Source organism: Ambystoma mexicanum, chromosome 3q, assembly GCF_040938575.1.
Source record: "Ambystoma mexicanum isolate Mex_15411 chromosome 3q, UKY_AmexF1_1, whole genome shotgun sequence".
Classification (NCBI taxonomy): Eukaryota; Metazoa; Chordata; class Amphibia; order Caudata; family Ambystomatidae; genus Ambystoma; species Ambystoma mexicanum.
In genome coordinates, this window is record NC_090926.1 from 6689885 (window position 1) to 6824790 (window position 134906).

A 134906-nucleotide genomic window follows, 5' to 3' on the forward strand; every position below is an offset into this window, starting at 1 on the left:
GGTGCAGTATTATATTAAGCAGCTTAGTGGAGGAGGGAGACCATCCAGTGAATATATCCCACCAGTGGTGAGTAGTAACTGATTGCAGATGGTCAGCAGTTTTGATTAATTGGTTTCTGTCTATTATCAGCTTGTACTCTGCAGAAATAACCGAGGTAGCTAGCGTCTGGAAATCTTTCCAAGCAGTTTGGGCAAACTGTCTAATAGCTTGAACCGGGCAGTAATCACCCCATAGGATAGAGTCCAGTTAAGCAAATGCGTGAGCTCAGAATGCAGAGTAGTGTGAGACCACTGGGTTAAAGAATATAAGGAAAGTGTAACAATGTCTAAGATAGTCGCAACTTGATCTACGCAAAAGACTTGAGGATTCCCTAATAGCTTATAATTGTTAATACGCAAGGAATGATTAGGAACTATGCAAGCTTTATGCTGATCTATCTGGAAGATGTCAGTCCCATTAATGTGGTATTGCATCCAGGTGCACTCCCCTGCTAAGGGATGCATGCATGGGTCAGGAATCCTCCCCGTTTGGGGACACACCCACTCCTGATCCGAGGGCATGCAGGTGTGACTGTGGATGGTGCAGTTTTGGCTGTCTAATCATTACCCTCGCATTTGCGGAACCCACCAGGAACCATTGATTTTCATAGGCAATACTATAAAAGGGCACCATATTTCTAGAGCATAAGCGGTCCTACTAACTTGCATTAACGCATGGCATGTGTTATTCATGCAATCAAAAGCAAGCGGCTTAATCCATATGTTTTCTGGTAACTGTAGCTCTGTGTGCCAGTGGGTTGAAGATAGTCGCCCCCATTCGGAGCGGAAAGCCAACACCTGCTGATTTAGCCAAATTTGCCATAGAATGCATCGTGTGTCTTTAGCAGTTTTGTTGACCTGCCCTATGGCAGAGAAAATGTCTTCATAGCTGAAATTCTGCCACTTCTAGTGGTTGCCAATACTTGTAGCAGTGTGGCGCAGGGTAGGGCTTATCAATGGGCCCCACTGGGCCAGAAGCTTTATAGCGCCGCTGGCATCAGAACCCATAGTGGCTAACTTGTTGCGCACAGTTTCTATGTCAAAAGCATTTAAAGCCCCCGTTCCCACTCCCGCTGCACCCGCAATCAATGAATCTAAACCCCTAGCTACGCGCAATTTGGTGATGGGCCATAGAAATTGACTCCATTTATAGCAGCTTGGTAGTACTAAGGAAACATTGCCCCGTGACAAATCTATGTCTAAGTGTACCTCTGTAATGATAGAAGCGTGCATCACATGTCTGCAATTTAAATGTTGTCTTACTACTAGAAAATCCAGCATGTTCACAGTTTCTACTTTGTATGATTTGGAAAACACCATCCTCCAAGTGGGATGCCTACCATATACAATATTGGTTTTTGATACAAACTCTGGTAGAGGCTGTTTCAACGTACAATTGTATGAAAGGCATTTGGTCAAGTTATAGTCCAGAAAATCTTGGCGAGTACACTCGCTGCAGTTCTTGGGGCAAAAGAAACATGAAACATCAAACAAATTATTTGATCCATTCACTGAAACGTTTGGGCCTAAGATTTCATAAGCACCAGTCATATGAGTAAGTGACAAAAGGTGTCCGACAATGTGCCAATCTAGAACATTTGCAGTTCCATGTGGATACGCTTTTCTCACAGGTTACGGTGCGGTTGTAGTTATCACGCAGGACTGGAGCATCAGGTGTAGTGCATGCGATTCTCAGAGTCCATGTAGCGTCTTGCATCAACCCATTCTTTACAGAGAAAGCGTTGGCGTGGCAGGCCAGGAGCACCCACAGCAAGGCAAGTCCCATCCCCTTCATACTGCTCTACGTTCGTGGTGTGAGCCTAGTAGCGGGAATATAAACAGGCACATCAGAATTATGCAAAAGTACAACATAAGTACTTCCAACACCTTGAATTAACACTTTCCCAGCCTCAGGCTTTTTGTTAGGATGGTGCACCCACACCTTTTTTCCCGTGCTACCGAAGCCTCCTTCCCCCCTCAATGTAGTGTCTGGGGATTGCTTGCTCTCTACCACTAGGGGAACAACTGCTGGTTCACAAATCAATTGTGCAATTCGGTCATATTTAGTTAATGGTACTGCAGATGCACCAGCATTATGTAAAAGTACAGAAACAGTCCCTCTATAATCAGGATCAATCACACCTCCCAATATGTCAATGCCTTTTTTCGCCAGGCTGGATCGTGCAGCAATGCGTCCATAAGTGCCAGCCGGCAATTTGATGCCAATACCCAGCGAGATAGATTTGGTTTGCCCCGCCGGTATAACATCATCTTCACAGGTAGATAGATCAAGTCCAATGCTGCTTGCAGTGGCTTGCACAGGCAGCTTAGCTTCTTTGTCGGTTTTTCACACAAGAGTCTTTGTAGATTCCACTTTCTCACTTGTCAGTCTCACAAAGGGTGTCTGGCGATTTCCCAGTGGACGATTGTTCAGTTCAAACGGTGCTTGTGCCAGGTGTTTGGACCACCCCTTGAGAGTGTGAGTCTTAGTCAGCTTCTTTATTTGTTGCTTGAGCAGCCCATTGCTACGTTCCACCAGAGCAGAGGATTCTGGGTACCGGCTGATGTGCAGTGTCGATTTTATGCCTTGCTCTAGTGCCCAGTCTTGCACATTGTGTCCAGCAAAATGGCTGCCTTGGTCTGATTGGATTTCATCCGGGATGCCATAGTGTCTGATGAGGTATTCCATGCCTTGCAAGGTAGCCGGTTGATCTGCATGGGCGGCTGGATAAGCTAATAGCAGTCCAGAGTATGTGTCTACCATGGTCAACACATAATGCTTTCCATTCTCGGGCGGTAAAGGGCCAATGTAATCAATTTGCCATACGCTAGCAGCTCTTTCACCTCTTCTCAAAGGGCCTTGAGGCTTCCTCTCCAGAGGGTAGTGCTTCACTTCACAGCACACAGAACATTGGGAGGCAGCTTTTCTGGCTTGATCCATGGTAATGGGCAATTGTCTCTTTTTTGCCCAAAGATAAATTCCTGTTTGCCCTAGATGCCCTGAGGTTTGGTGTGCCCAATCCGCCATCCCTTGCAGCACCTCAGCTTCTTGCGGTGTTGTCACTGGGCGAATCTTTGCCATTTGGTCCACTTCATTGTTGAACAGGGCAGCCAGTGAGGTGTCGGGGGGCATGTGTGCATCGACATGCCCAATGCAGATTTTGCACCTCTCACCTTTGCACCACATCTCTTCCCAGATGTCTGGCCCTCCCCAGATCGGAGTGTTCTTGATCTGCCAACCGTCTCTTCTCCATGCCGGTGCCCAATGTGTCAGGCCTTGATATGTGGCCCACCTGTCTGTGTATATGTATGCAGTCTCTGTTTCCTTCACCTGTTCAATCACGGAGGCCACCGCCTGCAGTTCAGCATATTGACTTGATCCTCCCACACCTTCTCTCATTAGCAGTGTTTCTCGGTGGGGCTGGAATGCAACAGCTTGCCAGTGTCTTTGCCCTTCATCATACTTTGCGGTGCCGTCCGTGAACCATGCAGACTTTTGTTCTTCCTCTGTCAATGTATCGTAGGCGGGTGCGACTTTGAAGGGAGATTCTGGCAATGCCACAGGGGTGTTTGGTTCAGGCATCGCTTCCAGATCTACTGCCTCCAGCATTTGTTCTTGCAGTCTGGAAACCCCTGTGCGGCCAGCTTTCGCACGTTGTTGTAAATACCATTTCCATTTGACATGAGTGGCGTCTTGTGCTCTGCCACTTTTCCCGCTTGCAGCAGTGTCACGCACCCAGCCCATAATCGGAATTTCTGTGCAAATTGTCACTGGTTGCTCGCCTGTGATTCTTTCAGTCTCAACTAGAGCCCATTACACTGCAGCAACTTGTTTCTCAAGCGGAGTGTATCTTGTCATAGGATCTGTGAGCTTCCTTGACCAGAACCCCTACGGCACTCTTTTCTGTCCTTGCTTTTGCCACAAGCTCCACACAGCCACGTCATTGTAGACGAGAATTTCCAATTCAAAAGGATCAGTTTTTGTCAGGGGCCCCAGCGTGATGTAATTTTGCAATGCGTCTTTAGCCTGTTGGAAGGAAGTCTGTTGCTCTAGGCCCCATGTAAAGTCATGTTTCTTTCTGGTGACTTTGTAAATGGGTTTCAGTATCAGGCTTAAATGAGGTATGTGATTTCTCCAAAAACCCATTAACCCAATGAATCTTTGCGCTTCTTTTTTATCTGCTGGTGGAGCCATCTGCTGAACCATATCAATTACCGGGTCGGGAATTTTCTTAACTGACCCAGACCAGATTGCACCTAGAAATTTCACCTCTTGGGCAGGCCCCTGTACCTTTTTGGGATTTATGGCCCACCCCCGATTTTGCATGTGTGTGATTAACTTTTCAGCAGCTTTTTCTACATGTTCTTTCTCAGCACTGGTCAGCATGATGTCATCAATGTAATGAGCAATAAATACATCATCCAACTGCACCATCTTTAAGTCTCTGGCAATCAATCCATGATACAAAGTGGGACTATGCACATACCCCTGGGGCAATTTAGTAAAGGTAAATTGTCTGTCTCCCCAAGTGATAGCAAATTGGTCTTGTGATTTAGTGTCAATATCAATGGAGAAAAATGCATTGGCCAAGTCAAGGACCACATTCCATTCACCCACTTCTCTCGTAAGGTTTTCAATCAGGGTGATGATGTCTGGCACCGCCGCAGCTAAGGGCGGCACCTTCTTGTTCAAAATGCGGTAATCAATCGTCAGACGCCACGCCCCATCTGGGCGGCGGACAGGCCAGATCGGCGAGTTGAATGGGCTGACTGCCGGCCTCATTATGCCAGCTTTCACCAATGACTCAATAGTTTCACCAATCTCTTTATGTCCTCCTGGCAACCGGCACTGTTTCACGCACCCTGGCTCAGCAGGAGGCGGTAAATGCAAGGGGGACCATTTGGCATGCCCAACCACAACGGGGTTAACAACTCTCACATGGATTTTTTGATTGCCAAAAACAAATTCGCCTAAATCTGTAGTCACACTTTTGCCCAACAACACATCCATGCCAAGGATGTACTCCGGTATATCTGCAATCAAAACATTTGCTGTGAAAGGCAATCCCTCGCCAATTGACATTTTTACATTAAAGGCTTTTGCAACAGTTTCTGCTCCCCCATAACCATTGACCAAAACTCTGGGACCAGATAATTTACTGGGATTGCCATTCAGAATGGTTACCTCAGCTCCTGTGTCTAATAGAGCCAAAACATGTTTTACTTTCTCATCCAAGTACAAGGTAAGTGGCACAAAAGGGCGTCTGTCTCTGGGACTAGTTCTCTTTATTAACTGTACCTCAAAGACAGAGCCAGCCCTTCAATCAAAAATGGGGTCTGGGACCTCCCACTTGTCCTTTGCCAAATCAGGGTAACCTTTTGCTCGCACTTTGGGCTTCAACACCTCCTCTTCAGAGGGTGCAGAGGGCTTAGTTTTTCCCGATCCCTGTTTTTTCAATTTCTTCCATTTCTCAAGCAGCACAGATGTGGGTTTACCGTTTATCTCTTCCCTTGGAATTCCTGCTTTCAGCAGGTCCACCCACATTTGTCTGCGTGTGATCTCAACAGTATCAGTTTTCTCTTTAGACTTTACATTTTTGCCACACTTTTTCTCTGAATCATTGTTTGCAGCCACTAGGCGCGCTGCTTTACGCACATCCAGCTCTTCTAATTGCCCTAACAGAATTGCCATCACCAATGGCTTTGCCTTGCGCTGGACCCAGCAATGAAAGCAATGCGCCCTTCATGTGACTCGGTGCATTTCTTAACAAATGTTCGCGCATTCAGCTGTAAACAACTCCATGTCAAGCCCTGCAAAATTTGCACTGTACAGTGCACACTGTAAACCCATCTCTCTAAGCTGATCTGTTGCTTCAGTTAGTGCCTGCCAACCGCCCCAACTCTCTTCCATATCCATTGGACTCCCATACAAAGTCATTAGGGCAGTCTGAAGCCAATTAAACAAGGAATGAGAGACTTGCTGCCCGAGCGCACCACGCACTATCTGTCCCAACATTACATTAGTAGTGAGTGAACCCATCTTTAACAGTTCTTCTGGGGTTAAGAAGATACTATCGGCACCCGTGTCCCAGAGGCAAAGGTACGACCTCAGAAGTGCTTCACCTGGCCTCTGTCTAAATAACTTAGCAATCTCTAAAAGCTCTGTCTGTGTATAATCGCAGACAATCCTAGTATTCTGAATATTTGCACCGCCAGCTTGGCCTTTTGACTTGTTATTGATTAACGGCCGGGCTGGATAAACACATTTCTTTGGAGCACATTCCAGCTCCTTTTCGTCAGAACAATTTAACTCTGCAAGCCTGATTTCAACAGATTCATTCCAGTCATATGCTTGCTCAGTTTCGCTGTCACTGACTTCACCCGACCATACATTTGGGTCCCAGTTATCTTTCCTAATAAGCACGCGAATCCTTATCTTTGACGGATTGCCCCGCCGTTGTCTGCGCTTGTGCGTGGCTACACGCACAGCTAAAGAGGCACACCTGTCCTCCATCTGATCAGCCCGCTTAACGGATGATTTAAGGGTCTCTCTCATAATGATTTGTTGCTCCTGGAGCAGGGAAATCTCATCTGTTAATTTGCGAATCTGCGCATCTTTAAGCAATTCATTCTCATGCACCTTTCTAAGCGCCTGCAGGAATAACCAACCTATGTTTCCAGCTGCCTTTAGCTCCCTTCTGCATTTCTTAAGCGGTAAACTCTCCAAGCACTTACTAATTACCGCCGGGGAAACATCATTTTCAAGAATGTCCCATGCCCTCGGTGCCGAGTACCGATGCAAAATATCTGCCACACCCGACCAAGCATTTGATGCCGGCCATCCTGGGATGTGACAGAGTGCACTATCTTCCTCATTGCATTCATCTTTTGCATGTTTTTTCCAGAATGGCATTGTGCTCGTAAACCCTGCTCACAGCGCCAAATGTAGTGATAAACAGTACCCAGACCCCCCTGGGATTCAGCCCTTTGTGCAAAGTAAATCACTCCTAATTACCTTCCCACACGAATAAGGTTTAAGACGCACGATGAACTCAGTCTGGAAAAAAGCCAATCACACAGAATATATGATGCTTGCATTTATTATCTACAGTGTCTAATGAGAACTAAGCAGCAATTTACAATAATGTGGAAATAGAAAGTGGAAGCTATATAATGCCAATTATCAATCACAGATGAATATGCAATTATTTGGTCTTACGCTCCTAATAAAATGTAGATGAAGGTACGATCAGATCACACCCAGGACCCTCGCCGCTACAGGTGCCCGGCACTCCTCGGAAGAGGAGGGGAGGACTGGCCAAGCCCACACAGTCCTACACCAGAGCGGGGATGTGATGCTAGGAGTCTCGGCCCAGATAGTGCACAGCTGGTCGTCCAGGCACTGTTCCTCTTGGTACGCGCGTCTTTCCAACAGCCCAGGATGAGTCCTCCCTTCCCTGGTCCAAGTATAGTTCTCTTATTAGGAGCTGCACATCAATCATCATGACGTGTCAGCTCTTCGAGAAGCTTCTAGGCTCACCCTTCCGGGCAGTAAACATGTTTTCGCTTGGAAAGTTACAAGACTGGAAACAGCCAGTCTTGGCTCCCAGGCTTCGGGCACTGTGTTTTGAGAAGATCTGACATTCTTGCCTTATCAGTGCACCTGACTCGCAGAGCGAAGACGAGCAAAGCTGTGCCTGGCTCCCAAGGGCTGCGTAGAGCCTCTTGCAAATGTTAGATGTTTTATGTCTTCAGGTAAGGCCTTCACAATTAACCCCTTGCAAGCATGCAGGCTCACCCGGTTCGAGAGGCCTGGTTGATATCAGCATTTTCCTCCACGCTTCGAATATTCTCTAATACACACAAGATAGCTCAGTGGGTTAGTGCAAATGCAGGTTACTGCAAGCGCCTAGCAGCTTATCACGACAGTGCTACGAGTACTTTATCCAGATACTTCCGATATGGGAGATATAATGACTTGAAAAATGAAGGATTCTGAGGATCCGTTAATTTATATAGAGAATTTCCAAGATGCATGGGTACGCGAGACTCATGAATCGTGGACAAAATCAATACCTGTGTTTTACCATATATTGTGCCAAGGGTTGCCAGAACCAGTGCAGAAAAACCCAAGAAATTGGTAGGAGTTGAGGCTAAACCTTGGGCTGAAATACAGTTGACTATTGCACAGTATTGTACACTGCTGCCGGAAAAGAATCGCAAAAAAGGAAGCAACTCGAAAGGGTGAGGAAGCGAAATTGGTGCAGAAGAAATGATCAAAGTATGCCCTTGAAGGAGCCATGATAACTAGAGCAACTGAATCAAGCATGCAGCAGGTGGCTAGTCCACAACAAAATAATCAGGGTAACGTAGGGTTTTACCCACGGGGAAGAGGATTTAGGGTAAGAGGATGGCAGAGCAATCAGGGAGGTTTCCAAAATAATCAAGGTGGCTTCCAAAACATGCAAAATGGAAACCCGGATATGTCAAATGGGCAACTAATCCGACCACCACCAGTATGTTGGCTATATGGAATGACAGGGCATTTGGCGCGCACATGCAGAAATCAATGCATGATACAGAACGGCCAAGGAATGGGAGCAGACATGGCGAATCCACCTGCAGTTTTATAACAGGGCATTGCACAGAATCACACGGTGCAACAACAAGTGCCAGGAGCGCAACAAGGAGTGCAACCTCAGAGCATGGGCAATTTTCCACAAAGACAAACCCAACAGGCACCTTTGCAAGTGTCACAAACGATGAGCACTGGCCAGACCCAGAACCCTGGAAAGGGAAGTAACAATGGGATTGGGGAAAATCCACAAGTGCACAATGGGCCAAACTTGTATATGAACTAGGACAGCTCACTGGGAGCTCTGATGTGCCCTATCCTATCAGTGACACCAGACCCTCACAGGGAACCTAGGGTGGATGTCGTTATAGGGTGTAAAGAATATTCCTTCCTAGTGGACACGGGTGCAACATGCTCGTACATACGTGAAGGCAAGTTTTCCTTGTCTGGCGAGGCCATAGATACTCAGAGTTTTACAGGAGCTCACAGTCGAGTTCCCTTTACAAACGCACTCCCAGTCTCCATAGGAGAGTACGAAATTAATGTACCTTTATTATACTCCCATCAGACCGCAGTAAACATTTTGGGTCGAGACTTAATGACAAAGTTGAACATGAAAATGTTGTTCACGGAGGAGGGCATAGTATGTTCCACTCCAGGAATGCACTATTCAAATGTATGCACAATGGTTAGAGCATACTCAGGACACATAGCCATGAGGGCAATACCATTAAAGCCAGAAATCTTCGCATATGGCATGCGTGTGCTTATGGCAGGATTGCCAGGCCTTGCAGACAGGATCATGAGAACCCCTGATGAGTTTTTATTCAGACCAAGCAAGAATACGTATGCATGAGGAGGAGGAACAAGTATTTCCCTTGATGATACACACAGCAGCAATGCGAGGGAAAGTGGTTTTGGTTGACGGTTATGATAATGAGCGCAGTGAATGGTGCACGATTATCGCCATCGAAGAAGGATATCGAGTGACTGACGTCACCGATGACGATCTGTTTGAAGAACAAGCAGAAATGGGAGAGACAATGGTAGAAGTAAGTCTCACCTTTTTGGTAAAGATGATTAAAAGAGAAGTACCACAGAGAATGATGTTGGCACTAAAACGTCCTGAATATTTTGATGACGATATAGCTAAAGTGCCTGTCTCAGTGTGGACTACCGGACCCTATGACGTGGGTCTCTTGAAGGGGGTTCGAGAAGTAAGGATTAAACTGAAACCAGGAGCAATTCTACCAAGAGCCCGACAATATTCCATGTCAAGAGAGGCAGATGAGGGGATTTTCAAGACAATTTCCGCCATGATGGACCAGGGCATCTTAGTGACATCAGAGTCACCATGTAATATGTCAGTGTATCCTGTCAAAAAATCAAAGGGAGGGTCTTGGCGTTTAATTCAGGATTTACGCCCAATAAATGATATTGTTGAGGCAGAGTTCCCTTTAGTCCCTAACCCGGCTACAATATTATGCAATATGCCCGTTGAGGCAAAATATTTCACGGTGATTGACTTGAAAAATGCATTTTTCTCAATCCAGTTGCACCGTGACTCACAAGATCTGACGTCATTCACGTTCAGACAAATGCGTCTGAAAAGCATGAGGATGCCACAGGGGTACTGTGAGTCCCCTTCTATTTTCAACAGAGTCCTGCAGATGCACTTAAGCAATATTGCATTAAAACGTGTTGTCTTACATTATGTGGATGACATCCTAATCTGCAGCACAACAGAAGAGCAATGAAGGCACGATTCTATTCAACTATTGACTATACTGGCTGAGAAAGGATATAAGGGTGACAAGGAAAAGTTACAATATTGTCAACAGGAAGTGCTGTACATAAGCCAGCTAATCTCACATGAAGGAAAGAGAGTGATCCCAGAAAGGGCTGAAGCCATATTGAACATGGCTAAGCCACACACGATAAAGCAGATGCAGAGCTTTCTAGGCCTATGCAACTATGTCAGGGCATGGGTCTTCGACTACAGCTCTTATACTAAGCCTTTACTTCAGGCCCTAAAGAAGGCCCAAGTGACGAAAGAAAAGATTGAATGGTCTGAGGCCATGGAGAAAAGGTTTGCTGAACTCAAGAGAGCGATTTGTACAGCTCCAGTTCTCGGAATTCCCAATTATGAAGAGGAATTTTACCTGTTTTTTCACACACAAATGGCAGCGTCATGACGGCAGTGCTCGCTCAAAGAACCTCCTTGGGGTACAAGCCCCTGGCATACTACAGTGGGAATCTAGACCCAGTAATGAGAGGCCACTTCGCATGCGAACAAAGTTTAGCTGCCGCATCGGTCGCCATAGAGAACGCGACAACCATTGTAATGGGATGCTCCATGACGTTGTACGTCGAGCACTCATTATTTGCCATTCTAGAGAAACCAAAGGGCACATTGACATTTCAGAGAGCTTTTGCTTATGAAGTGATCATATCAAGCCCATCGATAAAAATAGTCTGATGTAAGATAGTAAACCCAGCTATGTTCATCGCAGAGCCAGTCACTGAGGGAGAGCCGATACATGACTGCGCAAATTATGAAGAATTCTATGATTAAATTCCCAGGGTAAAAAAAAATGCCTTGGCAGGAGGAGAGATCATCTTTATTGATGGGTCTTCTAGAATCGACCAAAGTGATGGGCAAAGATAGACAGGCGTTGCTGCGATAAAGCACACAGCGAATGGAGAGTTTCAAGTGCTTCTTAGTGCTCGAATATCATCTCATTATTCAGCACAGGCTGCAGAATTATTGGCGTTGATACTCGCCATTGAGAATCACGCAGACCAGGAAGTAACGGTGTACAGTGACTCTGCCTATGTGACGTCAACAGTGCACACAGGCTTAGCGCGCTGGAAAAGGAGGGGTTGCCTCCAAGCAGATGGCACGCCAGTGCAGCACGCAGCCTTATTGGACAGGCTGATTAAGGCACTACAGCTCCCAGTGGGCAGAGCGGTCGTGAAATGCGCCGCCCACATCAAAGAGACAGATTTTATCTCACACAGAAATCAAGCAGCAGACACGGAAGCCAAGCGTGTGGCATCAAAAAGTGAGATGGTTATGGCAGTGGAAGCTATCCATGCCAATGGACTAATGATGCTTACACGAACCGCACCTGAGGGCTACAACAATTTGGGGCAAACACAGTTAATGGAACTCCAAGGGGAGGCACCGCAGGAAGAGAAGAACCTGTGGAAACATTGAGGGTGTTCTTTAAACCCCTCTGACAGCTTGTGATGACAAGACAGCACTGGTAAACCAGTAATGCCTGTAGCCCTATTAAAAATAGCACTGGAGCTAAACATTACCCGGCGCATAGGAGTATCTAGCAGCAAAGCTTGTGGAAGACTGGTTTATACCGAATTTAGCTGAGCATGTTGCATTCTTTATGGTGAACTGCATAATCTGCCAGCAATCCACCGCTGGGCACACACTAAAAGTAATGAGAGGAGTCATCCCCAGGCCAAATGGTCCTTTTCAGCACTTGCATATCGATTACGTCAACATGATTCAAGTATGTAACGGGTACAGATACTTAATTGTTGTGGTGTGTCCATTCTCTAGATGGATAGAGGCAGGTCCATGTACACACCCAGACTGTACCTGTGCAGCCACATTTTTTGTGAGGGAAGTGTTCCACAGGTGGGGGGTGCGCGAAGTCATGAGATCAGATAATGGCCCTCACTTTGTTTATTCAATATTTGAGTAGATTAGCTTGCTGTTTGGTATAAAGCACAAGTTCTCGTCGGCGTATCATCCACAAGGTAATGGGATCTGTGAGAAGCTCAACGGCTTGTTAAACGAAAGGATAGCCAAGTTGAAGCTTACTCTAAAGAAGGGATGGTTGCACTGCCTTTCGCTGGCACTGTATGCTCTTCGGAACCAACCTGGCTCCGACCATCATCTTACGCCACACAAGATAGCCACAGGAAGAAGAATGAGAACTCAACCTAAAACCCCGAGATAGAGCTAGATGTGATGCCCAGTCAACAGGAGAGATTTTAGGATCTGAAATGCAAAACTATCTGAACTGTATGACATCTTGCCTTACTGTAATTTCAGACCAGCTGCAGCGACGACGAAAAGGGTGCAGCGTAGCACAGAACACAGAAGGAGACACTTTATCAGACTCAGTTTAAGGTCTACATGTTCCACTCGTCTTCCCTGGAGAGGCCGTCCTTGTGAGAAATGATACAAGGAAAAGGTGGGACGAGCCAAGATTCAATGGTTCTTTTATCATAGAGGACTGCACTCCGTCCTCTGTTAAAGTACATGGCAGGAGAGCGTGGATTTTTCTCGGTGATATCAAACCCTACATCGGAGAAGGCCCCCTGCCTGCACCCCAATGAGAGGAATCGACGAGCAATGGGGAAGAACCACTGCACGTGCAGATGAGACCCATGACGAAGAAGAAGGATGCAAGACCAGCTAGACAAAGACATAGAACTTTTGTGCAAAAAGTTGTGGCTTCATTTTGGACATTCCTCTAAGCAAAAAAGGGGATAAGGACATAAAAACGGACACTCTGTGCATCCTAGTTGCAGGGTGAAGAAGAAAATTGCACGTGTAAGCCACAACATAGTCTGTTGACTTTGAACTTTGGACTGAGGCACGCTGAAGCCTTGATGAGAAAAAGACTATGCCAAATTTTGACCGAGGACATTTACATTGGAAACAAATACAGTATCCCGATTCATTCAGCACCGAGACCTTATTCAAAATCACTTATGGTGTCCCACATTAGAGACATCACAAAGGACGTGGGCACCTATTTCAACCTAGTGCTAAGATCATACCTGTCATTGGTAGGGAGGCTCACAAGTGTCACAGACTTTCTCCAAGATCCTGAAAACGAAAAAATAATAAGACAACTGCTTACTGTCATTGCCAAACAATTTATTATACTCCCTGAGTACAGTAAGGAAGAATCAAATGTTCCCAACACAGGCGGAAATAAATGAGCTTGTCAACACACTGTTCTTTCGCATAATCGAAGACTGTCCAACTCTTGTAGGGAGAACAATAGATACACTAACATTTCTTCGAGACCCAGCAAACACTGAACATTTAAGCCATCTTTTGAATAAGATCATCATTTTAGTCGCACTCCACGTGACAGGACAGTGCAGACATTGTTTACATCAAGGAAAAAACATATAATCCTGAACCCAGCAAGACAGGACAGATGTCCCTATCAACAGAAGACAGCAGATTGGCACACAATGTCCTCTTTCGCCTGGTCACTGACTTTCCAGAGCTGGTGGGGAGACCTATCGAGGTTGACGTCCTCACCTTCATCAGAGATCCAGCTAATGTCGCACAGATGGTAATGCTCCTGCATGAAATCATACTCCAAGTGGAACTTTCCAATCATCAGAGAGATTATCTGAGGAGTTTTTAAGAAAACCTTCCACCGAAGGACAGATCAAGGGAGCAGAGTCAAGAACTCCATTTGTTATATTTGCTGTTATTTTCTCCCTATTTCTTCATACTGACCAGTGTCCAACATGTCCTCAGGACTGAAGCAGATTCAAGGGGTGGACTGGGAGCTTACCTACTTTGAACATGCACAGTAAAGGGACTCACTGAAGTATTACTTAATTTGATTTTTTCCCATAGTTTAGCAAAGGAACTGTATCCTGCACCAAAAGACATTGGGGGTCATTCCGAGGTTGGAGGTAAGAAATTACCGGCACCGGTAAGGGTGCCGATGCCGGTAATCCCTTACCTCCGTATTCCGAGGTCCCTTTGCGGGTCCTTCCTTACCTCCTGCTTTTAGCAGGAGTAAAGTACGGGACCCCCAAAGGTACTTCGGAGGAAATTACGGTACCGTAATTTACGGTGCCGTAATTACCTCCTTCCCCATTCCCATTGAGCCCTATGGGGCAGAAATGGGAATGGGGAAGGGCAAAAGGTGAATGGGGAATTACCGGTCCCTCCAACCCTGGAATGGACCGGTAATTACTCCATTCACCATGTCGGATTTGGGACCATTTCGGAGGCAACCATGGAGCTAATTACTCCATGGTTAGCTCCAAACCCGGAATGAGGCCCAATTTGTCACTCACAAGAGGGGGGACACTTGTGAAGCAAGTGACACTGTTGACACAGAACTCGAAGAACGATATTGGTTGGGGGAATAATAACAGTGCCAATTGTTTAATGAACGAGATGGGGGTCCAGAGCAGCAACCTGGTCCTCCCACAAGAAGAGAGGCATCCTCGCTTCTCTGGAAGAAAGTGCTGTCACCTAACATATTGAACCATAATGTACTTATGCATTGTATTTATCATTATTTTACTGTCATTAACCTTAATCTTTATTGGTGCACGAAGCGTTCCAATTTTAGTGCACCCACCTGATGATACACGCATGATAACCCACAAAAGCACCCAGACCTTATATAGTCAGTCCAGTCCCCAGAAGATCTGGTGGTGGAGTGAATGAACTCGAAATGGATATAATTAGCAACAATACGCACACAATTGTGGTAACGAATTAAAAGAAAAGCCGGAGACAGGATCGGCAAGAGATGAATGGAGTAACATCACTGACAACTACACGCATGCAAACACTGAATGCACACGAAACAGATATAGTGTCAATGACCGCAGAACCACAAACGAAAACAGCAGAGAAGATGAGACTGCCTGCCATAAAAACCTTCACAGAAGAATTAAGAGAAAGACCAACAGAAGCAGTCATATCAGAAACCCTTAAGAAAACAGAAGCCGCCTCAGAAAAACTCTCTGCAAGGACACGAATGTTAGTAGACTTATTATTCCCGCACATAGCCAGAGTGAGAAAACTACAGCAGGAAATGAAGAACAAAACAGTAGAGACTGTATTGCCAAGCACACACGTTCTAACACAAGGGACAAGCACCAGGTCTACAATACAGCCATATACCGGACCAGTGTCAGGCTGGCTGGCATGGGCATTTGCACGTAGCAGAGAAAAGATACATGAGGACCAGGAAAGAGCTGCCAGACTCCTGTCCACTCAAATGGTGCAGATGAAGAGACCTGCACCATGGCCCACGATACTGGAGAACCCTCCAGTAAGAAAGAGCCATACAGATGCATTCAGAGATATAGTAATAGCAAACTACATGAAAACCTTAAGAATCAAGAGAAGCATACATGAAGACAACAATGAACTGAACGATTACCTGGATAGCACAGCACACTTAGGTAACAACATTTGGTACCAGCACATGAAGGAAATTGGAAGACGAAAATCCAAAAGGCAATGCTTCGTTTGCGCACTCGTTTGCGCACTCCTACCGTACAGCATGGGGAAGCCCAAGATCTTCGTGGCTGTAGAAATCAATGTCCCAACAGCACACTGTCTCTCACACATAGCAATGTGCAATATCATAGGCCAGTTCATGGGAAGTGATGCCTCATTGATATGGGCAACTGAAACAATGAAGATGATTATGTCCAGGACATTAAGACTAGAAACAGAGCCCATAATAGGAATCATGTGATCAGGTACGAGAAGCCTGGAGTTAAAGGAACAGGAATAAGATGGGAAGTAAACCCAAAACTAAATGTCCATGGAAAAACTCCAGAAGAGGCTCAAAATTGGAAAAACAGAGTCCAAATGCAGATTTGGGGAACAGTGCTTTCACCAGACGGTTGGGAAAAAGGAGTAGTGATCTGCAGAGCATGGATGGTCCTCAGAGCCTGCAAGGAGGCAATTGAAAACTCACAAAGACTGTGCAAACCACTATGGCCTAAACTTACAAAATTCCTGACATGGGTCGAAGACAGAGGAGGACCCCTGCAGATAGTGCCACTAGAAAGTCCGAAATTGTGCTTCAGGAACAATGGCACAAGAAAAATGGGGGAGAATCAAAACTGCAGACACATTTTTAAGGCTCCAGGAATGACTCATGGAACTGCAGTGTTCATGCTGACCTACTGCGCTCCAGTGAGCTGCGCTGTGTTGCGCTGTGCCACATTAGTCAAACATGCTTAGAGCATCGATTTAACTCACCGCGCCAGTGTGCTCGCCTGCCCACCATACACCTCTGTATTGTACCACAGGAACGTGTTCACCTGCCACAGGTCGGTGTGCCCCATTTTGAATCCTAGGTGCCTCACACCTCCATCATGCTTTTTAGGTCTCTCCATATCCCCTATTACTTCATGGCCTTACTTGTTGCCATTATTGCTCAACTACTCACTGCGATAACACCCACACTCCTCCTGTGTGCACTTTTTCTAACCTTCCACCCCCTACCCCCCACAGCCTCTTCAGCCATCTGATAGTGTTACCTATCTTAGCCCTCACCACCAGCTATTGTCCAGATCGGACCCCATAATGGGCTGCCCCGTGACTACTACCACTGAACAGTACTATAGCAGCAATTACACCAACCAATATCTTAATGACCCTGCTCTTTGGCTGGAACACTTTGCAAGGAAACCCACCCCAAATCAACCTTGCTCCCTCTTGCTTAGAAACATGAGACTTGGCTCAGGATTCCGCCTACTACACACTCGCAGCAATAGCTCCAAACACACTATTCATACACTACCTCATTCACCTTCACCTACCACTACGTTGAAATCCACTACCACAGTAGCCAAACTGCCACAGATCAAGGGCGCCCTTATCAATGCCAGATCTCTTCCAGCTCATGCACTAGACATTGCAGACCTCATCACAAACTTAGAACTGGACTTTATTGCCATATCTGAAACATGGCTACATGCCGCATCCATACCTTCACTGTCCTTGGCCTTACCGCCAGACTACGGTATCTCACGATGCGACCGCACCACCGCCCAATCTAGAGACAGTGGAGTGGCCTTCATAAAAACTTGTTTGGTCTAAAAGTGTCAACTAACTCCAAACTTGAGTCAGCCGAACTACTCTCAGTCAAACTACCACTAACGCCCAACCAAACCGCCACCCTCCACCTTATCTATAGACCTCTGGGTCCTGCACCCTCCTTTGTTGGTGAAATATCGACCCTTCTCCTTGACAAAACTAAAACTAAATAGCAAATTATCATTTTAGGTGACCTTAATCTGGGTCTTGGTGACCCTAAAGACTCTACTGCATCTGACCTGGAGAATGCACTAGCTGATTTCAGTTTTACCATGCACATTCAAGAACCTACCCATACCAAAGGTAGGACCCTTGACTGGCTAGCCGGATCCAACTGTATTATTAACGTCCTCTCCAATACCCCCTGTCTATGGTCCGACCACCACATCATCACCTTCAATATTGAAGCAGCCCCGCGTGCCCCGACTGTGTTAGCCCCAGCCCTCCCCATTAGAAATAAAAGGGACTTAACCAAGGAGAAACGTCTCCCATTGTTACTCCCATCTCTCAATGCCGCCATATACTGCTGCACCGACCCTACATCCTTAGCAGACACCTACAATCATAGCATGCTTACGGCTATAAATTCTATCGCCCCTATCAAACTCAGGAAGTCTAAACCACCTGCACATCTCAACTCTTGGTTCACACCACAGTTGAGAGTGCTCCGCAAAGCTAAACGTTGCGCTGAAAATCGTTGGAAAAGTCACCCCTCTGATGAGCATAAAGACGGTTTCTTCCTTGCTTCCCTCACCTATAAAAATGCCATTATCACTGCCAAAAAGGAGTACCTTAATAACCGCATTTTACAAGCAGACCTGAACACAAAAGAACTGTTTAAAATCCTAAAAGAACTCGAATCTCCAGCCACATCCCCTGACACTTGCACTAAAGACAGTAAATGGTGTGCTAACATCTAGTCCGCTTTACTGCCTAAAATCTCTACCCTACAATCTAAAATTAGAGACAAACAAGACAGTCTAAAGCTGGACAACCATCCACCTTCCCCCCGTAAGGGTCGCCTCTCTACACTCTCCTAACATTAAACCTTTTGCCTTCTCCCCACTCACTACTGCTGAGGTAAAAGACATCATCAAGAGAATCAAACCTTCAAACTGCCAAGGCAACCCGTGCCCTGCTCCTATCATTAAGAAATCTGCCAACGACCTGGCCCCTTTCATCACGGCATTTGTTAATTCCTCTTTTAAAACAGGCACTGTCCAGGATAACCTCAAGGATGCAGGGGTGATCCCTTTGCTTAAATAAACATCCCTGGACCCAAGCATACCTACTAATTTCAGACCCATAACCACCGTCCCATTCTTGCTGAAGATTTTAGACCGCTCGGCATACCTACAGATTCAAGACTACCTGGAGTCCAATGATCTCCTTGGTCTATGGCAATCTGGATTCCGCCCCAGACATGGGACCGAAACGGCTCTGATAGATTTAAAATCCCAAATTGAGGTCTTGAAATACAATGGGAAACTAGCAATGTTACTTCTCCTAGACCTCTCTGCGGCTTTTGATCTGGTCAACCACCAAATCTTATGCCGACACCTTCACTCGGCTGCCCACTTCTCGGACTCAGCCACGGAATGGATCAAATCCTTTCTGAGCAACAGATCCATGAGGGTTTTTTCACCTTCCGCAGCCGCTGACCCCACTCCAATTCACTGTGGAGTGCCCCAAGGATTTTGCGTGTCACCCACATTTTATAACGTTTTCACTAAACCGCTCTTTGATGTACTTGATTATCTGGGTGTCTCCTATACCAACTATGCCGATGACACTCAGACACTTATCCCCATCACTGGCGATTATGTAGTTGACACCAAGGCCTTGAACGACGTTTACCTTGTCATCCAGGCCTGGATGGCCCAACACGAACTATGCCTCAATGACGACAAGACGGAGCTCCTCATCTTGGGCTCCTCGCAACGTCTTAGCAAACTAGAACCGTCCTACCAGTCATTTACCATTGATGGAAATACCATCAAAGTCTCTAAAGACACAAAAACATTAGGTCTCTACCTTGACGCCACTCTATCCTTGTCTCGGAAAACAAAAGCAGTCAGATCAGCTTCTGCTTACACATGTAAACTTTTTGCAGCTGCTAGACCGTTTCTGACCACTCCGAACAGCGTCACCTTAGCCAGAATGCTCATTATGTCCAAAATGTACTATTGTAGTGCCCTCTACTTAGGGACTAGCCAAGTAAATCTGAATAAACTAGAACAATGACATTAGGGCAGCCCTAAATATCCCAAGAAACCACCACATTTCCGAATCCAGAACTAACCTACACTGGCTATCTGTCAAGCCGAGAATCTCATTGAAAACACTTGCCCTCACGCACAAATGCCTTGCCAAAAAGGCCCGCCCTATCTCAGCAACCGGCTTTCCCTCCATTCTTCCACTCGACCTCAAAGAACGGCCCAGACCCAAAGCCTATCTATTCCAAGGTACAAACTCCAAAAAGAGGGGGGCACGAGTTTCCCTGTCCTAGCCTCCAAACTGTGGAACACCCTCCCGGTCACCATCAGATCCGAAGACTCTTTCAACACCTTCAAGTTGAAAACAAAATCATGGCTCTTCGATCAGAACTGAATTTTTCTTACTACACAGCTACCCATGAGCCCAGCTCATTGTACGTTTTCTGTTTTTCATGCCTCACCTGTGAACGCCTAGTGTAATTCATGTATATATCTATGTCTGCATACTATTCATGTATATAACTTTGTATGTATGTAAGCTGTTAGGTATATTTGCACAAGTTGCGCCCAGATGCCCCTGGGCTGGATGGTGCACGTTATAAATAAACAAAATACAAAATACAAATACAAATGGATCATTATTGGGCATGTGGAGCCAGAGCATACATCAGACTGCCGAAAAACTGGGGAGGCATATGCACAATAGTGAATGCCCACGTTCCAGCACTGGTGATCCCGAAAAGTGACCTGAAAATGGACAGTTTCCCGAAAGCAGATGCTCACCTGAGGAAGAAGAGATCTGTGGAACTGATAACCCGAATGAAGAGAGAGAATTACTTCTCTGCTAAATCAGAAGAAGCATTTAATGCAATCCCATATGAACACAGGCTGTTCAGCCTCAACTCATCAGTGTTCACAACGATTTTCATGCCACGAATCCAAGTTGGAGTAAACACTAAATGGTTGCAGATAACCAGATGGGAGTTACTGCAAACCATCAACACGACAATAAAAGGATTCAATGCAATCAAGGAAGAGTTAAGAGCCATCCGACTGATGACTCTCCAGAACAGATATGTACTTGACATGGTCACAGCTATGGATGGAGGAGTTTTTGCAAAAATAGGAGAATCATGTTGCACGTTTATACCTTCTTCTGATGAGGAAAATGGAACTTTAACAGAAGCTATAAGTATGCTGACAAACCTGCAGAACCAGATGATCAATGACACCGACAAAGTTGATGATAACAGCTGGTTTGGATCACTGTTTTCATGGGTTCCACAATGGATGGCGGATGCATTCAAATTCTTGGGAGCCCTGCTAGTGATGATATTATTAGGATTTTGTGTCATCAGGATAATAATCTCGCAATGCCAGAAAACTCTTCTACTGCCGCTTTACGCATTACACCTTCCAAACATCCCTTTTAATTTGGGCCAACCTTTCTGCCAACGTTGCTCACCGAGTGCAACCTCCGCACATTTGAAACTTGCGGCCGCCATTTTAAAACACCCACCCCACCCCCCGCGAAACAATAAAGCCTGAAACCTAACGGCGGCGTCACGGTGTGGCCCCACACCGCTGTTTTGGAGATATAGCTAAGGTCACCTGTGCTAGTGGAATGTTGATAAAAAAATGTACACAGTGCGCACAATGCCGAACCCCGTGCTTTTCAAACGTTTAAACTTTTGTAAATAAGAAATCCCCACACAACGGCTATATACCTGTGAACCCTGGCTGTGTGGCGCCCGGACTGGGCCGGCAATATAGCAATAGCGCCTTGAAACACTTGTGTATAGGCACGTTATAAATGCCTTATCATATCGCATCATACATTTTAAAGTTGTAGGATCATAATTAAATTAAACCCCTTAACCCCCTTGTGGCACAGCGACCACCCGGGGACATCAGATGTTAATGTTAAATGTTAAATGTTAAAGGTATTTGTACCGCGCACCGTCACCAACGGAATTGGTCCCCAAGCGCTCTGGCGGATCTGCAAACGATAAGATGGGATGGGTTAGTAAGGTGAAGAGGGAGTAGGATAGTGAGAGGAGTGGTGTTCTGTTGGCAGCTTCAACTCGGTATACACCGGGTGCTGAGCTTTGGTGCAGGTATTGGATTGGTGTCAGTCCACGTGTGCTGTTGCTCCGGCTTATGTGTTGTTGCAGTGTTGTGAAGTGCGTGCGGCTTGTGGTGCGAGAGATGGTTGTGTGAGTTTTTGGGTGAGATAGGTATGCAGAGATTGAGGTTATATTGGTTAGTGGGTTACCTGACCTTTAGCATGCTAACATTCACAGTTTTGTCTAAGTGTGGCACTTGTTGGCCTTCACAATCCTGTCTAGATGCGGCGCCGGCTGGTGTTCACAGTTCTAAGTGTGGCACATGTTAACATTCAAGTTTCATCTAGGCGCGGGCATGCTTTCCTTCAATCAAAGTCATATCTAGATGCGGCGCAGGCTAATGTTCAGACTTCTCTCTAAGTGTGGACATGCCAATATTCACAATTCCATCTACATGCGACGCAGGCTAATGTTCACAATTCCACCTATGTGCGACACAGGCTAATGTTCAGGATTCTATCTAAGTGTGGACATGCTCATATTTACAATTCCATCTACGTGTGGACATGCCAACATTTACAATTCCATCTAGATGCGACGCAGGCTAATGTTCACAATTCTATCTAAGTGTGGACATGCTAATATTTACAATTCCATCCAAGTGTTGACATGCCAACATTTACAATTCCATCCAAGTGTGGACATGCTAATATTTCAATTATATCTAAGTGTGGACATGCCAAGATTCACAATTCCATCTAGATGCGACGCAGGCTAATGTTCACAATTCTATCTAAGTGTGGACATGCTAATATTTCAATTCTATCTAAGTGTGGACATGCTAAGATTTCAATTCTAGCTAAGTGTGGACATGTTAACATTTACAATTCTATCTAAGTGTGGACATGCTAAGATTTCAATTCTATCTAAGTGTGGACATGCTAACATTTACAATTCCATCTAAGTGTGGACATGCTAATATTTCAATTTCAATTCTATCTAAGTGTGGACATGCTAACATTTACAATTCCATCTAAGTGTGGACATGCTAATATTATGGCATTCTTTGTTATTGGGAGGTAAGAAAGAGTGGCAGTGGTTTTCTGGAGCCGAGTAATTGCTCTGCTCCCCACCCATGCCAGACTCACAGTTATTCTTGGTGTCTGTTTGCTGCTGGCTTCCTTGGCGTCACCTGCGGACACCTGCAGACACATCTTGGAGCCGCCAATGTTGGAGCCGACCTTGGCCTTAGGGCCCTTAGCCACAGGCGCTGCCGGGCAGAGGGCTGCCCTGAGATGTCCTAGATATATGGAATATGGACTAATCCGGATGCAGTGGGCGGGTTGGGGGTGGGTAGAGTGACAACCAGGAAGCGGGCGGGCACAGGGGACACAACACGTGCCGAGTGCACAATGGTGCTTGTAAGCGCCATTTTTTGAAAAAATTGGGCGTTTGGGAGGTAGGGGTCAGGAGACTCCTTACCTTAGTCTGGGGGTCGCTGGATATGGTGGGAAGCAACTGGTGCCGAGCCTCGCTGCGGCCTCTGTTTTCCTTTTTTTTTTTTTTTTCAATTTTTTTTTCCAAAAATGTTCCAATCGGGACTCGGGAGGCGGGCAGAGGGACAACCAGGAAGCGGGCGGGCACAGGGGGACACAAAACGCGCCAAGTGCGCACTGGTGCTTGTAAGCGCCATTTTTTAAAAAATTGGGCTTTTGGGAGGTAGGGGACAGGAGACTCCTTATCTTGGTCTGGGGGTCGCTGGATATGGTGGGAAGCAGCTGGTACCGAGCCTTGCTGCGGCCTCTGTTTTCCTTTTTTTCAATTTTTTCAATTTTTTTTTACAAAAATGTTCCAATCGGGACTCGGGAGGCGGGCAGAGGGACAACCAGGAAGCGGGCAGGCACATGGGGACACAACACGCGCCGAGTGCTCACTGGTGCTTGTAAGCGCCATTTTTTAAAAAATTGGGCTTTTGGGAGTGTGAAGCAGCAGCGCCTCGGCTGGTGCCGCGGCGGCCGCGGCGTGTAGCCGGCCCGCACGAGTCGGGAGGCGCTGCCATGTCCGCGGCAAGAGAGGGGAAAGGGAAACCCGCGGAGGTTAGCCGCGCGGCTAAAACCGCTACGGGTGGCCACGGCAGGGCCCCGGAAGAAGCCGCTATGTGCAGCCGCGGCGGGGCCGCTCGGCACTCACCTGTTCGCCCCAGTCCGGGGGGGGGAGCAGTGTTCACGACGGCGCTGGGATACGGGGGAGCAGCGCCCGGCTCGCCGGCCCCGTGCTGCTCATGGCGCTGCCGGAGCTGCACGTTGCAGGGGGGGAAGGCCCAGCATCAGGATGCGTCCCTACGCGTCGCGGCCACAACCGCATGGCCAACACCACCGCCCTCCACCACCAGGGGAACGGGGCCAACACCACCACCCTCCACCACCAGGGGATCGGGAAGAGCGACACACTGGGATGGCAACCCTTAAGAGAGGTGGGACCATGTCCCAGGAACCAATGAGAAGAGGGTTAACTCAACCCCTCAGTGATTGGTGGGGGCTTGATACCTCCAGCTGTGATAAAAGAGCGCCCAGGGAGGCTAATGGGTTGTTCTCATTACACAGGACACGGGGAGGAGAGAGGAGAGCGAACCAGAGTGGTGGGCCTATCCGGACAGCGGCTCGAGATAGGACCAAGCCAGGCCTAACGCCGTTGGACTACAGGAGGACAAGACACCGGTGAAGCTAACCGGGAGGACTTAATAGTTATTCTTTCAGCATCTGCTGCCTTAAGCCAGAATAAATATTGTTTTAGCACTTGCCTGTCTCCGACTATAATTCCACCCTTCACAGGGAGGTAGGGATCAGGAGACTCCTTACCTTGGTCTGGGGGTCACTGGATATGGTGGGAAGCAGCTGGTGCCGAGCCTCGCTGCGGCCTCTGTTTTCCTTTTTTTTTCTTTTTCTTTTTTTTAAATGGTCCAATCGGGACTCGGGAGGCAGGCAGAGGGACAACCAGAAAGCGGGCGGGCATAGGGGGACACAACACGCGCCGAGTGCGCAATAGTGCTTGTAAGCGCCATTTTTTAAAAAATTGGGCTTTTGGGAGGTAGGGGTCAGGAGACTCTTTACCTTGGTCTGGAGGTCGCTGGATATAGTGGGAAGCAGCTGGTGCCGAGCCTCGCTGCAGCCTCTGTTTTCCTTTTATTTTATTTTTTTAAATGGTCCAATCGGGACTCGGGAGGCTGGCAGAGGGACAACCAGGAAGCGGGTGGGCACAGGGACACACAACACGCACCGAGTGCGCAATGGTGCTTGTAAGCGCCATTTTTTTTAAAATTGGGCTTTTGGGAGGTAGGGGTCAGGAGGCTCCTTACCTTGGTCTGGGGGTCGCTGACCGAAACGTAAAACATCCACAATTTGTGTATAAAAAAACCCAGGGGCATGGCGACGAACCGGGGAACATATGCAGTAAACAAAAAAACCAGCGAAACGCGTTTTGGTGCAAAAATGCCCTCTTGATGTACTGGCCCGATCCTTATTATCAACAAGAAACTGCAAGCCACCAAAACGCTGCAGATCTAAAAATGAGCATGGCGACACAGCCCACGCGGCACGGGGACCGCCAAACAGAAATAAATGTACATAATATATTATAATAACAGGAAAATTGCCAAACATAAAAAACAGTGCCTAGTGCAATAATAATCTCCCTGTGGCATGGCGACTGCAAGGAGGAAATCTGCCTATGAGACACGGCCCATGCGGCATAGTGACCGTCAAACCAGAAAAACAGACATAATGTAATTATCTCAGCACGGTTACCGCCCAGGGGAAATCCACACCGGAGACACAGCCCATGTGGCACAGCGACCGCCAAACAGAAACCTTGCCCCTCAAAACAGGGACGCAACTCCAAGGCACGTGGAACAACAGAGGACCTGCATCTCCCAGTTGAGGGTCCCGGAGGCTGAATCCAATCAGGCAGTCCACTTGTAATATTTACCTCGCTCGTTCACTCTCAGTACCAACCTCCTTCCTGGAACTGTAAATACTTTGTGCTGGACACCAAGCTCCTTCCTGGATCAGCACTGGATCACTGCTTCCTGACTTTGGGCGGGGGGCTGCAACAAAGTGAAAGAGCCCAGCGGACCCCAAATTTTGACGGCACCACAAAGCCCAAGGCAGATGTGGCTCAGCTCGGGGATGCCCCTTCTGCCACCAACGGAGGAGGAGAGGTGCGAGGTAACCCCCGGGGGTGGCCAGAGTGATGGCCCCCTCTGCAGGCTGCCCCTCTAACGTCCCCTCCGGGAGCTGACCAGCCCCTTGGTTGACAGAGTCCCCGGTATTAGATGAGTATGTGGTGATTTCACAATTGGCCACTAAGGGATCAAGAGGAAGGCCGAAGGGGGGCATTATGACCCTGTTGAAATCTGAGAGAGGTGCAAGAAATGTAAAGAGGTATGACATACAAGAGGGTCTATTGGAAACTGAATGGGAATCGAAGGTAGGGGCTTTGTCGTGGCATTCTTTTATTTGCAACATTTATTGGCATGAAGGAATTTTTTCACTGGATCAATTTTTTATCATTTTGGGTAAATTAATTATGGATTGGCTGGAGAAACACATAAATGGTCATGTGATTGTGGTAGGTGATCTTAATTCCGCTTGCCTTTGGACAGAAGATGACTATGGATCAGCGAATATGCAGGTTTCGGTTTAGGAAGATCCTTTCATTAGGGTATTACCCAAATTGTTCGTTTACAATTGTTCGAATGAACAATTGACCGAATTTAAAGGGTCACAATTGACCTTTTCACAATTGACCGAATATATATATAGTATATATATATATATATATATATATATATATATATATATATATATATATATATATATATATATATATATATATATATATGGGTTTTGGAGGGTTTGGCGTTGGGTGGGAGGTTGTGGGGGGTTTCCCCCCACATATATGGTACAATTGACCTTCACAATTCGGTCCATTGTGAAAAGGTCAATTGTCATTCGAGCAGTTGTAAAACGAACAATTCGTATACAACCTTCATTAGTCCACCTGACAATCTTGATAATGGAAGTAAATGGAGAAGTTGTCTAAATAATATGGGGCTGTACTACATAAATGGGACAGTCAGAGGAGATTCATGGGGTCAGGCAACATGGCATAGGGGCCACCTGAGTTCGACTCTGGATTACATATTTGTTGATGATTTTATGTTGGGGAAATGCAATGGTTTAGATATTATTAAGAATGGATAGAGCGATCATTGTATGTTGAAATGTTCATTTGTACGGGAACCAATGCAGGAACTGGTGTTTTATGAGGAGAGTGTTTCAACTAATCTAGCGAACAGTTGAATTATTTGGAATAAGCATAAGATAGATCTGATGAGTAAGGAACTGGAAGTTGTGCTGAGATCTGCCAATCATAGTTGGAAGTTGTTAACTTTCAGCCAGGAAAATGTTAATGTTTTTATGCATGATTCTATTGCTCGAATATTAGGAGGCAGTGGTAAGAGAAACAGACGAAACTGCCAGAACTATAAAAAAAAGTACATAAGTATGACAAGGAAGTAGCCAGTAGAAAGAGGGAAATGAGGGCAACAATTAGAGATCTAACAAGGAATAAATGCTATGACCTGCTCAACTTAGGAAGATCCAAAAGATTCAATTAAAAAAATAAAATTGGGTGAGAAATCATAGGGTAAAAATTGCTTCAGGCAGATGCTGAGGAAATGTTGGGTCATTTAATACAGAAGGACTTGCGTTCTTTTTGGGCAAAGATGAATGAACAACAAAGGGGTAGGGAGGAGCAATTCATCAATGCCGTAATAGAAACAGAATGGGTGAGGCACTATGGGAAATGTAACCAAATGGTTGGTATTGCTGATCATAAAATGGAAGACTCTGGGTTAGATTTAGATGATTTATTATTGTCCACATGTCTCTTGTTGTAATTTCTGCCATTGCTCTCAGCATCTTTTTCCCTTGTTCCTGGTCTCGTTGTTGTATAAACCCAGTCAACCAGTTCTTATATTATTGTTTCTTTAATTTAATTTGCTGTGTTTGTTCTTTGGAGTTGTCATTTAGTTTCCTTATTTGCTTTATTTCCTGTCTTAGTTGGTCTCTTTTTTTACCACCATCTCGCTATATTGATGTTTTGGCTCTAATAATGGCAATTTCATTCCGGTTCTTTTTATCTCATAGATCTTTAGCAAGGAGTCATAAGATGTATCACTTATTCCTTTCCTTACTTGATCACAATATTTGTCTGTTATTACTGTAATGTCTGTTTTCCTTAACCTCAACAGGTTACCCCCCTGGTTTAATTCCAGGGGAACTGATTTGTATTCTGCCTTTTTTCCCATTTTCTCTGGTCCATGTTAGCCTCAGGATATTATGATTGCATACATGTTGTGGCAATAAATCAAGACATTTAACCTTATGCAGATGGTTCTTGGAGATCCAAATGAAGTCAATTGTTGACTTGTGACTTGTGACTCCCATTCGTCCAGGTTGTCTTACCTGGAATGTCTCCCTTAAACTTATCCGTTTAGCATATATAGATTGTTCGATTCGGCCATCTCTGCCACTTTGCTGCATCTTTTACGCCCGATCTTAGTTGGTCAAGTCTCGGGGATACCTGCTTGTTATGTTTAGATCTCCAAATAGGACAATAGTTAGAAGAATATCGGATGTCAGTGCTTCCGTTATTATTTTGGTGATTCCACTCATCAGCTTTCTTGTGCTAATTCTAGCAGGGTTCCAGTGTATGTTTATTAACATCATTTGTGATTCTGTTGAGGCTTTGTGGTCTTTCATTTGTATTATTGCCCACTGGACATATCAGTACAGGTTTCCATGTTTGATTATTGTAACTTTGGGAGTTTGTTTTATCAGCATCAACAGTCCAGCGAAGGGTCTTGCATTGACTCCTTTTTTTGTAGGGTTCATGAGAACTTCGTAACTTCCACATATTGGCATTTGCTGTAACCATGTTTCTTGCAAACAGATGATTTTTGCTCGCTCCCTTCAGATGTTGGTCTGGTCGATTAAACAAGTGCCTGAAGGCTCTCGTGTTCCATGAAATTAGAGTCATTTCGGACCTCCACTTGCTCTTTATGCTAATCCTTTTTTGGGTTACTTAATGCTGTCGCCAGCCAAGACCAGTCCTTTGTGTTTCGTAGTTGTTCTTTTTCATCGCCCTTTGGATTAGTATTCGGTTCCTCCATTCTTGTGTTGTCAAAGGTCACTGTTAATGATTTTCTTCTCATAGACTCTAAGGGCCATATTCACAGAGCGTTCTCCAATGGGGCTTTGCCATTATAAAACGCTTATGTGAATTAGGCCCTATATCTCTTCGATCTTCCCTCCGATCATTCATCTCTACTTGCTTTTTTTTATTTTGCATTTTTTGAGGTGCTAGTTTTAGACATTCTACCTGACTTGGGTTGTGCTTGTTTACTTCGAATCCCAATTTGAGTAATTTTTAACCATTCATCAGTAGATCATTTACTTCATACGATTTTAAGTGTAAAATCACTCTTTCTGCTCTTTTTTCATATATATATATATTCGACGACAGCAATGTTGTCTGATGAGATGCCCTTCACTGTAGCGACACAATGCAGCACGTGTAACACGTTTTTCCGGTTTAAGTTTTTGTCGTTCTGTTCCGTGAAGATGCTTTCTAGCCTCACTTTTAGTTTGTTCTTGGTGCTTTTCGGGGAAGTAGGTTCTGTCTATTTCGATTTATTTGCATTTTGTACTCTTCAGCAGGTTTTGTAGGATTCCAGTTTTTACATTCTATAACGTCACTTGTTGCCTGGACGTTGCTAGATTTCTTTTCTTGAGCGCAATTTCCTTTCGGTTTTTGTTCCATCGTAGGAATGATGTTTTTTCCATGGAACCTTCGTCATCTGTTTTATCCTCTTGACTGAGCGTTCTTGCACTAGCAGTTTGTTCTCTATGACTATGGTGTGATGCTGCTTGCTCTTTTTGAGTCTCTTCAGTTTCTGCCATGTTGGACCGAGATTCATTTATCTCAATGTAGTATGATGCATCATGTATCAAATCGTATGTAATGTCTTTGTCTTCTGCATCTGTGTCATTTTCACTCTCACCCTCTGTTGTGTCTAGTTTTTTTGCACCTTTCCTTGGTTTTTCAGATTTAACTCCCTGAGCCCCGGCTTCTGATTGTTTGGTACATTTTGTCAGTTCAGTACACAGAGGTGTTTCAATATTCTGCAAACATGCATGTGAACCATTCACTCTCCTTTTTGTACCATTTTTTATATTTTTAGTTTTTTTCTCTTTTCTTATCCAACATGTTGTTAGTTTGACTTTTAAGGTGTCATTCTGCATTCTCTTCTTTGCTTTTCATCAACTGGACTTGTTGTGTAAGAAAAACTGGGTAAATGCCTACTCTTTCCACATCAGTATCCTTGATGAGGTTGTTACCATTATTGTTACTAATTAGAGCAATTTTGCCTTCCCGGTTTTGTTGACCTTGTCGCAATGTCCCCTTTTCTATCCTTTTCTATACTGTGGAACACTGCGCTTCCAACAGGCGGTGGAGCTTCTCTTACTGTCATTTTTAGCTGTCTAGTAAGGTCGATACCTTTGTTAATAGCCCCCCTTAAATTCCATTATCTTCTAGGTGTTTTTTTCTCAACCTTTCTTTCTCTTCCTCTTCTACATTTGTTGTTAGTATTTTATTTGCATGGGATTCGTGGATGAGCTTCTTTGCAGTGAGTGGGATCCTATGAGCATGTGCGAGTTGTTGTACGTCTTTCCTGTTTTTATTATGTTGTCAACTTCTGCTTCTTTCTGTCGATCCCTCACTTTTTCGTTTACTATTTTTCTCATCCATTTTATGGAGTCCATTAGCGCATACATTGTAGTTGTTTTTTACGATTGATCATCGCATGCTAGATCGCATAGCCTTCTCTGCCATGTTGCTGATGCTTCTGCCTCTTGATTTAGATGCTCCTTGACTTTTGCTGTGAATGTTTCCAAATATACTAATTTGGAGTGTAGCATGGTGAGCACGGTCGAGTTATCCTTTACATTTTCATTTATCGTCTCGTATAGCTTGGTGTATGGTGCTAACTAGCCATGACGTTGTTGTGCATCTGTATCCCTGCTGCAATAGATCATTTATTTTTGCCTGTGGTTTGTGTAGTGGATTCCGTCTTCTCGGGATTTGATCCAGTTGTTACCTTATGTTGACAAGAGTCTCTATTCTAATTTTGGTCTTCCAGATCATCTGGGCAATGTATACTCTTGGTGTCCTTTGTTGTTAAGTCCATTTCATCACCTCAAAACTTGTCGCGCTGTCTTTCACCGTTCTCTTGGATGTTTTGTGACCTTCCTACTCGCATCAATGATCTCTCATTTTCCTCTTGCCCGTTGCTTGTGTTATTTACAGCATATTGTCGTTCAGGACTTTCTTCCTTTTTCTTGTATTCCTTCAATGGAACCTTGGCTATCCACATTGTTTGAATTAGTTTGTGGATATTTCACTGCATTTTTCTGCTCAAGGTTATTTGTGACTCTGTTGTGGTACTGTTTACTAGGTACCCACATTTCTCTTGTATTCATCTTGTTCATGAAATTGGAGCACCATTCAATTTCTCTTATTTCATGCGCAATAGAGGTTTCTTGCAGACGTGCACAACGTAATTTACTCCTCTTCCTGGTCAATGGAGTTGACATTTGTACACTTGTTAGATCGTTTGTCGATCCAAATGTTTCCACTGTCCTATGTACTGCGCGCTGCGCCATATTCGCCCTAATTTCTTCATCCTGTCTTTCTTTGGCTTGTGTTATAGCCAATGTCAGTGCATATTCATGGTCTTTATTCACTTTGAACTCAAACTCGTTGTCTATATAATTTGAATCATCAGACTCATCAATAGTCACTTGAGCACTGATTTCCATTAGGCTCTTTTCGTTTCATTCCATTATGTTGTTTTCCTCACTGCCATTCATGGCCTGTTTTACATCCAGTACTCTTGTGTCGTTTCTTAAATCATTTAGATCATTCATATCGGTAGCGGCATGCGCACACGCTGTTGTGTTGTTGATAAATTTGTTGGTATTGCTTTGTTCGTATGTCGCCTCTTTATTACGAGTTACAGTGTCAGGGCAGATTCCAATATCTGCCCCATGGTTTGTTAAGTTCTGACGGGTTGGGTTTAGCATTTCGCTTTCAAGGTCCGGCCCATGACGTTCCCTACCATTCCTTTTACCTTCTGCAGCAGTTAAGTTGTGTGGTGTCACTGGTCTTATGCTTAGGTGTCATGAACTACAGAACACGCCCCTTTTGGACTTCCTGGTCCTTGTCTCAACGGGGCTTACACTCCCTTGTACTCCCAACATGGCCGTCCACTGTGAAACACCTTCCTCGCTCTACACCTTGGACGTAGCGTGTTCTACGCGCGTCTCAATGCTATTGCAAAGTAGCGACCTGACGTGTGCTCCGTAGCTCACGGTATTGCTTTCCTTGCTTCTTTCCAACCCCATTCCTAGTCCCTTTCCTTCCTTTCTTGATTCCTGGACTCGTGTGCTAGTAGCACACTCTGTAAATTTCCTGGATTCCTGGATCTTTGCATCCCGGAACTTTGAACGCACGCTGGAGTCGGAAGAGACCCGTGCAGCCTTATTCAAGACTCGATCCATCCACAAGAAGACATCGATCAAGAAATCCAGCAAAGTTCGAACTCAGGTGAGAAGGGGGGAACTCCTTGACAGTTTGAGACACCACACGACCAAACTCAATATGGACATGGAAGCGGCCGTCCAGGACCTGATGCGTGGCATGCAAGAGCTATCAACCGAGGTGCAGAATCTAAAGGCGGAAAACGCTGCTCTCAAACAATTAGTCCTATCCCGTGATTCTGCCACAAAAGAAAGTGTGTTGCTGGGCTGCATAGTGGACAAATACGATGGGTCGGCAAAAACCCTTCGCGTATTCCTGGATTCATGTTTGGTCCACTTTACTTTTAAGCCCTACTACTTTTCAACTCCCAGGGCTTAGGTGGGGTTCATAATTTCCCACCTTTCAGGAAACGCATTAACCTGGGCTACGCGCCTCGTTAATTCCAGCGATGCTCTCCTAGATGACTATGATGGCTTCATACAAACCCTTAAAACCATGTTTGACCGTCCAAAGCAGGTCTATAGTGCCCAGGAACTTTCTCAAGGATCCCAGGATATGCTCACCTCTGTTACCCGATTCAAGCAATTAGTCAAGGAAGCTGATTGGTCCCCTGAGGCGAGTTTTACCCTTTTCAGGAGAGGACTGAATGAGGAGATTAAGGATGAGTTGGCCAGAGTGGCTCGCCCAAACTCATTCCAGGCACTAATGGACCTTGCCATGCAAATAGATTTCCGTAGCTCGCGGTATTGTTTTCCTTGCTTCTTTCCAAACAACCCCATTCCTAGTCCCTTTCCTCCCTTTCTTGATTCCTGGACTCGTGTGCTAGTAGCGCACTCTGTAAATTTCCCGGATTCCTGAATCTTTGTATCCCGGAACTTTGAACGCACGCTGGAGTCGGAAGAGACTCGTGCAGCCTTATTCAATACTCGATCTGTCCGCAAGAAGGCATCGATCAAGCAATCCAGCAAATATTGAACTCAGGTGAGAAGGGGGGAATTCCTTGACATTAGGGGCGTCCTTGCATTGTATATCGATGGTACTGCTGCTTTTAGAGCAGTCGTCATTTGTTTGCTGGTGGTTATATGACCCAAAGCAGGCTTTCCGAGGGTCTGGTCTATAAAGGATCCGACCTCGATCAGCTCTGCATCAGTCACATCGAGACTTGTAGTTTGAGCGCATGCCGTTTTCGAGCTTTCCCGGCTTGTGGCTATCTCCTTGCTCACATGCACCAACACTACATTTTCTCCATTCACATCACTCTCGTGCGCATTGTTCATGTTATAGACGTTGTTTTCACTTACTTGCTGCAAGACTTGTGGAGCTGGTTTGACCTTTTTCCTTGCACTCGTTATGTCGAATGCTGCCCTTTCCATCGTCATTTCGAGGTGCAGCTTTTCTCTAGTAATGGGGGGCTTGAACTGTCTCGTGGGTCCGCGGCGTCCATGTCTCCAGTCACCCCTGGACTATGACTGGAGTAAGACTGGACTCCAACTCGGACTAACGCACAGCGCTAGGTGCCTGAATAGGGATTAGAAAAGAGGTGCCTCCTGTTAAAGGCACTGACCTTTTCCTCAGCCAACAACAGGAAACTAAAAACACAGGTCCAATGTTCAGCTCTCTGGAGAAAGAATGGACTCCAACTCGGACTGCGCCATAATACACAGCGACTCTGCTATGTGTTGTTGTCCTTCAAACACACTGAGCATTTCCCTTGGTTTCTTTCACCATTCACTTAATGTTTAGTGAGCATTACATGGTGTAGCCGCAGTGTGTTCTGCGGCTCACCATTCAAGGAATCAGCGCGCACAGATAAATGACTAGACTGCTAATGATAGACCGGCTGTGCTGCCTTAGTTAATGCATTTTGGTTCTGGGACATGTCACATTACGGCGTGTTTCAAGCCCCATTTCTATGCCCATGTCTGCATTACCTCCACGTCCACTCTTCCTCATCCCAGCACTTATCAATGAGTTGTCCCACCTCCAAACAGGAACCCTCATTCTACATCTAATTTCCTTAGGCCCCGCCCCCTTCATCCCCCGCCTCTGGGTATAACAGCCCGCCTTCCCCAAGACCCAACAGTTTGTTTTTTTCCTGCCTTTGGACAGGGACTCTGTTTTCTTCTGTGCCCCCCTCGGCATAGCCGGGGAGGATTTGTTGTCTTCCCGCTGCCTCGAAGGTCCCTTGCAGTGCAGGGACCGGCTCAGTTTGGTGGGAGTTTGGTCCCTCCTACTGCCGCCGGTATAGCGGGTGTGCTGGTCGAGGTCATCCACCCATGTCAGGGGGCAAGCGTCTGTGGGGCTTTTGTGGAGCGGGTCGCCCTCCAGGTCTGCATGGCACGAGGTGGTCCTCACCCCGGGCGGAGGTAAGCGGGAGCAGGGGGCATGCTTGTGGCTCGATTGTGTGCACCTGGCTTCCAAGGCTAGGTTTGTGGTTGCCCAGCGACCTGTCTTTTTCCCGCTGTGGCTGTTACATTGGTTGCAGGGACCACTGGTTGTTCTGTTGCTTCCTCCTCTGTGGCTGCTCCTCTCTGCTTGCAGGCCTCAGCTTCTGGTTGTTAGTGCTGCCACCATGGGGAAGCACAACTCCAAGCTTCGCCATGTGGAGCCTTGTTCTCCTTCACCGCCCTTTTCCTCTTCTTCCTGCTCCCTTCCCCCTACTAAGAGGCAGAGGGGATGTAGGGTGCCAGACGACCGGCTCCTAGGAACAAAGAGGAACTCCATATCCAGCGGGAACTAAATGGAGTAATCAAAAGACTATAACAACAAGGTTTTCCCGTGAGAAAAAGACTTTTTAGATAATTAGTAAGCTCAAGGCCCTTAGTAAGTAAATATCGTGATTAAATCACATAGTTTGTAAGAGGGTGGTACCTATGGGACTATTTTCATACAAAGTACAAATCATTAAACAAGTAAATATATTAAACAAAACAAGTTTTTTAATTAAATTAACAAAAGAAAAAAGGGGGGAGAAGAACATCTCACCAAAAACTTGACCTCCGTAATAGTATGTCAAAAAACAGACATTATATTTTATTCCAAGGAAGAACAGTAAACTTTTAACTATAAAGGGATTGATTCATAAACAGACAGACTGACAAATAAATGTTAAACAATTGATTCCTAATCAAACAAACTGACAAAATACATTTATATGTACATGCACCTGTGCGGAAATAAATATACCAGTGAGGAGATGATGATTGAAAGAACGCATTCAGTACAAATTATATCCAAAACAGTTTCGCTTGTCGGAATATGCATTTAACAAATATGCACATACATTTTGTAGTTTGAAACTAGAACAAACTGAAATTGTTGAAGAGGCACCAAACAGTGTCCTATCAAAAAGTATGACTCACTGTCCCTGGCCTATTGATAGCAAATTACTTCACACCATCATGTTACGCCGGCAGACAGATGAAATGTCTTATAACTTAATACGCCATCCACTTTAGTAAATTAATATATGCGTGGTGGGCCACCGACTCTTGTTCAGGTTGTGAAGAATCATCCTCAAACTAACACAGTGGCAGAGTGGGCGTTTTGGTGGTAAAGAAAACAAATGTACCACCTTCGTCAGGAAAAAGGTTTTCTCTATTCAGCCCCTAGAGAGGAAAAGAGGAAAACTGTTGAGAACATATAATAATGAACCGGAAATAACAGATCGAAAAATCTTAAAGGAAAAAATGAGCAAATGTCCTTACAATAGGAACCATCGGAGAAAAAAATGGTTATTTTGAGCGCAGTGCTGAGTGATCGGTCCCAGAAAGGGTTTGCCTAAAGATTGTCTCTTATATTCTAAAGTTAGAAAGAATCCAACACCAGTCATAGAGAGTAAGGACACTGTTTTAGCCTAACCGAAACACAGTCAGTGCAGCACAAGCTTCATAGTGTTGGCAAATAGAGCATGCTAATCCCAGCAGTGCGTTGAGTTTACAAAATAATTTAGAAAAAGAAGAATATAGGGTCGCAGTCAGTTAAGTCATTACTGGGTTACCTAACTAAGAGCCTTACGTAATCTGAGCATTCTCTTTCACAAGCACATGACAGATACTTTGTTGCTAGGTTTTTCCATTCCCCGTCCGGTTTATTTTAGTGAGCTTCATAACTTCAACCATTCAAGCAGGGGTCAAGTCCTAAAAATGAAAGTGGGGGGACTCATCAACCACCGCCATGGGATGTGACACCACCAGAAATTAGCATTTCAAGGTGAAATATGCACATTTCATTAAATTGGCTTTGCATAACCACTCAAATTACACAGGGCGGATGGCATTTGCCTTTCATAAAATCAACACACACACACAAACAGAGAGAATATTTTCTTCTATTAGTGTTTTGAAAACGTTAAAAGATGTGTATGTTTTAAACTCCAAGAACAATACAAATGTTTTCCCTAGAACTTGCAAATTCAAAATACGACATTTCAACTTTAGTTGTTTATTTTTTATCAGGTTATATAGTGCAGTGGTGATGTGTCCGGCCGGCAAACCTTTAGACTACGGTTTGATCCCTGAGGTAGGCTTTAATTCCTAAATTCAAAGAAGACATTCAATATTTCTCATTTTAGCTGGCTGAGACTGAGTCCACCCTCTGAAAAAAGTGGGTGGACTCCGTTCACCCGTTTGTACCCTCGACTTGAGCCCTGCATTCAAGGTAGTCGTTAACAGTGCTTTATACTTTCCATATCCTTCAGTTCGCCCGATGGAGATAGTTATGGGCTCAGACCCTCATAAGGGAACCTCTGGTATTTCTAAGGAACAATTTAATGATTTAGCCCAACTTCATTCTTCTCTGTTAGGGGCGGTAGAATCATTATCTAACAATATGACTGCCACCTTGACCAAAACGTCTGGGTTTAATGCAAAAACGTCTAATACAAATAAAAAAGTGATTACATCTCCTATGTGTGAGGAGCAATCGCTGGTTGAGGCACCTGCTAAACCATCATTGGAGGCTGTTTCGCAACACAAGTCATCCAAAGGTGCAAAATTTAAAACAGGTATCAGGCTCTACTTCAACTCTACTTCTACTTCAACTCTAAAGAAGGGGGATTGCTCTGAAAGGAAATGGGAAACAGCCTTTTCATCATCCTCAGGGTCTGAGGCAGATGAATGGACAGATGGACAACTTGGACACGGCCATCGCATGTAACGAGCAAGCTGCTCGCCTTCCCTGAATAGACCCACGCTCATGGTGACCACCTCCTCCCTCGCTCCCACCCCGCCAACGTGCACCCATGAGACCATCAGGCAGCATGTCAAAGCAAAGATATAACAAAATGAGCTCCCGCCTCTGCCCCAAAGCACTGGCATCAGAGCCACCTTCTACATTACGAACAAACCTTTACTTTAGGCTATGCACCAATGCACCCTCATACAGATGTACCCACGTCTGCCCCTAAGTACTGGCATCACTGCCACCTTCAACATTACGAAGGAACCTTTACCTTAGGCTATGCACCAATACACTCTCATCCATCCAGACCTAACGCAGTAATCTCCAGTCAACCCTCTCCCTCCATAGACCCCAAGGCGAGTGCACAGTTGCCATCCATTAACCCTCACAACTGCTCCCACAACGGTATGGCTGCAATTACCTCAACTACCTCAGGCTCAGCTGACAGACATGGCCCTTGCCACCTTGCCTAGCCCAATCACAGTACAACACCTGTCCCCCTCACCACCAATGACAAGCAGAACTCAACACTAAGCCCACACATAGGTTGCAAAGACCTCAAATCACCTCTGCACCGAATAAGAGCCATACACCTGCAGATCTCAAGGGTTACCCCGATAAGAGAAAAAGGGATGCCACTCCACACAGTAGCCATCCCAACTGCTCCTCACCTAAGGGCCAGCCATCTCCCATCCAAACTCACCAACCCCCTCTTAAAGTTGCCACAGCCATAGACTCATCCTCGCTGACCACTATTCAGCCCCTCTTGACCTGTGCCCTCATTAATGCTCGCTCCCTACGCACCCATGCTCTAGACACCAATGATCTCATCACTAAACACAACCTTGACGTACTAGCCATCTCTGAGTCCTGGCTTCATGCAGCCTCTGGCCCTGCCCTATCCCTAGCCATCCTCACCGGATACACAATCTTCCGAAACAACAGGTCCACCTCCAGGGTAAGCGGCGTCACTCTGATAGCTAGAGACCACCTCCCATTCAGATGGATTAACACCTCCTTCGAGGGCAGCACAGACCTCCTATCTCTCAAGCTCTCATCTTCAGCCGCATGCACCATCACCATCCTCCTTATCTACCGCGCACCCAGCCCCTCACAGAATTTTGAAGCAAACTTGCTCCACATCCTTCAGGATAACTTAAAAGCCTCCTCCAAAATCCTCTTACTAGGATACCTAAACCTGGGCTTTCAAGACCCCAATTACCCCCCCACAGTCACATCACTATCCAATACTCTTGATACCCTTGGGTTTAGTCAGCGCATCACTAACCCCACACCCAAGAAAGATATCACTCTGGACTGTATTGCCAACCATAACTGCAAGGTTTCTACCAGCACCATCACCCCATGCCCCTGGTCAGACCACCACATCATCCACTTCTCTATCCCACAGCCCACTAAACCCAAAACTGTACCCAATCCACTTCCTCCTGCAGCTACACAGAGCTAATGAAAGCTCACTGGAGATGACATCCTACCTCTGCCCGACACACCATGCCTCCAGCCCCCATTCACCACAGACCCCAAGTCACTAGCCGACATATACACTTCAACCCTCAAGAAAGCTGTTAATTCCATAGCCCCTCTGGTCCCACATAAAACCAAAGCCATCAGACATTTCAACTCCTGGTTTACCCCTGACCTCTTAAAACTACGCAACCAGAAACGCCAAGCCCAACTAACGTGGCTAAAGAATCCCACTGACACCCTGAAAGAAGACTTAACCAAAATATCCAAACTATACAAATCCGCTATAATCACAGCAAAATCTAAATCTTTCGATTCCAGAATGATCCATGCCAAATCAGACTCCAAAGAGATTTTTACCATCTTTAGGGAATTGGAATCTCCAGCCCATGCTCCCTCACATACCTTCACTAAAGACGATACTTGGTGCTTGAACATCCAAACAGCACTATTAGGCAAAATTGACACCCGTAATAAGAAAATCATCCTACAACAAGTAAAATTCAACAAAGACCCCAAAGCCTCAAGCCCTAGTCGCACACCCTCGCCCCAGTTCTCCTTCAAAGACTTACAGAAACTGAAGTCATAATGTTAATTAAAAGTCTGAAACCTTCAATATGCAAAGGCGATCTATGCCCAGCATCCCTCATCAAAGACTGTGTTGACATACTAGCCCCCATCATCACAGCCTTCATAAATGCCTCCTTTCCAGACAGAAGAAGCGTGGGTCCTCCCTAGACCCTGCTATTCCTGCAAATTACAGGTCAATCACCACTGTGCCTTTCCTACTAAAAATACTGGACCAGGCAGCCTACATGCAGGTTCAGCAGTTCCTTGAGGACAACAAAATCCTGGGGATGCGGCAGTCAGGCTCTGCTGCGGCCACGCACAGAATCTGCCCATCTAGATCTCAAAAAACAGCTAGACGAGATTAGGGATGAGGGTAACAATACCCTGCTCCTCCTCCTAGACCCATCAACGGCATTCAACCTGGTCAACCACCAAATCCTTTGCCACCACCTCACCACCTACTCCAATTTCTTCCCATCAGCAACTGCTTGGATTGTATCATTCCTGGAAGGAAGAGTGATGAGAGTCTTCTCAGAGATCGCTAAAGCCCCACTGTCCCCATCCCATGTGGGGAACCACAAAGGTCACACATCTCCCTGATCCTATACAATATATTTACCAAGCTCCTATTCAACACCTTAGACTCGCTCGGCATAGCCTACACTAACTATGTCGATGATACCCAGATCCTGATCCCAGTCTCAGGCAACTACGCAGATGATTCTGACACCCTCAACAATATCTACTACACAATCCAGGACTGGATGGCAGCCAATCATCTTTGCATCAATAGTGACAAAACTGAAATCCTAATAGTCGGCCCACTGAGTACCCTAAAAAATCTCAACAACCAATACACTGCCTTCATGATTGACAATTGCTCAATTACCATCTCCACCACAGTAAAGACTTGAGGGGTTTACCTCGACGCCTCCCTCACCATGTCCAGACAGGCGTGCGTCATTGCCTCCTTAGTAGCCTACGCCACCAAGGTGCTAAAGGCGACCAGACCTTCCCTCTCTAAAACAGCTGCCTAACCATCGTCCACGCAATCATTGGATCCAGGATCAATTAGTGCAATGCTCTATTCGCAGGCACCTCTGCTGTCAACATCCACAAACTCCAAGTCATCCAAAATAACACCCTTAGAGCAGCCCTTAAAATCCCCAAATGGGAACATATCTCCAGAGCATGAATATAAGCACATTGGCTCCCCATCCAGGAGCGCATCTCATTCAAAACTCTATCCATTGCCCACAAATGCCTATCCAATACAGCCCCCCCACCTCTTTCTAAAACGTACCAAAACTCACTCTTCAAGACCCACCAGAACTCTCTACACTGATCGTCTAATCATGCCCAAAGTGAAGCGATGCAAAGCAGGTGGTTCAAATTTCCCCTGCCTAGCTGCTAAACTTTGAACAGCCTCCCCTCTTCCCCGAGAGCAGTAAAATCCTACTGGGTCTTCCGCAAAGCCCTCAAAACTCAGCTCTTCTTCTAACACACAACTCCCCCTTCCCCTACTATTACCTGCCAGTAAATTTGCCCTGTTACACTACTTCACCTCACTTTATGATAATGTCAATTGATTAATATGTACCTGTGTTAATATGTACCTGTGTCACCCATTGTACTGTTTTAAAATATCTTGATCAAATTCTGTAACTGTAACAGCGCCTCACTGCCTATAGGTTGTATGCGTGCTATATAAATGAAATAAATAAAGAAAGAAATAACGATTCCTCTGACCTGGCTTTGGTTTCAGAGGGCCAAAAGCACTTTAAATATGTCTCTGCACCCCTTATGGGCGAGGGTTATGCTTCCCCTAATGGTGAAGCATCTGAGGCTACACGTGGAGTATTTGGTGCCAGAGGCACCCCTTTGCTTAATCCTTCCAATGTGACACATCCAAGGTCCAGAGAAGGGACTCCTATGGCCCTTAGGGCTAAGGATTTAGATGTACGCTTCCGGAAACCTCTAGAAAGAGACAAACTCAGCTCGGAGTGACCCAAACCTTCTACTAATAATAAATCCACGGTTACCCCTGAGCTAGACCCACAATTGAACAATTGCTCACGGTAAAGACCCAATAAAGGCCTAGATATAGCTCAAAAGCTATGCCAAGATAATGCGTTGGACATTTCAGGTCCATTGACACATTTGTTTTGACTCAGCTGAAGAGGTCTTGGAAAATGAAGACTCTGTACACCTGGTCCCTCTATGGGCGTGGGCTCAGAGGGCTATTTGTATCCTGGGCAATGCCAAATTTGCCATTGCCGCAGAACGCAGAACAGGTGTCCTGCTAGCCTTAGGCCCCAAATTATCAGACCTCACCTCTACAGAACAAGGCATTGAGCAGGTTCAATGCTTTCTGGAGACCCTTTTATCAAAGACATTTCAAAATATGTTGGTCTGTATCCATTACATACGGCTCAAGCTGCCTTGCAGAGAGTTTTTGAAAGCTGTGTATTTGGGTGGGCAGGAAAAGGCAGAGGTCGCTTGCATTTAGGACCTCAGAGGCAATTCCTTCCTTCCTAGCATTTGTAGGACAACGTCCAACCCTTCATTGCCGATCTCAGGACTAATGATCAATCAGAGCTAGTAATTTCTTTGTAATAATCCGTCAAGTCCGCTTCTTCCCCTACACTCGGTTGGGCCGGAATTGATACTTCCTTATTTGGGGCCCATTCTTCCTGGGGGGCTATGGCTTCTAAATCCTTTTTAGCAGGTGGTTTGCCACAAGATATTTTGAGATCGGCCGTTGGTCTAGCAATTCCACCTTTAAAGTGTTCTATTTTAAACCGGTCTTGCACGCTTCACAGATGGCGGTAAATGCGCTTTAAATGTGCAAAATCACAGCCTCTGTGGTTTGACCTAAAATAGCGATTTTCTTAATTAGATGTGCACATACATCAGAATTTTCATAAAGACAACGGAGGTGTAGATTTTCCTGAACACTACTCTCCCTTCTCAACCAGTTTTTCATTATTCCCAGGCAACAACTTTTGAATCCATTTGGATGTTGCATGGAGAATTCTATTGTGTTAAGATCTTGATGGTCGTGCAGATTAATAATGCCTCCGTCCCCAAGTACCACACAGACAATTGGTATAGAATGTCTGTGCAGTCTTTGAGGCCACAGGTTTTGTTTGTGAGCCGTCAGGTCTGGAACCGGGAACTGCCAGAAGGACCCCTTGAGTGCTGTAAGGCAATGAGTGGTTATCAGATTATGTGCGATTATTACAAGGTATACCCAGCAAGGAGATAAAGCACCTCTTACCTAGAAATACGGAAGGTGACACCCTGATGGAAGAGGCAGTAAACCCGGGATAAAGGGCTTGGTGAGCTTCTCGGTGAGGAATGTGGGTGGGATCCAAACCCTGGATGGCGGCACACACGTGGCTTGTGGTAATGTAGGTCAGGCAACCGCCTAGCAGATGGCCAATGGCCAAAGTCACTGAATGCAAAAAACGAAATCCGTAAGACAGTCCAATTCCAAAAAACCAAGGTCGGGTAACAAATGCCAGGGGTTGACAGAACAATCCAGTAAACAGAGTCCGAGGTCTGGTAACGTGTAAGAAGCAAGAAGTAGACAAAGCAGTCCGGTAGACAGGGCAATCCAGTAGACAATATCCGAGGTCGTAGTAACGAGATTCAAGCATGCGAACAAACGCCGTAAAGTCCTGAAGGTAAACAGCTGCGAAGCAACGCTATCGATTTCAGGACGCCCTTTTAAGCCAATAGGGAAGGTCACCTGATGCTGGAATGATCATATGACGTGCGTCAGGTGATGCAGTCAGGTGAGATGTGTCGTCACGTGACGTTTGGCCCGATCACGTGACGTGTAGATCTTCGTTGACAACGTGTAGCGTTGCGGGCCAGCAGATGTTTGCCTTGTAGACGCCAGCGATGCGAAGGCCGGTAAACACCTGATCCAAAAGACCATGTCCTGGCATAATGGGTGAGAGGCCGCAACCTCCGTAAGCCAGAATGTGTGCGTGGGATACCCTTGTTTTGAAGTGTAGAGGGGTTGGTACGTATGGGGCTAGCACGTGTGCCTGTGGGTTGTCTGGCAGGAACAGGGCATGTCGTGGAAAACGTAACATATTGTTATGACAGTGCCAGACCGACCCTCGCAGGGTCAAAGATTACAGCGTAACGACAAAGAAGAGGAAGCATTGTTGCAGCACAAACTAGGACCTAACAAACACCTGACCACAAGCTCAGTAATGAGTGATATATAACCAACTTGGAGCAGTGAAGACGAGTCTGAGGTCTGTGCATGACGTCAGAGGCCGGCTGTGAGGTACTACAAAAGAAGAGTTGGACTGAGGACGAGGAGCTAGCCACGCTGCATTCACGGCACCGGCAGGGAGGACCATAGCGAAAAATATGGTCTGGAGTCTGAATGAGCTTCAACGCTGAGGCCTGACACACTGAGGTCTAGTGAGAGGGCTCATTGACGCAAGAGCAGAAAAGTGGCACAAGAAGCATACGCCGGGCAAAGATGCAGAGAACCTCGAAGGTCCCTCCATCCCACAAGGGGAGGAGAGCGAATGAATTTCCAACATATGGAGCAGGAGCCGAGACCAGGAGTACCTCAATCAAGGGCGCCTGAAAGAACCCACAAAGTGGGCACTGTGAGAGTGTCATACAGAGGCTGTAAAGAACACTGGGGAAATGATCCCTAAGGTGTTTTAGGCTTGTTAATCTGCTAAAGTGCCTGAAAATACCCCCTTGTGCTGACGGTGCTTATTTGGAAACGAAGCTGTGAGTTACATCTCTTCTGGTACATTTTGTCCAGTGCCTACCTTTGGGTGGTTGGCATGTAGTCGCTGCTCTTTCAAGCTTTGTTGTCCCTTGCTTATATTCACATCATGCATAATAACAAGCTGGACAACTTCATTAAACAAGGACAAGGGGCAGTGGACGCTATCACTTAAGTTAACCTACATGTGAAATTCCAGACATTGCAAGTGGGCCCTTGCCAGGTGTCGTATGGTCAGCCAGGCCATGCTTTTAGGCTCCCATCACTTTACAGTGGGGTACTTGTAGTGCTGCTTTTGCAATGGAAAACTATAACTACAAATAATGTACACAAATACGAAATGATGCATGTTAAGAAGGCAGGACTGAAACCTCTCGATCCCTTTTGTGGACTATGTGAGACCATTGTTTCTGAATAGCTTTAAAAATGAGCACCGTGGGTGGGGGCAACCATTCAGGTTACTCGGATCGTGGGCTTAATCCAATGATCCAAGCCTGCATTTCGAGCAACATGTCGGCTCTTTCCCCTGCCCTTCCTTCCCTTCCCCTTCAATTGCCCATCCCTTACCACCCCCATTTACCTGATGCCTTGAGCAGCAGCAGTGGCAGCACCTCTGCCGCCAATGCTGCTCCTTCTTCCTGCTGGCCACCATGGAAATGGAGGAGGGGCTCCACTTGGAGCCCCGTCTTCCAGCTCCATGGTGGCCATTTTGTGTCCGGTTTTTGTATGAATGAACTGGTCGCTGTGAGGTGTCCCTTTCATTCATACAAAAGACAAGGCTATCAGCAGCTCGGGTTACAGGATTGGTAAGAAAGGGTGCTAATAGCAGTAATTACCCATTCCACAGGCCGGAAGTGGTGGTAACGGCACAGAGGTCCACGTTAAAGGCCCTCGCTATGAACAGGCCTATTAACTCAGGCCCTGTGTTGTTATCACCCGTTACAGCCTGTAAAACGGGTGATTATTCTTTAAATAATGTAAATTAGCAGCACTTTCAATGGTTATATTTTTTGTCCTTAGATGCATTTCTCCAGACCATTGAGATTTTTGGGACCTACAATATTAAAAATTAATTATTATTAAACCCAGTTCATGTCATACACCCCCCGCCCTCCTCATGTCCACCTGTCTTGTTTGGGTCAGGTTGCCTCTATCCTATGACATCACTTTTGACTGCTCCAAAATGTGCGTCTTTAGAGTGTTCTATATGGCAAACTACAAGATGGCACCCAGGAAGAGTATTTGTTTAGCACTTGACGGACAACTAGGCAGAAAACATTATATTTCGGTGCAGAACTAAATATGCAATCGGTAGTCTGAAATTTAAAAGTTGCAAACTGTGCAGCTCAAAAACGCGACCTCAAAGATACTGCACACATCACTCTGCTGATGGGCCTATTTTCCATGGCTGTCAAAATTGACATCACCTAGAAGTGATTCAGTTAAGTGTGCACTAGGTCAAAATCCCTCACGCATACATGATTTAAAACACTACACTGTTCCTACATATATAACAATATTTCTACGTGTATACCTCTCTAAGCATGTCTGTGCATTGGAAACTGAGCGTGTGGACAGCCATGCTTATCCTGACACCCGGCTAAAATGCCAGACGAGGCTAGAAAATGCTTGATCCCCAATGGAGTGATTGATGTTGCAGCCATTTCATCATCATATATACATGCTGAGGCCCTCGAATCAGTATGTAAGGTTCAATGTAACAAACATTTTAAGGTCAGGGTGAGTTTTGTGAAAAATGAAATGCGTACCAAATCCAGTGTGCATTATGTACTTAGGGAGTCAAGCTCAGAACTCCCTTTATTACAGACATATTTATCAAATATAAAGATCTGTGTTCATGCTTATGTTCCCAAAATGCACTTTGATGTTATGCAAAGCAGGCTGAACCCCTTACAGGTGCTATTCATCCTCTTTTCGTTTCTTATGGGTACTTTTAAAGATGCCATAGGAGTGTACCAGGCTGTCCATCTTGAAATTATAACATTCTATCGGAAGATTACTGAAATGAGGAAGACTCCGGAGGTGCACTCAAACAAACCAACTTCATGTTAATGTTATGTTAATGTTAAAGGATATTTGTACCACACACGAAACACCACAGGAGTGGTCCCCTGGCGCTCTGGCGACTCTGAAAAAGGGAAGGGGGGTTTCATGGACTTATAAGCTTCTTCATAGCAGCCCCCAGTTCAACCCGCATCTACAAGTAGCAACTTCATTCTCTAGAGTGCCACCAGCGTCAGGACTCTACATTGAATATTCCACCCTACTCCCCTATCCTTCCACCCACCCACCATGTGAGGGGTCAGAAATGTGAGGCGGACAACTTTGTGAAGGTTTTTCAAAAGATGCCATTTTATTAACTCAAAATGTTGGATAAATGCCTCACTAGCCCTACCATGATGAGGATTTCCGTGCCTAAAATAAACTAAAGGAAACATTCTAACAAAAGGTTTCTTCCTTCACACTTTTGCATACAATAACTCAACAAGGTAATATATGGCAGTTCAAAAACAACATATATACGAGTTACATTCACAATATGATAACTGTCTCTCCTTATAATCTGGGTGAATTTCCCTTCCTTAGATTCAAGCAGGATTATGTTCAACAGTTGCAAAATAATAAGGAAATCCTGTCTTGTAACAAAGTTCCAGCAAAGTTCTTTGTGACACAACATGATAACAAAAATTCCAACACTTCAGAAGTGTTCAACAAAGGTTCTTTCTCTTCCACTTGCAATAGTAAGAAATCAAACAACCTTCTCCATTTAAACGTAGAACACCGACTTAGTTCATCAACATGAACTGTCTTTGTCAGGGCTGTTCTATAACAACATATTTGTTTAGAAACACTTGTATACTTCTGCAGCAGTTTAAATAACACTTTCTTCAGCAATTAAAGTTTTTCAGGATGATTCACTAACACCACTACATAGCACTTCATTAACTTTCACGTAGTTCACTTCCAGATACACTACTTCAATTATACCTGGTTTAATCCCATGCCAGGCCTACTACTTCACAGTTCTCTGTTCAGGTATACTTGCCTGCCCGAACATGATAGCGTGGTATACTTCCCTGCTAGGTCAGCAAATTACAAACAACGAGTGCCTGTGTGATCGAGATCGGCTTACAACATCTTCGCAATGTCTCTTGCTTCACAACACCAGATTTTAAGTAACACTTCAGGGAAGCCAAGATTCTCATTGGTGTTTGTTATTACACTCTTGTGCCTTCTAAAACCGCTGCAAGTTATGCCATTCGCCTTCCGAATAACCTTTACCAGAATAGCAGCGTTATTGCCACTTTGGTTTCCCCACTTCATCATTAACCAAACACTGACAATGATATGGACTTATTCTGCTTCTTCCTTTGCCTTGGCAATGTGGTTTATGCCAACTTATGTTATGCACATCTTTGAACATGGGCAATAAACTTTACAAACTCTGGGTTTTTCATTTGCCCCTTTCTGACTTTGGCAATGTTTGTTGGTTTTAAATTGCCTTGCTTTAAATTTCTTTTGGCTTGGGTAGTGGTATTTTGCATCGGGTTCTGAAATGATTGCCCCTTTTTGTTGCTGGGTTTTAAATAAACATTCATGCTTAATGTTACAGTCAATTGATCTTACAAAATAATGTTTTCTCTGCTTTCTGTCAGTTCAGTATTCCAAGTTGCCTCCTTTCATGTTCCCTTCTCTATGCAATTGTTTTCTGATGTTAAAGGACCTGCTCCAGGCACACGAGTGGTCACTGAGCCCTAAAGTGTGACGGAAACCCACAAAGTTGGATATCTACCTCACCATTAATTATTTGTAAGCAATGAGGAATTTCACATAAAAGAATAACATATGAGGTTGTCCCAAATTAGGGATCCTCCCACAATTATTCAAGTGTGAGACCCATCAGTTAAGGGTGCATACAAATGAAGACAGTAGGATAGATCTGAAGGCTAAACTATCCCTACCTGTATTCCCAAGCTGACTAGAAAGCGCTGGTGTGCCGCTTATCTAACAGAGACAGAAAACATAAAATAAATTATTATCAATTCTAGTATGCACCCATCGGCATGGTTCACGATGGGTCTCACATTGGAATAGGGCACACTAGGTACATATAAAGATTATCCCAGATAAGAGCAGTAAAAACTGGGCTAGAAATTATGGCACAATCACATCCCTTATGTCAGTCTACTTAAGGTAACAGTACATTCTTATTGGCCTGTAGAGGCCTGTAGAGGGTGTGTAGATGTTAATAAAAGATGACGTGAGTCATTAAATTACAAAAAATAGGATATGGAAATATTGTCCCTCCCTTGTATATCAAAGGCCTATGAATGTATATTCATTCTAGAGAGCCTCAAAAATGAACTGAAGACAAGAAATAACCCTTTCATTTCCGGCATCTTTTGTTAACATCTACACACCCCTAGTCAACCTCTACAGGCCAATAAAGATGTACTGGCTCGACATAGTGGAGAAACCCTTTTCTCCATTGGCTCCACTTTATTTTCACTGGACCCGGAGAGGCCATAGAGATGTGAGGCCCCGGAACACTCAGCATGACTATGGCGACTCTGTGTGCACTTACAGTAGCAGTACGCTTTTCCTATAATACACCCTGGTTATTTGCTTACCACCTTACAGTGTCCTTGATGCAGTGATGAGTGGTGGGAATATTTTGTTTTACCAAAGAATTTCCACGGAATTCCAATGAAAACACTACAAGATGCACTCCAAGAAAACAAAATGTGCCCAGGGAACCGGCGAGTGAAATGGGATGATAGGAGCGGGTCAGGGAGGATTTACACGGAAGATGGGAAGGCTTAGAAAGAAGAAGGGTGCAAATGGAGAGTGGCAGTGGGTGTGTGGAGGACTTTTAAATTGTCATGGGAAAGACTTTTACATTTTCAAGCATTTTCCCATCACCTTGGCAATCAACAAACGCTGCACTACTGTATTGATTACCGGGAATCGTTACAGCGGGAATATAAAGCTGCATCGAGGTAACTGTGGTATGTTTCTGTGGGAATTTCCCGGGCTAAACTACCATGGAACTGAAAGGAACAAAAAAAAAAGGGCGGAATGGACCAAGGGTCAATGGCAAATAGGTTTTTTCTGTTATAAGACGGATAGCCGTGCACATGAGCGTCTCACAGACATGTGTTCTCCTAAGCATTACCCAGGCAGCTGCAGTTGCTGCTGCCCTACTGAGGACAAGGTGGGTTGGGTGGTACATTACATGCCGCTGGACATAACAGCAAGTGGAAATACCAATGAGTCTGGCATATCAGGCTGCAGTTTTAATTTGGCCTCATTACAACCTTGGTGCTAAGTGCACCAACTTTACCACCATGGTGTAAACTCCGTTTACACCATGGTGGATGGCGGATTTACCGCCCCATTCCAAGGTGAGTGGGCGGTAAATCCCCATTTCCCATTTTCCCTTCCCCATTCCCATTTTTGCCCCATAGGGCATAATGGGAGTGGGGAAGGCGCTAATTACGCCGCCGTAAATTACGGCGGCGTAATTAGCACCATGGCAGGTTAGCGCCATGGATTTTAACGCCTGCTAAAAGCAGGCGTTAAAATCAGAAACAGGCGTTAAGGGTTAACGGTGGCGTTAACCCTTAACGCCTGAGTTGTAATGAGGCATAGGGCCTCATTACGACCCAGGCGGTAAGTTACCGCCTGGGCCGTGACTTTACCACCATGGCGTAAACTACGTTTACGCCATGGTGGTTGGCGGACTTACCGCCCCATTCCGACCTTGGCGGGGCGGTAAGTCCCCAATCCCCATTTACCCTTCCCCATTCCCATTTTTGCCCCATAGGGCATAATGGGAGTGGGGAAGGCGTTAATTACGCCACCGTAAATTACGGTGGCGTAATTAACTCCATGGTCCCTTAGCGCCATGGATTTTAACACCTGCTAAAAGCAGGTGTTAAAAGCACCATGGCGCTAGGGGACCTCGTAATTGGCGGTAAGGGGTCGGCGCAGCTAACGCTGGCGTAAACCCCTTACCGCCAGGGTCGTAATGAGGCCCATTGTGTGGTCTAAGTTGACGGTTTGAGCTTTTCACGTAAAAAGTGCTTCTTTAGCACTTTTTTGGAAGCAGGGGTTCACAATTGTGCTGCACAGCCATGATTAGACATCGCCCTGAAGGAACATGAACTGGTACTTTAATAGTAATTGTAGGTTCAATGTTGTTCCATATATTAAACAGGTTTCAGGCTTGCCTTCCTGGCAAAAAGTATACCCCAGGTGCTAGTAAGTATTTTATAGGGTATGTTCCCACATCTTGTTGAGTTCAGAATACATGTATCCTCTGTTTATAAATGGTCTTTTCGGTGGTTGCAGAAAAATATACGATTCCGGGTTTGCTTAAAACAGGTGTTTAATGGGAAGGTGAACATTTATTTCTAAATGGTTATTTTGCACTCATCATTTCTTTAATGTCCCATTCTATTGGGTTGCGTTGTTTCTAGTACAGGGATGCTTTGCATCCCAGGCACTCTGCAGAGAATCTGCTACTGATGCCAAATGTGTCTGTATTTCTGTGTGCAATGAATCAGACCTTTTTTCACTGAACATATTATGTTCATGTGTTATGGGTTATGTAAAACCTTGCACATAAGTTTCATAATAAAGTAAAAGCTTTGTTATCTCGCATCCTATTAAATGGACCGCTCTAGTAACTGGTTCTGGTTAAGAAAATGCTGGATAACACCGTTTTGGAGATGGATAAGAGAGGAATCAGACCAGGAAGCCTGCTTATCCAGCCTCTTTGCTTTGTTATCCAGCATAGACAAAGGACATTATGTTAACCAGCATTTTGTATTTTCAGACACTATTGGGTAACATAGAGATATTACTGTACACGTTCTTTACATAAAAATCAATCAATACATCTAATATCACCATAAACATTAAACATCACTTTTCATAATACAATCAATATTCATTTGAAACCCCAAACAAGAATGCTTCCTTAATTAGAACACATTCAATGACTTGGTTCCATATGAAGACTCCTGGAGGCTGAAGGTGAGTTCCTCTTAAGCTCCTTTATTAGATTACAAGACACAAAGGGTTAGGAACAGGACAGGTGCTTCAGAGGATAAGCAGGGACAGGACAGGAGCCCACTGGCTCCCACCATCGAGGCTCACATCTCCAATCGCCTGGGTGTACAACCCCTTTAACACACCAATATTCTGGTCACTCTCTCGGGATTCTCTCAATGACATTACTCAGTTGCATCCAGGAAGGTAATATACAGCACGCTTATTTTCTATCAGTAATCAATGAAGATTTATTTTTCCTGTTGATTTATACAAATACACATGATTACCATGTATTTAATAATTTGTTCCCATGGAGTACCAGAGTTTACTTCCTGCCACGCCTAATCTACCACAAGTTTGAGACAAACCCAATTGCTTGCCTGAAAAATCCTTTATCCAATTATTTACTTATTCCATTTGTTGATAGACCAGGAAGTGGTCCAATTATTTACTTATTCCATTTGTTGATAGCCCAGACCAGGAAGTGTCACACAGTAGGTTACATTACAATCAATGCATTAAGAATAGCAGGGTTACATTGATAATAAAATAGGTTATATTACAGGAAATACATTTTGGGTGGGGGGGCAACAAATGTATATATTTATTTATTTAATTGGAAATAATTTAAATTCATGATGACCAATGCCACACACAATATCGGGTGAACCCAGGGCTGGATTCTAACTCAGAGCATTACTCCAAAGAACAGAAAGGAAATGGAGGAAAAATCCAAATGCCGCCCTCTCTTTAAAACTTAACATTAAATCTGGTAAATACAAAATTGACATAATTGAGTCTAAATGTGCATATTACACCTCTCAATTTGACTAAGCTCCAAATTCTACATAGACATTGGGCCTCATTACGAGTCTGGCGGTAAATGTGATGGAAAAATCGTCAGGCTACCGCTGGACCCGTATTACCATTCTGCCTCCATGATTTCAGGAATCACCGGGGTATTATGACACCGGTGACCCGGGAATTCCGGAAGCGGAATTCTGTAAGTCCCCATTCCTGACTCCATCGGGGTGGGGACAATGGAAACACTGGTTCCGTCTATGACGGAGCTGGTGTTTCCATTTGCGCCTGCAGGTGGGTGGTGTTACTCCCGCCAGGTTTAACCTGGCGGGAGTGACACCTTCTGCCTGCAGGACTGTGAATCAGCCGGTCCGGAAAGAACGGTGGCAGCATTTATACCGCCACCGTTCCTTCCGGACCGGCAGGGTCGTTATGAGGCCCATTATTTGCTATACTAGACTCCTTAAACATAGTAACTCATGACACTAATATTCCGGATCGCTCAGTTGACTGTTGGAATTCATTCAACTTTACTTTTGCGATATAATTGACAAATTAAGATCTAAAACGAATGGCCATAGTTCAAACAGAGGTATCCAACACATCACAGCGCCAGGCATTGGATGAACCCGCTTCCCCATTCATCCTTTACGTTTTCTACCACCTCACCCCAGGAGGCTGCCTCTAGCATAGCAAGTCTAAATCCCATGACTTGCCCCAGCAACCCTTGTTCAACAATCATTAACGAGGAGAGGATGACATACTAAGGCCCATCATCACTCATTTGATTAATTCCTCCTTTGCGAGTTTATCAATACCAAATGTATTGAAACAAGCATGGGTCACCCCATTGTCAAAAAAGCTTCTCTGGTCTGGAACCAAGGGCTTGTTCAAACTATCACCCCATTTCCAATGGCCCTTTTGCATTGGAAATACTGGATAAGGCTGACACCAATGATCCGTTGGGGGACCACCAAGCGGCTTTTGACCAGCTAGAGGAATGGTATTGGCTTTAATCGACATTAAGGATGCCCTGCTCCAATGTATCAATAACCGTAATTCCAGACTGCTCATGCTCTTGGATTTATCTTCAGCCTTTGACACCTTAGGCCATACCATCCAAATTCGAAGATTCCAGGAAATGGTCGGTGTCTGTGGCAATGCACTCTTGTGGATTACCTCCTTCCTCTCAAATCGATTTTCTTTTGTAAAGATTGGAGACTTCCAACCTCGTCCAGAAGCAGTTACTTGTGGGGTCCCCGGGGGCTCATGAATCTCATCACTTCTGTTTAACATCTATTTCAAACCCTGCATGACCTTCTTGCTGGGGTTTGGGTCTTATTTTTAAATTTTGCAGAAGACACCTAACTCATCTTTAAGCTTGATAATTACACTCATGCCAAAATTACACAAATACAACACATCTTTGGTAAAATTGAAAGATGGATGGCTTGGTCTACCCTCTGAGAAGAGAGAACTCATTGTTTTGTTCTTCAAATATTTTCCCTCAATGTCCTTGCTATACCAGAAATCCATCTCTCAGGTCTCCCCAGGTCGCCTCCCCATGAGGGCTTAAATTAATTTGGTCTTCAGCTCAGCTAATATCCACAATAGCCAGAGCCACTGCTGGCCCTGAAATCTAATATTGTAACACTTGATATGCTGCGGTACCGAAATACATTAATAATCTCATTTAAATTCTTCAAAACTCTACAGCACGGATAGAACTAATGCACCTAGACACATGCACATTACCCAGTGCTCAGGAAACTTAATTTGCTCCCTTACATCATATTTAAACTCCTTACACTTGCCCATAAATCTATGTATGGGCATCTATTTTTACACATCCCTGTTCGAACCCTAAGATCCTCCTCCTCAAACTCCCTTTACATTCCTAGGTTTAAACATGCTCAAGACATCGGCTGTGCTTGTACATTTCTTGTACCCAAAGTCTGTAATTCCCTTACGATCAGCGTACTCTGCATGAAGAATTTGTCTTGTTTCAGAAAGAAAGTCAAATGCCTACTATTGCAAGACCCTTCTTACTTGCTGATGCATTGCTCAATAGTCTGAGCATTGAGGTATCTACGGGTTGTAGGACCCTCTACCCAGTAATACATGTATTAATGCAATTTCTTTCCATTCATCAATCTCACCAAGCTCCCCTCACAAAATGACTCAATACAATACAAAAGGGTTTCAGAGATTTGTCGGTACCACTATGTTAGGCAGAATCCTGTGCAGTGCCCTTAGGGACCACTACACATAATTAAGACTGCAGGTGGCAATACAAGTTCACCTTTGGTACAAGCTTGTACTACTCTGTTAGAGAGGCAGCAGTAGCGGAGCAGCCAGACTTATCTCAAGAGCAAATGAGCAGTAGTAGAAATTACACAAAGGACCACATTTACTGTGACTCGAGCAAACACTGACTCAAGGTTTTTGGTTGAAAAGTAAAAGTACATTTATTTCTAAACCATCTGTAAAATACACTACACACAACCAATTCTCTTTGTGTAGAACAACTCAAGGTAAGTACCTTCTGTTTTGACAGACCAGTGTTGTGAAACAAAAGACGTTACCGGGAATACATATGCGATTACTTTTTGACAGTAATGACAGTTCGGTCTTACGAAAGATCTGCGTATCCGCGTCAAGAAATGTTACTCAGGAAAAAACACACTTAGCACCTGAGTTAACAAAAGAGAGTTGGGGGCAAAAATCATAGGCAATACTTTTGTCAAGGCAGACAGAATCAGAGAACACTTGCTGACAGGAAAATAAAAGTCAATAGGTCTGCGCCAATGTCAAATGGAACCAGGTTCCTGTTGTTGAGGATCACACAGGCAGACAGTTCAAGATTCAACGTTGCGAGGAGTACTTGGATATTGTCAACAGAGGAAGCAAAAGTTATAAGAGGGAAGGAAGACAAGGGCAAGCCTCGGATGAGGAGAAAAGGGTTCACCCTAGTTCCACGAAGCTGGACACAGTACCTTATTCGTTGAAGAAGCTGGTGCCACGACAGTTGTTCCTGATAGTTTCCTGCAGACTCACAGTTCCTGGATCTTCAGTCGTGGAGACAAGAAGGAGGACGTCTGGAGTGATCTGCACTACTCAGGGATGAGGACAGCGGCAGTGAATAAAAGGTGCGCTCCTTTGAAACAGGAGAGGCTCTTCAGATGACTATCCGGACCACTACAGCAGTGTGCAGCGATTTCGACCATGAAGAGGATCCTCTGGCTGTGGAAGATGAGCTGGTTGACCTCACCAGGCTCATGGGAAGAAGACTCCGGACTGGATCTTCTCTGGTCGTTGAAGGGTAGGTAGCTCAAAACTGCAGCAGGGCTTCACTGGGACTCGTGGTTGCAGCAGCCATCTTCTTCTCCACTTCTCTTCGGTTCCTTGCAGTTCCAGTGGCAACCCTGACTTCCAGCCCAAGAGTCCTGCTTTTTATGCGAAAATCCCCCATTCACACAGCCTGGCTGTCAATCACGCAGCAGGGGGGCTGTCCGCCCCGGACAACCACCTCAGCCAATCATGGCAAAGTGAGCCTTGGGTTTCCTAGGATACCCTTTGCAGGGGGTGACTACACCCCTCCCTCACATTCAGCCCACCTAGACACCCAGGCGCCAAGAGGAAGGCTTCCTGGCAGAAGCCCACCAAAAGACAGTGAACAAAGAAGGCAAACCTGGTTTGTCGCGCAAAGTAAAACACAAGAAGGACTTTAACAAAAAGAAATGGTGAATAAACCCGACCGGCACCAAAAGAAAGAGTATTTGGTCAAGCGTGTTTATGTTCGAGACTAATATAATAGCCTGGAACAATACCACGTTTATATAGTATAATCGCAGTAGAAAAGTTAGGGTAAATACCACTGCCACCAGCCAAGTCTAAATGTTAAAAGAGCAAAACAAAGCTCAGAGAGGCGCAGACAAAAAGGGATAGGATTTAACCCTTCCCACTACTCCATGTAAGATGGGGTGTACTTGGTCTGTAGTTTTAAATGACTACATAAAGTAAATGGCAACTTTACCTGTTTCTGGGGGACAGTAGTCAGCCCCAGAAAAATTGAGTCAGTGGGAAGTCTAAAAGACAACCCTGTGTCACTGCACTGAAGGTGCTGTGTAAACACATAAAAGTGGGTCTCATGGAGTGGTGTGCTCCAGAGCCCAAGATCACACAAACAGGAGGAATACACATGGCAAAACACATGTAAGAGTGGAAAAAGGCTCACACTCTTACGAAGTGGAAAACATAAACTCCAGAAATCCAGTAAAGCTGCTGGGGGACTCCAAATTAGTCATAAAATGAGAATTCTCCCTAACACTCGCCCCAACCCCCCAGACTAAGGGACAGGAGGATTTAATCCACTCCTGGATGGATCTCATACCTCTAGTCGGTTATGAACATCCTATGGGGACCATCAGCATTTTGGTGGTGACTTCCTGCTCTGTGCTCAATGGAAAAATCAAACCCTTGCAGGCAGATTGACCATCTGAGTAGTTTGGGGGTTTCCCCTTTCATTTGCATCAGCCATCTCAAGGGTTGGGGGTCAGTCTGAATAATGAAGGTAGATCAATACAAGTATGGTCTAAACCTCTTCAGTGACCACACAATAGCTAAACATTCACGTCCTATTGTTGCCCACCTTGTCTCAGGACCCTTTAACTTCCTGCTGATGAAACAAATGGGGTGTTCCCTATCTTTCTCATCCAGTTAACTAAGGACTGCACCTCTACCTACATTAGAAGCATCAGTTTGTACAATGAAGGGTTAGTGGTAGTCAGGAGCTCTTAGGACTGGAGCTTGACAAAGGCTTTCTTCAGGCCTTCAAAGGCTTGATTGCACTCCTCATTCCACTTGACCTTTTTAGGAAATTTGGGTGAGGAGATGACATTCAAGGGAGAAGCTATGGTCCCATAGTCCTCTACAAAGTTCCTACAGTACCCAGTGAGACCTAGGAAGGCTCTCACTTGGGTTTGAGCAGCAGGGGTGGCCCAGTTTTGTACAGATTGTACTTTGCTAGGCAATGGCCTTATTTCACCTCCTCCTACCTCATGTCCAAGGTAGACCACTATACTCTGACCAATTTTGCATTTAATTGCCCTTATGGTCAGATGGGCCTGTTCAAGAGCCTGCAAAACATATCCTAGGTGATCAATATGTTCTTTCTATGTAGGGCTGAACACTGCAATGTCATCCAAGTATGCCATGCAGAAGTCCTCCATCCCATTCAGAACTTGATTGACCATCCTCTGAAATGTAGCAGGTGCATTCTTTAATCCAAAAGGCATTACCTTAAATTGGTAGAGGCCAGCTGGGGTGGAGAATGCAGTTTTCTCCTTGGCATGGTCTGTCAGGGCTAGTTGCCAATAGCCTGACGTTAGGTCAAATGTGCTGAGATGCTTGGCTGCACCAAGTTTGTCCACCAGCTCATCTGTCCTAGGTAAAGGATGGGCATCAGTCTTAGTGACTGCATTTAGAGCTCTATAGTCCACGCAGAATCTCAACTCCTTGGATGTTGCCTTTGGTACAAGCACCACTGGGCTAGACCATGGACAAGTAGAGGGCTCTATAACCCCGAGATCAAGCATCTTGTTGACCTCATTCATTATATGGGCTCTTACATTGTCTGACATTCGGTACCCCCTGCTTTTCACAGGCAAACAGTCACCAGTGAGGATATCATGCTGGCCCCAAGGGGCCAAGCCTGGTGAAAGTGAGAACAGGGAGGCAAACTGATTTAACAGTAACTTGCACTCATCCTGCTGATCAGATGTTAGACTGGAAGAGAGATTGACTCCTTCCACTTGCTCATCTAAAGGTAAGCCTCTGAGGAGGCTGGGCAGAGGTTCACTCTCCTCCTCCTCCTGAGCTGAAGCTAGGAGCAATGCTCCTATGTCAGGTCTAGAGACATAAGCCTTTAAACGGTTGGTGTGAAAGACTCTAGGAGCCTCCTTAGGATTGCCTAAATCCACCAGAGAGTTCACCTCTCCATGTTTACCCACAACTTTGAAGGGTCCTATCCCTTTGTCCTGCAAGGCCCTCTGCCTTGTAGGTACCATAACAAGAACAAGCTGGTCTTGAGTGAACTGAACAATGTTAGCCTTCTGGTCATGCCAATGCTTGACCAGAGCTTGACCAGCTTTCAAGTTATCACTTGCTTCTGCCATCGTGTGTGACATTCTCCTCCGGAGACCTATCACATAGTCAGTCACTCTCACTGGTTTCGGGGAAGGAGCACTCTCCAACCCCTCCTTGATCAGGGCCAATGGACCTCTGACTGGATGGCCATAGAGAAGTTCAAAAGGACTGTAACTTACTCCCTCCTGAGGGACTTCTCTATATGCAAAGAGAAGGCATGGCAGTAGAAGGTCCCACTTTCTTTGCAGGGGTTCTTCTAAAGCACCTATTATGCTCTTCATAGTTCCGTTAAACCTCTCCACCAATCCATTGGTTTGGGGATGGTAGGCAGTTGAGAACTTGTAGGTGACTCCACAGGTTTTCCACATGGCTTGCATGTAGTGGGACATAAAATTGGATCCCCTGTCAGATATCACCTCCTTAGGAAAACCTACTCTGGTAAAAATACCAAGTAGGGCCTTAGCCACAGGCTGAGCCGTAACAGTTCTCATAGGTATTGCTTCAGGATACCTAGTAGCATGGTCTACTACAACCAGGATTAACCTGTTTCCTGAAGATGTGGGAGGAACAATGTCAATCCCTACCCTCTCAAAAGGAACTCCCACCACTTGGAGAGGCACCAAGGGTTCCGCATTCTTGGCTCCACTCTTGCCAGAGGTTTGGCAAGTGTGACAGCTCCTACATTATGTGTCCACTTCTGAACCCATCTTAGGCCAGTAGAAGTAGAGAGAGAGCCTTTCCTTGGTCTTCTTAAAACTTAAGTGACCAGCCAAAGGTATCTCGTGGGCTAACTGTAGGAACTGGAGTCGGTTCACTCGAGGTACTACACGTCTTTTGCAGTCTCCAGGGGTTGACTCTGTCGGTTCACTGTGGAGGAGGCCATCTTCCCAGTGCAACCTATACTTTCCAGCCTCTCTCCCATTGAGCTAAGAAGCTGCCTGTAGGAGAAGACCTTCAAGAGTAGGACACGCTCTTTGTCCTCTGCTGAAGTCATTCCTGTTGGGTCCACCTTCTGCCAGTAAAGACTGCAGCTCAGGATGTTCAACAGGGTCAAGATCTCCAACCAGAGTAAGATCTTCTTCTAGATCTGATTCCTCAGTATCTAGATGAACCATACAGGGTTGAACGTCACACCCAGCTTCAGCTGGTGGAGGAGTCACAGGTGTGACTTTGGACAGTCTTGGAGATGTCCTTCTGGGCACAGGGGTGCTTGCTAGTTTCTTGCTGGCAGACTTGGGTTTCCCCTTTGTCTCTTTCTGTCCTGCAATAGCAGTAAGTAAGTCCTGTGGACTTGGGTGATAGTTTCCTCTATCAGATCCCCAGGAGAGCCTCTTAAGGTTCTATCCCTAGCAGACCTTGTGAGTTCCTGATTCCTTTTGCTGGGAGGCCTGGGGGTACTAGACACAACTCCAAGAGTTTTAAGGTCATTACCCAACAGGACTCTCCCAGGTACGTCTCTTTGCACACTTACAGGTATTCTGACAGTCATGTCATTGCACTGGATGAGAACTGGTAACTGGGGAACCATTTGCACAGTGACTCCAGCTAACTTGGTTAGGTGTTTGGGTGCCCTAGCAACATCCTCTACCTTGAATAAACATTCATCAACCACAATTATGCTGGCTCCAGTGTCTCTGATGGCAAGGGTCTCCTGACCATTCACAAGAACACTATCTTCATAATACTCTGTAGAATTATCTGGGATTGAGTTATAGACATGTAAGTTCTGTTCCCAAAGACCCAAGGACACTAAAGAAACACTAGCTGAGACTCTCATGGGCTCATCAGCTAGCAACAGAAAGTTTCCACTGGCTATAGGTACTTCATCCACCTGGGAGAAGGCTAAGGAGACAGTGTGGACCCCTGAAGGTTTACCCTTACATCTGGGATCCCCTTTCACATGGCCAGTTGACCCAAAGCAAAACATTTTCCAAATGCTTTAATGAATGGGGGTTTGTTCTGACCTCCATTTGGTTTGGTACCAGATGGTACATTAGCCGGATTCGGTTTCCCTTGTGGCTTACCCTGGTTATGGTTGGGGCCCTCTTTTGGATTGGAATTATTGGAATTCTCTTTGGTGTCTTTCTTTGACTGCTTTCCCTCATCCTTTTTTCTGAGTTGCCCCAGAATCTTTGTGAGTATCCCTGTTGGCAACCCACATGTTAGCAGCCTTAGCTAATTTCTTAGGATTTATCTCCTTTGAATCAGCCAAGTGCTGTCTAAGCTCAGGAGAGCAGGTATCATAGATTTACTCCAACATTACAAGATCCCTCAAACCTTCATAAGTGTTCACTTTGTAACCCTTAACCCAACCATCTAAGTTTTTCAAACATTCACGCACCCAGGTAGCCCAAGGGGTACCATCATGCTTTTTGAGGGTCTTAAACCTCTTAAGGTACTGGGAAGGGATCTTCCCAAATCTAGCTATCAAAGCTAGCTTCCCACACTCATACTCCTGCTTATCCCCCTCCCCCAACTCCATTGCAGCATCACTTGCAACAGGGGAAGCCTAGAGAAAAGCCAAGGAATCAGCTGATTCCCTGAGATACCTTGAATCCCATGATTGTACTCAAACAGTGCTAACCAATCCAAAACATCAAGTTTAGTCTCATACATACCAATCATTTCCTTTGGCATACGGGGTCTCTTAGGGCTGGAAGACCTAGAAGACTCTGGGAGAGAAGCATTTTCCAAAGACAATTTCTTCATTTGTAGAGCATGAGCCATCTCCATTTCTCTGAGCCTTGATTCTTGATGTTTCATGGCAGTTTGTGCATCAATACGTTTCGCTTCCAATTCAAGTCTCATTTTCTCCAGAGCAATAAACTCAGGAGTGAGTGTAGGACCTGTGTGGGTCCCTGTGGATAGAGGTTGTGGCCTCTGAGCAGGCAAGGGGGTGGTAGGGTTTCCTAACAAGGACTCATCTACTTCTTCTTGTCCAACACTCTCAGAATCAGAAACATCAGTATCCACATTTGCTGGAGGGGTAGGCCCTTCTGACCCACTCTCCAGACTTTGTTTTCCCATTAACTTTGCAACCAGTTCAGATTTCTTTCCTTTACCCGAAAGATTCTTTTCTCTACACATGGTTCTCAGAACCTCAGCAGTATAGTTTAAGAGACCCTCTTCACTGTAGTTTTCCATATTTTACATGATTTCTCAGTTAACAGAATTAGTGGTGTTTAGCCTTGTGGTTAGCTGACCTAAGGTAATAGCAGCACTCTAAGTGTAATCACTATACTTAAAAATCCTCACTGCTGTACACCAGTGTTAGGCAGAATCCTGTGCAGTGCCCTTAGGAACCACTACACACAATTAAGACTACAAGTGGCAATACAAGTTCACCTTTGGTACAAGCCTGTAGTACACTGTTAAAGTGGTAGCAGTAGTGGAGCAGCCAGACTTATCTCAAGAGCAAATGAGCAGTAGTAGAAATTACACAATGGACCACAATTAATGTGACTCGAGCAAACACTGATTCAAGGTTTTTGGTTGAAAAGTAAAAGTACATTTATTTCGAAACCATCTATTTGCAAAACACTAAACTTCTATTAAATTAAAAACCACTCGTAAAATACACTACACACAACCAATTCTCTTTGTGTAGAACAACTCAAGGTAAGAACCTTCTGTTATGACAGACCGGTGTTGTAAAACAAAAGACGTTACCAGGAATACATATGCGATAACTTTTTGACAGTAATGACAGTTCGGTCTTACGAAAGATGCGCGTATCCGTGGCAAAAAATGTTACTGGGGTAAAAACACACTTAGCACCTGAGTTAACAAAAGAGAGTTGGGGCAAAAATCATAGGCAATACTTTTGTCAAGGCAGACAGAATCAGAGAACACTTGCTGACAGGAAAATAAAAGTCAATAGGTCTGCGCCAATGTCAAGTGAAACCGGGTTCCTGTTGTCGAGAATCACACAGTCAGACAGTTCAAGATTCAACATTGCCAGGAGTACTTTCATATTGTCAACAGAGGGAGCAAAAGTTATAAGAGGGAAGGAAGACAAGGGCAAGCCTTGGATGAGGAGAAAAGGGTTCACCCTAGTTCATCGAAGCTGGACACAGTACCTTATTCTTTGAAGAACTTGGTGCCAAAGCAGTTGTTCCTGGTAGTTTCCTGCAGACTCACGGTTCCTGGAGCTTCAGTCGTGGAGACAAGAAGGAGGACGTCTGGAGTGAGCTGCACTACTCAGGGATGAGGCCAGCAGCAGCGACAGTGAATAAAAGGTGCGCTCCTTTAAAACAGCAGAGGCTCTTCAGATGGCTATCCGGACAACTACAGCAGTGTGCAGCGATTTCGACAACAAAGAGGATCCTCTGGCTGTGGAAGATGAGCTGGTTGACCCCAATAAGCTTAAGGGAAGAAGACTCCGAACTGGATCTTCTCTGGTCGTTGAAGGGTAGATAGCTCAAGACTGCAGCAGGGTTTCACCGGGACTCGGGGTTGCAGCAGCCATCTTCTTCTCCGCTTCTCTTCGGTTCCTTGCAGTTCCAGTGGCGTCTCTGACTTCCAGCCCAAGAGTCCTGCCTTTTATGCGAAAATCCCCCATTCACACAGCCTGGCTGTCAATCACGCAGCAGGGGGCGTTGTCCGGCCTGGACAACCACCTCAACCAATCATGGTAAAGTGTGACTTGGGTTTCCTAGGATACCCTGTGCAGGGGGTGACTACACCCCTCCCTCACATTCAGCCCATCTAGACACCCAGGTGCCAAGAGGAGGGCTTCTTAGCAGAAGCCCGCCAAAAGATGGTGAACAAAGAAGGCCAACCGGGTTTGCCGCGCAAAGTAAAACACAAGAAGGACTTCAACAAAAAGAAATGGCAAATAAACCCGACCGGCGCCAAAATAAAGAGTATTTGGTCAAGCGGGTTTATGTCCGAGGCTAATATAATAGCCCCGAACAATACCACATTTACATAGTATAATCACGGTAGAAAAGTTAGGATAGATACCACTGCCACCAGCCAAGTCTAAATGTTAAAAGAGCAAAACAAATCTCAGAGAGGCACAGACAAAAAGGGATATGATTTAACCCTTTCCAGTACTCCATTGATTGATTGATTGATTGATATTTTATTTCTATCGCGCTCGTAGACAAGTGAATCAGAGCGCGACACGGAAAGAGACGGGAACAGGGGAGAACAAAACAGCGATCTTACTAGGCCCAGTGACATTGAGAACGCGCAAGTGCATGGGAGAGGGGGGAGGGGAAAAGTTCATGGAAGGGGGAGAGGTGGAAAGTGCGAAGCAGGGGAGAAACAGATAAATAACAATAAATAAATAATAAAGGCAACAAACAGTGGTAATGCAGCCAGCAATTTGCAAGTGCTAGGTTTAAGGCAGCAGGCAGGGTAGGTCTGATAAGTGCAGGAAGAAAAAGGGGGGACTGTATGGGTACAGATCCAGACCCCAGTTCAAGGGGTGGCCCGGAGGCAGTGCGGGAGGGTGGCAGGATGAGCAGGTACCTGGGCCCAAAAGACAGAGGGTGGCCAGGTGCACAGTGCCAAGAGAGAACAGATCAGCAGGGGAGAGGGGGAGCGAAGGCAGAAGAAAAGAGGAAGGTCTTGAGATGCTTCCGGAACCGGAGATGGTTCTCCTCAAGCTTTAGAGTGGCAGGGAGGCTGTTCCAGAGGGAGACCCCAGCCGAAGATAGAGATGTACCCCCAGCTCGTTTCTTAGAAAAACGTACACCCATGAAAGATAGGGTGTACTGGGTCTGTAGTTTTAAATGACTACATAAAGTAAATGGGAACTTTACCTGTTTCTGGGGGACAGTAGCCAGCCCCAGAAAAATTTAGTCAGTGAGAAGTCTAAAAGACAACCCTGTGTCACTGCACTGAAGGTGCTGTGTAACACACAAAAAAGTGGGTCTCATGGAGTGGTGTGCTCCAGAGCCCAAGACCACACAAACAGGAGGAATACACATGGCAAAACACATGTAAGAGTGGGAAAAAGGCTCACACTCTTACTAAGTGGAAACAATAAACTCCATAAATCCAGCAAAGCTGCTGGGGGACTCACTAGGTGAGGGAAATTAGCCATAGAATGAGAATTCTCCCTAACACACTATCTTTACAAAATCTACATAGCCGTCCCCTCATTTATGAGATTCCATCACATGAAAGTGAAAATGCATAAACATACGTCAGCAATCCAAGTCCAGAAAAAGACCGTCAGAAGGCTGCGGCCGGTTAAATACCGGGAACTCCTTAATATACTCAGAAAACCAGACTTTTCCACCCAACTACTGGGCATTTACGTACCAATCCCAATGAATGTCTTTTCACTTTATTTCCCTCAATGTTATATTCCATGGCAGCATTCAATCTATTTTGTAGTGAATGTTTTTTTAAATAAGGATTTAATTTCTTCTTCACTCTTAATCAACCCCTTACAAGTGCCGGTCTGAAGATGATCATTTACTAAGCCTAATCAGCACTGTTCGTCAGAAGTTTTAATTTTTGACCACAGAGAAACATTCCTTAATATTTGTCAGAGTATTTAAAGATGGAACCCAACTTGGGGGGAGAGGGAGGTACATTGTATTGGTGTACTCATAGGCAGACCTAGCAAGGGCTTTTATATTCACCCGGCCAGCCTATTCAGCCATATCGCCATTGCTCCCAGGCGGATTTCTATTCCATAAAGTGCCATTGGGGGAATTTTTGGTTTGTACAAAGTAATCACAGGAAGTGCAGAATAACCCCCATTCGCTGAAATCATTTTTCTCATAGCTTATAAGACAGGAATACTCTTATTTGGTTCTTTTTCATGTACTATTTGTTCACAGGAAACCCAAAAATAGCAGAATCCATCCACCTGTTCCAATACATGAGGCCAAAGTTTCCAGGCAAATCTTTTTTCCCTTATCCTTGTTGAACACCTTTATGATTCACTTGTCATGTTATTTATTTGTAAGACATACTGTAGAATATTTGATTCTAGCTTCTAATGTTCTTTGAAGACCTATTTGAGTTTTGTCCAAAAGAACCAGGTCACCCATATGCTCCAGTCATGATATATGATGCTGCCCTACTTTTGGTGGAAAACTGCAAACGCCCTTAAGTGCTGTGCCAATGTACGCTACATATAAATTAAATAATTGTGTTGCTAGGACACAGCCCTGTTTCAGGCTGTGCCCAATAGCTCTGCGTGTTCAGAAAGTAACTTCCAGACCAAGCCTTATACGTAACGTCGTATCAGAATGCAATAATTACATTGATGTATTTCACTCACCCAAAAACACACACACGCACACCCACCCACCATTGGGCAGATCCAGTTATAGCGCTGTACTCTGTGCTGCGTGTAGAAGTGTGCTCTGCTCTGTGATAGGTGACGTCACTACCTCTGCAGGCAGGGATCGGCTGCTCTGCTTGCTGGGAGGGGCCTGCTCTCTTCTTTGTCTGCGGCTGCACAGTACTACTACTTTGTTTGCATGATAGCTCTTTATTCCTGTTTGTTTGCAGAAGGATGAGCTCCAGAGACGCCATTTCACCAATATGCCAGGGCTAGTGGAAGTGACATCACATGACCCTTGACCTCTAATGACATATTGGGTATTGTGCAGAAGGGATGTGACCTAGCAGTTAGGGCTGGACTTCCCCTTTGGGGTGAGACCAAGCAGGATTAGCATATTTTATTTCCCCTCCGGTAGTGGATTGGCAGGAGGGGTGCACAGAGATGTGCCAGTGGTTATGAATTATTTGAAACCTTCCAGCTATACCTTTCTGTTTTGCATATTTGGTAAGTAACCCACCGTTTATTTTCTGTTAGATGGGAGATAGAGGGGAAGGATGAGTTGCAGGTCACAGTAATTGCAGGTTTATTTTTTGTTTTTAAATGTAAACAGCAGCAGCAGTATCTCCATGACATCACCCCTAGAAAAGGCCAATTTTATTATTTTCTTTGGTCTTTTATACCTTGCTTAATGGCAGCCTCCTCCAGCTTCTAAGCACTACAACAGGAACTGAAACCACGTTGCACTGCATCCTCTTGTTCCCAAAGCAAGTGCCTTGCCCCTGAGCTATCCTTTCAAATATATATTTCTTTTGCTTGAGGAAGCAACAGATGGTTTACTTCAAAGGCAGAGGGCAACTTCATGTCCATTGTCTCACCTTGCGTCTATTTGCAGTGTACCTGTGATGGAGGTCTGGCAGATCTGGGTCAGGTCACACAGTGCCCAGGCAGGATTGTTAGCAGAAGCCACTGGGGCACACCCCTCTCACCACAGGCCCAGTGGCACAATGGATGTGCAAAGCGGACAATGAGAAACACTGATTAGCTTTGTGTTCATGACGTGCTGTCACTGAGTACTGCAGGCTGCTCTTAGCCAGCTAGATCTAGCCCCAAAGCCCTTACTGTTAATACAGTACTGGGTATTAGCTGCATAGACAGCCCTGCCTCTGAACACAACCATTCAGGCATTCTTCACTATTGGACTGCCAACCAGTTACTGATGGCGACTTCATAGTTTTTCCTGCTGTTATTTTTCCAGGTAACAAGATCTAGATTCCAGGGGAAAAAAGCTATGGCCCATTCAGCTACTTTTTCAGGTGCAACACAGATCTCTGCTCTTGGCACTGCCTCTTTCTCCAGTGACCCAGGGATAGCAAGGACAGGTCTAGGGGTATCAGATGGGGAGCCAACCCTGGCAACCCCCAAATGACGTCCCAGAGCTCTGTGTTAAACATGCCACCGCTCAGTTTCTCTGGCGGGTGCTCTGCTGAAGGTTGCATGCCTGACGGTTTCCTCACTGCACTGCAGCAAAGTACAAAAAGGGCCCCACGATGGGCTGCAGATACAGTTCTGAAGTGGGCCAACACCACTCCCTATTTTTTAATTTCCAATTAAGATGATTTTTTTAATGACATAAAAAAGTAATTCCCAATTCAGATTTTTATTTGCGGAAATATAGGTATTTTAACTCGAAAACACATATATTTCTGTAATTCCTACTTCTTTACATCTATTCATTCATGCAAAATACAAGCTCCATTTCACCTTAAAGTTCCTCTGCCTCTTCACATCAGGCAGTAGGAAGGCACCACTCACCAAACATTCCATAGATTTGTGTAGGTGGGGGCATGCATCAATGTTTGCTATTTTCTTGTGGGGAGGATTTGTGCTCCCTATTTTCTGTTGGTAGTATCTTCCAGTTTTTGAGAAGAAAAAGGGGCTGATATGCCGCTTAGCTTTAGGGGTCACTTCACCCTGTTTGGGCTTTAAGGACATTTGCAGATCAGTCAGGTGCTGCCACCAATGGAAGCAGCCCTGCCCGAACTGCTAGGCTATGTCCCCCCTGCAGGGAAACACAAGCAACCCCAGGCATGTTTCGGCCTTGTTGGGCCTCCTCAGTGAGGTGCAGCTTGGTTCCCTATGGGGCAGCGAGCAAGGGACCCACATTTGGGCATACCCTTTCTCACAAAGGGAGACAAACTGAAACCAGAAAAGTGATGCATCATATTGATTTTAGGAAAAAGACACGCAGTGCGAGAGAGATACATATATTGGCTACACTCTAAAACATTGCCCACCCACTACACTTGATTAATGAACCCAAGCAACAAGACAGACCCAAACAGGGAAGAGGCCAGACCTGGAGGTTTTGATGCTGCAGCAGGCAGGGCAGCCCACGTTGTCCATCGGACCACCTGCCCATCCCCCTGCACCTCCAATGCATGCCTTTACCGCTTCACACCACTGGCACGTGCTGTTAAAGATATTTTCCCAACCAATGTACTCACTGTGAAAAGCAGCCCAAAATAGCCCAAAAAACCCAAACAACTATGACGCGTGTGGTTTCCCATTACAAACTGGGATTCTCTGCTGTCCAAAATGCACAGGAAATAGCCCGACCTGCCAAGCCTGATTGCTTAGTATAAATGCACACTCTATTTTTAATTTACAAGTATGAGGTTGGGAACGGGGACTACGAAGAGTTTGTGTTATAAATAAGTGACTGGTGTGTTAATCTAAACAGGAGGTATCCGATGCGCTCATACAAGCGTCATGTAACCCCTTATTGGATTAATGCTGCACATGAAGGAAATTGCAAACTGAACTACGCTGTGGGCCTCATTCTAAGTGTGCTGGTCCGGTAACAACAGTGCCGGTAAGCCTACCGGCATTGTTGTTACCGGGCCAGCACTCTGCGGGTCTGCTTGCCGGAGCTGCTGTGCTCAGCAGGTTCACCACGGTAAGCAGAGCTGCACGGAAGCGTCGGCACCGTTATTAACGTTGCCGGCGCTTCCGTGTTCCCCATTTACATTGAGTCCTATGGGACACAATGGGAATGGGGAATTCAATTTTTCCAGCGCCTGACTTCCCAGACCGACGGGGTTAGAATCCCTCGTTGTAACCGGCAAGCCAGGCACTGGAAAAATTTGCAAGTCTGGCGGCAGCCTGCCAGTGTTATCAGCACGGCTACCGCCGGACTCAGAATGAGGCCTTGTGTCTTTACATGAATCTGATAGCCCACACTACATGGGAATCTGTTAGCCAAGCTTTCACACAAAACTACAGGAGATTTCCAAAGAGCCCCATGATGATCGTTAACGACTGTCCCCAGCTACCTGGGACGTGCTCTTTGCCAGTTGTACGGCCTCATGGTGCCATGGATTGGCCTGGAGTCCAGGGTACAAGTGCTCTGTTATTCCTGGAGGATCGTAGTCTGACATTGCATAGCATGAATTGCAGACTAATATGCATTTCAATAAGTGTGAGCATGGCCTATACTGGTTATGCCACGCAGTACACACCAGTACAACCCCAGGCTCGGGGCGCAGTCCAGCATGCATTGATCTTGATATGGATGTCCGGTAGGAGCCATCTTGAGCATTTGTCTACATGTATTGATCTGTACCTGTCAAGAACTGTGGTTGCAACGATGATATGGAACACCTCCGTCCCCAAGTACCAGCCAGGGAGAGAAAGAAAATCACTCACTGGCCAGTCATTGAGGCCAGAGGTTCAGTGGAACAGCAGCAGCAAGGCCCCGGGTGGCTAAAAAGGAGAAAATGTAATGGTTAAGCAATGCGCAGATAAGTAAGTCAAAATAAAGGGGCCAAGCAAAACTTGTACACCTACCTAAGAGGGTCTTCAGGGACAGTAGGAGCAAGGAGGGATACCAATCTCCAGGAGGCCCGGAGGTGCTTCCTTGCCCAAAAGAGTGCTGTTGGAAGTACAGAGTTTCAGGGAACTGTGCGAGTCCAAAGGAATCCGGGTCCAGCAGGCGGAGCCACCATACACAAAAGAGATGTGGCAAAAGGAGGGTTTAAAAGCGCCCCGCAGACCTGGGTCCCAGAAGTAGTGTACTTAGAGGAGCAGGCAGAAGAAGTCCAATAAGCTGTCCGGTTTCATTAGCAGAAAATGGTCAAAAATGCTGTGATCAAGGGGAATCCAATCGGTAGTCCAGGAGAACAAAGCTGAAGTTCAGGGTTGCCAGATAATCCAAAAAAGGTCCAAAAATACCAACACAGAAGGGAGATCCTAAAAACAGTCCTGAGTAACACGGGCCAAAGGTCGAAATAACCAAGAGTTCCAAGAGCACAGACGAGGACACAGTAACGCGCTACACAAACAGCCAGAAGAACAGCTGAGAAGCAAAGCGTTACGTCCTTGAACGGCTTTTATGGCCGTTGCCATGGGAACGTGTCATGTGACAGAGGATGTTGAAGGCGAGCGGCTACAGGTGCCTTTCTAGCGTCCTGTAGTCGCCATGGTAACCGTCAACGCGGAAGCGGCTGAAAACGCAGGAGCGGCAACCTCCTTGGCAGGCAGCTCCCTTCTCCAGCGGGAGCCGCGGGGTTGGGTCCCAGGGGGAAACCAACATGAGGAACGCAAACAGGAGTCACGTGGCGACGGTTGAGTCTCTTCCGTGTTTTGTGTTGCCATGGCATGACAGTACCAAGCTCAATGGTGCCCAGACACAGAGCCTGGAAGAGTGTGTAATTAAGAGGCCAAACCGTACACCTCGGTACAGACGGGCTCAAGTCGAGGGTGCACGCGAGTGGACAGAGTCCCCTCACTTTTCTTTTTAAGACTTGACCCCCGGGTACAGTGTTTGTTGATCTTTAAGTGCAGTAGTGGTTAATCAGGATCCCTATTGTGGATGCGTCTGGTGGAAGCGATCGTCTGGCCGGGGACCTTTTATCAATGGGTGCAGAACGGCATGGTGAGGTGCTCGAGGGAAGGGCTTGTAGATTGGTTAAGGGGGACCGTAGTGAGGCACTTGTGCTGTGAGCTAAGCCTTCCTGCACCCAAAGGCGTATCTCTGATAAGCGCGTGTTGGGAGAGCACGCCATCGCGCCCAGTGGGGATCATCAGACACATGTAGAGTATGAGCAGGAGCACTGTTGGTAGTGGGTATGGGTGTTGGGCGATTCTGGCAAGGCCTATTAAATCCTTAAGTGCAATAGAATTTAAAGAGGAGTCCAGTGTCTCGTTGGTAGTGATCTATCCGTCCTTATGCTGCCTGGAACGGATCGTTCCGGCAGGAAGTGCAGAAGGGGAGATCCGGAGGCTTGCTACTGCCAGGTGTTGATGATGTGACCATGGTGTGCTAGATTGAGGGTGAAGGTCTGTGGGGGGAGGCAGTGGCTAAGCAAACTGATCATGTTGGTGTGGGTGCGAAGCCCATAGAATGGGTGTGAGGTGCTGTTAGAGTGAGTTGGACCAACAGTATATGCATACTTGACAAAATTCTCTGACCAAAAAGATGTAGGATTTTTCAAGTTTCAAAAATAATACTTTGCATAACAATTACAACACAGGAAAATACAAAACATACATTGTTGGCACCGCTGGAGCATTCTAAAATACACAACCCATCAAACAGCACAATATGGAAAGATGTTAAAATGTTTAAAATGTATACTTCTGAATTTTAAGTTAACACCGAAATTCAATTACGTAACTTCACGGAAGGTAATCACACAGAGCTGGTAGACAACGTTTGCCACTTCTCTGTAGCAGCAGCCTGGGCAATACATATTTATTCCTGCAGTGCAAGATTAATAACTGAACAACATGGAGACTGATACCTTCCTCAGTCTGATATGCAGATGCTGTGTGATGGTGGTACGCTCTGCCACTTGCCCTCACTGGTGGTTCACCTAAGGCCTGTCCGAGCCAGAGTGCAGGGCAGAGTCATGTAGCTGTTAGGTCACTGAATTGGTCTGAGCCTATCACTCAAAGTAATCACTTACCCGCCCACCGCACAGTCAGACTAACTAATGTGTTGCATGCTTTGTCCTGGGCCGGTCTCAAGCAGCCTGCCTTAGAGTCACATACATGTCCTGCCCCTGTCAAAAGCAGTAGGATCTGTCACCCAAATCTGTAGGTGGTAGGACTGCTTAAGAAGCAGTAGCCTACTGCCTAAATCAGTAGGGTTGGCAAGCATTTATATGTAGGTGATTAAGAACCAGTACAGCTCTGGAAGAAAAAACGAAGCCCACACAATAGGACTTGGACGAGGAGCAGGGAACATATAAAGTTTTATTACATAGCAAATCAATATAAAAACTGGCAGTGTGTGCCTTCTAAACTTCAAGGAAGAAACCTAACGTACTCCCCCCTCCCCAAACAAATTTGTATACAGTTATTAGAGCTGAGGAATTAACTTTTTATCATAATGAGCTTATTTGGCCTTTGTAAAGCTACCAATCCTGGGAGGATGCAGTCTCTTGTCTCAGGGAGCCAACTCTCGCTTGCCCCTCCTCACTTTCCTGTGCGCCTGCCTCTTCCCCCTTTACATTACCCAAACCTTCTTGAAAGGTCCAGTCTCGCTAGTAACCTTGAGGGATGCTGAAGTAGTCTCCCTGGTCTTAATGCAAGAAATCACTCCAGGCCAGGAGAATCCGTATTTATTATTTCTTAGTTACAGGTACAGTTAGATGTGGGGAGAGATAACTAAGCATCATTCTGGTTCCTGTATCTCCCCAACAGTGTCCAGTCGTCAATTAGGGAACTCTCATCCCACAACCATTATACATGCATCATACAATTGTCACATTCCATGCAGCCTCACAGCTCAGCTGATATAATACACACCTAATAATGCAGAATACTACAGATGGCTGCTGCTATTGTCCAAAACGTGCCACCCTGTTCTTTTCTGTGAGTTCACAGTCTGTCATTATCCTGCATAACATTACAATTGTTATTTCCTGCACATAGGTCATACTATTTTCAGATGCTGGAATGACTTTTCCGCCAATGCCTTTATTTGCGTGCTAATTAAAACGCCAGTACCATCATTGCTCCCAGATATTTAACTCCTTAGGAGGGTCGAAGGGGGCACAGCGGATGGCCTCTATGAAGGGTGTGGGACCAAAGCGGGGTAGCCACATCAGAGAATGCCGGTCTTGCCTGGGTTGAGGAGGAGGTGGTTTTCAATCATCCAGTGTCACCAGCCTGTAAGCAGGATGCCAGGTCAGTGGGGGAAGGGCCTGGGATTTTTCTGATCTAGTGCGATTTGAGTGTCGTCAGAGTAGATGCAGGAGGCCAGTTAGTCCAGAAGATCAGCTGTCAGTGGACTAAGGCAGATTGGAAGAGGTGAGATGGAACACCTATGTGGGATTCTGAAGACCACTAGGCAGGTTGTGTTTATAGGTAGGGAGGTGAAATATTTGTGACCTGTCACTCACAATGACGTGATCCAGTTTAAGGCCCTGGCCTATCATGGAGGCACCAAGACGTTCCAAGAGAAGTGTCTGATTTTTGCAAAGGGAAGAGCCATATAAATGAAAGGCTTGTCGGTTACACTAGATCTGGAGTCACAGGACAATGGGCTCCTTTTCATAGCCAGGAAAGTCAGAGTTGCTCTGTAATAAAGTCGGTGCCTCTTTAAAGGTATTGCAGAACAGTGTGTGCACGTGGCCAACTCTACACACAGTGGTGATCAGTATTTATTAGATAACAAATTATGTGCTTATTGTATCGCAAACATCTGGTTGATCAAATCATTTAAATTGTAGAGCCAGGGTGATCTGATTGTGGTGAGTGCAGGGGGGTTTGTACGCTCTTTCCCTTAGTCTCTCTGGTCCCCTACCTGTGCCAGAGTGTTCCTTTGTTGCCCTGTGTGGGGAGCCACCCCATGGACCATTAAGCCGCAGAAAACATGACGTATGCTGCGTACATCCGGCCTGGTGTGCGTAGCCTGTATGTGGAGGCCCTGGGACTCTATGAGGGTCAGACATCCTGCTGCAGAACTAGGGAACTCACACATTGACAGGCAGGAACATGGAGGCTGTGACACAAGGAATTAAAACCAGGCCCCACCAACACAAAACAACCCCATCGAGGGGGCTTTCCCTACCCTCATACCAACCTGGTGCAAAAAGAACTTCCCCACTGCCACCGCGACCTAGTTTAGGCACAGGGCGATGCCAGTGCAGCTCGTCATTGCCAGGATGCCAGTCAGAGAAAGGAGGAAACACCTGCGTGCCTTTCTCTTTCGCTTCCAAGAAGAATCGGGCAGGGCAAAGGTCTCGTCCTGTGTTAATCATCACTCAAGATCTGGACTAACCACTTTTACAGGTCTCCTGATGCCCTGATGACCTCTTTCAAAACGCAACCTAGCACAAGCCAGGCCCAGGCCATCCCATCGCAACCTCGCTGCTTGCGGTCATGAGACAAACAGCAACCGCTATCAGGACACCAGCTGAGGAAGTACCGCAACTTGCCACCGAGTGTCACTGTTGCACCAGACATTCCCTGCCAAGCCCGGACCTGTGGTCTTCCCACTGGGTGTCATTTCTGCCGGGCCTTCTCCTCCCTCCTGGACCTCAGCCATTTCCACTCTTGAACAGGCGCGGGCCAGGCCTGCCTGGAGACGTGTGGGGGCCCATTTCAACATGATGGCTGCACCGTCCCCCAACCTCTTCCTTGCTTAGAGCGAAACACGTTCTGGGGCACCTGTGGGGTGCACACATTATCAGCTCCTGCTGAAGCTATGTGGGGTCCCATTTCAACATGATGGTTGTGGGCCCCCTGCTTAGACTGAAAACAGTCTGAGGCCCCCCTCGGATGCATACATCACAATGGCGACAAAGATAAGGTTAATTGCTGTCCATTATCTCGAGACGGCAATCCAGCAGGGAGCTGAAACACTAAATGCCCACCAAAGAGCTGTACACCCTTCTTTGTCAGCAAGTGGCTGATGTGGGAGAATCAGTGTTAGAAGGCAATGAGGTGATAACACTTCTGTGTATCCTGTGGGAAGTGACGGCCAGAAGGGCCCAGGAAACGCAGCTTGAAATGCAAGCGCACTAAACGAACATTTTAAGCCCCAGAATGAAAATAGAGAAAGACATATATGGCCATGTTACAACACTGCTGACTGACAACATGGGGGCAGTTGCTGGGGGGCCCCCTTATGCTGGAGACCCTTTCATTTGGAAGGGTTGAAAGACCCTGATGTCATCCCAGTAAATTATAATGGAGCAAAATACAGCCAGGGTTTACTAGCCACAGAGTATCACAAGACCACCTAGGAGCTGAAACTCTAAATGGCCACTGGAAAGCTATAAATCTTCTTTGTCGGCAAGATGCTGATGTGGAGGAGCCAGTGTTAAAAGAAAACAAGGTGATAATCTGTGGGCATTTAGTGTTTCAGCTCCCTACAGGCTGGCCATCTAGTGATAACTGGCACTATACCCGCTGTGTGTTTACTTGTCTTTTTAATGTGCGCTTTCCAGCCTTGGCTTTACAAACTTCATTTGCTGGAGTCCTTCAGGACATCATATTCAAGTGACAGTCTGAAGGGCTCCACCAAATGGAGCTTCTAATACAAGCGCGTACAAAACACCTATGCACACGTGTTTCAAGGTCACGAATATTGTCATCAGTACTCAGCATCTCTGGCAATGGCTCCATTGCCATAATAAACAAGGGGGGGGGAGCAGACATCGTGGCCTTGCCCCCTTTTCAGCTGGAATGAGTTGGAAAACAGGCCATTAGTGAGCACACTGGTGGTGCGGTTTGCTTACAAAAGCCCCACCCAACGCCTGAAACACTGACCAAATCCAATTTTCTTTAGGCATTGAAACAGGTAAGGCCACTCAATCCTATCAAAAGCTTTCTCTGCAACTAGAGAGACCTCTGCTACAGGAAACGCCAGCTGACTTCCTTCATCAATTGGCAGGAGCAGTCTTCTCATGTTATCCACCACTAACCTTCCCGTGACAAAGCCCACCTGGTTCTCGTGCACTAGTAATGGCACAGCTGACTCGGTTTCAAGTGGGACCCCAACATAATTTGGTCATCTACAGCTCACTTTTGCCAGTGGGAAAAAAAGTGGTGTTGTCCTGCTTGATTGCTTGATAAGCAGTACCACCATGCGGGGTAGGTGTTTGGGCAGTCTGCAGAATGGGCTTTAGAGTATGCACAAAGGTTGCTTTTATAGTGCCTAACATTGAACTACGGTTACTTCAAAGCACAGTAGAAGAAGAGGAAAAGGGGACAAAGGGATAAGTAATAAAGAGTGAAGAAGTGGACTGGAAGGTGTTGGGGGAGAGGTGGCATTGTCCCACCCTCTTCACCATTCCTGCAGCAAGTAGACCACGTGTAATCAAAGGGGGGAGACAACCCCACCCCTCCAAACATATTCGCACAACATTACATTGACCAGTATGTCAATAACCTAATTTATGCATGTGTTTAGAGACTCCATTTTGTGCCCTGCCAACCAACATCTTTTACTAGGCCCAAATTAATTCCACTGAGATGTCAGCTCTCCCTTCCCCTGCACCACGCACAGACAGCCCACGCCATCTCCGCCCCCTGTCAGCTCTGCGCACTGAAGTCCAGCCATTTATTGTTGCAATTAGCTAATATTGAGTACTGACAGAATGTGCTCGATGCAGAGTGTGAGACTGGGGCAAGCTCACCTACTTGTGCCCTCTCCACCCCCTCCCTGCCAGGCCATGGTCCACTGGCCCCCCGCCCTCCACTCTCTTTGAAAGTAACTGCCTGCAGGACCCCTCCCAACAACCACATCAGATAACTCACCATGTACTTAATCCTGTGCAACAGTATATTCTCGCCAAAACTAACATCTGTCTATATATTTGTTTGAAGCGTGAGGCACCAGGAGTCATAAACCACAGATCAAACCCCACAGATAAGGGACCTGGGAGAGGGGCCCAATGCCACCCTGCCCCATGAATGCAAGGATCAGAATGCCAATATATCTGTCTATACTTTTCAAAGGCCTCCCCATCCATGTATTGGTTTATGCCCACTATTATTCTCTGTAGGCCAATATCTGTTGTTTAGTTTAGATTAGTCAGAAATGTAACTCTTCTTGAACTGACCCGACCTTCACACCACAGAGATGAGCCCAGCAGACCCACGTGTGCTCGGAGCGAAGGGGAGCAACGTCCAATTAGCATCCAACCTCCCCTATACTATCCAGTATGACATAGGCCTTCCCCCAATTAATTGCCAAGATTGTACCCTATTTTGAAACGTCATGACTGACGATGTGTGTCCTTTTAAGGTGCTGCCCATGTATTGTTTGGCAGAGCGCTCTCAGGCAGCAGAGTTCTCTGCTCGCATTTCATATCTTATATAAATTTGTTTTACTTGCCAATTATTCTCTTGGTCTCATTCCTTTGCGGGGTGTGTCCTTTATTTTGGTCTATTGGATAGTATGTGCATTGTTGGGAGTACGCCTTCATTGGCTGTGTGAGGCTGAAATAGAAATCAGAAGGTGGCAGTGTGAAGAAGCCAGGCCTGGCTGTGAATTATGCACAAGCCAAGGAGCACAGCGAGAGCCGCATCAGGACAAAGAGGGCCAGAGCAATAGAATCATTCAGGGAGGGTCTGTAGGCAGACCCTCTCTGTTACTGAGCTCTCTGGTGGTGATGAATTCACCAGTAGTCTTCAGAGCAAAAGCAAGAGCTGGATGGAGGGAGCGCTTGGGTAAAGCTAGGTAGGTACACGTCCCCTCATTTATCTAGGTACTCCAGACTTCTGGGAGGGAAACCTCCTCGGAGATAGAGGGTGGATACCCTCCCTGTGGTTCCTAGGGCCTTTTCCAGGCCTGGGTTGACCCGGCAGAGGTATCCAGAACCCAGGTACCGACCCCGCGCTATTTGGGTGAAAGCTTCATTGAGGGGCTGTTGGTTTTGGCACAGCAGGGACAGTGGCAATTACATATCTTGGATTCTATCCAGCCATCTCAAATTAAATCTGCCTTTTAAGGCAACCAACAATTAATTTTTGCCAGTAATGAAACATTTTCTTTACATTGGGCTGTTCTTTGCAAGCAATTAAAGGGAAGCTGCCAACCTCCTTGCCCTAGGGCAGGGTAGAGTCCAATGCAAAATCATATTGAAAGGCTGTCCTCAAAGTTAAGACAGTAAATCACGAACTACAAATTGTAGTCTACCCACAGCACTTCCAATCTCTTGGGAAATATTTAGCTCGGCAGCCACACGACTCTTGTATCCTAGCAAGATAAAGCAGAATCAATACTACTGACCATTTATATCTCACCTGCCACAAGAAAAGTGTCTCCTCTGAGCATGCCCTGGATGGAAGCTAGTATCGGCCAAGTGGCGCTGATCTTTTAGGAACTTCTTAAGAGGTAATGCAGGGTCCGCCCCACCCGGAATGGAGACTCCTGAACCCCATGGGGTACACTAAGCTTTCAATGGGTGCTGATCTGTCTGACCGGCTCCGAGCGTGCACCCCCTAGCCAGTGGTGGAGAGCCAATGGTTGTGGAATCTTGACATACCTGGAGCCACCATATTGAGACTTACCTAACTCCATCTTAAGGAAGAAGAAGCCATCGACAGTCTATGGCTCCAGTCTTCATCACAGCTGTTCTTCTTTCCCTTCTTCCCAATGAAGCCCCTGCCAGTGGGATGGAAGCTTGCACCATGTGCATCAGCCCCCCTGTAACTAGGAGAATGTTTTTCCCTGGCAGTGTTCTGAAGGATTGAAAACAGGGCACAGTGGATTCATTTTTAACAAGCACCCTAAAGTGATTGTGACATCATGGCAAGCTTCTGTGCCATTTCCCCCTCTTATTGGCTGGAGCTAGGTTGGGCACCATCACAAGCTACCCAGAGTCTTCATATGCTAATAAGGAGGCCTTGTGGCAACAGGAGCACAGTGAATATTCCTGACACAAATACACCATGCATGAACATCAGCGGTGAGACCAGAAATGGCATGCCGCATTCAGAGACCAGATGTGCATTCCAAGTCCAGATGATATCGCCTCCTCTATCCAACTATACAAGCCTTCTCGTAAGCTCTGCTCTGCCTCCTCGACTACTCTTGTGCCTCTTCGCCCTCCCTTTGCTTTCCACCGCTTCCGCTCTTTCTCTCTTTTTGTGCCACTTGCATGGAATTCTCTTCCCCGGACATCCGAGAAACAGCCCACATCGATTTGTTTAAAACTAAACTAAAACCCTACTTCCTCGCCTCCAATTTAACCTCTTAACGTACCTCTCATTTTCCTGCTTGCTAACATTTTTCCCTTGCCTCTAACCTGCCTCTGTCCCTCACCTCCTCTGCCTCCGTTCTAGCATTTCACCCATTATGGCCACATCCTGAGTACAGCGGGCGATACCCTCTATCTGCACTTAAAAATGTCCAATGTTGGTTGTCCTTCATCTATGTATGTGCACTCATATATTGTCCCCAGTGACTGTTCCATTTACCCCCCTCAACAACCTGGTCAGAATGTCCCTCAAAGTCACCTCACTGCTTCCCGTCAAATCTGATTTCTTATCTATTGTACGTCCTTTTGTGATCAAAAGAACATTGTTCCTCCTGTATATAAATAAATAAATAAATAAATAAATAAATAAATATCCTCATTCCTTGACAACTGAGCAACTCCGTCACTAATCTGAAATCAAATACGGATCACTATTGTGTAGCAGGGCCAAACACTAGAGACAAATGTGTGGTAAGGCGCACCGTGACAAAGTAGCGATACACCAGCAATAAAGCAAGATCATCTTAGCCAGTTTGACTAGGAAAGATGTGCTAGCAACAAAAATAAGCACATACATGTAGTGTGTGAACAGGAATATGCCAGCTGCAAGCAGCAGCGTCTCTAATAGGCAATGAGGTCAGCCTGGAGGTTTATCTGAAAGGGTCTCCCTAATCCCAGCCACGTCGTTTCTTTGGGTGCTGGTGCAGTTCTGCGATGGCAGATCTTTGATCTCGACCCTGCAAGAAGGGTTGAGGCTGAAAGTCCTGAGCTATGATGTTGTTGGCAGCCTTTGTGCCATGTATTAGCTTTCTACCCTGCCAAGTCACTATGTTACCCAATTTCGTACTCTTTGGGCTATTATCCCCAAAGCTTTGCAGGGTAGCAGCTATTGAGGTGCACCGCTAGAACCCATAGACTTCGATGCGGAAGACCTCATGCTTTGTAGGCTGTATTCTCTAGGTGAGCCTTGGAGGCTCTGATCAGTGTGTCCTGTACAGTCTCTAACCTGGTCATCCACAGAAAACAGGCACTGAACTGGCCTGCTGATACATTTTCTATAAGGCAGAACTTTGCAGGGTTAGCCTAGGTCAACAGGAGGTCAACTCCTTGGGGCTGAATTAAGAGTATGGACTAAAAAAAAGTCCTCCAGGTTTCCACTGGTGGAAAGATACCTCATGTAAGATTGAGACTTTCTGTCTTTCCATTGGTGGATTCCTAGAGGACAGCTGGAGGAATGTCTGCCAGTGGTTGTTCTAACGGTGGACAATCGTGGCAATAGAGACCAATGGCATTGCCACGCGTGGATAATCCGCTGGTGGAAAGCTGGAAAGTGTAAACTTTAAATTAGGTCTTTTTCCACTGCTGGAAACCCGCACGATTTGATTTACTCCACCCTTTAAATCAGCCCCTTTGTGTAGCAATCGCATTGAAGAGCTGCTCCCCTCTAGTCAATCGTACAATATTAAGTGGCTAACAGACATGAGAAGGCCATTGTGTGCAGCTTCCAGGGAGTCTTGATTCTCAAACCGAGAGGGCCATTTCTTGACTACGGTCTTGGGAGGATAGCAAGGTGACACGGAGCACCACAGGTTCCATCCCCGGGTCCGCGCTTAGAAGCCTATGGGTATTAAGCGCGTTATAAATAACCTATCATGTAAACTGATATTGAAAGCCACATTGTTGCCAGAGAATTGTTGCCAAAAATAAGCAATGAGAGGTGGGTGCTTAATGGCTCTAATTCTCCCATGTTGAAATGCTGTCCGGTGATTGATTGGCACATCCTTCGACTAGATCTGGACTTGATTCCTAGGCAGACGCATAGAAAGCTGATCACTAGGGTTAGATTAGACCAACTGCCATTGTTAGGTAACATTTCAGCTTGGAACATCAGCAACGCCCTTGAAACTAACTAACTTTCAAGCCACTTTTAAATACTGGTTAACTCTGAATGATGAAAGTTATTTGTGAAGACTGGCGATATATACTGATCCAGTGGTTGAAGTGAGAACTGGATTTTTAAAGCACCTAGAGGTCTGCAACCTTTTGCTCTCCAGATGTTTTGGACTACTACTCCCATCATTCCTCACCATTAACTATGGTGGCTAGTGTTGATTGGGAGTTGTAGTCCAACACATCTGGAGACCCAAAGGTTGCAGACCCTTGATTGGTCTAGCATGATCTTTAATCTTTTGCTTAATTAGTTCAAATCTAAAGTCTGGTGTGCACAAAAGTTATTTTGAAAATTAGAAGGTGATGATCATCTATCTTTAATCACGTTTAATTATATGAGCTTAAGGCTACTACTGAAAAATGCTTTATAATATTTATCAGTACCCAGCGAGGCCTGCGCCCTGGCCACCATGGAAAGGGAGAAGGGACTATGTGTAGTCCTCGCTCCATGTTCCCTGGCAGCCATCTTTTTTATTAACCTTTTTTTCCCAATGGCCATCATGACAAGAGAGAAGGGATTACATATAGTCCCTTCTCCCTGTTCCCTGGCAGCCATTTTACTTTCTTTCTTCAGTTCCTAGACGCGGCTCACTACTTAAAAAAGAGACTCTTAGTACCCTGGTCTGACAGGCTGGGGTAATGGAGAAAGAGGTGAGTCGAAGCTACCCTGAACAATGGCGTGACATAGGGTCACCAAGGTTTGCAGTGGAGCTAAGAACAGTATTAGCTCTGGAGGACAAAAAAACCCTTGGAGAGGTGAAACTGACAAAAAACAGGGTTTTTTTATTTTACTCTAACACAGGAAAAAAGAAAACAGTTTTTTTACAAGCTGCGCAGTGGCGCTGAAGGTATGCATAGTGAGCATATTAGAGTATGCATTTTTGTGGGTTAGTATACAGAGTGCAAAAACACAGTTTTTTTAATGTTGTTTCAAACAGTAATAATGATAATAAGACATCAAGCTTTGTCTTAGACTTGTCGACACATTGTTGTGTGTTTCTGGTTTGGTAAGGAAGGCTGGTGAATGTTGCTAGAGGGATGGAAGCAGCGAAGTTGCACCAGGTACCGAACGGTCTTCAGGACAGGTAGATCAAGTCAGGTAGTAGAAGCCGTCAGCCTGTAAAATTACAGGGGACTGGTTAGTGCGGTGAAAGAGATGTCAGGGAAGTTTAAAAACTGCAAATGGAGGAGACCTACCATGTACGGGTTAAGTGCCGCCTAGGTCAGATTATTTTTAAGTCCAGGTAGTAGGACTGGGGTGCTGTCTGCAAGAGTCAGAGGCCTGTAGCTGGTGAGAAAAGAGAAAAATCTTTTAGGATCAATGTTTAGATCAAGTCTGTGATGTCTAAATCGCGCACAAAGCTGTGAAAAGGTTGTGAGAGATTGTCTATTACATATTAGACAAAGTGCTAGATGGAGTAACCGGTGTTTGTGTAATAAAGTGGCTGCGAGGCAGCCTACTAACGTGAATAATGGCACACGAGCCGGAAGTGGTAGGGAGGCAATGGTGACTGGAATGCAGGGTCTGCCACAAAAATGCCCGTGATTTAAACGTGAGGCAGTGAGAGCAATACAGTAAATGCGATTTGCTTCATCTAAAGGACCGTGCATACGGTGAACAACCATACTGAGATGCAGGGTCTGCCACAAAAATGTCCGTGATTTAAAGGTGAGGCAGTGAGAGCAATACAGTAAATGCGATTTGCTTCATCTAAAGGACTGTGCATACGGTGAAGACCCTACTGAGATGGATTCTTAGGAATTACACTAAAAGAGTGTAGATTAATGTGGAACGTGGATTACCTGAGTCTCAGCCTACGGGGTGCGTGCGGCGGTCAGCTCTACGGATGCCAAATTCCTGATGTCTCCCTCCATACAGACCTATCCCACGTAGGATCACAGACACTGATCTCCCATGACACGCGCAGACCAACCAGCCCGCATACCAACGCATCACTTATCTACCGCACATGCGCAGTAGCAACACACAGGGACACAGCTCATTCATCCGAAGAGCTGACCACCGCCGCACGCAGCCCCGTAGGCAGAGACTCAGGTAATCCACGTTCCACATTAATCTGCACTCTTTTAGTGTAATTCCTAAGAATTCCTCACCTCTTTCTCCATTGTACCTATTACCCTCTCCAGTCAAGCCCCCATACAAAAAAAGAGGGTTCGCCCACTTACCTCTCATCTGACAGGTTGGGGTACTAATAGCAATAAACCCTGAGCTACGGGGGCATTACCACTTTAGGTAATGCCCCGGGGCCTGTATTAAGTAACTATGGACCCCGGGGCATTACCTGAAGCGGTAATGCTCCCCCAACTCAGAGCTTATTGCTTAAATAACCCCCACAAAGGCAAAACATTAATTGGTTGAGTATGTACTTTAAAATAAATAGTTGTGTTGTAAGTAATATACTGTGTACTGCCTCCCCACCGCTAGTCTCCATAACTGCAATGGTGAACAAAACACATCAATAAATGAAACGAGAGGGCCACGTTCGGTTTCTCCACCCAGTCTTCTATGAGATACAGGTGTGAGTCGTCTAGGGTGAAGTATACTAGGGTTCGGTTTCAACCCGGAGAGAAGTGGCCTCTTTGGGAGTCTTTGGGAGTCTTAGTTTGATTTAACTATTTAGAGATTTCTTGCAGGGTCCTTTGCAGTAAAAAGCTTTCGAAAACATCAGTTTTGTCTTGTACCATCTGATTGAGGCAATAAGTTGCAGGCATGCAACCCAAATTTCTATCAGGTCTAGCGATGACCTTTTGGAAATGTTCCCTTCCTCGGTGGAAGATCAAAGTTCATACATCTTTTTTGGGTGTCACAACAAAGTAGCAGAGTGGTGCGCTTGCCAATGGGAGGAACCCACCAATTGGTGTTCCCACAAGGGTGTGTTCCAGATGTTACAATCCCGTAGAGGACCCTTTCAGCTGCATTGTTTTCCCTCCGATCTCGATTCACAGGCACCTCAGATCTTCAGCTGTAGGCCAGAGCCGCTAGACATAGGCATAGATGTTCCTTATGCCTTCTCCCCCCACCAGGTCAGTGATTTACTCAAGTCATGATAACCATCTTTTGAACAACTCTGGCTGGGTATCCAATGACAAAGGACGTCCATAGATTCCCTGACAATTTCACCGATTTACTTAAACACCCTGCCCTGCCTCAGTGAAATACACACCTTTTTATTTTCAGTAAACACCCCGCCCACCTCAGTGAAATACACGCCTTTTTATTTTCAGTTAAACTGCAAATTATGGATTGGTAGGAGTCAGGGGTAGGTGGGCTTTCACAAGAAGCTTCTTCTTTTACCCAGAGAGCCCTGGGAGCCCAGTAGTGTCACATCCTGCAGCTCTTCCTGGAACTCCTGAAGTGGCTGGTGTGAGCAGAGGACTCTGGATCCCGTTCGGTCTGATGTCATATCCCGAGTAAAAAAACCTTTAGCGGATATTGCCACAGGATTCCCAATGCCATACGGCTAACCTATACAGGTTGCTCCTATCAACACATCAGGATTTGGTTGATGGCTTACCCGTGGGGGAATTACATATAATATGCCTTTGGAATTTGGCATTTGTGAAATATGTTTTTAAGGTCAAGAGTTTGCCCAGTGATTGGTTCTGGGCTAGGCATATGAGTGATCAACTCACTTCTCTATCAATCGCACTGACCAAAGTTTTAATAATTCATAACCTTTTATGGGAAAATGCTGATATGAATTGAAATGGCTTTTGGGTTGTGTAGGATTGAAGAGTTTAATTAGAGTGTTCATTTGTGTAATTGATGTCGAGGAATCTATCTTCATTATGTATGTTAAATTGTGTTAAAAATGTTTATAAACTAGAAACAAAACAAAATCCTTTAATTAAAGTCTGTTATAACGACAACCCCTGCCCCTGAGTGCCAACACACTTTTTCTGGAGCGTTAGTGCTGTCTACATTTTTAAACTGGCCAGATACCACCACCCTTTCACTCCGGGCACGCACCACCAAATCACTTATGCTATTTTTGGTGGCTTTCCATAGAGTGTCAGATGTGAGAGCTTTGAAGTTAACAGGTAGTCTCCTAAGACCTAGGTCCATACACTGGCCACTCCCCATCATACCTGAGACTGGGTGATCTGATCCCCACAGTTTCCTCCCTGGTGACTTGTAGATCCATTGCTGACTATTGCCCTCCCTCCCCTGCCCTTAGATCCCGACTCCCTTGTTTCTCTGTTCCCTCACTGTGTTCTTCCTCATGTGATTGTAAAGTGCTCTGTTGCTTCCTGATGCTAGGTCCTTGCTCAATAAATACCCTAATATTATAGAGCCCTTGCATCAATGGGAGTTACGTTCTATGTGTCTCACTGTTCTAAAACTGTGTCTAAAGCTGTGATCTTCCAATTGTTTCAGATTTTCCTTAACTGTGTGTCGCTCATCTTTCAAAACAGCACAAGTTGGTCGCTTTCGGTCGGCAAGCATCTTCTTCGTCTGCGAGCATCTTCTTTGTCTTGCTGCTCTACTATACAATGGAAAGATAATCCATAATACTCGCCTCCTTGCCTTCAACAGATTCATGGCCGGCTTTTCTGGGAGTTTTATTCAATGTGTAATTATTGCCAGGTCTCATGAATTGGTCAGTTTTAGTACATACATTTACTGGAATTGTAGGATCATTTTAAAACTAACAAAACGTTTAGCTTAAAAAAACGAAAGAAACCTCCAGAGATAAAGTTGATGCATGTGTTGGGCTGGCCTCAGAGCTTGCATTTTTTGTGGTTGAAGTCAAGGTCGTTTTTCGTAAATTGGCAGGAAGCGATGTGGCTGCGATGTTTGTTGGTGTAGTTGAAAACAGAAACGTGCTCTGTTGTTCCCACGTTTCTAGTAGTTTACAAGCAAATCGAACGGCATCAACGCCACAGCATCTGCAGCAGCTTACACACCAAAGCTCATCAATGCCTGCAGACCTTTCTGGTCATCAGTCAGCTGTATCATGTTGGCTAGAGCTCTTATCTTATCCAGATTAGACTATTGCAATGCCCTCTATACAGATACTAACAGTCGCAATATAAAAAAAACTTCAGGTGATTCAAAATAATGCTCTAAGAGCAGCCCTTAACAACCCAAAAAATAATCACATTACTACGGCGAGACGGGATGCCCACTGGCTGCCGGTCCATGATTGAGTCTTATTCAAAACAATCTCCTTGACACACAAATGCCTCTCTAACTCAGCCCCTAAGTGCTTATCCAACAAATTCTCCAAAAACCAATCCAATCGACCCACACGCTCAGGCTACACGCATTTACTCACGATACGCAGATACATACTACAGAAAGTAGGGGGTAGGAGCTTCCCAGTGGTAGCTGCCCAACACTGGAACACCCCACCATCTTCATTAAGATCTGAATCTTCCTTTTGGTCCTTCTGTAAAAGCCTGAAAATCTGGCTCTTCACACACGAGCAGCTAAATTAATTCTCTCTCACAACCCTGCCCAATATATCCACTCTCCCTAGCACCATTTAACTGTATGCTTTACGCTGAACTGAACTGTTAAGTTACACCTTATTACGTATGTATGTATGTGCTATTTGATGTACTCTCAACAACCAGCGTGCCAGATGCCTCAGGCCTAGGTGCGCTCTACAAATGACTAAATAAATAAATAAATCAATGGATGATTAAGTGCAATTGTGTTATTTGAATTAAAGAACATGAGAAAAATGCCATTGTTCCAAAATATATATGACTGATAGTTTTCAAAAATCCTAAAAAAGCCTGCTTTTTTTTGCTAATCATACTTTATCCATATGTGCATGTATACACCTTTCTCTGCTACTAACAGAGCAGTCCTCTAGATTCAAATTACTATTCACTTGCAAGGGAATGTTCTTTTATTTTCATGTTTGTTCAGACTATGGTCTACCAAAGGGCTGATCAACCCACAGTGTTTCGAGGCCATAGCAATGTTATATTATATTGCATTTGTATAACGCCTTACGTACCACTGGTATGATCTCAAAGCGCTGTGGGTTGAACGCCCTCGGGGACGGTGGTCCATATCAGTTGAGAGAGTAGCGTATAGTGCTTGGGTGCACTTGGTATGTGAGCAGCCAGAGTGGATTGTGCGGGTTGGCTACTTCTAATGCTGAGTGTGGTGCAGTGGATGTCAGAGATCAGTGTAATGTGCACAGCAAGGAGGGTGGTTTCCGAGTCTGCATTCTGGCTGCTGTGAGGCATGTGTAAGAGATTATGTGTGCCGCTAGGTCAATTTTACGTGAGGTATAGCTGCGTTCTACAAGGCTGTTGAGGTGTTCCATGAGCGATGTAGGAATGTGTGCAGCTAGGCCGAATTGATGGAAGGGTGTAGCTGCGTTCTATTGTTTGTTGATGTAAAGTGGAGAGTGAGCATATTGGTAGGAATGAGTGTCTGTGGTTATCTTGGGATGCCTTTGGGGCTCAGTGTGCCAGCCTTGTCTGCCCTGGTGGTTCATGGTAGTGGATTTCAGAGAGGGATAAACTGGTCACTGGGGGTTTGTTGTGTTATCTCGGCCCGGCCGCCTTTTCCAGAAGCTCTGTAGTCAGACTCGGAGGGTCCATTTTACGGGTCCCTGGATGAATTTTAAGCTGGGTGTTCTTAGGTTATTGTATGATTCTCCAGAGGGTTGTAGCCAAGCATAGTTGCTTCTGTTCTACCAGTGCAGGGTTGTAGGTTGGTATTCCTAAGTAGGCAGGGGTCATCTCTATTGATCAGATAGCACCAGCTATGCTTTGGTAGTTGAGCTAGGTGCGTGTGGCTTCCAGCTGCATAGGCCGGAAGTCCTTGGTTCATGGGCCGACTTCCGTGCCTTGACTCTTCCTGCTTTTCCAGGGTGAGGTAATTAATTAATTGGTCAGCCGTCTTCTGTGGCTCTCCTGTTGTGTTTCCCATTAGTGCTGATTCTGACAGGACTTAGTCATTGGGGGATGTGTTTATGGCCTTGGGCCAACACTTTCATGGATTTTGGAAGAGCTATGCTTTTACCGCTTTACGGAATGTCATGTACTCCTGGTAGTGTCGAATACGGGGAGGTAGCGAATTCCATAGAGTTGGTGCCAAGGTTAAGTAGGCTCCAATTCTGGCTGAATTGGAGGATGGGATCATTAGTAGGGGGGCCGTGCTTGACCTTACGGTGTGTGTTGGCTGGTAGCGCTTAGTCTTCTCTTGGAGGTATGTCAGACCGGCCTTGTGCACTGCTCGGTGGGTGATGCACAGGATTTTGAAAGTTGCTTTTTTTTCAATGGGTAGTCCGTTGAGGGTGCGAGGAGCAGGCGAGATGTGGTCTCTTCGTTCCAGTGCAAGTTTAGCAGCTGTGTTTTGGACTCTTTGTAGCTTGTTAAGTTGGTATGCCAGAGCACCCAGGTACATGGAGTTCGCATAGTCCAATCTGGACATGACAATTGACAGAATAGCAGTCAATCTGTTGGTGAAGGAGAGATAAGGGAAGGTGGGTCTCAGCAGCCTGAGGTGGTAATGAAAGGATTTGGATACATTATTATACATTATTGATCTGGTGGGATAGGATTAGGCCCCAGTCCAATATGCAGTCAAGGATTTTGACCGTTTTGGAGGTAGGGGACAGGGGGGTTCCGAGGGACGGAGTCCATGGGAGTGGTTGAGAGAATAGAGCTGTGTTGCCACATACCAAGATCTCTGTTTCTCTGGGTTGAGAAGGAGGTGATTTCTTGTCATCCATTGGTCTGTATCACTGAGGCAAGCTACTAGGCAAGGGGAGTCATCAAAGCTCGTCTTGGGGATTCTCAGGATAATGTGGGTGTTGTCAGCATAATTGTAGCAGGTGAGGTTTATGAGAGCAGATGATCCCTGGCAGCGCGGTCAGGTAGAAGTTAAAAAGGAGCGAGGAGAGTCAAACGCCTTGGGGTACTCCGGTGTCCACTGGGAAAGCTGAGGAGGTGAAATGGGGAAGGATAGTGATTTGTTTCCAGTTGTTAAGGAACGAGGCAATCGAGTTGAGTGCCAAGTTTCGGAGTCCAAGGGAGGGGAGCCGGTCGAGAAGGATTTAGTGGTTAATGGTGGCAAAGGCAGCTGAGAGATCAAGGAGAATCAGAGTGGTGCATCCTTCAGAGTCTGCTTTGACTTTGAGGTTGTCCCAGATCAAGATCAATGTGGTTTCAGTTCCAGGGCGAGGCCGGAAGCCAGACTGAGCGGTGTCTAGTAGGTTGTTGGATTCAGCAAAAAGGGCGAGCTGAGACTAGGCAGAGCGGTCAATCTGGTGTTGGAGATGAGTCTGTAATTGGATGGCTGGAGAGGGTCGAGGCTGCCTTTTTCAGAAGGGATTTGACGTGTGCTACTTTGAAGGGGTCTGGGAAGGAGCTGGGGGTGAAGGAGTCATTGAGTATGGAACTAGCCTGTCCTCCTGCACATGTGAAGGAGAAGATTTCTTTGAGGAGGGAGGCAGGGCAAAGGTCAAGGGGGGACCCGGAGGGTCTGCTGCTGGACAGTAGTTTGAGGAATTCCTTGCTCGAGATAGGCTTGAAGGAGTTGAAAGTCAACGCTGCAGGGGGGAGGGATCTTGAGCAGTGGGTGTTGAACGGGGGTGAGGTTGGAGAGTTTGGCATTAAGAGTGGCCGTCCTGTCCAGTGCTGTTCTGTAGAAGTGATGGGAGAGGGAGTTGCAGAGCCCTTGCGTGGGCATGCTAGGGGCAGTGGTGTAAGTGGGTTTCACAAATTCCAAGATGATCCTGTGGAGCTCTTTACTACTGCTGCAGCAGTTTAGGATTCTTTTATTATAGTATGTGTTTTTGGCCTTTCGGATCTCGGATTTGTAGGTACGGTGATGGCGGGTGAACAAGGATTTGCCAAGGTTTTTTTTTTTATGCTCGCCATTTGTGCTTGAGGGAACGGTTATGGGTTTTGACAGTCTTCAGGTGGGGCGTGAACCATTGGGGAATTGGTCCTTTGTTGGTTTGGATGGGATGTGAGGGGTGAGAGGGAAAAGTGTGTCATTGTGCCAAGAATCAAAGGATTAGCTAGGTAGAGGTCTATCTGTGGCTGGGAGTGAGTGTAGCAAGGCTGCAGCCAGGTCAGGTAGTACCTTGACCATGTTCCAGCATTTGTGGTCATGTGGTGAGACCGGGCGGACCATGGGTGGTGGGGTCAGTGTGCGGATAGAAAAAAGTAGGGCTGAGTGTTCTGTCCAGATGAGAGGTTTGGGGCTGGACACCGAGACGAGGTCAGAGGAGCTGAAGATTACATCAAGAGTGTGGTGTCCAGTGTGGGTGGGAGCTGTGGTATGCACAGAGTGGTTGAATACCTCTAGGCTGTCGACCATTGGTTGGGTCATGACGTTGTTGGGTACATCAAACCAGATATTGAAGTCCCTCAGTAGATTGAGTGAAGGATGGTTGACCAAAATGGTAGCTAGTGAGTCACAGAGATTGTTGGCAAAATGTCTGTCGTATCCCCGTGGCCTGTAGATGAGTAGAAAACTGTGTGAGAGAGTGGGCAACAGGAAGAGTCCAACCACAAGGGATTCGCAGTTAGCTGTGCATGGATGGGGTTCGGTGAGTGAGATGGATATGTAGGGTTTGTGGAGGATGGCTATTCTGCCACCTCTGTTGGCTCTGTTGCGGGGGATCAGAGTGTAGCCGGGAGGGAAAGCCTTATGTGCCTTGTGTGCGACTGGTTTAAAGTCGTCCCTGAACCATGTTTCAGTGATGAAGATGAGATCGGGGTTGTCAGTGGATAGTAGGTCAAAGATGATGTGACGGTTTCTGGCCACAGAGCGGGCTTTGAATAAGAGGCAGGTGACTTGGTGGGGGGAGGTGGTTCCAATAGTGCTGGTGGCCGTATGGACATGAGAGGCCGGAATAGAATGAATATTCAGTGATGATGTTTGAGGGGGGAGTGGGAGTGGGGTTGGGGCGTGAAGAGAGAGCGTGCAGTGGTCACTTTGCATGCGATGGAGGCAGGTGAAAGGATGGAGGGGGGCAGTGAGTGGTGTTGGTGGGTACCGGCTGGTTGATGGATTGGCTGCAGGTGTGGAGGGATGTGGAGGTGTAGAGGTGGTAGGCGAGAGGTTGTGTGCGAAGAGGGACAATCTGGAAGTTGATCGCCGGGAGTTCCTGACAGCAGGGCTATGGGTGGATGGGACGGAGGACTGATGTAGGCGAGGAGAAGCATAAAGAGTCGAGGGCATGGGGCCGGTCATTATTCTGGAGTTTAGAGCCTTTCAACGCAGGTGTGTGAGAGAGGGTAGGGGGGGTCAAAGGTGAAGGTGGATGAGGTGATAGTTCTGGAGAGAGCAGGTCGGGCCATGGTGAGAGAAGGAGTGGAAGGGGGATGTCTTGAGATGGAGGGTGTGTGGATATTGTGTGTGTGTGTGTGTGTGGGCGGGTGGATGAACATAGCTGCTGGTCGCTGCAGGTAGGGAGCACTATGGTCAGGGGTATTATGGGGAAGCAAGTCGCTCAAGTCCAGTAAATGAGCAATCACTAGATAACTAGATTTGGAACAGAGGTAGCTGCAATGGTACCTAGATTTGAGACATTTGAATAGAGGGAGGAAGCACCTAAAGTGAGAGCACAGTAGTGAATGCAACAACACCTAGGTTTGAGAGGCCTAACATGGAGAATGCAACAACACCTGGATTTGAGACACTTACTTTGGGGGTAGAGTAGTGAATGCTAAAACACCTTGATTTGAGAGGCCTAGTTTGGGGTCACAGTAGTGAATGCAACAACACCTAGATTTGAGACACTTAGAGTGGGGGCACAGTAGTGAATTCAACAACACCTAGATTTGAGACATCTAAAGTGGGGGCACAGTAGTAGATGCAACAACACCTCGAATTGAGACTTCTAGATAGGGGGCACAGTGGGGAAAGCAACAACACCTGGATTTGAGACACTTAAAGTGGGGACACAGCAGCAAATACAACAACACCTAGATTTGAGATGCCTAAAACGGGGGCACAGTAGCTAATGCAGCAACACCTACAATTTTTATGGCTGGATAGCAGGAAAAAAAAACAACATGGGGGCAACAGTGGTGAATGTTCCTTCCCTCTGTACACTTACCAAGTCAGCTGATGCTGGTTGACGGCTGCAGGCTCACACGGGCCAACGCGGTCTGGATCTGTTTCTGCTGGAGCCGTCCTTTGCCTTGGGGTCCTTCACCGCTGGGGCTGCACGGGCTAGGGGCTGGCATGGATGGTGGCTCTAAATGGGTCTTGGTTTTCCAATCAGGGGAGGCGGGCGGGTGGGGGAACGAGAAAGCTCGGTGGAGGAGAGGATAGAAGGGGCACTGAGAGCATGTTAGGCGCTAAAGGGAATTAATGACAGAAGGTGCTATGCAAATATCAAGTAACATAACATAGCACACGAGGCCATAGGGATAGATTCAATCATTTTTCCATTGTCCTATCTAAGGGGTGTTGTAGATGTCTGATGCTGTTTTGTATGTTGGTGTGCAGGTCTGCATTGCTGATAAAACACAAAAAAATGAATTTCGAAGATATTACTTTCATCACCAGACTCCTGCATATATTCTTGAGGCTAGTACACCCTCTGCTGGTGATTAGTATGATTGCATACACCTCACCATACAGAGATGCCCAACATCTATGTAAACTGCAGTCCCATTGTTTCAGAGCCTAAAGGTTGCATGCAATTGCCTTATAAGAAAATGTAACCGTATCAGTAATCAATGACCAACATAAGACACATGCTCATTTCCTTTAGCACGCAGATTCAGTGAAAGGATTTTGACGCTCTAGTCTAGGTGAACATCATTTAGCTGTCTCCCAACTCCAGCCACAGGCAAGTAGACACGAACAGACACTCTGCTACAAAATAGTCCCCCTTTCTCCAGGCATTGATCACCTGAGCCCTTCATGGCTGCCAGTGCTCTCTTTTCTAGCTGTAATATGTTTCCTGCAGCAACTGGAATTTAGGGTGACCCGATGTTTGCATGGAAGCGAGACCCCACGTTTCCAGTCCTTGGCTTTTGTTAAACAAACTAATGCATTGTGTGTGTGGTAGTCTTGATGAACTCCAGTTTCATAAATTGGACTAAAAATACCTTTTAAGGATAACTTGTAAAAGATAAGTCTATGAGTGAAAAATTGCAGGCCTGTTGATAATAAATACACATCACTTTTTCGGCAACTCCCAATCTAAGGTGGACGAAGGAAATGAGGAAACAGATCAGCTTAAGTTAATTCATTGGAAACAGTAAATAATGATCTGCGATACAATTAACCTATGCATTCAATGTGTGCCTTTGTGCAACATATGTAGCATATTTATCAGCATTTTTTATATATTCAAATAACACATACATTGCTTTTGCAGAAAGTATCATAAGTAACCGGCGAGGGTCAATCAGATTGTAACAATCAATCTGATTGGCCCTCGCCGACATGGAATCCCTCTGCTGACGTTCCTTTCCTTTGTCCCTAGCTGAGTTGTATGGCAGCCCCTCAGCCAATGAGAAGGCTCGGAACGGGGTAATCCCCGCTCTGAGTCACCACACGACTGGAGGCTGCCATCTTCCCCACCCCGGGGATTCAGGTAAGTGTTTTCCCTCCCCCCGCATCTCCCCAATCCAAACAATCCCCTGCCTGTCCTCCCAACACCACTTACCTTCTTTTTGGTCCATTTCGAGAGCAGACGCGCTAGGAACACTTCTGTCCCCAGTGCGTCCGCTCCCGATCTGCCAGAAGCCGTCATGGAAAGTAGTCCCTTCTCTCCCTTCCATGGCGGCCATTTTCTTTGTTTACATTTTCTCTATTTTTTCAATGGCCGCCATGGAAAAGAGAAGGGAAAATCGACTACTTCTCCCTTTCCATGGTGGGCATTTTATTTGTTTACCTTTTTCTGTTGATTTTGAATGGCTGCCATGCAGAGGTTTTCCCGTCCCCAGCACGTATTTTGTTTTATTTTTTTTTTTGTTCCAAAACACCAGAGCATTTCGGAACAGGCAAAACAATGCTCTTAGTACCCCGGTCTTGCGGGCTGGGGTACTAATAGCAAAAAGCCCCTCGATGCAGGGGCATCACTGAGTCAGGTAAAGCCCCGGGGCCTGGGGGTTTACCTGACTCAGTAATGCCCCTGCCTCTCGGGGATTATTGCTTAATTGAGAGCGTTTATCATGTTTTCAGGAAAATACAGTGAGCCAGAGTTATCCCATGTTAAGTATGAGCAGCACAACATTGCCCGTTTCTTCCCATTCTGGGACTTGTCATTCTGCATTCATAGTGCATGCGGGTGATTGAAGTCACAGGTTCGGCTGTCTTAGTCTGGCCCTGCTCCATTTGTAAGTGCTTCACAAGTAAAGCAGCAACTTTACAGAGAAAGCCCTGCCCACTTTTCACTTGAATTCACTATACTGCCGGTTCTGTATTTTTACAGCATTGCCTGCCCTCTAAACTGTGCTGCTGTAGGCAGTGCCAGATCTATGTGAATACTGAGAAAAAATAATGTTGAAGCCGAAAATACTGTTTTTTAAAAATCACATATATATGCGGGGAAGACCGCCCCACTCTCCCCCCAAAACCCTTTCATCTTTTATATTTACTGAACCCACCACCCCATGTGGAAAAATGGGGGTCTTGAATTTTCGGTATTTTTGACTTGGACATAGTTCCTTCTCTATTTTCCTATGATCCAAGGGCCTGTTGTTCACTTGAATCCGGGCCCTGCCTCCAATCAGAATTTTACAATGGGATACCAGATCAACCCTGCACTTTTCTGTCGTACTAGTGACGTGTGTGGATGTTTCCGGCCAGCTTTGCATATTTCATATGTCTTTACCCCCCATCACCCAATCTATGAATTGCAAGATTCCCTGCATGTACGGTTGGCAGCAGTGGGAAACAAAACCACGCCTGCCTCACTCCATCTGCAACCCCAGAATACTCCAGAAAGTTCTCCTTACTCTCTATTTACAGTGCTGTATATTCCTGAAATGAGAAGAACGCATCCATGTTCACACGTCCCCAAGACGCAATCCCCCCATTTGGTTGTAAATTGGGTACAAAGGGCTCATTACCCTTTGTGGGACTCTCAGGACCCTTCTGTTTTATTCATCCCGTTTCAGGTTCTCCTGTTGGTGGCTACTGCTAGCCACAGAGATGCTTGTCTGCGCCCATTGCTTTAAGTGGGATACGCTAATGGGGGGGGGAGGGCGAACGTTGGCTTTGGAAACGAGGTATGGCCAAATTGTGCTGTGCTGTGCTTGGGCTAAAAGAGAGGCAGGTGACAACAAGCAATGCATCATAAGCAGTGACATAGCACACAATTTGGGGGTCCCCCTATGAGTCATGCTGAGGGGGCCCACCGCCCCCAGCTCTGCAACAAATCACGGGTCGTACCACACTCTGGGCTGGCCTAGATTACCACGCTTGCGCAATACACATGAACGTGCAGCTGCAGGGGTATGTCACACACTGCACTAGGATATATGTGTATGATATATTTTTAATGCATTATACAGCACACTTTCTGAGAAAAATTGGATAAAAAGCCAGAGCGTAACATTAATGCTTTAATTTATTTAATGCTTTGATATAAAAAATGCCAGGCTACAATGAAAACACGTCCAACTGGCTGCACAATGTAGACCAGTTTACACACGTAATTACATATTACAGTAAAGCATGTGTTGGGATGTATGTCCAGACCACCGCCCCTGCTAGATGATTTAGATTGCAAAAAATATATTAGATTATGAAAATGAGCATGTGACTATGTAGGAGCGAGGGGTGTGTGTTATGGGGAGGGGTACTTTGCGGGAGTAGATAACCATAAAAGGGAAGAGTTAATTAAGTAATGTCACAATTTAATTATGTAGGCTATAGTATGCTTATGCACACAACAATTGTAATTGCTTATTTAAAGTCCGCCTAATACCCAGAGGTTTCTAAGCGCTGACCTGGAGATCGAACCTGTGTTGCTCCGCGTCATCTTGCTTCCATAGCGAGCGCGTTGCACCTGAGCTATCCTCGCTGCCCGATCATCACATTTACGAGTCAGCCTGAATCCTTGCAGGCTGTATCTTCATAGACAACACAGAACAATGAGGCCTCCTTTCTTGTCTCACCATTGTATCCCAATTCCCAGGCGCGGCAAAGAACACACACTGGCCCCCACATCAGTTAAGGTCTTTGAACTAATTAGATAGGAATGTGTGAGGCCGAAGAAGTGAAGGGCTGTGTGTTATAGTTGTATCTTTATCCATTGTTTAATTACAGCTCATTGTTTAATTACAGCTTAATGTTTAGCAGTACACTCAATAATCTGGAGTGTATACATGTTATGGATGGAATGCAGCTATGTCATCTTGTGAGGTAACATTCTGGACATCTGTGATGTAGGTGTTTATTTTCACATAATGTTCCATTTGAGTCAGTTGCTGCTTTCCAGTGTATGTTGAGGTGATGATTACTGCTAGAGGTCTTTATTTAATGTATTAACTTGAATAAACAGTTGACACTGTCTACACGTGTCCTGGAGCAACATAATGAACGCTGTGGCCTAGTACCAAGGTTGTATTCCTAAGAACGAAGGCAGAGGTCTTGGGATGCCAAAACATGAACCAAGATTTAAGACGTTAGGGCCCCCAGAATGATGATCACTCCGTTTGAACTACCAGTTAATTCTTGGGGAGGGGGAACTGATAAAGAGGAAAACAGAGAACGACATGATCTATTTTTTGTGCCAGGGAGAGCTAACAAATTACGCCCATACCTTGGGAGGGCATTATGGGGGAGCCAAATGTCCGAGATGAGAAATGGGCTGCTTGGTTCGCAAGGGCCCTGCTGACCTCAAAGAGTCCCACAGAATTCATATTGATAACCAGGTACCTGTCACATGGTTAGGATAAAAGGTAGGGTGGTGCCAGTTGATGTAAACCAATTGCTTTGCAGCATTCCAAGATGGATGCAGATGTTATTCACGTGTGGTGAAGATGAGCGAAAACACATCAGAACTATTCGGTTGATGACCCGGGAGTCGGTAGGTGCATCACAACTTCTTTATTTGTCAACATATATACATATAGTAGGTCTTACAGGTAAAGCAGCCCCAACCTGCTTCCAGCTCAGCAATTCCCTTTTTCATATCTAAACCTTCCAATTCACCTCTGCAGGTAATGGAGTTTTAGAATGGAATTGTATTGTCCTGCACAGTCCAATCCACTTACATTACTACATGCACAAGTCAACATGAATTCATTAACACTATTTACACATTATGGTATACAGCACACCTCCTTCCCTTCTGTGAGAATCAACTGAGGAAAGAACTTCCCTCACCCCTGACTATGACCTACATATCGCCATTCTTTCCTTACTCCACTTCTACCCATTGCTCAGCGGCACTGTATTCCCAAAATACTTCACCACACGCAATTGGCCTGAGTATTTCACATACCTTTTCTGCACTCTCCTTCCACTCTTTACCTTCACCTCCACCCTTTCTTGCATCATTCGCTCTTTCACACAATTCTTTTTTGTCATACCTCACTTTGGATTTAACGTGATCACATATGATCCTTTACTGTATAACTTCTTGAGGTACCACACTACGATCACAACCAAACATACCCATCCAACCTGATCTCAGCCTTCAATTCGTCAATCTCCTTCCTAATGATTCAAACAGTGAGACACCTGTAACCTGATGTGGTGCAATTCTGTATTGCATCCCTGTTCCTTGACAGCCAGTGACCAATCCCCACCCGTTGCTATTGAAAAACGTATCACCTCCATCAACGGCCTACTGAAGCTTTCCAAGGTCGCATTTCCTTTTGGGTTATACAAAGCAGTTGTTGTATGCTCCACCCCGTTCTCCTTCAAAAATTCTTCCATCTCTCTACACACAAATTGCGGGCCATTGTACGACACCAGTTTTCTAGGAAACCCTTCCCCCCAAAACACTGCCTCTAAAAAATTCACAACTCAGCACGCACCTACGACCTTTACTACACAGACCTCTGGCAACTTGGACAAAAAGTCAACAACCACAATTACATAAGCACTCTGGTGTCCTCTTGCCGATCTTGGTCCCTGAATGTCTACTGCAACCACATCCCAAACTGAATTTGGCAGTTTAAGTACATTCATGGGCAGTGCTCTGGCAATAATAATCTCATTGCTATTCCTACATCCCTCACATTCTTTAAAAAACATTCTACATCCTCATCCAATCCAGGCCACCAGAAAGCCTGACGAATAAGACCTTTCGTCTTACCAACACCAAGATGCCCCTCACGGGCAATCCCAAGTATACCTTCCATCATTCCTTCCGGCACCACCATGCGATCTCCTTGAGTTAATGTTTCCTTCTCCACGCTCAATTAATTCTTTATCCTCCTATATCCACTCAATGCCTCATCCACACCTTCCATCGGCCATCCTTCTGCACATACCTCATAACTGTGTTATACATCTTATCCTTACCACAATGTACTCTCCATTCCTTCTTATCTGCCACTTTACAATTGGCAGATACCTCTCCTTCCTCCTCACATCCATTCCAATCATCTCCTTCAACAGGATTACGGGATAACGCATCCGCTATCACATTCAGTTTGCCTTTCATATGCCTCTCTGTCACGATCTGAGGCCCACGTGGATTATTATACCTCCGACCCCAAGTACCAGTCAGAGAAGAGCTATCAACTCGCTGACCGATTATTGGGGCCACAGGTGGCAGGCAGGAACAGAAAGCACTGGGTCCCGGATGGCTGTAAGGGAAAGGCACGGTTAGCAGGCAGGTGTAAGATAACTACAATAAGCACAAGTAAACAGACAGAAAGAACACCTACCTTAGGGATGACTGGTGGCAGCTTTGAACCCAACTGTTCCCTTTGAAGGTGTGGAGAGTGGGGTTATAGAAATCTCAATGCAGAATAGTCCACTGAGGTCGGGAAGTATCACCTAAGAAACAATACTTGGTTTCCAATGCAAGTACCTGAGCCGGAGGGGTAGGAAACGAGGCAGTCCAAGAAGCGATCCAGAGGTCTTGAGCAATTCAGGTGAAGCAGTCCAAAAACAACCAAATCCAGAGGGCAAGAACCAAAGGCAGTCCAGTAGGGCAATCCAGGGGTCTAGTCAGTTCCAGTATGCAGGGTTCCAAGGGGCAAATCCAAAAAGGCAATCCAGTAAAAAAACAAGATCAGGAATCCAGGAAGTCCAAAAGCAAAAACACGAGGAGCACAAGAATCACTACTCACCGAAGGAACAGCTGAGAAGCACTGACTGAGAGGGCTGGAGTTCTCTTAAGCCTTTCTTCTGGGTCACGTGATTGCCCACCTGGTCACGTGACCGCATTTTGTGTTGTTTCTGGGTCACGTGACGGCTAATCGGTTCACGTGACCTTCTCCTGCAGAGCGCCGTGCCCAATGGGCGCCCGCGACAAAGGAATGCACTTTTGCTCCCCGAAGCCGGGCGGGTGCAGGAGCGGAAGGGGTCTGCAGTCTGCGCTGCCTCTGAGATGCCGCCAGACCAGGTGAGTAGGAGGGGGTCCGTGGTCCATGCAGCTGTTGCGAGGAGTGCATGACACTCAACTCCATATCCAAACCTTGCATTCCACTGATCCACCTAGCAATCCTCCTAGAAATACCATGAAAACATTTCTTGTTGAAAACACTGACTAGGGGTTTATGATCCGTCAAAATTACTAATTTTCTTCTCCACAAAAAAATGGCTTGAATTTCTCCTCTCCCCACTCACACGCCAACGCCTTCCTTTCAATAACAGAGTATTGCCGCTATGCATCCCTCAGCGCCCTTCATGCAAATGCCATGGTTTCTAATTAATGTACTTTTTGCTATATCAGCTCACACCCCAAACCATTTTTGCCGGCATCAGTAAATCATTTCACATCCCAATCCTCCTTAAATCCTTTCAAAATAGGACCCCTTAGTAAACAATTTCTTACATCCCCTAATTCCCTTTCAGACTTCTCGCACCAGTCAAACCTAACCCCTTTTTTCTATCAACATCCTCATGATTTTGGTCCTTTCTGCCACATTTTTAACAAATTTGCTGTAATACTGCACCAGACCTAGATTTGAGGACAACTCTTTTGTATCTCCTGGTGCCGTAAATTCTCTTGATTGCTTCTAACGTGGACACCTTAGGCTTTATCCCTTACGCAGACAACTCATGCCAGAGATACTGAACACTATTTAGCCTAAACTAGCATTTTGCAACATAAATGGTTCAATTAGCATTAGCTATTCTCTCCAACACACTTTTTAAACGTTTATCATGCTCTTCAACATCTTTTCCCCATACCAGGACATCATCTTGATAACAGCACACCCCTTGTATGTCTTTGAGAAGTTTGCTCATCACTCTCTGAAATATGCTAGATGAAGAGATTAAACCAAACAGCATTCTTCTAGACTGATACACCAAAGGGAGTTGTAAATGCCGTCAAGTCCATAAAGGATGGGTGCAATTTCACCTGATGATAAGCTGCTTTTAAGTCTAATGTTGAAAATACCTTTCCCCCTTCAATTTCCGATAATAGACTGTCAATCTTTTGCAATGGGAATCTAACCAGTATCGCACTGTCATTCAATCCCCTCAGATGTATGCATAGTCTCAGACTGCCATTGGGCTTGCACACTGCCACTATGGGGCTTATTCACTCTGCAGCTTCTCACTCTTCAAAAATTCCTTCGCTCAACATCGACACAAGCGCCTTTTCAAAATCGACAGGCAGTGCTAGAGGTATAGTGCGTGCTTTAGATCTTAATGGCATGGCACCTGGTTTTAGTTTTATTAAATGTGCAAAACATTTTAAACACCCATCTTTTTACCCAAAAACCTTAGAATACAATGTTGTGATGTAATTCTTCTTCTCCTCTATTGACTCCAACTTTCCTGAATTTTTTCGTATAACTATGACTTGGGTTGGGTGATCCGGATCCAATCTCAGACCCAAATCTGCTTGGGCATCCCATGATAGCAAGTTCCCTTCTTTCGTGATAACCCTCACCATCCCCAGGGCACAACTTTCAGCATACTTAAACTGCACCCAGAATTCACCCACAATGTTTATTGGCAAGTCTCCATATGCATGTGCTCTCACAGTGGCTTCCTGCAATTAACATACATTGAACTTCTCCTTCCAAGTATCTAAATTCACAAAAGTATAGTCTGCTCTGCTATCTATAAGCAATTCAACAGGAAAATTGTTCACACTAATCTCGGCATGCAGTTTTACTCTTCTTGGCCTCGCATCAGTTGTGTCACCACATAAGCCTCATCTTCATCGCTAGTACCAGTGTTGCCAGCAGCTTGCACTGTCTTGTATTTCCTTAATGCTTGCCGATTTACTCCAGTGCATGCAACAATGAGCAATGTCACCCTTTCTCCCACAGTCTCTGCACACTATGTGGTGCGCAAAACATTGCTCATCACTTGCTATGTAGTCTGAATTGCCACACTTAGCATCTTTTGTTGAAGTTTTTTCCATCATATTACTGCCTCACATCCAACTTTTTCTTTGATATCACTTTCCCCTTGTCCTTATTCAATTGCTGTTTTCTTAGTTGCATCTTCTTCACTACATTAGCACTTGGAATCACTACTTTCCCATCTTCTGCATCCAGTGCCCTAATAGATCTTTCTGTGTGTTCTAACACTTTTGCTATCTCGATAGCTCTTTTTAGGTTTATGTTCGTGGCACATCCTCCTTCACGCCACAAAGCTTCCCTAACCCTTTGATCACTGCATCTTATCATTAGCTGATCTCTGATATGCTCTTCTCTGCAGTGAACATAATTGCATTTTATTGCCAATCCACGAAGCACGGTCACAAACTCCTCATTTGATTCATCAGGCTTTTGGTCTTGGATCATAAAATGGTATCTTGCCAATAACATATTTTCTTTATGATAAAATGTTTATCCAGTTTAGCTAAGCTTTGATCAAAACTTGGCAAGCCCATTGATTCATTTGCTGGTAGCTCTGGTAATTTATTTTAAGTTGCTTGTCCTTCTTGCCCTAAACAATAATACAATAAAGAGTCTTTCCTGTCACTGGCAAAGTTTCTGCCATACACTTCATGTATATATCTTATAAACCCTTCTTTCCAGTCATCCCACTTCATATTATGTTCCCCTGGATGGGGAAAAACCAGGCCCGGGATGTTCATGCTTGGTGGGTTTGATATGCCACTTAAATTATGCCTGACCTGGCAATGTCCACACTCCTTTAACTTGGTCAACGATATCCGTGGATTGCCTGCTCCTAAAATGGCCACCACGCACAGGTCACCGGGGGCGATGGAGCATTGCTATGTTACCAGCTTCCAATACAATCAAATGTTGTTGTCCCTCACTCATTCACCCAAAATCGAAAAGAGTTCAGTACCTCCGATGTGCGGTGCACCGGACCCAGTCGCAGCGGTACGATCGCAACAATGTGCCCCTTTCCTTACACGCATCAATTTTATCGGTGCTTTCATTGTGGTACCCCGTTCGCTGACCTCATTAACTTGTTCAGCACGTTACCTCCAGATCCCTGCTATGTTCCTGCCTTTCGTGAGCTTGAAGTGCACGCTAGTTTGAGATCCTGCCACAATGCTGGTTCCTCAAACAGACGTTCTTACGTATCTCGATGAAACTTCTCACCACAGATGCTAGAGTGGGGCTGCTACTTGCAGTTGATGCTCATCGCCAGTATTAGGTTGATGACCCAGGAGTCGGTAGGTGCATCATAACTTCTTTATTGTTCAAAATATATATACATATAGTAAGTCTTACAGGTACAGCAGTCCCAACCTGCTTCGAGCTCAGCAACTGCCTTTTTCATATCTAAACTTTCCAATTCAACTCTGCAGGTAATGGGGTTCTAGAATGGAATCATATTGTCCTGCACAGTTCAATCCACTTACATTACAACATGCACACGTCAACATGAGTTCATTAACACTAGTTACATATTATGTTATACAACAAGAACCAATTGCAGAATAGGCCATATGTAATCATTAGCATGTAAAAAGGCGGCAGTCAATGAGGGTGGGGGATTAATACTGTATATCAATTATTTTATGAGTGATGATTTGTGTTTAAAATTTGAATCCTGTACGAAAGATGTCAGAGAGCTCTGTGGCAGTGGGCTTATAATACCATGTCACCTTGTATCTTTTGTATACAAAATTGTCTTTCTCAAAAGCGGGTGCACCTAGTCTTTTTCTCTATCAGAATGTATTTTCTTGGGCTGATCATTGGGAGTTGCCTCACAAATACCTGGCCACATTTAGACATACCTAGACTGGTTGCACCAAAATGCCAGTCAAACCAATAACACTTATCATGCTTGTTTTGTCATAGATGCCCAGAAAAATATGCAATGCCACAGAAACGGCTAGACTGGCAGCACCAAAATGCCTCTCTATCCACTAATAACAGACATCATGCCTGCTTAGCCTGGACATGGATGAGCATTATGATTTATCGCACAAACCCCACACCACCCCACCACACATCCCCTCTCCCTCCCACCCCCTGCCTCAACCCCCAAAATCAGCTCCTTGGCCCAGAATTACCTCCACTTCCCTCTTCCTTGTCCCAGAGCTTATGTATGAGGCAACTTGAAGAGTAGGGCTAGGAGTAATCAAGATTGCAGGTAACTAAGCCAGGCATTACCTCCATGTTCCGCTATCTCACACCTGTACTTATGTATGAGGGAAAGTGCCTCAAACACAAGTACCTGGGCGAGGACGAATAGGGCTAGGAGTAATGAAGATTACCAATAAGTAACCATGGCATTAAACGCAAGCAGTGGCGCAACACCATTGATCCGACTGGGCTTCAGCCCTGTCACTCTCCCTCCTGAAGTTTGGACTATGTTTACTCAACCTGGCTGACCTAAAGAAATTCTTTCTGTTAAAGGACCGAACCGTAACGGTAATAATTTGTTTATGAAGGCAGAGGGACTTCAAGAAACTATTTCTTTTTTAAGTCATAGGACTCGCCCCACCCCATAACATGGGATGGGGGGAGCCACAGACTTAAAAAATAAAAATGTTTCTTCATGTCGTCACTCTGCCTTCATAAAGAAATTATTTCTGTTAAGTTTAACAGAAATAATGTCTTTATTATGAAGGCAGAGTGACTAAAGCCTAACAGAAATAATGTCTTTATGAACGCAGTGTCTTAAAAGAGAAAATATTTATTTTTATTTTTGCTTTTTTAAAAAAAGTTTAAACTTTCTTTTTTTTCTTTTTTAGTCATAGGGGCCCCCTCCCAGGACATGTGGTGGTGGGGACTGCCGCACAGTGGGTCCCCTGCTACACCAGTGCTCATAAGGCAGTGCAAACATGTAGTTTAGGCCACCTAGCATGGCCTTCGGTGGTCTTTTCTGCATCCGGTCTGCATACCGTAAATAAAACTCCCCTGGTTCAGTTTCCAAATAAGCTGCTGTCTGCAAATAAATCCCTTTCTGACTCAGAATATTGCAGTATCTTTAATAGAGGTGGCTGTACATGGTACCAATCGTTGTAGAAAGTAATCTACATTTCTCCCCAAAGGCTATAAAATGCCATTGATCTCTGAGACTATAGTTCTACCGGGAGGTTTTTCCATATCTTTCTGAATCTTCGGTAATAAGTAGAAGAGAGGTACTTCAGGATATGTTGTGTGTAGAAACTTTCTAATCTTTTCCGTTTATCCAAGAATTCGCTTCAGCTAACTCTAAAATAGAATGAAGTCCTCCCTGTATTTCTCTTGTAGGGTCTGTGCCCAATTTCAACTAGGTGTTTGCGTTTCCCCTGTTGTCTGGAGCATCCAGTCTGATAATGTTCTGTGCTCAGTAATGCTAATGCTCCCCCTTTATCGGCTGCACTAATGCTAATTTCCTGATCTGAAATGAGAGATTTAACCAAGGCTAGTTCGCCTCTGCTAACATTCCCTCATTTAGGTTTCACATATGCTATTCCATTAAGGTCCTCCAATACAGATTGATGAACAATGTCAACACTAGTGTTAGGAACAGGTAGTAGGACGTTGTTTTTTGGTTTGAATTCTATATATTGATTCTCACCGCCTTCAGAATCTAAAGAGCTCTCACTCTGTTTCTGCAAAAATACTTTCAATTTGATTTTTCGCATGAATTTGAAAAGATTTTGTATGAATCTGAAAACATGAACCTTAGACTCAAATGTATTTGTCCTGTATAGAAGTACACATTTCAAGCCCTTCTCAAGAGTTCTGGTCTGTTTATCGCTAAGAATCCTGTTAGATATATTGACAACGGTGTTGGTAGATCACGGTGCATTAAATTTCCTTGCAGGAGAATTTGTCGCATTTTTTGCAATGCATTTTGTCGCATATATATGTGGGGAGTGAGTTTCGGGGAATAATGAATCTAGTGCGTTTAGGGAGCAAATGGGAGTCTCCCCCCACATATATATGTGGCAAAATGACCCTGACAAAAAAATCGACAAAATCTCCTACGAGGAAATATTTTTGACCAAATCAACCCAAACCATTGACAACCAGGTTTTCTCTTGTTGAAAGCGTGTTTGGATCCGGTGGTTATCGAAAGTTTCCTCCACCCGATTGTTCCCTTTGTTTGGGGTTTCTGTCTAAAGTGAGTTAGATTCCTTATCTCTTCTGGAGTTGGTCTGTCTCTATTTTCTCTACATTTGTTCGAGGACGGATCCTACTTGTACTCGCACCTTCAGTCATTTAAGTCCTCATTTAAGTAGTCATATGTGTCCCAATGAAATGTACATTCTTTTTTGTTCTATTTATTCAATTCCCCAACTTACCTAATGAGTCAATTAATTCGGTTTGGATATTGTGTATATCTTTCTCAAGTCTCTCCAAAGGGTGAACTGTCAACAATATTAAGTCAAGTGAAACATTTTTTTTAATGTGTTCCCATTGTTGCACAAAATCGTTACTTTCCATACATAATGTCGGTCTAAGAGGCATTCGTAAACCCCTTGGGAACCATTGGACTGTTAAACCTCTCCCAAGTGTAATTTAATTTCCTATTTATTTATTTTCTTATAAGCGATTCAAGTTTCTTGATTTTTCTGGTGGGGTCACCTGAAAGGGCCACACGAAATGTGTCTTTGTATTGTATCTGCCCCCTGAAAGCTAAAACCAAATGTGTCAGCTTTCCGATTTGTGATGTGTTCCATATCTTATGTTATTTGGCATTTATATAGTGTCTTTTGCCATTGGTATGATTCCAAAGCGCAGTGGGTTGAACGCCCTTGGGGACCGTAGTCCATGTCAGTTGAGAGAGTAATGTAGAAAACGTGCTTGGGTGCACTCGGTATGTGTGCAGCCAGGGCATATTATTCCTGGTTGAAGTAGGGAATGATTCAGCTCCGTTGTATACATAAGTGCTGCTACGATTGGGGTTTCAAGTCTGAGGTTTGGCTCCAGATATTGGAGGGAGATATCATCTGACCTGTGAGCCTATTATAAGGGCCTATATTGAACAGGTTATCATGCCATTTCCTGTTCGAGGTGGTAAATTGAGTGGTCAGGGTGTTTCCCTTATGTGATTTTAGGGCAAGAGACAGGCTTCTTCGCAGTGTCTAATGTGGGCAGGCAGTGAGTTCCACAGCGTTGGCACCAGGGTTGAGTAGGTGGACCTGAGCAAATTGGCCGCTGGGACCACTAGGAGGAGAGCAGTGCTTGACCTTAGGGTGAGAGTTTAATCTTTTCTTGTAGGTATTTGGGGCCAGCTTTGTGCACCGCTCGGTGGGTAATACATAGGATTTTGAAGGTGGCCCTGCCTTCAATTGGGAGCAACTGTAGGGTGCAGAGAGCAGGTGAGATATGTGCCCTTCGTCTCAGTGCGAGAAGCAGTCTGGCAGACTAGTTTTGTACTCTTTGGAGTTTGTTTAACTGGTAGGCTGGTGCACCCAGGTAGAGGGAGTTTGCATAATCAAGCCTGGACATGACAATGTACATAATTGCAGCCAGTCTGTTGGGATAGGTGAGCTAAGGGAAGATGTGCCTCAGAAGTCTAAGGTGGAAATGACAGGATTTGGATGTATTGCTGATGTTGTGAGACAGAGTTAGGTCTGAGTCCATTGTGCGGCCAAGGTTTTTGACAGTGTGGGTGGTCCAGGGAGGGGAGGGCTGAGTGAGGATGGTCAGTGCATCGGTTGGGGGAAAAGAGCAGTTTTGCCACATACCACGATCTCCATTTTCCCTGGGTTCAGAAGGAGATGGTTAGTCAACATCCAGCCGTCAATGTCAGTGAGACATGCTGCTCAGTCAGGGCAACGGTAGGCGGTCGATTTAGGAATTCTCAAGATGATTTGTGTGTTATCCCCATAGTTATAGCAGGTGAGGTTGTGTGAGCCAATGATCTTGGGCAGGGGGATCATGTAAAGGTTGAAAAGAGGGGGTGAGAGGCAGGCGCCTTAGGATACTCCACTGTTCACTGGGCGTGCAGTGGAGAGGAAATGGGTGAGATGGGTGATTTGCTGTCTATTAGCGAGGAATGAGGCAATCCAGGTGAGCACGGAATCTCCTATTCCTTGGGAAAGAAGTCTGCCAAGGAGGATCATGTAGTTAATGGTGTCAAACGCTGCAGAGAGGTCAAGAAAAACAAGTGCTGCACATTCTTCTGAGTCTGCTGTGACTTTGAGGTCATCCCAGATAGAGATCAGCATGGTTTCTGTTTTGCAAAGAGGATGGAAACCTGATTGCGCTTGGTCTAGGAGACTGTAGGATTCCACGAAACCACTGAGCTGTGAGTATGCAGTGTGGTCAATGAGCTTTGCAAGGAATCCAGTGTTGGAGATGAGCCTGTAGTTGATTGGTAGGAGAGGGTCGAGGGATGCTTTCTTGAGAAGAGGTTTGACGTGCACTGTTTTGAAGGATTCTGGAAAGTTGCCAGAGTTGAGGGAGTCATTAAGAATGGACCTTGCCAGTTCCCCTGCACAAGTGGAGGTGAAGATTTCTTTGAGGAGAGAGGCGGGACAAGGGTCGAGAGGGTAGCTGGAAGGTCGGCTGTGGTTAGTAGTTTAAGGAACTCCTAGCTTGAGATAGGTTTAAAAGAGCGGAATGAAGGGTTCTCGGGGAGAGGAGGGATGGTTCTTGAAGAAAGGGAGTTGGGCGGGTGGACAGGTTGGAGAGCTTGGCGTTAAGGGTGGCCATCCTTTCTAGAGCCGTTTTGAGGAAATATTCAGAAGAGGGTGTTGCAGAGAGTTTGTGAGGAGGCAGTCAGGGTTGCAGTGCAGGAAGGGTTTAGGAATTCTGTGATGATTCTGTGGAGCTCTTTGCTGTTGAAATGGCAGCTCAGGATCCTTTCATTAGAATAAGCTTTTTTTGCCTTTCGTATCTCTGATTTGTAATTTCAGTGATTTGCTTTGCGGGGTTATGAGTGCTCGCCATTTTCAAAAAGGGAGCGGTTATTGGCTTTGAGAGTCTTCAGGTGAGGAGCAAACCATTTAGGGGAAGGTCCTTTGTGGGAGGGTACAGACTTAGAAAGGGTTAGGGGAAGGAGAGTGAGTCATTTCGTCAATGGTCGAAGAGCTCTATGGGTAAGGATCTATCTGTGGCCAGAAGTGTGAGGAGAGAGAAAGGTATGGCAGAGTGGTCAGTCCAGATGAGGGGTTAGGGGTGGATGTGGAGATGAGGGCGGAGGAGCTGAAAATGGCATCAAAGGTGTGGCCAGCCATGTGTGTGGATCTTGTGAAGGGGTTGGCCATCATGTAGCTGCAACCGACACTGACCCCTGCATTACTTGCTGCTGCCGCCCTTCAAGATGGGGCTGGCCATCATGTTGTGCCACATATACTGACCCCTGCATGACTCGCTGTTGCCGCCCTTCAAGATGGGGCTGGCTATCATGCGTGTGCCACCTATTTCGACTCTATGCACTACTTGCCGCGGCCGCCCCTCAAGATGGGGCTGACCATCATGTTGTGCCACCTGCACTGACCCCTGTATGACTCGCTGTTGCCGCACTTCAAGATGGGGCTGGCCATCATGTTTGTGCAACCTACAACGACTCAATGCTTTTTGCCGCCCTGCAACATGGGGCTGGCCATCATGCGCGGGTACGACATTCTTTCATCGTCAGGCATTACAAAGCCTACAGTTTAAACATCTTTGACAGTACATCACATTTTTTAGGGGTGCTGGGAAAGGGCAGATAAGTGGTTGGGGGGTTGGGTATAGGTAAAAATAGGTGCAGGAGGGGATGGGGGCCCAAAAAAAAAAAAGAAGAAATTTGATGAACTCTCAAACACGTTTAAATTGCAGGTTTTGAAATGCCTGGCAATGAAATGACATGGAACACATGCGCGTGCCTCCTATATTGACTCTATGCACTACCCGCCGCAGCCGCCCTTCAAGAGGGGGCTGACCATTGTGTTTGTGCTATCTACACTGACTCCATGCATTTGTATGCTGTTGCCACCCTGCAACATGGGGTTGGCCATCATGCGTGTGCCACCTATTTTGACTCTATGCACTACTTGCAGCGGCCTCCCTTCAAGATGGGGCTCGCCGTCATGCCTGTGCCACCTATACTGTCCCTATGAAATATATGCTGCTGCCGCGCTGCAAGTGGGGTCAGGTAAACTGTATGTCTTTGCCAGCACTTATAAAACTAAGCCAAGCCACCCCTTGTAACAGGGGTCAGGCAAGATGTATGTATGTCTGTTCTCACGTAAGCACTTATGTAACCAAGTAAGCCTTCTTAACAGCGCTGCGATGCCCAAGGGCTGTTGTGCGCTTTACAAATGCAAATAAATAAATAAATAAATAAATAAATACTGGGTGAGGTTGAGTGCCTCTAGGCTGTCTATCATGGGTAGGGTCATGGAGTTGTTGGGCACGTCGAACCAGATATTGAAGTCTGCCAGTAGGGTAAGTTCAGAGTGGGTAACTAATGTGGCTGCTAGTGAGTTGCATAGGCTGTTGGGGAAATGTGTGTCATATCCTGGGGGCCTGTAGATGAGTAGAAAGCTGTGTGAGAGAGCAGGCAGGAGAGAGAGTTTGGCTAGTAGGGAGTCCCAGTTAGCTGTGCTGGGTTGTGTTTAGGTGGCGGTGATAGGGATGTAAGGTTTGTGGACGATGGCTAATCCACCTCCTCTAGAGAGTCTGTTGTGGGTGATGAGTGCGTAGTCGGGTTGGAATACTTCGTGAGTGATTGGTTTGAGGTTGTCCAAGAACCAGGTTTCTGTGATGAAGATGAGATCGGGGTTCTCGGAGGTTAGGAGATCGGAGATGCAGTGTCTGTTTTTGGCCACAGAGAGGGTATTGAAAAGCAGGCGGGTGACTTTGTGGGGAGTTAAGGGGGTGCTGTTTTTCTGGGTGTCCGGGGTTGGCAGGGATGGGAGGCGGTAGTTTGATGCTGGTTGCAGGCAGTGGTTGGATTGGGTTGTACAGTGTACTTGGGCAACAGGGTGGGTCAGGGGGAGGGATGCTGTTGGTGGGTGCTGTAGGGGAGGCACGGTATCACAAGTATGACACTGACACAAAAGAAACTATTTGTAAAGCCTTTATTTCCTTCGTGGGGTTTGGAAAAACTCCTACTTTACCTTATAACTAGGATGGGAGTCGTCTTGACCAACAAATAATAAAGAACACAGTCTTAGTCGTGCATGTCAAATCAAAATGGCCTATGCCAAAAAAAACCTAATGCCTGCCCTATCTCTTGTACAACATGTGTAAAGGAGGTATGTATATAAAAGGAAAATCAGTGTTCGACAAAGAATAACCATGGCTGAATCAGCTCTCCTCCCCACGTTTAGACAGCATGGAATAAGGCAGTCTCCATAGGCAGGATGACACACTCTGGCTTGGGCTTTAACACTGAAATAGTTTGGAATGTGGATCGAGGCCCGCTTGGCCTTAGATGTTAAAGGCTCTTGTTCCAGTCTTCCCCAAATAACGAAACAAAAAGTTCACACTGGTCTCCCTCTGCCGGCCTCAGACCTTGCACGGTTCAACGTTGATCCTCTCAGCCTGGTTCAGACCTTGTACAGTTCAACGTTGGTCCCCCTCTGCTAGGCTCAGACCTTTCACAGTTCAACAACACTTGCCGGGGTTCCCGTCCCCAAATGTTTTACACTTCGGATCCCCCTCAGTCGGGCTCAGACCGCTTTTCGGATGTCGAAGACTTTCAAATGTGTGGGGCTTCCTTTCCAGACCACTGCAGGACTACTTCGACTCAGAATTCGATGATCAGCTTTTCCTGTCCCCTTCTCTCAGTGTTTACGTTGGTCACTTTTGCTTTTACAGTTCATTTTACTTTTATCGCCTTAAACAATGCACCTTTCACTAAGACTTTTGAGTGGGCTACTCCTTTTCGCCTGACCACTCTGCTACTCATTATCGCCGATTCCATAGCGCTAATGGTTTTAAAGTTCATTCGCAGGTCTGCATTTCCTCATGTCTCATCCACACGCATGCACTATTCACTTGCGATATATCGTTGCAAGTTTCAATCTTTTTCTGCACACACCGGTCTCTCAGGTTGCTTGCAAACTCACCGGCTGTGTGCGGTTCTCTCTTGCTTTTTCGATTTCCAATTGACGAGTGAAGGTTAGTACCACAGGCTTTGCCTCGCCTCCCCAACTTTGTCATTCACCCGGGAGGGTTGCTGGCATCCTTGAAACACAATGCAGTCTTCGATATTGGGATCTGGCCTTCTCCACATATCTTTCGCAGTCTTGTGGAGGCAGCAACCTCCTGTAGGGAACTCTTGGGGTTTTCAGCCTGGTGTACTCGTTCCTTGGTCAGTCGCTCTGCTCCAGTAGGTTCGCCTTTGCCCCAAAAGCTCTGCTCGTACTCGTGTTCCACTTTGCTCAGAGTGTGTCTGTAGGTTCCTCCTTTTATTCTGTGTAAGGAGAGCTAATTGGAAACGGGTGTATGCACTTGAAGACAAGTGGCTGACTTTGCCTGACCCGATTAGCGGGCCATGTCCAGTAAGATGTATAAGAGTTAGTCTTGTTACTCACAGTCACCCTCTTCCTCGGCCTAGTGTTTGTGCAGAAAGTGGGGGAAGTTGGGACATCAGATCGTACAAAATAGGAGGGGTTGGATGAACAAATAAGGGGGGAATACCGTGTCTCAACATCGGCTGCCTCACCCCCACTCCCCAAAGACCACTCACCCAGGTGATCCTCCCGCACCAAAGGCGATAGCCATGCCCGGCCACCTGAGAGAGAGATCCCCGGGGACTAGCGGGTGACACATCCTCTGGTTTATCACAGTGTGTAGAGCACAGTGGGTGGTTCGGGACTGGGAATAGAGGATAAGTCGCTGCAGGTCTTCGGCCGAGTATTGGAATGGGATGGGTGGTCTATTCGGATGCGAATGGCTCAGAGATTTCAGTTAGGGAGTTGAGAGGAGCTGGGCCGTTCTGAGGTGTCAGGATTGGTACTGTAATGGAATGGTGCCCGGGAGATTGAAGAAGGGGAGATGATGTGGGTTGAATGAAAAGGAGGGCAGAGAAGCTGAGTTCAAGGAGGGAGTTTGTAGGCGGGGTGACAGAGGGGACATGGTAATCGAGCTAGGAAAGGAGAGGCAGGTAGAACGGTGCAGTGCTTGTGAGGCATGTAGAGTAGAGGGCGTGGGGCGGCCTCTACCTCTGAGTTGTGTGCGTTCAAGTGCTGAATGAGATGAGTGTGTGAGAGGGTGGGGTGGTCTGCGGGAAGGGGGGTTGAGGCGATGTTTCGGGAAAGGGCAAGATGTACCAATGCCGAGAGAGGAGAAGGATAGCAGCTGGGGTGGTCTACTGGTAGTGGTTGGTGTGATGGAGATGAGGTTGCGGGGGCATGTTTGTCAAGGGGGTTTGGTCAGGGCAATGGATGTGGACGCAGCGCCAGAGGTGGCAGAGGGGGTAGGTCTGGGGAGCAGAGTGGTTGGATGTTGGCTGTCGCAGCACTGCCGGGATTTCTCAGCAGTGGAGTTGGAGAGAGTGCAGGACTGGTTGTGAGTGTGTGTGAGGGAGGGTGTGTGGTTGTGGGGGTGGGAAGAGAGATGGGGCATTTGGGCTGCAGAGGGGCTCCTCATGTATTAGAGATAGGGGGAAAGAAGCTGTGGGTGGGAGCAAGCCTCCCGCCTGGCAAGGCGGGGAGGAGAGGTGGGAAGGCAGGAGTTGTTGGGAGCGGTTCAGTTGAATTTGGGTGCGCCAGAGAGCCCCTCTGATCTGAGAGTTGGAGAGTGGGCACCGAGAGGTTGTAAGAAGTTGTTAGTAATCTGGACAGGTGGGTGGGAAGGAAAGATCGTAGATGAGTGAGGGGTCTGCAGAGGTAGGTGGGAGGGGGGTAGGGAGTGGGCGAGTCTTCTTGGGCCCGAGAGCTCCTCTGGTCTGGGAGTTGGAGGGCATGTGGTGCACGGTGGTGGCAATGTGGTGTGTGTGTAGGTTCTGAGTGGAAGGGGTAGGGTGAGAAGTTTTTGCGGCAAGTATAGTGGGTTCAAGAATGAGGGTACGGGGGTGAAGGGGATAGGGCAGATGGGGTGTATTTCAGAGTGCATGAGAGCTCCTCTTGTATGTGAGTGGTGAGGTGTGTGGCAGTGTGTGCTTGAGTGATTCTGGGTGAGTGTGGTACTGAGTTCAAGAATGAGGGTTCGAGGATGAAGGATGAAGGCGTTGGTGGGATGTATTCCGTAGTGCCTGTGTGATCCTCTTGTTTGTGTGTGGGGAGTTGTGTAGTGAGTTCTAGTGTGGGTGTGTCAGATTCTCGGTGAGTGTGGTACTGATGGACGGATAAATGGTGTGGGAGGTGGTGATCTTGGTTGATGGTGTGTCTGGCTCGAGTGTGTGCTGGTCGTCATGCTTGTTTTAGGGTCTGGCTCGAAGATGGGCGGGATGGAGGGGGCTTGGAGCGTCCGGGGGTGAGGAACCACCATGAGTGGGACCAGCCAGATATGATAGAGCCTGATAAGTGCAAGGAGATGCCTAGATTTGAGACAAAGCGGCAGGTATAGGCAGCTTATTTAGACACAACAGCAGTAACCGTTTGACTTTGGGAAAGTGCCCAAATTTGAGACAGCGGCAGTAAGTATAAACAACTAAAGTTGAGACAGCAGCAGCAGCTTTAATTTGCTGGATTTGGGAAACCTGGCTACTGACAGAGGACGCCCAAATCTGAGATAGCAGCAAGTGCGAACAGCTAATGGCACACACAGCAGCTAGCATTGGCATCTAACTTTGGCACAGCAGCAGTACGCATAGATCACTAGATTTGAGACACATCTGTCTACAGGTATATGCCTGATTGCAGAAAACAGCAGCAAGTGTTAAATAGCTAGGTCTGGGATACCGGGCAGTCGGATGAGAGTGTCCAACTCTGAGTCGACAGCAGAAAGTGTGAACAGCTCGGTTTGAGCTGCATGTGATGGAAAGGATCACCGCAGCCCTGCAACAAAACAAGTCTGAGTGGAGTGGTTTTTGTAGCAGGTTTATGCCACTGTGAGGTCCGCTGGTGACAAGGATGGGAGGATGGTCGACACTGGAGGCGTCACTGGAAGGGTGCATCTCACCCCTTACTCATTACTGGAGGGATTGGTGATTTAACAGTGGGAGACATCACCTGTGGGGTGTCTTTGAATTACTAACAATATGCTCTTTCTATTGTGTCGCACACAAGCAGACATGTTCATCTGACTGGTCAGGAGGTTTTGGTTGCCTATACATGGGTTGGAGGGAAGGGGGGGGGGTGAGGGGTAGGGGAAAGACGGGAGTTGTAATGGAATTGTTTTTCTTTCTTCCTCAGTGTTTTGATGTGATGCTCGTAACTTCTGCTCCTCTTGTAATGTGAAAATCTTAAACAACATTTGGAATTTAAAAAAAATAAAAGCGAGCAGCCTACAGACAGGCAAAGAGTGCAAATAGCAGAGCTTGTTGCCTTGACACAAGGTACAGTATAGCAAAGGATTAGCAGGTGACCATCTTTATGGACTCCCTTTATGTAATTGGAATAGTGCAGGATTACAGGATGCATTGGAAGGAAAGGACTATCATGTTCAAGGACCCCAATCAAAAATGCACAACATGTAAATGCCTTTCTCGAATCAGTAAGGTTGCCTACGGAATTAGCAAGAGTGAGGTGATTTACGGCGCCAAGCCACAAGGGATGAAGCCATTTGAGGATATGCCCTTGTAGATGAGATAGCGAGGGTGGGCTGCTCTTTCCTTCTGCCCCGGCGGAGAAATAAATGCCAGAAAGACAAGTACAGTCTGTTGTTCCGCCTTACACCATACTTGAGAAGTTTGCGGAAATCCAGAATTCCACTCCATATACGGAAAACAATTGATTGATCATAGCAGGGTCTTCTCTGTGCAGCAATAAAAATTAGTGGTTGCATAAAAGACATTTAGTTGTTCCCAACGCGTTCTTGTTTTATTTTGCAAGCATGTTTCACGGTGTTGCGCACATTGCACAAGGGGAATGGTAACCTATCTTAAGAAGGAATGGTATGGCCCAGGATCATTCACACACGCAGAGCAGTTATGTTGTCAGTGTTTAATCTAGCAGCAACAAAACGTAGGCAAGAGTGTAAAGGTGAAATTAGGCGCAAACCCAGAACCATGGACTCATTTTACACAGTTGCAGTGAGATTTGATTCAGTTGTGAAGGTGACAGGCTAGAATCATGTTATTATTGATATATTCACAAAATGGATAGTGGTGTATCCCATACGTAAGGCCAACACTAAGGCTGCATTGAGGGCTCTGATCTGTGATTTCTTATGCCTCGTTTTGGTGTGCCATTGAGTATTAACAGAGACCAAGGATCCAACTTCACAGGAAATTGATCATTTCCAGTAGTGAATATTCAGCAGAAGGCCTATTGCCCTTATCCACAATCTGAGGGGCAGTAGAGGGATAATGGGTTCTTGAGTGTTAGGGAGTTGCATACAAGTTACTGGGGATCATTCGAGGTTGGAGGTAAGGGAAAAACGATGCTGGTTGTTGTAGCTGAATAGAATGTGGAATGATTGTTAGGAAGAACTTGGGAAGGAATGGAATGGAGAGGAGTCAGTTATGATATGAGAATAAAGGAGTTCAGACATGCAGGCTGACTCCTGTCATTATTTGATGAAGATATAATAATTAAAGTGGTGTCCATGAGGCACACAACAATTGGCAACAAGGATGGGATTGACCCACTGAAACACTGATGAGCTATAGAGATGGTCAAGAGAAAGCAGCCTGTGAAACTATTTGAAAACAATACAGTGGAAGTGGCTAATGAGAAGACAGAAATAAAGATAAAGGAAACAGAAGCCAAAGGAAGGAAAGAGTAAGAACAGAGGAGCAACGCTGCGTGGAATTGACTGGTATGACTTGCTAATATGGCATACATGAATACATGAAGGAGAAGATTGCCAACGTGCTGTTGTGCAGAAAAGCATTTTCTTTTTTAAAAAAATAGACAAAGGAGAAACTGGAACTGTGATATTCACGGGTGTGCGAGGTCTAAGACTGTTGGAGGTGTCAGAGTCACTGGCTGGGACTCTATAAAGCAAAACTAAAGGAAGTCATTGAAAGTGATGTGGTGCGAGTGCAACCAAATGAAGGACATTGAGCAAAGAATAAAATGCTGCCATCTCATGAGTGATTGCACGAAGAGTGTCAAATAAGGAACATAAGATCAAGACACTAACTAAATAAAACAAACAGTGAAATGAACTAAAATGTGTCATGAGTGCAAAATGGAAACTATGAAAGTTCAATTAAATCAAATTGTGGAATAAAGAGCACAGTGGTGAGGCATAGACTGCAACAACAACACAAGAAGTGCCCACACTGGGAAATTGTTTTTCATACTGGCTGCAGAACAGAAAATATAACACAAAATTAAGGTGGCAAGGAAAGATACCAGTGAACAGCCCACACCACGGCAGGTGAATCTGGGAATCTGGATGAAAGTGAACAAATGGAATGCTACACGTATGAGCTAATGGCACAAGGTCTGCTATCTCCCTGTATATAATCACTATTTTGCTGCTGTAGGACCTTGAACAGTACACTTCTTCGGTGAACCAGGAAGGGATTGGCATACAAAAAAAAAAGAGTGTTTAAAGTAGTGCTAAATTGTAAGGTGCGCCTCATTTGCACTCACACACGAGCAACAAAACACAATAGAACTGGACAAATGAAAGTTGCACAGATGAAATTATATTGACCAATAAAGGAAATAACATTATGCAATCAAGCAACAAAGGCAACTACCGCTGATGAAAGAAAGAGCGAAGCAACTGGGCCACAAGTGAGTAACCATGTTCCTGAATATCACAAGTGGAAATACAAGATCAGTCCAGAATGAGGGGATTCTGGTGAACTATCTACATTGCCCGGACCCATTTATACTTGGGACACAGGAAAGTCAGGGGAAACGATGGCAGGAATGGATGGAGGATTTCGAGGGCTTCTTGAGAGCAGCAAGGAATCAGGATGCCTCAAACAAAATGGACATATTTGTTAATTTGGAAGGAAAGGAGGTGAGAAATGTGGTAATGAGCATGCTGGCTCAGGAAAGAACAACATATCAACAATTGGTCACTGGGATTGGTGAACGTTTGGTTGTCCCTCCCAATCGGGACTATGAACGATATGCATTTAATCAGTGCACACAGAATCCACATGAAACAATTGACCAATTTGTATTACGATTAAAGAGAAGGACAGAATATTGTGAATTCGCAAGCTTTAGTGATGATGAGGCGATTAGGCTGAGAATCATTGAAGGGTGTACGTCATCACAACTTCGAAGACATCTTCTAAGAGTGCCTCTCTCATTAAAGGAAGTCCTGGAGTTGGCACAAGTGTATGAAAGAACTGAAAGGCAGGTAGCCAAGATGAAAAACAGAAGTGAGTTAAATACCATTAACGGTATCAGAGATAACAGACAGAGGCAATCTCGATTTTCAAACCTGTTCACCCGCCAAAGTGCATGGTATGGCACAGGCAGGAGTCAGCTGGAAAAGAAGTGCTATAGATGTGGATTGGATTTTCCACACAGAGGTAGATGTCCAGCTTTTGGTCGGATATGCATGAGATGTGGGCAAAGGAATAATTTCTGGATCATGTGCAAAGAAGAGACCCCAGTATCGGCAACATGGAAATCTAGCACACAATTGCTACCAAGGAGGAGGCGTGGCACAGTGAGATTTCCTGATAAGGAGAGCATACAGCCTAGTGCGAATGGATATGTAAAAATGTGTCAGTCCCAGCTGAGATGTGCCAAAGCAGTAACATCAAACCAAAGGAAAGATCTGGACATGAAGCATTTTGGAAATGGGGGGGGACATGGACATGGTCATGGAAGAAAGAAGACTGAAGGCAAATGTGGATTGGATGAATCGCAAGAGGAGAATGGAAGAAATTCAGATGTCAGTGAATGAAGGTGAATTTATACTGAGTAGGCAAAAACAACAAAGGAAGGTGGGATCCAGTCGTGACCCAGATTCAGTAACAGTCATGGCTGTCAAAAGGCCCATAGCAACTGTTGTGAGAGAGAATGGTGTAGTAACAGGGAAGATAGAAGATGCTTCACTCTTTCATGCAATGTTCCAGGAGGAGTTGGAAGAAGAAACAGGGAGAAATGGGGAACCTGTTAGGCTTATGTCACAGGATGTTTCAAATGGAGAACTGTATGGGGAAAGGAGGAGTGAAGAACCTGTTAGTCTCCTGTCCCTTAAAGACTCTGGACATTCGCCACCTTATTTGACCGGCAGTGGGTGCCCTCAAAGGACTATACGTAAGCCTGTACGTCTCATTGAACAAATGTAGAGGTGACCCTGTCAGACTGACGGTGAGCGTGAACTTTTATGATAAGCAAGGGGGAGGTGTTGTAGCTGAATCTTGGATGGCTGAATCTTCTATGATAAGCAAGGGGGAGGTGTTATAGATGAATCTTGGATGGCTGAATCTTCTATGATAAGCAAGGGGGAGGTGTTGTAGCTGAATAGAATGTGGAATGTTTGGTAGGAAGAACTTGGGAAGGAATGGAATGGAGAGGAGTCAGTTATGATATGAGAATAAAGGAGTTCAGACATGCAGGCTGACTCCTGTCATTATTTGATGAAGATATAATAATCAAAGTGGTGTTCATGAGGCACACAACACTGGTAAAGGATTACCGGCATCACTTACCGCTCCGGGCTATTCCGACCTGCCAACCCACTATTAAATAGTGGCATAACGGCGTAAATAACGGTGCCTCTAATAACGGCATGGGCGCGGGCACTTGGCCCCTCATGTCGGCAATACCGGCATGCCGTAAACTGGAGGACATCACAAGTCAGGCAGACATGCAAATACCAGCATCATGAAGGCACTAAAAGTGGATACCGGCATGCTGTAAATACCGGCATCGCGGACCAACTGTAAAATGCCATGTTCAGTGTTTCCAACTGCCAGAGGTGCACACCATCAGCACATGTGGAGGCAATGGAGTCTGGGCCTGTACAAAAGGAGCACACCAACACACCACACCCCTTTCCACACCAAGATTAATACAACAGTAGCATCAATACCTGAGCTGGAGGACATGCTTGCATTGCAACACCAGCAACAACACCAACAGCAACAGCAGGCACCACAGAGGAGACGCAGCAGGAGAAGGAGGGTGAGACAGCCCCAGCATGCCCCACCAGTGCAGCCAGTATCACCATACAGGGAGCCCCCAATCCCACACATCAGAGCCAGTCCTTTCAACCCAACCCCGGAGCAGAACCACACCCTGTACCGTCTGGACCGGGACACCATCAACACCATCATGGACATGATACACGACGACATTGTCAGCCTCATTGAAATACGCACCACCATGCCCCCTCTACTGAAGGTAGTGTCTGTGCTCCACTTCCTTGCCACAGGCACCTGCCAGCACACAGTGGCGCACATGCATGACATATCACAACCCTTATTTACTTGCATCCTGAAGCAAGTGCTGGATGCCCTCCTCAAGCACACAACGGAATACATATCCCTACCACGGCCTCACCAGGAGATCCTTGAAACAAAAGGTGGCCTCCATGCACTGGTAGGCATGCCAAATTGTATAGGTGCCCTTGACTGCACCCACATGGAGTTGGTGGCCCCGCATGCCATGGAGGTGGTGTACCGCAATCGCAAGCAATACCACTCCAACAAGGTGCAGATGGTATGTGACGCCAGCAAGATCATCACACATTGTTCTGCCCGATATCCCGGATCAACCACAGGAATGCTGCATGTCACCATGGAAAAAATCAGCGTTGAATACCTAACACTGCAGAGCCTACTGCCAACGCTCCCATCAGAAAATCCTACAGAACGCTACACATCACTAAATGGACCCAGACACAGCTGTATGCGTACATAATGCATGAGCAACAACACGGCAGAGCACACCGTGTATCATCTTGAAGATGCAACCCACACCATTATTCCATGGCACAGGACACATTGAGGGCATAAAAACGGCGTGCATACAACCAGGGACATGTGTATGTGGCCAACGATAATCTGCCGGCATGTGTGTCTAGTACAGCTGTCCATCATGAATCAACTGACATACACCTTTTTATCTGCCTCCCATGCAGGTGACAATGGCTATCCCTTGATGACGTGGCTCCTCACCCCTGCCCAAAAATCCACACAACAGGCATGAGGAGGACTACTATCAATCCCACACCCGTACTCGTGTGGTCATTGAGCAGATCTGCGGCCTGTTGAGTGCATGGTTTCGCTGCCTTAGCCCCTCGGGTGGGGCACTCCGCAAGAGGCATGAGAAGTTGGCCAAAATGATCATGGCATGTGTCATGCTGCACGACATGTGTATCCGACGCAACGTGCCCCTGCCCCTGACATTGGACTACAACCAACTGGTGATGATGAAGGGGATGAAGAAGAAGTGGCAGCACATCATTGTGGTGCCGATGCACAGGAGGGATGTGCAGTGGGTCAGTCAGTGATTGCACAATATTACTGACACACATGGCTGCAGAGGGTGACATGATAGTTTGACAGAGGGTACTGGGTGTGGGGGTACATGCACACTATGCACTGTATATGAATAAATGACACATGCGCAATGATGAATGTCCACTCAGGCCTTGCTCTTGACACAATGGGCCTCATTAGGACCCAGGCGGTAAGGGGTTTACGGCGGCGTAAACAGCGCCGACCCTTACTGCCTGATTCCGAGGTCCCTTAGCGCCATGGAGGATTTAACACCTGCTTTTAGCAGGTGTTAAAATCCATGGCGCTAAGGGACCTTGTTGTTAATTACGCCACCGTAATTTACGGTGGCGTAATTAACGCCTTCCCCACTCCCATTATGCCCTATGGGGCAAAAATGGGAATGGGGCAGGGTAAATGGGGATTGGGGACTTACCGCCCCGCCAACCTCGGAATGGGGCGGTAAGTCCGCCAACCACCATGGCGTAAACGTAGTTTACGCCATGGTGGTAAAGGTACGACCCAGGCGGTAACTTACCGCCTGGGTCGTAATGAGGCCCAATGGGTGTACTGAAATAAACAATGAAAACGATAGTGCAATAACCCTCCACCACCCTCACCCCTCCTCCCCCTCCCCCCACAACTTCCCCACACACTCTCCCCTCCCTCCCCCCACAACTCGCACACACACCCTCACCTCCTCCCCCTCCCCACACAAGTCCCAACAAGTCTCTAATGCCTTCATCAGGCTGGCCAGACTATTTATTTGCACTCCCTGGACCTGGTGGCGGCATGTCCGGCCGGCGCAGGGTGCGCAACGACCGACGGAGTGGGCTGGTCTGGGTAGAGCTTAATGAGGATGGTGTGGCCTCCTCCTCAAACTGGGTTGCCGGACGTACTGACTTCATGTCATCGGCGATGCGGCTGAGTACCTGCCGCAGGTCGGATACCTCCTCGCACAGGCGGCTAGTATTCTCCGCAAATACCTTGCCCATGGAGGCGGTGTTATCACTGATTGTCTTGCCTAGAGAGGCGATGTTCTCCCGCCACTCCTGCCTTGCCTGGGCGTTGTCCTCCATGAACTGCCGCACAAGGGCAGTCAGCTGCTCAGAACGCTGCGGCCCTGCGGGTGCACCTGTGTAGGTGGACGGTGCCTGGGTCTCATGTTCGGCCTCACTGCTCTCCACTATGGGACCAATGGCCCCTTTAATTAACTCCCCTCCAGACTGCTCCGGGTGGTGGCATGGTCTGAACCAAGAGATGTGATTTGGGGGGATGGCAGCGGACTGGGCGTGTGGGCCAGTTCGGAGGAATCGTCCTCCACGGGCACCCATGCGTCTTCCTGTGCCTCCTCCTCAGCCTGGGGTGCTGTTGCTGCCACCTCCCCAGCCAAACTGGACTCTGCCGAGTGTGGAGCCTCGGCTGTTTCCTGTGGCTGTGCAACAGGTGTTGGCGCTTCTGCCTCAACGTCCCTTGGCAGCTCCGGTGCCCTGGCAACTTCAGGTGTTTTCAATGTTGGTGCACGGCAGGCCTTGGGTTGGCCCTTCGAGGTGGAAGGCCGGTTGGCCTCATCCCGGGCCCTCTTCTGGGGTGTGGTTTGCTGTGGGGGTGAGTCCTGGGCATCGCTGTCATGGTCTGAGCCTGTGGGGGTCGAAGAGAGGGACGGCATGAGTGATGGTTTGATAGGCATCATACATACATTTGTACAATTGATCATCCACACAATCGAGGGTAAAAGGCATTTGAGTTTGGATGATCACGTTGTTTCATACATGGGTGGGTGATGCAGGCATACGTTGGGGTCACTCATGTTGGGGAAGACGTATGGTATGGGACATGCATATTTGTTTGGGCCTGCATGCAGTGTGACTTATGCCATTAATATTTTGTGTGGTATGTGTCAGGTACGGCATTGCCTTGCTGGAGGAAACTGCATGTGTCTGTGATGCGTCCGACAACTTTGCTGGGAGTGTGTGTGTGTTGGGCCATGGCTTGCCTCTTTGGACACACATATTGGTTGACTTTCATCAGACTCTGCATTACAGTGTTTTCTTAGGACACTCACCTCCATCCGCCGATGTTGTGGCGTCACACTCCATGTCTCTGACACCTTCTATGCCCTCAATGCCAATCAGGCTGGCACAGATGTCCTCCCATCGGGACAGCTTGATGGGGGAGCTGGCTCCTCTGCCTGTTGCCATTGCCTGGCTCCTGTTGGCTGAGAGTATGTTCCGTACTCGCAGCCGCAAGTCGTCCCACCGCTTCCTGCAGTCTTTTATGGTGCGTGGGGTGTTCCCGACTGCGCTCACTTTCTGTGCCACAAGTGCCCAGATCTCTTTTTTGCGAATGATGGCCTCCCTCTTCATGCTCTGGGCGAACACAATGTCAGCATGTTCCTGCAGGAACCCAGCTAGCATGTCCAACTCATCTTCATTGAAGCGCTCTTTGCGCTGGCGGGAGGCGCCCTTCTTAATAGCCTTTGGCATTGTGGTGTGTTGGAGGATGAGTTTCCATGAACAGCAGTGTCCAACAGGTCATGTGTGCTGAGGATGGCAATGGATTGTGTTTTTAAAGATGGCTGCCGTGCTCCTTCCCGTTCTTGTGCGATCACGCTACTTCCGGTTCCGCTTATTTACGGTGACCGTTATTAACGTTGACCACTAATGCTGCATTGATTCATGCCGGTAGTGCAATATGCGCTATGCATGATGCCGCTGAGGGCCTTTTTCGTGCCTTTTACGGCATGGCGCTAATGCCCTTACCGGCATGGCGCAAATCTCGTGCCTGCGAAGTCATAATAGCCCTCTATTAGCGGGCTCTTGACTACATGGACACGCTATTTGCGCCATGCCAGTACGGACAGTTACTTACCTCCAACCTCTGAATGACCCCCACTGTCTGTGAAAGCCCTCAGTACAGGGATCCAACTCTTAGGTTTGGCTTGAACCATACAAAGGTTTTTAAAATGACTGAGCAGTCAGGCTTAATCAATCAAGGAGGGGAGGGGGGCTGTAAGAAGGTACAAAGAACTCTAATTCTGGGAAACACTGATACATTTGAAGTTAGATAAAAAATAGTCATTTGTTATATATAAGGCACACTGTTAAAAATTTGCAAGGTAAGTACTAAAACACAACACCACATGTAGAACACAATTGCTAGGTTCTTAAGTAATAGACTATAGGTGTAGTAACTTTCCGAATAACTTATACAGTAACACACCTCTCAGTAAAACCGTTTGAAACATATGTGCAAACATTTCCAACTTATAACTTTTTATAACTTTGTTCCAACCTGTCATAAAGAGTCCAACCCTATCGTATGAGAGTCAATAGGCCACCAGAGGTTAGGAGTTGAGCTGGAAAAGCAGTGTACAGTGTTCAAGGTTCAAAACTGGCATAGTCCAGCAGGATTTCTTCTGGGTTTGCAGGTAGTTAAAGGTTTTTCAATTCAAGGAAGCCTAGGGGTTCCCTTGTGGAGTTGCCTCAAGCACCAGTCTCCTAAGGCAGGACAGACTACAATCGGTTGTCCACCCAAATGTATCTCTAAGAGAACACTGGAGGAGTATGAGATACAGCTATCTGCTGCCCCCAGAAATACAGGATCAGCAAACGAAGCTCCTGGTAAGTTTTACATGAAGCAGGGCAGTACCTTAGAATGAAGAAGTCATTGCTGCAGGACGGTTCCAGCAGAGCGGTGACAGCAGATCTGGTCACAGGTTTCTCAGTCTCAGTCTTAGTTTCCAGGCTTGGTTGAAGCACGAATGTCACAGCGGTAGACTCTTCTCTTTTTCTCGGTCCTCATCTAATGTGGGGGTACTTTGGGGATCTGGATCGAGTCTCTGCAGTTCAAGAAAGATGCCCACAAAGTTCCAGGTGGATTTGTTATTCAGGCGACGATGCTGAACACAGCGGCACAGGACCCAGGGTATTGGTGAATTGCAGGCCGTGGAAGCCACAGCCCTTCCAGGGATGGTGCAAAATGCAGTTCCTACTGGGACTGATTAGGCCCACCAGTCCAAGGGAGGAAGTTGTCTTGTTTGTTTCTTCCCTGTCATTCAAAGGTAGAGGTTGCAACAGCATTGGTTTCTCAGCGGGCTATTGTGGTCACTGAAAGTGGCTGGCATCTTCTTCTTTAGGGCTTCTTCTTCAGATTCTTCAGTTCCAGTAGTCGACTCAGAGTTTCTGCTTCAGGACCTCAGAATGTATGCAGGAACACTGGCCCGCCAATCATATGCCATGCCACATTCAAAACTTGGGGATGGCTGTCCAAAGGGGATAGCCAGCCTGCAAGTCAGAACTTGTTTCTCTCAGGCACTCTGCAGGACAAAGGACCGGGGGGGGGCTTTGGGTTGACCCTCCCCACTTCTTGTCTTGCCATTCACTCAAAGACCCTTCGCGGGCCTTCCAAGGGAAGCCCGGACAAGACAAAGGAACTAGAGGAACCTCTTCCACCCAGGTAGGTAGAAGAAGACCTAAGAAAGGACAAACTATCTTGTTCAGGACTTTAAAAAGTACAGTCACCATTTTGGGTCAATGGTGACCCTTGTGTCCCCTACCACAGCTGCGATGACAGCCTGCGATAAAAGTTCACAAAAAGTTGTGTAAAAGGTACATGGCCACCAGCCTGAAAAGAGGGTCCTGTCACAGTAACAAAAAAGTTACTGGAAAGTGAGAAAAGGGATACAGGTTTTCCCCTCAGCCCTCCACATAAAGTGACTCCCCCTTACGGGGCAAGGACGCTTGTTACCATGAGGAACTCCATAGACCAAACAATCTGTCTGCATATATGGGACTGCCTTCTATGAAGAATAATGGATCCTCCTTCTTTTTGAATTCCGACATTGTTGTAACAAACCAACCATACAACAGAAAAGAAGATATCTATTTAAGATGCAATCTGTATATAACTGGGATGAGTAAAGAAAGGGAGGAGAGAGAGTACAGTGCGCAGGGGAAGCCCCCTGACATAAATACGCCTTGGAGAGATGGAGCAAAACCAAGCCACTGAGCCCACGACTTTTGGAGAGGCGAAGAATGCCAAGATATGACGCCGGAACGCCGGTCGAAACCAGCAAAGGGGAAACCGTTGGATGAACGGGAGAGATGACCCATCTAAAGTGGTGGCGTGACTACGGTCGTAGAATGGGGCACCAGACATCCATCTAACGGTGCGGAGACCAAAGCAGCAAGGAGCGCTGACCGCTCCGAACCACCTGTGGATGGCAACATCCAGCAGCGAGGCCTAGTATGGGACGCCGGCAGAGTTTGAGAACGAGATGCAAGAAGCCAAGATCGATTACCCGAGCAAGTGCTGAAACCCTGAGACATTCCCCTGTAGTAACAAAGGTAGCAGGGAGAGCGGGAGGCCGCCGGGGCAGCCGTTATGAAACCCTAAGAGAAGATAAAAACCCTAAGAGAAGAGCATGAGCAGGAAGTCAGTATAACTGGGGAGAGGAGAAGTCAATAATGAAAGTGACGACTTAGGTTGTTTGGAAAGCAGAAAGAAAATGGAAACAAGTATCGAGAGGCATAAACATCCAAAGAACAAAATATGAAGTATACATCAGTGAAATTGGTGATATGAGAAACCATTGAAGAAAGTGGCAAATAAGGTTGTTTGGAAAGCTGAAAAAAAGTGGAAACAAATACCGTGGGAAGAAGAGAAAAGGGCCCAAGAACTCGGGGTTGAAGAGGGGAGAGGACACGCCATAAAAAAGTACATCAAGTGTTGTAAACTAAGACTGTCAAGTGAGTGGAATGCTAAGAATAAGAATCCAGTATAGAGAATTCAGGAGAGGGGGATTCCCAATTTGCTTAAAGTCATAGAAAACACTAGTTGTTGTATAGGCATCATACAAATATCCAATAAATAAAAGAGGCAAGAGCCTGAGAAAGTATCTCAAGGAAAACTACAATAAGCATTATTTTAAGGAAAGGACAGTACCTATGACAAGAGCTTATGAATAAAACCCCAAGAGAGGATGAAAGAAGGCCATCACAAGAATCGTAGTTCTAAACAGAGGCATTTGTATAGTGATACTGCAAGAAGACAAGAGAGATCACTAAAGAAATTCAGAAGAAAGAAGGCACACGAGGAAACGACCAGGAGAACAGAGACATTCTTTTGTTAATAGTTAACAAAAGTTGTTAATATTAGCGGTAGGATCAGGTAGAGACAGTGGTCGAAGTGGGCGGGAGCGGTCGGGAGCGGTGCTCCTCTACTTCTTTTAAATAGGTTTTACCGTTCCTATACTTTTATTTTAAAAAAAAAAGAAAGCGTTCCGGAACAGTTTCGTTTTAAAATAAAGGTGTAGGAACATGTTGAAACTTGCACTTTCAGTGCACTGCACTGGATGTTCCCTTAAACATCAGGTGCATGTGTTTTGGGGTTTGTATTGTGCATGGGTGGGGGCGCATCAATGGGGTTTATGGGGAGTAGTGCAGGCCAGTAGGGAACATAGTTCCACTACTTCTTTTCGTGCACTTCGATCACTGGGTAGAGATAGGTCTGAACTGAGCGTTAGACCTGCCGCACACATATGACTTTTGTGCGCAGCACGGCCTCACTTACCTGGTAGAGCTTGGCTTCTCTACCGGCGTAAGTGGCTCCTCCCGCGTTGGTCCTGTAACAACAGGATGCGGCGGGGACACAACCCACTGAGGGGCCACTGAGTGTTGTGTGCGGGCACTGCCATGAGGGCTATGCCTCGGTGGGCAGAAGCTCCACCCCCTGGTAACAACACATGCCCCCAGGCGTCCCTATCTAGCAGGGCAGCGTTTCTTGCGCTACGGCACAAGACTTGGCTATAAAAGGCTTAATACTTCTTACCAGCCCTGCAGTCTGCCTTCAGTCCGGGTGAATTCCAGCGTTCCTGTTTGCCTTTTTCCCTTCTGAACCTTTCCTTCTTTGTTCTCTAGGCACCTGGATGTCCCCTTTCTGTCCCCTTTACTAGATCTCTGTTCCTTTTCCCTACACTCTTGCCCCTGTGATGATTCACTTGCTTTCGTCACTTCTCATGAGGTGGAGCCCTTTTCCATGAGGCCAGGGAGGTGAGTTACCAGATAGTCCCCGAGGGTGGTTTAATGAGTGAGGATCTCATGGGGAGGGAACCCCCCCCCTAGGGAGAAGGACGACCATCTAGGGTATAGACCTTACAAGAACATCAGACCCCCCACACACTCTAGAATCTCCTTCTGCTAACCTCTTTGTAAACATTAGACCTATGAACTGTTATAAGGCAGACCACCCCAAGGTTCTGAAAAGTACTGAGATGAAGAAGAACATCAGGAACATAGGCAATCCAAGTACTCGGACGAGGTTGTGACCATGAAGATTCAGGATGTTATTCTCTCATTCACATAGCCTTCATTCATCCCCATTGGAAACGGATTGTTTATTATTTACTAGTGTAAGAGCCCATGTGCACGGGCCAAAGTGCAGGTTTTCATTGACACAGTAGGACCACTACATATCCTAAGTCAACAGCTCCCTTTAGCGGTGACAACAGGTGAAGCTTCACAAATTGGCATAGTCTCTATGTATTTTAGGGCAACAGGGCCCTCTAGTGGTGACAACAGGCAAAGCTACTGCAGCAGAAAAACATACATCTGGCCTTTTATCCTATTGTTAGATTAGATTGTTTGGCATGCAATTGTGGCTGCTAACACTAATGCAACATAAAGCCTTGAGATTGCATGTCAACTTCTGAATCACTGGCCACTTTTTGGGGAACATGGCATCCATGGGTGTCCTCCACCCTGCTCCGCCTTATTGGGAGTGATGTGGAGGAAGGGGCCTGCTGTTTCTTCCTGGGATTTTTACTTCCTATGCGTTTCTTTTCAGCTGTCAATGCAAATGTAAAGGTGAAACGTGTGTTTGATCACGCCACTTTGGCACATGTGATATGTAAATGTGGATATGCTTTACGATTAATAAATGTGTTTACTGGGTCACATTCGCATTACAAAATTATCATAAGCTGTGTGCAGGGCACACGGGTGTTTCTGAAGTTGGGTTATTGTTGCGGGGTGGCACATGCGAGACGTGCATTATTTGCAGGGACATAATTCAGCTATGTTTTTATGTTGCTCATGCCATCACTCACCACTGCAACACTGGTCAGCAAAACTCTGTTGACTGACCCTCTGGCCAGGGAAGCGGCTGAGAGCCAGTGCTTTAAGTGAGATACACAATTCAGGTGGGATTCTGGAAAGAGGGTGTGGCCAAATTGCAAATTGTGCTGGGCATGGCCTGAAGGAGAGAGCAGGTACAACAATGCTTCAAGAGGCCCTATAAAGATTTATTTTGGGACACCCATGATAGTTTCAGGTGGCCTTGTTTGCATCCAATCTGAATACTGTCAATAACTACTCCCTCTGGTTCAGTTTCTAAATAAGCGGCTATCTGAAAATAAATCCTTTCCCGGTTTGGGATGTTAGCAAAACAATCAGTGAGTAAATCACCTTCATTCTGTAAATAAATCCTTTCCTGACTTGGGATATTCGCAATACAATCAGTGAGTAAATCACCTTCATTCTGTAAATAAATCCTTTCCGACTTGGGATATTAGCAATACAATCAGTGAGTAAACAACCTTCATTCTGTAAATAAATCCTTTCCCGGGTTGGGATATTAGCAATACAATCAGTGAGTAAATAACCTTCATTCTGTAAATGAATGATCCAGGCCATGTGAGCTTAATAGCTCTTCTTAAGTGCTCATTAGGGTTTCAGCTCCCCTGCTGTCTTCCTGTCCCGTGTTGATCTGTAGCTATTAACCTCAAGCAAGGAAGGGCTACATGTATGCACATATTCCCCAGGGAGGCACCAATCTTCTCAAACTAAAGGCTGCACCCTTTTAAATCTGCTTTTGCTGGCTAAAGACAGGCGTGAAGGTGTTTACTTATCCCTGAAATCTTCAGCTGGCCCTATCACCCTAACACCGCCCAGAAGAGAGCCCATGGGAACGGGGATGAGGACAAACAGCACCAATGTAAATTAATTGGCATAAAATCAATGGGCATTTTAGGAAGATGAGACTACATTTTTGTAAATGAAATATCTGTAACAGTGATTCAAGTGTGTAACGTTTCTGAGCTGGGCTTTCTGTTGGTTTCATTTATGATAATAGCCTACCAATAAAGTGACGGCCATATATACATATTTGGAAAGAGTTATTCTTGAGGAGTCAGGTGCTCCCTGAATGTCTTACTTTCCCAGCAAAATAATGGCAAAATAATTTTGCCATTCAAACCGCACTCACAGACTCCTGACTAAAATGAGGCCTGGTGCTACTTCTGGGGCACTGAGGAAGCCTGCAGCAGTGCCGGGTAAGGACAGTTATTAGAGATTTCTGGCACTCCACCCCGGCCAGCCCCCCTAACCTAAAGCCTTCTCTAAGGTCCTCTAGGCAGGGTTGTCCAACTTCAGGTCTTAAGGGTTTTCAGGATATACATGTGAACAAAATTGCATACATTTAGAATCATTGTATGCAAATGTATTGCATGAATATTAATGAGGGGTATCCTGAAAGTCTGACATGGTTACGGCCCTCGAGTATTGGAGTTTGACAACCCTGCTCTAAGGTCTGCCACTTTGAGTTTACGGAGGATGGGTATCATTGGAAACCAAGTACTATATACCTCCAGAAATTCTTTTTCACCACTGGGGAGCAGTTGAGGGCACAAGGCACAGACAACATCATACCTGACATTGACAGTGAATCTAAGACTTTGGAGGTGGTGCATAGGTAATCAAAAAGAGTAAAAGAAATGATGAGATGATGTGGAGAGGAGGTCCTGCCTCCAGACCACAAAGACCTCACCAAAGGGGCCACGACTTAATGCTCATCACATGGGCTGCCACCATATGACCTCTCTGGAGATGGGGATGCCAAAGGCTATGGAGCCTAGCCAGTTTTCCAGATAAGATTTTGAGGTGGGAGTTTTTTACTCCCTATTTTTAAAGTTTGAGAGTAAATGTGATTTTAAGAGAGTAACAATGACTTTTCTCCTTTGCAAGAGAGTAAAATGTATGTGGCATACAGCCGACGTGTGCAAAAACTGTATGGAAAACATTACTACGTGGCAGCTTTCTGCATTGTGACAGAATACACCTTTCATTATTTCTCTAAGGCCTGGACATTTGATCTCTCTTGTATATATTTAAATGTTGGAAACACAAAAGCCCAGCCAATTACATATTAAAGCAAGCATGAATTGTATTGTGTGTTTTGAGGTTCAATAGCAGAATTGTCTTTTGATGTTTAATGAAAGTCCTTGTTTCCTGGAGCTATTACTACCTAATGGTATGCCAGTGTTATGATACAACAGTACAGAGAGGCTAGGACTCCATGCTAAATTCTATATCTAATCTCATGGTTAAATGGTTATTTATATAGCGCTTTTGGCAAAGCACTATACATAGAACATATTTATCACAATTATCACCAAACCGAAGATAGTACTCCTTTATTAACCTTGAAAGGATGAAAGGCTGAGTTGGCCTTGCCAGGATTCGAACCTGCAACCTACAGATCACTTGCAGATCAACCGGCTGAGCTATCTTATTGGCTAACATCCTTCAGGGGTCGGTCAACTGGGTATCGACTGAGGTATAATAATCACAGTGCCTAGATGTTGGACGAACCATATATGAAGCGATATATAAAGCTAAATACCTATCTGGAACATCACAGGGACCGGTTTTGCTGAGTTTCTATTTCAATTATAAACATAACCTTCATTTTGAACAGCGCTTAGACTTCCTGGATAGTCAGATTTTGGATGTTTTAATTGTCTTGAAGATTTGAGAGGCTTGAACACCTGTGATTGGTGTAATGAAAATCACTCACCATTCAACAAAGACTCTGCTGCCACTGACCATTTGTAGTAATGTACCCCATTGATTACAAGGTTGAATGGATGTAAATTAGACCGTGCATAGTCATCATTTTACACACTGTTTTTATAATTAGAGTGTAAAAATGATCTGCCTCTGCATGATTATATACATAACACAGGAACTCTGAAAAATACAATGTGCAATACTGGGTTGCTTTCACTGCAAAAAAGCATCATTTGTTACAAAATATCAATTCTCAATTGCAACTAAGTTCTCCATCGTATTAATTTTACAATCCTAAAATGCTAGGAAAATAAATATGCAGTGATTATGTTTGCTCCACGAGCATCAACAAAGTAGAAGCTGAATGTAAAGAAACCATTCCTTTTATCACAGTGTGCTGTTTCTTTTTTTGAAAGGCTTCAGAGAAATACATTTTGTTTCAGATGCATTTATCTATGGCTTGCACTTACATCCATGTAGATAAAAATCAAAAGAAGCGTTTCTGTCAAGTAACCTGACCTTTGCACTGCCCTCTGCTCTAAACTTGTGTCTAAATGTACACAGGAAAATAATAAAGCTGCCGTATTTACAAGATTTTCATGCGTAAAAAGGCCTTATACGCACTTTAACTGGAAGCCTGAGCCTAGCATTCATTGCACATTTGGCAGTGCACAGGGTGGCAACACAAATGAGTGTTACGTGCAATATGTGTACACTATGTGTCGAATTATGTTGTGTTGTCTATCATGGTCCATGTCCATAGGTGTCATTTCTGAGCCACAGTGTGCATTGTACATGTGTATGATGTCCATGTGTGCTTGGGCCAGATGACTCTTGGGGTCGCTGTGTCTTTCTGGCACCAGTTGCATGATGCACTAACTAAAGAATGCATGTGTGTACCCATGCTCAACATTGTAAACATGTGTACACGTGTTCGCCTCTTATGTGGGGGACAGATACACCTGTGTTAGTTTGTCCTATCAATACAGCATTATGGTTGTGCGTTTGATACTTCCATATATTTCACCGGAAAGACACGTACCAAGTTCATACATATTGTGTGTCATTTGATTGCCAAAGGTGACAAGAGTTACATTTTTTTGTTTCCCCCTGCCCTTTTTTAGTTCTTCCGTAGTAGGTGTAACATTGGCTTCTTTCAGGCTTTTCATGTAACTTCTCCGCATATCTTCCGTGCCCGCCTTACTTGGCACCAACGTGAGGTGCACATCTGGCTACCAGCATTCTACACAGGGGGGAATCTCATTACTGCATCGCCCTTCCACATTCATTGTCAGACTATTCCTAATGCCAATGCATTCACATATCCGGGTATGCTGAAGGGCACTAATGAAGTGCAACATCCACAAGTTGCATGGTTCCATGGTGGTGATGGTTGGCAGGTCTTCAACAGGCGGGGACCATTGGATTCCCTGTTGCAGGTCATGATGTGCATGGTGTTTTCATACCTGTGACATGTGTAGGTGGCACATGGACTTCCAATAGACATGCATGGTGCTGGTGGCCACCTACCACACGTGAATTTCCATTACTGTGAGGTTAATACCATGTTTGGTGCTTTATATATATGAGCCAACCCAACCCCCTCACTCACTCAGTCCCTCATTGAGCAACAGTGTGTGTTTGTGTGTCAGGCTTCCTCTACATGTTTGTGGTCCTACCTCACACTGGTACAACGTTTTTCATCGCCTGCCTGTTCATCCACAGGCTTTTTAACATGCACATTCCATCGAATGTGCTCATCGAATTTTTACGGGGGGTGGGAAAGGGCAGATAAGGGTTTGGGCGGGTGGGCAATAGCAAAAAAATAAGTGTGGGAGTGGGGCTTGGGGCAGTATCCCCCAAAAAAAACAATGAGCACATTCAATGGAATGTGCATGTTGAAAAGCCTGGGGATGACCAGACAGGCGATGAAATGACATGGAACCGTCACATTGCCGGTGTTGTGATTTGCAATGGCTGTATGGGATTTTGACAGATGTTACCAATGTAGGCATGTGCCCATTGGGGCTACATCAGTTGCTACTTGAAGCTTTCCTGCTAAGCACATCTTCCAGAGGATCACCACTTGCCACAAGATGAGTAAGGCCCACCATTTCCCTGATACAGTGACCCTGGAACACTCTACATCCTGGCATGGTGGTCAGCAGTCGATTGGCCTATCGTACCTTTATAGATTTTCCGCTGGGACTCTGCACCATGGGCCTCTTTTTTGTGGGTACCCTGGTTTTCTGCTCATCTTACCCTCTCTGCCATCCACTTCGACCCTTCCTTCGTTCTGTCCTCATCCCCCACATCTCTTTGAAGAAAATACTTTGTTATTAAGCTTGCAGTATGTTATTTCTCACTCTCAAAACATTTAAGATACCGTTTTTTAAATATTTAAGACTCCCACTACCCCCGCACCACCCCTCACTTACCCTCAACCCCCACCCTTTTCTATTTACCTGACCCCTACTCACCATCTAATTGGTTGCTCTACAATTGATGTAAAAAATTGGGTGAAAAAGACAACTATTTTACAGGTTCTATTTTCACTAATTGCCTCTGTGCTTGTGTCTCTCGCTGTTTTTTAGTCTCCCCATCTATTTCTGTCCCCCTCTACATTTGTTTGGCCATCTATTTTGTGCACCTCTATTTGTCTTACTGTCTGGTTCTGTACCTCTCTGTGTCCCTCCTATTGGTCTAATGGTCTATTCATTTGTGTCCCTATTGGTTTCACTGTCTATCTGTAAAACCATATATGGAATAAAGGCACAATAACCATATACTAATGACACACCAGTCGTGAGGTTTGTTTCCCAAACAAGTCTGTTTTTATTTCAGAGTATTTCAGTCGGCCTACCAGGTCTGAACACCTCACGATGTGTTCTCACAAACAGCGTGAGAGAAGAGAGAGCGAGCCATCGAGAAAGAAGTAATATATATACGTAATGCATCATCATTGAACAGCATTATTCGGTCCGTCCATATACATGATGTACAAGCTAGGGTTCAGTAATTGACAGTTAGGCATGTAGCTATATTCAGTCTAAATATTCAGTATTTCTAGCTGAGGTTTGCAGAGACGGCTTACTGTTTTGGGGAACACGGGGCACTGGCACGGGGAAGGACATCATGTTCTAGCAGGGAGACATTCCAGCAATGTTATCTGGTTGCTGCGCTCATGGACTAAGGGTCAGACAGTTCTGAAGCAGAGGAATACCATCATTCATGAAGGAGCACTGTAAGGAGCACTGTTAGTCGCATATAATCCTTATTTAACTGC

At 45.9% G+C, this 134906-nt stretch overlaps 1 long non-coding RNA gene across 1 annotated transcript; it reads right to left on the minus strand.

Moving 5' to 3' along the window:
* Nucleotides 1–1662: 1662 nt before the first annotated feature.
* LOC138581781 (uncharacterized) lies at nt 1663–82736 on the minus strand. The gene is made up of 3 exons (XR_011304779.1): nt 82679–82736; nt 13427–13475; nt 1663–1859 (listed from the first exon to the last, which is right to left on the minus strand). It is a non-coding gene; the product is annotated as an uncharacterized lncRNA (long non-coding RNA).
* Nucleotides 82737–134906: the final 52170 nt, after the last annotated feature.